The sequence below is a fragment of the Chamaea fasciata genome, unplaced genomic scaffold, assembly GCF_029207755.1.
Source record: "Chamaea fasciata isolate MVZ Bird 193981 ecotype frontalis unplaced genomic scaffold, bChaFas1.0.hap1 SCAF_2, whole genome shotgun sequence".
Classification (NCBI taxonomy): domain Eukaryota; kingdom Metazoa; phylum Chordata; class Aves; order Passeriformes; family Sylviidae; genus Chamaea; species Chamaea fasciata.
The window spans coordinates 37,347,082-37,491,260 of NW_027094087.1; the positions used below are offsets into that span (position 1 = coordinate 37,347,082).

The 144,179-nt window shown below is 41.8% G+C and overlaps 5 protein-coding genes across 6 annotated transcripts; 3 read left to right on the plus strand and 2 right to left on the minus strand.

The window, feature by feature from the left end:
• Positions 1–16,107: 16,107 nt before the first annotated feature.
• On the plus strand, positions 16,108–37,388 carry HEPHL1 (hephaestin like 1). Its single transcript, XM_066177414.1, is given in 18 exon segments — positions 16,108–16,246; positions 17,344–17,598; positions 18,624–18,691; positions 18,693–18,793; positions 19,513–19,649; positions 19,808–19,939; positions 22,398–22,609; positions 23,014–23,164; positions 24,390–24,602; positions 27,131–27,344; positions 28,931–29,070; positions 30,101–30,241; positions 33,288–33,394; positions 33,882–34,104; positions 34,830–34,969; positions 35,556–35,715; positions 37,017–37,106; positions 37,186–37,388. Coding segments are annotated over 18 exon segments (2,811 nt in total). The 5' UTR covers positions 16,108–16,122.
• A 4,340-nt stretch (positions 37,389–41,728) lies between these two features.
• On the plus strand, positions 41,729–67,280 carry PANX1 (pannexin 1). Its single transcript, XM_066175699.1, has 5 exons — positions 41,729–41,978; positions 51,574–51,713; positions 60,917–61,140; positions 62,624–63,294; positions 64,954–67,280. Exons 1-5 carry the CDS (start codon positions 41,798–41,800, stop codon positions 65,037–65,039), a joined length of 1,302 nt encoding a protein of 433 aa, XP_066031796.1. The 5' UTR covers positions 41,729–41,797; the 3' UTR covers positions 65,040–67,280.
• A 6,335-nt stretch (positions 67,281–73,615) lies between these two features.
• GPR83 (G protein-coupled receptor 83) lies at positions 73,616–80,810 on the minus strand. Its single transcript, XM_066177288.1, has 6 exons — positions 80,784–80,810; positions 79,180–79,269; positions 78,696–79,016; positions 77,702–77,827; positions 76,555–76,688; positions 73,616–75,732 (listed from the first exon to the last, which is right to left on the minus strand). The coding sequence occupies exons 1-6, from the start codon at positions 80,808–80,810 to the stop codon at positions 75,108–75,110; spliced, it is 1,323 nt and encodes a 440-aa protein (XP_066033385.1). The 3' UTR covers positions 73,616–75,107.
• Positions 80,811–82,398: 1,588 nt separating this feature from the next.
• Positions 82,399–102,315, minus strand: MRE11 (MRE11 homolog, double strand break repair nuclease). 2 transcript variants are annotated; one of them, XM_066175700.1, is made up of 19 exons: positions 102,123–102,315; positions 101,485–101,617; positions 98,955–99,115; positions 98,273–98,360; positions 97,217–97,358; positions 95,661–95,775; positions 94,497–94,682; positions 93,859–94,030; positions 93,064–93,144; positions 92,388–92,514; positions 90,494–90,594; positions 89,197–89,370; positions 87,986–88,048; positions 86,788–87,004; positions 85,776–85,859; positions 84,736–84,791; positions 84,204–84,274; positions 83,750–83,828; positions 82,399–82,761 (listed from the first exon to the last, which is right to left on the minus strand). In XM_066175700.1, the coding sequence occupies exons 1-19, from the start codon at positions 102,140–102,142 to the stop codon at positions 82,717–82,719; spliced, it is 2,115 nt and encodes a 704-aa protein (XP_066031797.1). In that variant the 5' UTR covers positions 102,143–102,315; the 3' UTR covers positions 82,399–82,716. The 2 variants fall into 2 exon arrangements, with proteins under 2 accessions (XP_066031797.1, XP_066031798.1); XM_066175701.1 differs by lacking the exon at positions 102,123–102,315 and having other exon boundaries at positions 98,955–99,096; positions 101,485–101,557.
• A 61-nt stretch (positions 102,316–102,376) lies between these two features.
• ANKRD49 (ankyrin repeat domain 49) lies at positions 102,377–104,601 on the plus strand. Its single transcript, XM_066175702.1, has 3 exons — positions 102,377–102,439; positions 102,931–103,201; positions 103,649–104,601. Exons 2-3 carry the CDS (start codon positions 102,944–102,946, stop codon positions 104,105–104,107), a joined length of 717 nt encoding a protein of 238 aa, XP_066031799.1. The 5' UTR covers positions 102,377–102,439; positions 102,931–102,943; the 3' UTR covers positions 104,108–104,601.
• The last annotated feature ends 39,578 nt before the right edge of the window (positions 104,602–144,179 follow it).

Here is a 144,179-nt window from a genome sequence, read left to right on the forward strand (position 1 = left end):
AAACAATTTTTACTTGCTATTTGGCAATTTATTGTAAACTCTTCGAGCTTGCAGTTCCTTTCAGTACACAGTTAAATGCCTTTCTTCTCATCATTGCATTCCTTTACGTTCTTCAAACTGAAATATCTTTAGAGGTTCTTTACAAATGTATAATTGGTTTCTCTGAAATCTAAATTCATCTATGTTATTGTACTTTGTTGGTGGTGTGAGAGATTCTGGGTTTAGCTCAAAACCTTGACAGAAAAAAAAAAGGATCTGTGTGCTGCTTTTTTCCATTTTACACCTTGCCTCAAGATTTGTCAACAGCTGGTAATGTACCAAAGTAGCTGTTCTGCAAGGAGACTGTCTGCACAGAGATGTACAGAGAAAATTATTCTGCACTAATGATCTCCAGACAACCACTGTGGTAAATGGCTAGTTGTGACCCTGATCCGGGTGCATGGACAGAGCCCAAATGGCTGGAAGGCAACGCCAGGGAGCCATGTGGGCTCTGACATGGGAATCTGGAGGGATAGGTTCAGTCTCCATCCTGCCACAAAGGCCTCTGGGCAGACGTGAGTCAGGTTCACCATGTCACATGTAATATGGGATATAGCTGCACTTCTAATATCTTCACTGATTGTAGATCCTTGTTATTCTTGGAGTTCCAGCAGCATTTTTGTCCTTCTGTCTCCAACCGTTTCAGTACTCAGACTTGGAATGCTCCAGCGAAATGCTGTGTATGCCAAGGAAGCCTTTCTCACCAGAGAGTCCTATCCAGAACTCCAAATAGGAATTCTGAATGCCTTTTGAGATTTCTGACCTACCAGTGTGAACTCAAAAGATTCAAGTAATTCCCATGCACCTTGTGTGACTACCCAAGATAACTTGAGGTTTATATTCTGTTCACTACTGCTGCAACTCAGAAATTGATTAGAAAGTGCAACAGAAGCTGGTTTTAAGTGATGTACAAAGGGACATATATTTAATGTGTGTTTATATCCGGAGAGTATGGAACAACTGATGAAGGGGGAGGACGTCTTGGTTGAAAGGCTGATGCAAAACTTAGGAGGGTTCAGTTCCCAGATATATCACAGGCACTCTTTGTCACCTTGGGATGGTCACTACAGACACAGCTCCAGGGCTGGTGACAATACTAGCTGAGGGTAATCTTATGCTGGAAACAGAGACTAATTCCTCAGCCTGGATTGCAATGGAGACACAAACCAATGCAGCAGAGGCACCAGGAAGGATCAGCTATGAATGGGAACTACCACTACCAGGAGGAAGCAGAGGAAACAGAGTAGACAGTCACAGAGTAGACAATCTGCATGAACATCAGCTCGTCATCTGCTAATGGAGAATCAAAGCTGGGCTTCAGTCATAGGCAGTGTGAATAAAGTGCTTGTCTGTGATCTAATTTCCAGGAACTGACAAAGATCAGCATATCCATCATCTCTCTTCATTGATCTTACAGCCATCACAACTAAGTATTTTAGGTTAATCACCGACATTACTTGGCACAGGTCTGGACTTTAGTGCACTAACTTAAGCTAATTCTTGCAATAATTCCTGATTTACTTGAAAAGAAAGATCTATTGGTGATGTTTTGGGGCTCATTCACGAACTGGTATTCAGATGTTCCCCCTTTGGTCCTATGAACATTGCAAAACTCTGAAGCCCAGCTGTGCTCTAATTTTAGCCTTCAGAGGGACAGAAAGTCTCAGAGTAACCAATAGCCAACCCCTTTGCTGAAAGGATCCTGGACAAACTGACAAATTTTATCCCATGACCTCACTGCTGGGAGGGAGCTTCCCAGAAATTTTCCTGATGCATGGGTAAAACAGCTGTTCTTTCATCTTTTTCTGAGTCACGCCCACAGCACCTCTGCGGAATGCAAATGTTCCTGGGTTTAATGATGTGACAAAGTAATTAAGTGTTAATATGTGGATGCAAAGGGTATACAAGTTGCCAGATCTACTAAGTGCTGAAGCCAAGCTAAGGCGTTTACCACTCTTAAAACACATGGATGATAGGGGGTGCTAATGTCTACACATTATTCCTGTTACACAAGTAAATTTTACAGTAATAGACAAATAAATTAACTTCATATTTGAATTTTTAAGAGTTATTCTAACAAGAAAGCAGCCAGGACCCAATCCCAGGTGCATGAGAAGCAATAGAAAAACTAGGACATAGCACTATTATTATTTAAGTGACTATAATGCAGTCAGATGCCAGCTCAGAATTGGACACTCCCCCTTCCATTTAATTGGCCCTGTACCCAGTCCTTAAATATCTCAAATGGCTGATTTAAGCAATTGAACTCCACACAATCTCATTCAAAGTGCACAGTGCCCTATAAACAAACATATTTCCTACTCGAATGCAAATGCTTGCTACATTATGACAATGAATATTTGCATAACAGGCACGAGTTCTGGTAAATGCAGGTGCTTGAGTGACAGGTGATGAAGTTTGTAACTCCCCTGGGTTCAGGAGAACTCCTCTGGGCGGTGGAAGTATTCCTAAACCCTGTGAAAAGATGACAGGGGGATCCTGTTAACCTCCTGTCACCTTGGCCTTTTCACAGGTTTGTAGCCCAGTAGCTGGCCTGTCTGTCCCACCCCAGGGGCATGTTCGATGGCTGTGCCACGGGCTGGCAAAGCTCTGTCCCACTGTCATTGTGTTTTCTTTTGCTTTCTAATTACGCCTGTTAAAATCACCCTGCTTTGAGTCGTCATCATTTGAGTAACGCAACAAAGGGACACAATAAAGCAGTGGAAAAGGAAGATGACTTTTAAGTATCAGTGTTTTGGAAGATAGGATACAGACTGACGTGAGAAGACGAGGCTGGGCGCTGTGTGGTTTGCAGCAGAAGAGTGAAGAGATCAGCAAGGTGTCCAAGGATATCAGGAAGTCTGTAAGTGCTGCGTCTGAGGATCAGGATCTCTGTACACACCTATATCGCCCTGTTGCACAACACCTGTGTTGTCCTATCACCTCTCCTATTTCTCTTTGTTCATCAATTAACTGACTCCAGAAAATGAACATCAGCCTGTAATTAGAGAATTTTGGGGGCCAAGGGACTCCTGCTTTTATAACTGTGTCAAGCTGACCATTTGCAGATTGTCTGACTGTATCCTTAACCCACATATACTGGCCTTTCAGTCCTCATAGCTAAAGAGATGAAAAGTATAGCCTAAACCCACTGAAAGCTTCTTTAGCATGATACTGCATGTGTCAGTGGGCCTTGTCTCTTAATTTAGATAAGATCTATCAAGGTCCAGGTGGCTGGAGCTGGGCTGTTGTGAACAGCACCTGTTTTTTTTGAGTTATTCTCTGTGATTTCAGAGACACCGGCACAGCAGTGAGGAGAGGGGAGCTAAGCACAGCTGACCAGAGATGTAGCCATCACTGCCACGTGCCAGAGGGTGTACCTCACCCGACTGCCACATAAAACCTCATTCACATCACGTCTCGGTGGACAGCATTAAACCTGTGACTTCCAAATCCATTTCTGAAGCCTCCAGCACCCCTAGTCATGGATAACCATTAGCTCCCACAGGAAGAGGTCAGATGGTTCTGGACCAGAAAGGGGAATTTCACAACTGTTAAAGCTTGCAATGAGTCTCAAAAACTGTATTCCAGAACTGCAACTTTTTTATACATGTAGTCACTTAAAAATTAGGAACAGAGCAGTATGATTTTGCAAAATGTCTTGTCACCTAGATTATATTTTTTGGGGCATAACCTAAGTGGTTTAAAATATTCTTTTCAATCCTATCCTATCAAGTATACATTTACACTGGGTTTCACCAAGTTGGTAACACAGATATCCTCCTAGAAGAGGTTAAGCTATAAAGCAAGGGAGTGATTTTCTAGAGAGCTACGTGGGCATGTTAATTACCAAGGTTAATAAAAGGGTGATCTTTATGTGCCTCAATTCTTAGGTGTCCAAATGGAAAGACTTTCATAAGGGCTCTAATTTCCAGGGATGCTTGTAAAAAGGTACCTCATTTTGGGCACTCTAAAACTGAATATATTCAAATCAATTGCAGTCTTAATAAATAGATCAGAAAACGCTGAGAGATACTGACCAATTCTTTTGCTCTTTCTGATAATGCTGGGTTATACCTTAGTGTTATGTCATAAAAAAAATAAACAATGAAGGCCACAATATACTATTTTTAGAAATCTCAGGCATGATAAAGAAGTTAAAACAAAAATTTTAAAAAAGGGTTTTTACAGGGATGTCAAAAATACTGACCTCTCCTCTGCCCCAATATGCCGTATCACCTAGTCTGGAAAAAGGAGAACTAAAAAGCATCCAAACTTCTGAAAACCACCAACTGGCTCTAGCCTGGACAGGTAAATGAGTAATTTACTCACTAACCAAAGGTTTGGCAAAGGTCCTGCCATGACAGCAATCTTCTTCCTGCTCTGCATAGCCTGGCTCTCTACCTATCCCAGTCCTAACCTGCTGGAAAGGAGGAGCTTTGCTCTGTCCCTTCCTTATTTATAACTTGTTGAGAGCTGGAAGGGAGGGAGGGGTGAGTTCCCTGTGGTGCTCCCTGCTGCTGCCTGCCCGTGCCAGCCTCGCAGTCACCACCACAAATGCCTCCTGCGCAGTGCGGTCGCTGTCTCCGCGCCTTGGGGTTCCTCTGGCTGTGGGCGCTGGTGGAAGCAAAGACCAGAACTTACTACCTCGGGATTGTGGAAGAGAACTGGGACTATGCGCCATCTGGGAAAAATCTCATCACAGGGCAAAACCTCTTAGAGGACAAGTAAGTGACTGGGGGCTTTGATAAGCTGGAGGTGTACCAAAAACTCCAAAACAAAATTGGTTAATGTGGTAATTTTGCTGGAAATGTCTTAAGATGGCCTTTTTCTTGTTCTTGTGCTGATGATGTTGTCATAGGTGGGAATTCAGCTTCAAGACAAGAGTAGACTTTGATTACTTTCTCTTCCATTGGAGTTGATTAAGCAAGGTGATAGCATGTATTTGACGAAGATGTTAATGAACTGATTTTTTTCAATATAGCATCAGGTATGGGCTCAAAATTCCCTACCTGTATTTCATAGAGATGCAAGTATCCCTGGGACTTGATATCAAAAAGCAAACTGCAACTTTGCTATAACCAAGCACACTCTTCGCAGTAAAACACAAACCCCTGTTTATTGGCATATTACGTCATTTTAAGTATTTTCCCTGATAAAATTTGGGTGACTTGGTAAGATATTCTGAAATTCAGATATGCATAGTACCTACGAATGAGATACAAATCCTTATATCCATGCAATCTATACATGGATATAGCTGTGAGGGCTTCCATTTTGGAAATGTGTTTAGATAAGTGCTTAGATACACAACAGTAAATGGTCAGACAGAATTCCTAGTGATCTCTGAAACTGGGGAGTGTAGGTGAGCACTATGATGAATCATGCCTTGGCCAGTGAAAACAGGTGTCCGTTCTCATGTCCACACGGCTGGGGCTGGCTGTGTGTTCCTCCCACAGCAGGAGAGCTGGCCTGGATGTTGGATGGAGATGGCTCTGATCCCTGGTACCTGTCTAAAGAATGATTTGCGTTGGAAAGAACCTTTAAAGGTCCTCTCATTCACCTCCCCTGCCATGTGCAGGGTCATCTTCAACTAGGTCAGGTTGCTCATAGGCACGTCCAAGCTGAATTTGAATGCTTCCAAGGATGGGACATCCACTACCTCTCTGGGCAATGTGTGCTGGTGTTTTACCACCTTCATTGTTAAAAACTTTTCTCTTATATATGATTTCACTCTCTTTTAGTTTAAAACCATTGCTTCTTACATCGTGGGACTCAAATATGTGGGAATTTTTTTAACATTTCATTGGTATTTTTGACACACTAGAGGTATTTTGGGGGATCCTTCCTCAGTGTCTAGGCTTGGGATTAGAGTGGGAGCTGTGAGTAGGTGATGAGGTCCTGGTCCTTGTACCTGGTTTGGAGGCTCACAGGGAGCTAGATTCTGCATCCCAGAAGCTAGAAATGGAAATGTACTTTCTGACTTTTCAGGAAATTCCAAGTAAGTCTGGACATGTCTCTAGTGGCCAGTAATTTCAGAATCACTCTCAGATGAATTTCATAAAAGAAACTATTTTGTCACAAGAAGGAGATGAGAAAGAGTTTTATTTTTCAACATAAATTTATGCTTATGCTTTTAATAGAGGTCCCGAATGGCATCCAAGTCAATAGGTATTACACTGATAGGTAGAATAAAGGGTAATAGTTTGTTCCCAGCCCATGAAAACAAGCTTTACTGGCAAAATTGTTCTCCATTTATATTAAATACGTGATTTTCTCACTCTCCTCACCTTTTTAGCAAAGGATAACTCTCTCCACTCACTAAACTAGAAGATCTCTCACTGTAGAGTAGTTCAGCCTTAACTGGAGAGCAGCTACTTATAAATCCACTTCAGTGGAGAGGTATTCAATAGAGAGATACCATAGAGAGATTGGAATCTGTTCTGTAAATTGTACTTTTGAGGCTTTCTGCACTTAGTGCTCCCTAAATATCAAGTGGCACATTTACTTTTAAGTCTGTGACATAAGTGCATTTTTTTTTTACTAAATGGCAACACAGGGACGGAAGATACCTTATGTGTTCAGTCATCATGGCAATGTAATAATTACAAAATACTAATTACAAAAGGTTTACCTACAGAGGGTTTTAATCTAGACTACACATTCAAAGCTGGGGAGATGTTTGCCATGTACTCCCTACATGCAGAATAATTAAGCAATTTTTATTATTTTATTCCATGTTTAAACCATATTGATTTGAGCCAGGATGAAGTGCTGTGTTCTTGAATAATAGTGTGTCTGCATAAGCACGTGGGTTAAATAGTGAACCAGAAATAGCTATTTTGACTATTCAGCTCTTTAGGATAATCTCTAATGTAAATTTAAAGTGGTATAATAATGGGCTACTTTTCAGCTAATTAATTGGTTCCTACAGATATTATTAAAAAAGTAGTTCCATAAGCAAATTTTAAGGATCAGTTTCCGGGTAGGGATATCTTTTGAACCAGCTGGCTGAGCCAAGCACTTCTCACCTTGTGAAGCATCCTCACAGCACCCGTCTGATGGGGCACTATCCCAGTTTTATTGAGACCGAAGTGAAGATAAAGAGGTTGCAGACAAGCTGATTATCTTTAAAAGAATTGGTGCATACACAAAAAGGAATGTTCCCTGTGATTCCAGCTAGCCCACAAAGATATAATCAAAACCACTTATGCTTCAGTACTTAATGAAAATCCTGAATTAGCAAGTGTGCAATGGAAAGTGTTAGATTACCTGGATCAGATAGTGATCAGATAGTGATTTAAGAGATGATTTTCCATGTTGCTTGCCAAAGTCAATAATATCTTCCTCAACCTTTAGTTATTAGTGGTAAGGAGGATAAAGGAGGCTTTGGTAGCTGAAACGTGGGGCTAGAAACCAGGTGAGCTGATTCTGGCACCAGACACGACTATGCTGCTCAGTTCCCGCTGTGCTGGTGCTGAGTGAGCTGCCTCTGGAGCCAGGAATCCTAGTGCTGCATCAGAACCTGCCTGGGTGTGAGCTGAAAAGACTGCCTCTCAGAGCTGATTAGCCCAAATGAGCCCTGTCTTAGCAGAGCTATTCTGCTTGGATGACAATTTTTATTATGCCTTCCTTGTCTTACTGCAGTGCTCCAGAACCAGCTTGCTGCTTGCACAGAATAAGGATCTTGATGGACATCAGTTCTTTTAAAGTAAAAGGACTAATGAGACTGTTCACCACTGCCCTTTGTCTTGTCTAAGCTTGAGGCCTCAAACTGTTCTACTAATTCTCATAATTTGGAGTGTTGTGAGTAAAACCAAGACATTTCACTCTCTGTTCTCCCTTCAGAAATTAAACCTACATTTTCTGGAGTACACAGGGCTTTGGAAATCACAGATCCAGATTATGGCCACTGAGCATAGGTGAGCTGAGAAGGTGGTCAGCATCCCATCCCACCTGACATAATTGGTGGAAGAGCTGACATCATTAAACCATGCTGGACTAGACACACAGGGTGCAAGGTGCTGTCAGTGCGGCTGGATGTGCTGCAGATCCCAGAGAGATTTTGTGAGTTAGAGCATGGGTATTGCTGCTGCAGGAGGGTGAGCTTGGCTGTTTTCTGCTTTCTTTAACACTCGCGTGGAAAATGGCCTTTCAAGTGGAAAATATACCTAGGTATTGTGGTTTGACATCCACCAGTCATTCTTTCCCCACTGTAGCTCAGCCCTCAGGATTGAAGTTTAGTTGATAATCCCTTAAAATTAACTTGATACTACTTTATATGATGGACGCTTAAATTTTGCTCTGCTGTAGTAGATGTTAGTAAGTTTTGCCTGATGTAACAGCTCATCCCTTCTCTTTAGGCCACAAATCCTACATTTATCTGGGCCAAGTCTTGCACCCACCAACACTAACGGGTGTTTTTTGTTACCACAGCCTCAAACACGGTTTGTGCAATTTGCCTATGAGGAGATCCCACCCAGAGAAATGACGGTGAAACTGTCATCACAGATGCTGCACTAATGGCTGAGTCATTATGAGGCCAAATAACTCAATTGCAACAGCAGAGATGATCATTGTGGGAAGGGTAAACATCAAAAGGGTATTTGAGATGAAATCCTGGCTCTGATGAAGCCTGAGAGGAGCTTTGTTACTGACTTCAGGGGCAAGTTTATTGTAGGAGGGAAGCTGTCATACCACACCAGTGACACCTCAGAGCCTCATCTATGACTTTATGGATTTTATTGACCTCTGTGGCTCATGTGGGTCAGAAAAAGCCTAAAAACATCCTTTGAGGGCTTTGTGTCTCTGTCTTTTGAGGACACTGAGCTTTGTTGTTTGGCACTTTGTGGTCAGGGCACCATCTAGAAAGGTGAGTTGGCACCACTGGTCCCCCTTCCCTGGCCATCCCTCAAGCACAGACATGACACTGGCCTGGGCATGGGAATCCTGGTTTCTTGGAGAATTACCTTGAACAGGTTACGTGACCCAGGGGTTAAAACAATTGTGGCAGTCTGGAGCCCTGTCCTGGCACTGTTCTGTCTTACTTCGGCCACAGGAAAAATCAGGAACTTTGAGAAATAAAATGGTTATAAGCTCAAACACAGAGTGTGAAAAGAGGGTGGAGAATAAGGAAGGTTTCACCATCTACAGATTTTAGGGAATAAAGTTATAAAGATAGTTGTTTAAATGGTTATGAATGTCAAGTCTATGGGACTTTAATGGGACAATGACAACAAAAAAAAAAGTCTGCATTTGTGTACATTTGCACCCAGGAGTGTACAGTAGCTATTGGGAATGTTAACCACAGGAGAAAATTTGGGACTCCACATCTAGTAGTTATTCTGAGTGCTGTTTTTTGGCACTCAGTGGTGATTACAGCAGCAAACAAACTCAGGAGACTTTCAAATTCTATCTGCGAGGATCTCTCTCCAGGCTACTGAAGAGCTGTTTGCTTGGCCATGCACAAGGTGTCTTCTCATTTCTTACTGCTCTCTGTAACACAGTGCTCATTTAAGCACCTCTTGGAAAACATAACTTCTGTTAGGTTGTAGCCTTGAGATCAAAGGTAACATAAACACTTCTTCTGTGGGATAAAAGAAATGGGTGTAGAAATTGCACTTCACACATGGATTTACTTGGAAATGGCAGATTGTCTGCAGGTCTAGTCTTGATTTGAAGTAGAATCTACTTGACGCTCTTGTTTCACACTTTCTCTCTGTCGAAGAGTTGTATTGCTTGTCATTGCAGAGAACTGGATGTCTATAATTAGGCTTACACTTATTTTAAAGAACTAGAGTTAATTCCCTGTTAATAATTCCCTGTTCCACTCAGGTGTGTTTCCAACTTTTGTTGGAGCTTTGGAAGTGCTGAGAGGGGTCAAGCACCAAAATGAAAACAGACACAGAAATGAAGGCAGGATTTGCATGGTGTTGTTAGTCAGAACAAGGCGTTTTATGCCAATTTGCAAACATATGTTTCTATATGTTACCTCAAGACTGGCCTGACTGCAGGCGATGGAGGAAGGAATTTAGGAAGTTTGCATAGGTACTGCCCCAGAAGATGGATTATTCCCCTTTACTGTAGGAAGAAAGGCTGTCTGAGCATCATGGCTTTATGCACATGAAGTGTAGGCTGACAACTGAGTTGGAGGGAAGTAATTAAAATTTAGAGGAGCAGCTCTTATGTCTGCAGATGATCAGAAAGATGGAAGAGGTTCAGACAGCAGCATCACAAAGCCACCTGGAGGATGAAGCAGTTTGATGTGAGCAGGAGAGTATGAAGAGGCAGGGAGAATATTTGTCTTCTTGCGACACGAGAGGAATGACAGGAAACATTTTGGCATGAGGTCCAGTGTGGATATTCCTTCTGCAAAAGGACTTTAAGCACTGTAATGTGAAGCACAGCAACACTTGTAAAGAGGCATGGAGCTACCAGCTACTTGGGAAGGCTGAGGTGGGCCCCCCAAATCCTCCCAGATGAAATGGGGCAGCCTGGGCACCTAGAATGGGACTCACAAGAACCAGACTGCCCTGTTTTCAGGTACTGGGGGCAACCAAAAGGATGTGCTGAAAATACATCTCTGTACACACAGAGCATCACCTGCACTGTGACTGGCTGCATCTAATACCCATTGCACCCATTTGATTGTCCTCCTTTCAGAAAGCTGCCACTAAAAGACTTTTTTTTCCTGGCTTCTAGATGGCTTTAAGTAGGAGGCAAGCACAGATCCAGATATTATAGCATAGCTTTAGGCACTGAGCCTATAGAGTTTTCTCACGATAATTTCTTGAATTTCAATAACTAACTGGATTTTGAGATCACAATCTATGCATTTAAAGGAGCTAGGTTCATGTGAAGCATTTAACAAAGCCTGACTAAGAAGTGCATTTTTCTGGGGTACAATTCTCCTTCTTCAGAAGAGACAGTATATCCCCGGGGTGTTATGAGAGGGTGGTGCAGTGTTGTCTAGAAATAAGGACACTGTCATCATGGCGAAAGCATGGTGCCACTGCACCAAAATACTTGGTGTCTGGTGAAATTGGAAAAAAAGCTGATGAAAAATATCTCCTGAAAAATTCAATTTGATATTTTTCTAGAGAAAAATTCTTAGAAACTATTTTAAAAAATCAATTCATAATTCAGATTAGGGCATAGACATGTGAATACATTGCCACAAGGTAAGGAAGCACATGCATTTACACTGCACTCCTATTGACACCACCACCTACTCTGTGGTAAACTCTGGTAGCAGCTCTTCCTCCAGGCAATAGACGGTATCTTCTCTTTGGTGAATATGGTGTGACTTGCCAGGTCTTGCTGTGTGCACAGACTGCAGACCTGATAATCACTGAAAATCCAGATTTCTTGACAAGTCATTCCTTAACCCTGCTTTTGGGTTGTATTTATCCGGCATACATTATTCTGTGAAGAAGCAGAATGAGAAGCTTCTGTCCCTTCCCTTCCATCCTACCCCACTGTTTCTGCCCCAGCAATATTGTTGGCAATGTTTTAATTGCTGCCAAAACTCGTGGCTTCTTATAAAGTGCACATTTCAAATGAAAAAGTGTACTTTTTGGAGGCTTTTATGTCTGGATCACTTCAATGGTCTGTTTTAGACAGTGATTGTGGAGGTGTTATGTACACAGATGGGGGATGTTGTGTGTTGTGGTGTCATAGAAATCACAGAATCACAAAAAGGTTTGGGTAGAGGGAGAAATGGATGTTGTGGTGAAGAACTTAAAGCAATTCATGCCTTTCAACCTATGTGACGTCTACCACTTCAGTTGCTTGCACTTCACAAAAGAATCTAAACAAAATTGGTTAAGCAAGTGAACTGACCAGTCAAAAACCTCACAATAAATATGAAATTGTTTTATTTCTGCCAGTGATACTTCAGGAAAATTTAGTTCAACATTATAATGAGTTTTTTTTAGGAAGCATGAAAATTCAAATAATTTTCAGGGGATGAAAAAGCTCATGGTCAATTATGGTGAAATTGGTCATACAATCACCTGCTTGCTGTGTAGTGAAGGGTTTCATTTCTGCCTTCATCGAGTGTTATAATTAGGGATGAAGATTGTATATCATATTTACCAGCTGTAACATGGAGAGAATTAAAAAATGGATTTTATATCATCAGAGATAGGATGAACATGGGTCATCAGATGTTTTAGTTAAAAGGGCAAAACTGATTCCCAGTTGTGTAAGAAATATTGACTGGGAACATCTCTGGCCCTAGCTGGAATATTTCTTGGCAATTGTGTGAGTTCTTGCATTCAGACTTCAACAGAGATAGAGTAATATTTGCTTTCAAAAGAGACCTTTGCGTAAGATTTGTGGCAGAAAGAATGTCTGTGTTCTTGGTTTGTCCAGACAAAGGGTAGGAGGCTATTTAGTCAATTAATTGAAACTTATGCAAGTGTCTGCATAGAAAAGAAGTTTCTGATGGTAGGTGGCTCCTTTGATCTGAGAGAGAACTTGGCTGGAACCAGTGGTTGGAGTGTGGAGTTGGATGATATTAGACTGCAAATGCAATTTAGGCTTTGAAGGAAGCAGGTATTTAAAAGTTATAATATGTTAGCCACTGACTATATGGTGGGTTTTCCATCACTTGAAGTTGCTATAAACATAGACTCTGGAATGTGGAAGTTATACATTTCATGCAAAACACATTTAATGCTACTCTTCCAGGGAGCTGAGCTGGTTGATTAGAATCTCTCTTATTGGCTTTTGAGAAAATCTTAATTTGGTTTTATTTTCCTTCTGAACAGTCATGCTTTCAGAGGTGAGGTTTCAAACCTTCAAAAGAGGGAGAAGTCGTTAAAATTGAGCATCTTGAGGCTTGAGTGGTCCTGATGTACTCCTGAGCTTTAATTCCATCAGCCATGAGATGTATCCCAGGGAACTATTTATCTGCACTGCAAGCACCAGTTATTTTTTCAGCTCTTAAAATAGGTTTATTGTCTCTCAAATTTTCCCTTCCCAACACTAGGTTTGGAAAGGTGTATGCAACAAGAGGAGCCAACCGGATAGGACGTGTGTACAAAAAGGCCATTTTCAGGCAATTCACAGATGACACTTACTCCCAGGAGGTCCCCAAAGCAGCATGGTTGGGGTTCCTTGGTCCAGTCCTGAAGGCAGAAGAAGAGGATGTCTTTATCATCCATCTGAAAAACTTTGCTTCCCGCCCATACTCTGTGCACCCACATGGGGTCTTCTATGACAAGGACTCTGAAGGTAAAATCTAGCTTGCCTTTTCCTCTCTTTTTCCCTGGGTAATAAATATCATGGCTACAAGTCTGTCCAAGTATTTGTTTTTATTGGCATTGACATCAGAGGATTTTAGATCACCCTTTCATAAACTCATCAGCAATTGCAGCTAAGGACTAAAATCAGGAACAGCCTCATCTCAAAACTTTTTGCCATGAACTTTCGACACCTGGGATAAATCCAGTACTGAAACAGATTAGATGGGTCTTTTTGTCTGAATTATTTTGCTGAATCATAAGTCACCAAAGCATCTTCCCTCCTTCCTTCTACCTCTAGTCTATTTGAATAGATGGAGTTCTTGCAGCTAAATGTTTTCCTCTCTTTTGGCCTATAATGGACATGATTTAATTTTCAAAATCCCAGACTTATTCATGTGTATTTTTTTAGAGGATTGTGTGGATGTGTCTACAGTCAGTATTCTAATCAGTTTTCTGTGAAAAAATACACACTGTTGAATGACAAAATTCTAGATGACTGATAAGAGTGAAGAAACTAGGAAAAAACAGAGCCTGTTAATGTATTTTTAAAGCTTTATCTACCAATAAAAAATGGATTTAACTCCCAATATATTTGTGGTGAGATTGACAGAAATTCTGATTTTTTTTCATAATTTCTCAGTGATTCTGTATTTGTGAATGCTGTTATGATTTTATAAATACAAGTTAAAATAGAATAAATTACACATTCATTTAACAAAAACAACTAAGGGATGGCTAAAGTCTTCCTTTTTTCCTTTTTATGTATTAGGAGCACTTTACCCTGATGGAACTGGCAGTAAAAGCAAAGAGGACGACTTTGTTGTTCCCGGTGGAAATTACACATACACATGGCCAGTAAGGAAAGATTATTCCCCAACTTTGGCAGACTCAAACTGCTTGACTTGGATTTACCATTCTCACATTGACACACCAAGAGATATTGCATCTGGTTTAATTGGGCCTCTGCTGGTGTGTAAAAAAGGTACTGAGCTAGAAGCACTGATAGGGCGAGCCCCTCTGCCAAGCTTGGCATCTTAACAGTCATTTTTGCTTACAGGTTTAAACATGATGGTCTAGAGTCTATCCCTACATAGCCCATAAAAAGGGGCAAGGAATAGATGGGCCATTCCAGGAGCATCCCAGGGTAGGTATTGTAGCTCTGGGACAACCCCCATTCCTGCTTCCCTCTGGCTTCACGATAGATTTGCCTCGGCTGGTGGAGGGACTGCAGCATGCTCTGTGACCATCTCATTGTGGCTGAGACCAAAAATAAGTGTTCCCAAACTGGGGAAGTTTCAGGATGGACAAAGGACTTATTGCTCAGGAGATCAAATCAGAGCTGGGTGGGCGAATTTGGCATTAGCGTTTACATATTTGAAAGCCCAATCTTTGTAATTTTTTCCACATAGAGAGTGTGTATTTATTTTTGTTTACAAGTTTTATCTCACAACCATACGGGAATGTGCACTGAACAGCCTGTCCTGTGTATTTTATAGCCTGCTAATGTTGTGCTGGAGCCAGCATGAACGAGCCCTCTCCTCTTTATCAGCTGAATCATTGCCACCTCTCCCCCTGGGCTCATGTAACTCTGCCACCTCTTTTCAGAAACTCCCAGAGTACAAGATCAGCCCTGATTTCATATACAGTACTTCTAAGTGAAGTAGGTTCTATATATGAAGAAGAGAAATACTTAAATGTGGAAAAAACAGGCCTGGTTTCCAGTTTAACTCACACAATTAAAATGTCTCAGACTTACATTGTCCTCAAGAGCCTTTGAAATCCACAGAACTGAATATGTGATTCTGACACTGAGCTGATAACTACTAGACAACACATGGAGCTAGGAGACAGCATATTCCAAACAATCCTAGCCTGAAAGGCCAGATTATCTGCATGTTTGGCCTTGAATTCATGAAGGTGGATATCTACATGATGTTACTGCTCTAGTCTCCCAGCCAGTGGTGGTAGACACAGAACTGGGAGCAAGACTCTGAGCTTCCTCCTGTGGAAAGCAGAGGAAATGAAATTTTTTGTGGGATCAGAGATAGACTGATTGGAACGAAGTCTACACTCTCCAGTGGATAGTAAGAGACTACTCAGAATCACCAGTCCTATAGTCTCAGGTTGCTCCCCAAATAGATACTGGGATAAAGATGTTGAACTTAGCTGCAATAAATTCTGTTCATCCTGTCTTCAGCCTTTTTAAATTTAAGTACCTAGTCCTAGGTAACTCTCATGGATTCCTTGTCAGTCTGTGGAGAGCGAGCCACATTTAGAGGGCCACTCTGGGGGAATAGTTCGGCATTCACTTCAGTGCAACAGAAATGCAGGCTGCTACTCCTCACTCCTCAATTTCTTGTCAAAAAAACATGAGTCGCTGGTTCTGAATAGATCCAGCTCATGACCTGGCTCACTGTGCAGGAACACAGATGCTAACTAACACTGACTAAGGGACAGGGCTGGAAGCAACGGGCCAAAGAGCGGGGAAATGGGACAACAGATATTTGCAGGTGGTTGTGCTCATGTTAGACCAAAGAGATACTGAAATATCAGCTTGACTTAGCTTAGCTTTGCCTTCCGGAGGCACTTATCTGTTCAAAGTCTGTTGGAGGGGTGTCAAAATGCCTTAGAAGAGCCAAATTAGGTGAAATTTGTCCTGCCCTGCAGACTTTGGGAAAAGAACTGTATTGCCTTCAGTGCACCAAGGTTATTGTCATTTTTAAATTCAATCCCATCCCAGGCTTTTTTTATCACTTTCCTTTTTGTTTGCAATTCAGGAACTGCAGATGAGACCACAATAGAAGGGACTGGTGCTGCTAATGCTTTTGCCCTGATGTTTAGCATTGTAGATGAAAACGTCAGCTGGTATCTCGATGAGAATATAAAGACCTTCTGCTTAGAACCAGACACAGTTGACAAAGAGGATGAAGGTTTCCAGACCAGCAACCGAATGCATGGTGAGAAGGACTTTTGAATTAATGGTGACCTACAGCAGTGACCGGGCTCTTTTCAATTCAGTAGGACTTTCTGTCCCCTGTGATGTCTCTCCTTTATCTGTGTTAGCAAGGAAAGGGTCAGAATGTTGAAGTACTGTGTTGATAGAAACATCTCCCTAAAAACAGCATGACACTTGCAGAAAGGAGATTTGGCTTTCATGTCCCGATCTGACATTTGTTTAGCATGTTATCATAGGCAACAGATTTAAGCTGGTTTGGTTTTTTGTTTGGTTTTTTTTTTTTTTTTGTTTGTTTGTTTGTTTGGTTTTTGTTTTTTTGGGGTTTTTTTTGTTGTTTTTTTTTTTGTTTGTTTGTTTTTTTGGGTTTTTTTCCCCAGCTGTGAAAGGAGCAAAGAAAGCTGCACAGCAATTTGAGATGTGTGTATTGAAAGAATTCTCAAAAGAGAATTCTCAAAAGGCTTTTGGATGGTGGGCTGGCTGGTATAACCACTCCTGCCCTTCAGAGGTATATTGGCCAATGGTACTTTGTGTTATTTGGACATTTGGCATAGGAAGTTAATTCTAGATATTTCTGTATATTTTCTTTGTTCCCAGGAGCCTAGGAAATAAAATATTTTGCAAAATACGAGTCTTATTCTCCTAGCGTCCTGATACATTATCAGATGTGGAAGCTGAGGAAGTCAGAGCTGACTTCACTGATTTGGCTGATATAATTTTCAAATCTAAATTGCTTGAGCCTGGCATATAATGGTTTATTTATGACTTAGGACAAGAGGAAATAGATTTCAGCCATGCTAAATGGCTGCAGAACAAGTTTACTTCATTATCAGGCCTTTTTGGTGATGACTTAGCCTTTGCAACATCTTGATATTATCCAGAATGTTTTTCACAGACACAGAGAATTTGGGGCATTTGATCATCCAGAGCAGTAAGACATATGTTCAAAATGCTACTCTTCATCAAGGAGCCTGTAGGGGCTTTATTCAGTGGGAACATTCAGGTAGTTTCTTTTCTGGGCCAGGAAAGGACCATCCTTAGAAATGGGATCAGAGGCACTTTTCTTTCACCTCTCAAAAAGTCTCATACTTTTGTTTTTAGCTATTAATGGTTACATATATGGCAATCTCCCGGGCTTGGAGGTGTGTGCTGACACTTCCATGTCTTGGCACTTGTTTGGCATGGGAAGCGAGATAGACATCCACGCTGCTTATTTCTACGGCCACACGTTCACTAGCAGAGACCAGAGAGCAGACGTCGTTGGCCTCTTCCCGGCAACATTCATCACAGCCGAGATGACTCCTGGCAGCCCCGGGAGGTGGCTGATAACGTGCCAGGTCAATGAGCACTTACGAGGTACGCTGCTGTAGATCTCCCGCATCAGCCTCTGGTATGTTTGGAAGAGAAATCTGGGAGACGTTTCCAGGGAAAGCGAGATTTGACACTTTTTTTTGTGACTTTGGAACAATTAGCAACTGTTTCACCAGATAAAGATCGTGATTATGAGTTTAGTCACCAAAAATGATACATGTTGGGCCAAATCTTCAGCTAGTATGAATGACTTGGCCATGCAACTCATGTGAGGAAGACTTGCTAGACCCAGCACTGTCACCATGCTTCCTAGATAAACATAAAGGCTTTGATGAGCAGTGAGAGGAACTTTCATCACCAATTTTTCAACGCAGTCTTTTGTTGTAGATAAGTACTTCCACACAAAAAAATAATCATGCCAGCTGAACACTTGATAGCTTTTTGCTTTATGGAAATCAGGCAAAACTTTGCAGTGTTTTCAGAAACCATTATGTGAAGGAATTTGATGGTGATGTTGTGATATCTGTGCAGTGCAAGACCCCAAAAATATGTATCATAAACTAGGTGTCATGGCAGCAGGCAGTGTATAATTATCATAGCAGAGATGAGTTGGGAGAATTTTTAGACATTGATTCCAGTTGGATTTGCATCAGGCAAAACAGTCTCAATTCTGGCAAACAACAAATACCTTCAGGAGAAATAACCAGTCTGTATTTCAATGGAAGTCAGGGAGAGATTATGCTATTTTGCAGATTTCTGGAGGTACTCTGACCTCCAAAATCATTCTACCATCCTTATGCAGATTGAGAAATTAAGTAAATCAGTCCACTAAAGAGTGTAATTGATGTCCATGGGTTTCAGCTGTTGCATAAAGTGTACCACCTTGCAAAGGAAGGGTGGTGGTATCTGGCCGATTGTAGGCAGGGAATGTATTTTGAAATAGAAATTTACTGTAGTAATTGTTTCCAATCCTTGTAGCTCCCAGAGAGTTTTGAATGTGCATTTGTATCCATGAGATTGCTGACTCTGCAGCTGGTCAGGGGATGTCTCCAGACTCTTTCTCCTTCCAGGTGGCATGGAGGCACTATATGATGTTCAGATCTGCAAAAAAAAACCTGTCTCACTCTTCAGCAGTCAGTCATATGAGAAGATATTACATTGCTGCTGAAGAAGTGCTCTGGAATTATGGACCTGACGGTTATGATAAATTCACTGGGCAGGGTTTGAACACCACTGGCAGGTAAGGTTTCTTGTCAACTCCTGTTGTGCTTTAATTTCAGAAGTCTGTGTGACACTGCCCCAGTGATTCACATGGGCTAGGTCCTGCAGTGTCATTAATTTTAATTGAAAGGAGCAGGGAGGAATAGATTTAAACAGCCTTGTCAGGAAGCTAGATGCGTAAGTGCGACACTTCAAGGTGCCTTCTGGAAGCACTTATCTTACTCCATTAAATGCATGGGGAAAGTGAGGCACACCAAGTTCAACACAGTTAATGCCCCTCGTCAAGACTCTTCAGGCAGCTTTCACACTTTTAATCAGTGCTGTTCAGAGGTGCCACAGTGGCAGAATTTCCCCCCCTGATATTACCGATGGAGACAAATTGCATTATAGTGTCTCTCAGAAAAGCCAATAACGGTTAGACACACACTGAGCACAGTTCTTGCCCTAAGGTAAGTTGATATAGATACCTCCCTAAAAAATCAGGGGAAAACATAAAAGGTTTTACCTTTTACATAAAAGTAAATCTGGGTTAAACATAAAAGTCTAATGTACAATGAATGCTCATTTCGTGGCTTATTCAAACCAGGAATATTTTTCTTTGTGTGCTAGAAAAGTGTACGCAGATTAGTAACTTGGGGGGTCATTTCTCCTGTGTCTGGAGTAATAACTTTATCTGAAATGAGGAGGATCTGCTTGAACCTTCAATTATTTAACCAGTCCGATTTGCTAATTCTACAGTGAATCTGCAACATATTTCACACAAGGGACTGACAGAATAGGAGGGCAGTACTGGAAAGTTCGCTATGTGGGATATACTGATGCAACGTTCAGTAAGAAGACTTGGTCAGAGGACATGAAGCACCTGGGAATACTTGGTACAGTGAATATTTTCCCCTTCTGTCATTACATCAGGTTTGAATGTAGAACCATCTGGACTGAGAGGGGAATTTAGTGCACGTAGCTCTCTCTTAATTTGGTGGAAATATGCTGGAGAGCAGTCCTTCTAATACCTTCCCTCACTCTGTTTTTTAAGGCCCTGTTATAAAAGCTGAAGTGGGAGATACAGTGATGGTTACTTTTGCCAACAAAGCCAGAAGAAGCTATAGCATTATGGCCCATGGTGTAAGCTTCAGCAAGCTGTCAGAAGGTGCTCCCTACTTAGATGGTAAGTTTTGGTTGCACTACTGTATCATCACATCCACAATACCTGAGTCCAAAAATCTGCTGCTGAGCTCTGCAGGTTTGCCCTCTTGTGGATGCTATGGGACAGAAAGGATGATTTGATTAGTTTGTCTCTACCCTTCATGTCACAATCAACGGGACTACACAGTCTGCAAATGTGATGGTTCTTCTCCTTGGATATGTGCCAGACAAGGTATCTAGAACTAGCTGAGGTCTATGTTGAACAAAAGTCACAAGTACAATCCAATTTCTATTAGTTCTAGTCTAATATTGCTCCATTGCAAGGAGTGGATCTCCTCTGGACAGGAGGATCTGGCATGATGGCCTGGCTGAGTCATTGGCTATAGCTATCCTCATGGTCTCAGTTGCATCATTCCCAATTCTCTAATCCAGGCTGGGCATTGCCCTTGCTTTACTGTCAGGATAGTCAGTTTCAAAGGCAGCTTTTATCTGGTTGCCCTGGAACATGAAGCGGTGATAATCCTTATTAATTCTCATGAATACATAAATGCTGAAATGGAGCATGTATGAAATTCTTCCTCTCATTTTGTGCATGAACAGGGTCTTTTCATCTAAGTTTAACTATTGAATGTTAAATATCATGTTTAATTGGTAGGCACCTTTTACAGTCATTGACAAGGAGACCCTCTGCAGCTGTGATTCTGTCTCCACCAACCACAGAAGTCTAGAGTTTGAGTTAGGGACTAAGCTTGAGATGGCCCAGTTGAGGTGAGATGAATCCCATTCAAAGCATCTACAGAGATAATGCTGTGGTCTCTGAAAAAGTTTTCAATGCATTTTCAGCACTGCAAAGAAAAGTAGTTTTCTTGTTGTCTAAATTTCTTTGTTTCCACTACAATGCATCAAAAGTAACTCATGGGACATAATCCCTCTTTTGAAAATTGTGCTGAGAGAGAACTAGGTCAACATGTAAAACTCATCATACAATAAAATCAATGCAAAAAGGCTTTATTAAATTATTGTCTCTTGTTGCTGGCCTTGCAACTCAACAAATTCGCCAGGAGGCAAAACATAAAAAAACAACTGGCTTGAGTTCAGCCTTGAAGTTATCTGCACAGATCCTAATGCCACCCATGTCAGAGATAGTTCTCCAATGGAAGTGCAGCTTCCTGCTTGCAGAGCTGTTGTGCTTTCATTTAACAGCCCCTGGTCATTGTGCCCTTCAGCACTGCACACTTCAGTGTGTAGCAAAATCAATCCAAAACCTACAGTTTAGCAGTCATGTGAGCTGGCACACCTCTGGGTCTTTGGAGAGAACCTGACTCCAGATTCATCAATAATCTTTCTGCCCCTTCTTCTCCCCTTTTAACTCTCGTGCCATGGATTTGCATTACCTCTATCCACAAGCGTATACATTCAGAAATCCTGTAGGTATATATGCAGAGGCTGTAGGTTTATGCTGAGGGTAAATAATTTTTCAGAGGGAGTGCACTGTCTAAGTGCAGTTTACTCATGTAAATAAAAATACTTACATCTAGAGATGTCTGCAGATATATGTTTTGTTCAGTGCTCTCAGGAAATACCCTTGCATGTTGCATTTGACACTTGTCAGCCTCAGAGGGCTTTTGACTCCAAGTCAATGTTTGCCTCATTGACGACCATTGCAGGATGAATCCAGTAGTATTGGATACTGTGGAAGCTATACTCTGCTTTCTGTTGCAGTTTGCAGCTGTGCTCAGATGTAATATTGCTGTTTTCACTTGTGTCTAAGTCTCTAAGATTTTCTTGGAGTACTGGAGGCTGACTGTGCTGAGAAAATATGGACAATGGATGCTTAAGTGTCAAAGAAAATCTAAATCCGCCCTTTGCATAGCAGCAGACAATGGCCCAAATCCTTTAAAAGTAGCCTCCAACAAAGAACAATATCATCCTCTCTCTGAAGATGCTGACAAGTACTCCTGTGCATTGCTACAAAATCAAAAAGAAACAATTACCAGGATCAGATTTGTTTTGAACTTCTAAAGAGCTGCAGCTCCAGCTCCACTCACTAGTGTAATTGATTTGTTGGTGCTTAATGAAAAGTAGTGTCTGAGTTTGTGCCACAGATAAATTCCACGATAGGGCAGGTAAGCTACAAACATTAGAGGAAGCCATTTAAGCACCACGATGAGCTCTGCATGTTTTGTCTGACTGAATCCAGATAATCCAAGGTAGCATTGGAAGGTGTCTGAGTGGAGCAGCTGAACTTGTTCTGTGGGCAATGGGCTTGGTTGTCCCCATGGCACGGGACTAGGGTGAGGTGTTCCCATGACATAACTGCCTGAACTATGGGATGGTGCTTGAGCCCAAACTGTGGGCTGGTAGCAAGGTGGAGCTTCTCTGCAGAAATCAGTAGCCATGCCTGACTTCCATCTAACTCTTGTAGTCAGGAAGACAAAGCCTTCCTGTAATCTTGGTGCATCTCAACTTTCTCTCTACAGGCTACCTGAAGCCAGGAGCCCATGTAAAGCCAGGTGAAACCTTCACGTACAAATGGAGGGTGCCTGAAAATGGAGGTCCAGCAGAGAGTGACCCCCCATGCCTGACCTACCTGTACTATTCAGCCACTGATGCTGTCAAGGACACCAACTCTGGCCTCGTGGGACCTTTGCTGGTCTGTCGGAAGAACACCCTGAATCACGACGGGACACAGGTGTCTGAGTGAATTTCTCCTTGTCCCTAAGAGCAGGGTGGTGCATTGGGGGTTCCTACACAGGCTATTTGCCCAGTTCCCAGCTCAGTTTACAGAGATTAAATGAATGTCACTCCTCAGGGTAAAAGCTGATCTAAGGGGATGGTTAAGAAGACAAAATAGTCATTCCCTAATAGCCTGGCTCTTCCTTAGCTTTTCTGTCTTTTCCATGCAAATAATAACTCTTTTCACGCCACATAATGGACACTTTATTTATCCTTCTGGCTGATGAAAAGGTGCCAATATCCTGTCTCTATGCAGACTTAGTAAGAAGGTGGCTTCAGGGAAAAGAATGCTTTGTTATAAAAACCTATTCCTTTTTATTGATTTTTTTTTTAATGTCTTGTCTTCATTCTTGTCTACAGAAAGGAATAGACAGAGAATTTTACCTCCTCTTTTCAGTCTTTGATGAGAATGACAGCTGGTATCTGAACAAGAATATTGAAGCATTTACTGGAGACCCTTCAAAAGTAGATGAAAATGATGCTGATTTCATGGAATCCAACAAAATGCATGGTATAAAATGCCTAATATCTGTTAATGATACCTTTTATTCAATCATATTAAGCAGGTTTTATCATCATTCATAGCTCTCTGCACTGCACTGCACTGTAGAGTGAGCTGGAAAGCTGTCAGTCAGTTTATGGCCAGCTCCTGAAGCCCTTGGAGTGCACATTGAAACTCCAGTCACAATGGCAATGAATGCACCCATCTCCCAACTGCATCTGGAAAAACGGAACAGAGCATTGGTTTTAGATAATACTTAGATAATACTTTAGATAATACTTTAGAACAATACTTAGTTCTATAAAAAGACACAATGCCAGAGATGGGCATCAGCTGCAGAAGAAGCCAACGTTCTCCAGTGTTTTAAATTTCACTGGTGGCCTTGGCACTGACTCATGCAGCGAAGTCTACTTGCCCTGCTCTGCCATCTCCCATGTGGGCAGTGACAACCTCTGGAAGAGGAGACGCAAAGACTAGGGGAATGGCCAAAAATATTTTACAACATTATTTCTGGGTGCAAGTATCTGACTTCAGCATGGATCTCCTCCAAGGTATCCCTGGGATGACAGACTTGAGCAAATCATGTGATCTATCTTTGCTTTAGATATATATTGTTAGAAAACTCTGGGGCTTTCTAGACCTATCTATTTTATTCTTCTGCTTTGACATGGATCTCATACTGAAGTTTTGTTCTTTTATAGCACCTTTCACACATTGATCACAGATAACATCTGAGGATTGGGGAGTTTAGCCTTATAACATCCTTGTGAAAGAAATATATACATTTAGGAAGTAAAAGTGGAGATCAAAGGTCAAAATCACATAAAAAAGGCTCCACCAGAACTGAATTCTGGATTCTCCACTCAGAATCTCTATGGCCCTCCCCATAGCCTTAGTAACCTGGTTATACATTCTCCAAGCTGAAAGGAGGTACCAGATTTGTACACTTGGCTGGTGTCTGGGAGGTACACTAAAAAACTCGGTGGAGGAGTGCTGCATCACTGCAAAGGGCTATTACAAGATTTTACAGGCTAAAACCAAAGAGGTAGAAGCTCTGAGTTTATAGGAATAGCACTTAGATGTTAATTTGGTGTCATCAAGTGCTACCTTTGCTTCACAAAATGCCCCATTAGTGACTTGCTGAGTTGTGAGTCTCTGGTCAGGTAGGTGGTAGGAGGCTCTGTGGTGCATTTATGTGGACTGCTGCTAACCAGGATTTTTCCTTCTCCTCCAGCTGTCAACGGCTACTTGTATGGCAATCTGCCAGGCCTGACCATGTGCAAGAATGACAAGGTCTCCTGGCACCTCATTGGGCTGGGCAGTCACTACGACATGCACGGGGTTCATTTTCAAGGAAACACCATCGACTTGAGAGGGACGACAAGGGATGGGCTGGCCTTGTTTCCTCATTTATCAGGGACAGCATTAATGCAGCCAGACCGTGTGGGTATGTTCATGAACTGATTTTGGTTGTGTGGCACTTGCAGATACTAGTCAGCCAAAATAACAGGCAGTGAGATGCTCTGCTCTGCACAAGAAGACTGAGAGCCCAGAGAGAGACCCTGGGGGCCCAACACAGCTGAGGATTCAGGCTGGATTACTTTTCTGGGAAGGTGTATAAATCAAATATGCATGTGCACCAAAGACCAGAGGCTTTAACGACCTGGGGATGGGCAGAGCAGCAGGCAGAGAGATAGCTAACAGGATGCTAACAGAATTTTATAATTCTCCAAAAAGACTTTTTTAGAAAAGCAAATTCCCTGCCATGTGGGTAGTCAGCATCATTTAAGGTATTTTAGGACTTCAACAAAAGCTTTTCAATAATAGTCAGTCTTTAGGAGTTTCTTCAGAAGCTTATACATTAAAGGTACTTTTAAATCTCATGGGTAATCCAGTGATTCATACTTCAAACTAGAAGAGTATGAGTTGTTTGCTGGAGACATCAAATAATCTTAATAACAGAGAGTACAGTGTTACTTTGCTTTACATTGGTGCAACTCTGTTTAAATTACAGAGTCATCAGGGTTGTACAAGGCTATGCCAAAGGCCATCCATGGCCAGGGCATCTGATAGAAATGTTCATTGGAGTTGTATATGTGCTAGGTTAGGCCTCTGTTGCAGATGCCTGTAAGACAACTGAAATTTTCCTTACACAAATCCCAAACATTTCCACTCCCTGTCATGAAACTGCACTGTAGGACTCACACAAAACAATTATTCTAAGAGATTATTAATTTTTGGCTAACCTTCTACTGGCAATAAGGGAAATTGAATGAATTACCAGATCTTTGCAATCACCAACGCATATGATTTTTCTTTAATTACATGTTATTTTATCTTTTTATCACTTTTACCACTGAAGCGCAGGAAATGGACTGAGATCTAGTCTGGACAGAGTTATGCTTCTAATTTTGGTTCTACCACTGACTCACAAACAAAGCAGCTCTGAAAGTGCTTTCCTCCTTCACACAGTGCTAGCAGGTGGAGCTGTACAAGACACCATCATGATCTGCTTGAGTAAATGGGGAGGAGAGAAGGAGAGTATAAATGTTAAAATCTGCCCATGAACATGCCAAAATATGCTCCCATAATCACTACCATCTTTGGCCGCCAGAGCTACCAAAAAAAAAAGGCCCATGGTGGCTTGGCCTTTCATGTTTCATGGAGGGAAGGAAAAGGGTCATAAGGTTACAGTTTACCTCTACTGTGCGTATAGATAAATGGCTATAAGCAGGCATTCCTCTAAAGGGGGTCTGCATCTGCATTGCAGAGCCCTTCATTAGCCTGATTACACCAGACAAACTGCAGGGGCTCAGTGGAAGGTCCCTTGCACTGGAGGCTGGTACAGTGGCTCTGTGCTCAGGGACCAGGAACCAGCATCTCTGAAACACACCCCTTGTTTCTCCATGCCTTGATTGAGTTTTGCAATGAATGCTTCCTCCTGCATCTCCTTGTGTTCCTCATGGACGTGTCTGCAGCATGGGTTCACTGGCAGTGAAGGCTTGCTGGCAAGCTTATTCCTGCTGCCAGACATCTAAGTGCTTTTCAGAGTTTCCTTGGCCAAGCTAATCTAACTCAAGTAGTTAGAAGCAATTTATGGTGATTTTGAGCAAAGATGGAGCAGGCTTGTTTTTCCTATGGAGCTAAACAAGGCCGAGTCCTGCTGGGTCCTGCACTTGGTTCACAATAACCCCATGCAATGCCAAAGGCTATGGGCAGAGGGTCTGGAAAACTTCTCAGCAGAAGAGGATCTGGAGGTGCTGGTCAACAGCTGCTGAACATGATCCAGGGTGTGCCCAAGTGGCCAAGAAGGCCAGGGACTTCCTGGTCTGGATCAGCCATGCTGTGGCCAGCAGGACCAGGGCAGTGACCGTCCCCCTGTACTGGGCACTGCTGAGGCCACGCCTCAAATCCTGTGTTCAGTTCTGGGCCCCTCCCTGCAGGAAAGACATTGAGGGGCTGGAGCGTGTCCAGAGAAGGGCAGTGGAGCTGGGGAAGGGTCTGGAGCACAAGTCCTGTGAGGAGTGGCTGAGGGAGTGTTTAACCTGGAGAAAAGGAGGCTCAAAGGGGATGGTCTCACTCTTTATAACTACCAGGGTGTTAGTCTCCTCTCCCAGGTGACAGAAATAACCTCAAGTTTCATCTGGGAGTTTTAGTTCATTGGAACAGGCTGCCCAGGAAGTGGTGGAGTCATCATCCCTGGACATATTTGAAAGATTGTAGATATGGCATTTAGGGACATGGTTTAGTGGTAGACTTGGCAGTGCTGGGTTAATGGCTGGCTTGATTGTCTTGGAGGTCTTTTCCAGCCTAGAATATTCTATCATTCTACTTAAACATCCCCTTGCTTGACTTTCCATACAGCACCCTAGATTAGGATTGTCTGAGGACAGATCAGAGATGTACACGACCTAATTTGCCAAGCTGCTTGTTAGGATTTTTAATTGCTTCAATGTCATGTGCTTTTCTTTCCAGGCACATTCAAAGTGGTTTGCAGGACTTTTGATCACTTTGTTGGTGGGATGAAACATCTCTACGAGGTCAGCAGCTGCCACAACACCACCCGAGCCCAGCAGCAGCATGGAGCCATGAGGATCTACTACATTGCTGCAGAGGAAGTTGAGTGGGACTATGCCTCAAATAAGAGCTCAGCACCAAATATTTACAACATCAGCAGCTATGAGGAAAGGTACACCAACCCAAAAAACAGTTGTGGGCACAGGACACACTTACAGTGGAGGGGAAACTTTGAACCACCTTTTCACGACACCAGCCTTGTATTTTTTAGGAGGAACTCTTCACCAAACATAATATGAGAAAATGTATTTACAAAGTCACAGCCTCTCAGACTAGACTAGTTCATAGGCAATCCAGTTTCAAATGCTTTACTTCAGAGTGTCTTGTAATGCTGTTGAATTCAAGAAGTCTTCCAAGTTTGTCTTCCAGCCCTGGCTCAACTTTACAATGATGCCCCCCAACCCCCTCCTCTCCCTTACTCTCTCCAGCCTTGCCATCCCAGAGTTCTGGTTTTCATAGAGGGGAAAGTCAAGCACCTGTTCCGGATGTAAGCTCCTATAGGCAATGCAGATACATGAAGGGGGTGCTGAGCCTTCTTTCCTGCAGCATGGCAGCCCCTAGATTCCCTGAAAAGATCAGAACATAATTAACCCTGCAAGTGAATCACTGTACTGTGTTAAGGAATAAAAAACTTGTAAAAAAATACACATTCCAGATCATATTGCAGAGGCTGGTCTCTGAGGACACTTCAGTGAAAGCAAAAAGGATCATATGTCAAAGATAAACCTTAGAAAAGCATCTGGGAAACAACTCCTTGTACAGAGGAAAAGGAGTCTGTAAAAAATACACCTGAAGGGTCACAGGTGATGATGGGAGTTGAAAGAAAACGTAAACTCCAGTACTGTCAAAGGCTGCTGATGCACACATAGCTCACTACACAGTAAGCAGTATCCATGGGGCAGTTTTTGGTTTTATTTAGTGTATTGTGAGCCAACCTTGCAACTCCGCCAAGGGCACCTTGGAGATGAGCTGCCAGGAGACAGCTGCTCCCAGAAGAGGGTGAACACTCAGCTGCACAGCAGGTTGTGAGTGTCCTCTGCCGGCGAGTCTGCCCTCTGGGATCCCATGGGAACAGCCACAAACTCAGGGTAAACCTGGAAAGCATCGTCTTCCAGGCACAGAAGGGAAAATAGATTTTTCTCTTTGTTGTCGTGCGGGGAAAGCATCCAACCTTTGCAGCACACAGCAGCAAGAGGGAAGAGTAAAGTAGCTCCCTCTTATCTCAGATGATGGCATTTATTTTAGAAGGTCAAGCTTTGTTTATCATCTTCCCATGTCTGACTAATAGCCAAGATAGCAAAAGCAACCATCATGATAAGAGGATTCAGGTTTCCAGGGACAGGCAGTATCTTTTATCAGAGCGAACGATGCAGCTGGAGGGGGCAGCTGAAACCACTCTCAGCTCGCACTTTACCTCTGCTCTGAGAGCTCTGGTGAAGGATTTGTGTTCCCAAAATTCTGGGAGAGTGCAACTTATCCTCAGCTTTACCTGTTTGAAGAGGGTGTGCATTCGGTGAGGATTATCATTCTTGCTATTTGCTATTTAAAACCTCTTGCATCTCTCATCTCTCATGGCCTTCACATCCATCAGCACATTCAATCAAGCTGAACATTCACATTGCATCTATTGTGAATAACAACAGTTACTAGCTTTCAGATATGTGCACTTTAGCACTTTTATTGCCTTTTATTTTGCAGCTATGGGCATGTTTTTCTAAGCCAAGGAGAGGACTTGATCGGTTCAAAATACAAGAAAGTGGTTTACAGGGAGTACACAAGTGGCAACTTCACACAGTGCAAAGTGAGGACAGAAGAGGAGGAACACTTGGAAATCCTGGGCAAGTAGCTCTCGTGTCTCACAGACCAAGCCTGTGGTCAACAAGAGGATTGCTTTTCAAAAACTGAGATGTTTTCTAGCTTTTTAAAGAAGGAAAGTAAGGAACACTGATGCCTATTCCATGCATCAGTGATTTTACACACTATTCATGTAATTGCTGAGTGTAAAGATCCTTTCCAAATTAAAAAATTCATTCTTGAGCATGAATAAGGAGTATCCTAAGGAGTGCTATAACGGCAATTCCAGGATTCACCTTAGCTTCAGAACTTATAACATGGGGGAATCTCTTGTGAACAGATTAAGACAATATTAAGGAGATGGATTTGTGTTTGCAATTGGGCAAGACATAATTTTACCCATCATAAAATAACCATCAGCTCATGTTTTTTATGGGGTGAAAAGCGAGCAAAAATTGGTCATGAAATAGTCGTAGAATCATAGAATATTTTGAGTTGGAAGATCACTGAAGTCCAGTTCCTGGCCCTGCACAAAATCACTCCATATTCCTGAGAGTAAACACTTCCTGAACTCTGTCAGGCTGGTGCTCTGACCACTTTCCTGGGTGGCCTGTTCCAGTGCCCAACCACCTTCTGAGTGAAGAACTATTTCCTAATATTGAAACTATACCTCCCCTGATACAGTTTCATGCTGTTCCATCGGGATAGCCCTCTCTAGGAATATATTTATCATTTCCTTTTCTGAAGAACAAGAGTTAAAAAAAAAAGTGAAAAACACAGCAATTACCAGCTTGAGAAATAAAATTTTGAAAGATTCAAAATATCTTTAGGAATTTTCCTTAAAAACCAGCTGTCCAAAGACCTCTCTTCAAGGAACAATTCTCTTCATTGACCGAAAAGAGATTATTTATACATAGGGAGCTTTTTATCAGCTGAGATAAACCAATTTTGATGGCTTTCCTGGAAGAATAGAAAAGCCCAATGGTTTTGGTTCTACTCCTAGGCCAAGCTATTGAAAGTTTGTTGAATTCAGAAAGGCAACATTAATCACTGGCCTCTTCTGTTTGAATTTAGGGCCATTACTCCATGCCGAGGTTGGTGACTCCATACTGATTGTATTTAAGAACAAAGCCAGCAGGCCTTACTCGATAAGTGCACATGGTATAGAAGAAGTGGGTTGTGAGGAACAGCCTGAGACACCAATTACCCTCCCTGGTAAGGCTCCCTTTTTTTTTTTTTTTTTTTTTTTTTTTTTTCCCCTTTTTTTCCTTGAGCTACACAGGCTGTATTTAAAAGCATTTTAGCACATGAATGATAATCCTTCTTTCAAACTTGCCCATTTCTGTATGTTCTCCCAGGCATCATATGCTCAACGTTTATTCAGCTACAGTTCTGAGTTTTTATACATGTAGGTTCTTCATCAAGTGGGCATGTTTGGGCAGAGAATGAGCCTTCATTCCTATCAGGGGTAGAAACAGGAATGCAATATCACTGGACAACCTCCAAAAGAGAGAGGAACAGGCCCATAATCATGGCAAGAGAAATGTGAGCCAGTGCTGCATTTGTCCCCAGACTGACACCCTAACAATGTTTTAAAAACTTTCAAATTAAGAGGTAAGAATTGCAGATGTTGATATTAACGCTGCCTCTCTCAAGCTACACAGAATTGGCATTTGCATTCATAGTCATGCATAAAATGCAAAACGTAGCTGTCATGCGAATTAACAATCTTTGGAAAAGTGTACCAAATATGCCTCAGTTTATTGTGAAGAAAACAGTGGAAAATAGCTTTTCATATAGAAAAATTCCAGTTAAACTTTTTGAACTTCAATCTTTTTGTTGGGTTTATGTTCTAGTAGGGAGTCAAACCCAGGCATTGTAGTCAATCCAAAGTGTACACACCTTTGCTTTTCTAACACCCAAGCAATTTTTTTCACGGTATTTCTGAACTGCAGTGTGGAATGAAATGAAAAGAAATTTTGATGTAATAAAGTTCTTTGCAAGCTGAAATTTCTTTCCTGTGAGCAGCTGTGTTGGTACAGTACAAATACACAGAAACTCATGTCCAGATATGAGCCAACATCTGCCTTGAATGCAGGTTGATGAATGTATACCTGAGGTTAATACATGAAACGGGGGGGGCGGGGGAGGGGGGGGAAGGAACTGATTTACATACAGCTCTCTTGTTTTGTTATTTGCTCCTTGCCACTGTTGATGCTGTTAGGCTGGCGGTTGAGATGTAACAACGGGAACATGTCATGTCTCCTGTGTCCACGTGGGAGCAGGCTTGGGATGAGTTGGATGAGGGAAGGTGTCTGTACTTGAGAGTAAGCCAAAAAATTCTTCAGCAAGACCTAAGGACAGACTTTTCCTTAGAGTGTTTGGAAAAAGCAATAAACCTAGAAAACAATTCGCTCAGAACAAGAAAAATTTCTGGGCACCTCAGTCCCTGCCACCATCATCTAGAAATCCTCACTGTCTGTCTTCCTAGGCCAGGCTGGACTACTCACCTCAAACTTGCCAAAGACTGTCTAGTTCTACTAAATCTTAAATTAATCATCAGACAGATTTGAATCCTGGCAAACTGTACTCCTGAGAGCACTGCCAGCTCCTAAAGAAACTGTGGGGAGCATGGTAAATTGATGCAGAGAGCATATCCAGAGCAGCCTATGCTAAACCAGCTTTCATCTGCCACAGCTTTGTTCTCTCCCTGTCCATTCTTCCATTTATGCAGAAGAAAAAAGGGAGAAAACATCAATTTTGCTCATGCTTATTACACTTTTCAGGGGTTATGCCTTATTTTCACTTCAAAGATGGGTCTTCAATGTCTTCTGAAGCATGTCAGCTTTTAAGTAGGGTGGAGATTTCTTTCCATCTACAGCCTCCAAACATCCTGAGGTGAGGAGGAAAAAGCAAGGAGGGGGTGGAGGACCATGACCAGCCTCCCTTCTCAGATCGTGCTCTCTAAAAAGCAGTGATGACATGTAGGTTAGATACAGGTGGATGACAAACACTTCCCTGGCCTATGTCTCCATGACATGGTGCTTATCCTGTAGGAGTAAATGATATTGCAATACTTACATGAGTAACATACAATACTTACCATCTCATATTGTATGAGAGTTGAGAATCACCTTTTTTTTTGTTTTTGTAGTTACCTCTGTACAATAAAACCCACTGTTGCATGATGCATGAACAGTGTAGTGGCTCAGTGACACAAAACTAGGCTCAGTCACTTCCCAACCCTTTAAGCTTGAAAATTCTCCTTGCCTAGATGCCCACAGCTATTGGCAGCTGTTGGGTTGTAGCTGTACTAAAACCATGGTTCTGTGATTTCCTGGTTTTCATCTGACTCAGAGCATGTCCCACGATGCCCTTGGCTGTTGTCACCCTGAAAGACTTTTGGTACAGAGATTGCTTGGTTCAACATTTCTCCATGACTTAAAAGGGCAAGGTGTTGCCCACATCTTGGTCTCCTACCCTTTCCTGCACTACCAGCAAAAACCACAAAACAGGGAAACACAGCATAGGCAGTTGATCTGAACACAGATGTTTGTGTTCAGTGTAGAGAAATGATCCTCACCCAAACAGATCATTTCCTCATCCATTTATTACCATTTTTTAAAAATCAGAGGTCAGGGAATTACTGCTCAGGGAGGATGTGACAGAGATGATGATTTGGGATGGGACAGAGGTTCTCTGGTAATTGCTGTGGAGCAGGGGCTTATCTGGAAGAGGAAAGAATCCCTCTGCTGCTCCAAGACAGCTGGTTGGTACATATTCACCTCTCCTTTCTGGGCTTCCAGCTGACACACTTCTGCTGCACCCTCTGCAACTGCCACTTCTTCTTGCCCTTTTCAATTGAGAAGGTTCAAGAAACATCTTCTGGGCTTGGCTCCCAATGCCTCATCTGACTTTAAGCATCAGCAGCCAAGATCATTGAATTACTACAAGTTTTGTCAAGGGGAAAAATGAAGAGTCCTGTCTGTAAACTTCCTTTTGTGGGATTCCACTTCTGTCAGTATCATTTGCAGATCTTCTTTTCCAGAGCAATCTGCCTTCATTTACATCACTGGAACCTCACTGACCTCCTGGAAGGCAGAATCATATTCCTATCCCATTGCTGCATGCTTCCACAGGTAGTTTTGATGCAGACAATTGTTTGATGAGGAGGGTAGGATGCTATTAGTTGCTATTAGATGCTATTCAAAGCCTCTCATACAGTGCTGTTCAAGGTAAAATTGTTGTTTCTCTGTTTCAGGGGAAATAAACACCTACAGGTGGAACGTCCCAGAACGATCCGGTCCTGGCAAAACAGATCCAAATTGTATCACTTGGGTTTATTACTCAACAGCAAATTTTGTTAAGGTAACCAAGAAATGGCCATTAAAGCTTGCATTGCTTTGGCTAACACGATGTGCCTTGTGTAATGTTTCTGAAAGGATCCTGCTTCTCAGATGGGACAGGACCACAGGCGAGAGACACCATTTACAGAGCTAGATGTCCTCTTTACTAACAGTTGCACATGCTTGGGTAATTTAATCTACAGAAATCCCAAGGCACCCACCACAGTAATGTGATTTCTTCCTTAAAGAATAATTAAAGGGATTTGGGGTAAAGACAAAACATTACACAAAATCACAGAATCACAGAATGAGTAAGGTTGAAAGGGGACACTAGAGAGAGGTCATTGCTTCAGTAAATTACCCGAGAGGCACACAGAGAAAGTAGTTTTTAATCAGACTGATTTTTTTTCACCTGCTAGGAAAAAGCAATTTAATCTTCAGTTAATCTGTATCTATTTCATAACTGGATGAACTGAAAATCTGTAATGCATATATTTATTTTATTTCAGGACACATACAGTGGTCTGATTGGGCCTCTTGTAGTCTGCAGAAAAGGAACTCTAGATGAAAGAGGTCTAAGGAAAGACATCGATCGTGAATTTACTCTTCTCTTTATGGTGTTCGATGAAAATGAATCCTGGTATTTGAAAGAAAACATTGAAACATACCTTCATAAGAATCCTGACGATTTTAATTCCACTAAGAACTTTGTAGAAGGCAACAGCCTACATGGTATGTAGGACTTGGCAGCAGCAGCCAAGAGGAAAGAGGTTTATTTTTCACAGCCCTTTTAGGAAGATGTTGGATTTAGCCTGCAGTTACTGAACCATGTAACAACTTCATAAAGTGCAATGCTGGATACAAAAAGATTTCCCAAGGTCCAGCCAAGATATATTTCTAACAAGATAGTTTACTGTTATAGTCTTGGGAAGTGGCTGCTCTGCCAGAATTCCTTTGTCATTGGGAGCTGTGTTCCTCCAAGGCTTGTTTTTCAGGAGCGTAGGAATGATATTTTAAAACTGTGGCTGTATTTGCAGCCAGTCCAGGAGCCAGGCAGAATAGACTGGATGGGGACACACACAGCCCTGGCAAAGCAAACTCTTCTTTTTACAGCTGGTACCCATTTTAGGCAACAATTCTATTCCCTCTTTTTCCATGTAGCTTCTCAGCATAAATCCAGTTTTCTCAGGAGTCCAATCTCAACTAGTAAAAAAAACCAGTCTGATACTCTGTAAGACAGAATAATGTTTGCCGATGTATACTTACACAATTTGGAAACTGAAACAAAAGTATGACTGTCTCCCTGCAGTGGCAGTGGTCACTATGGACAGCACTTGCCCTGACCACACATGCCTGAGCACTTCTCCCCTGAAAGTGCAAATGGTGCCTGAAGTGGGGGTTATAATCACCCATACCATGGCCAATTATTAATAATTCCTATTTTGTCTTTCTTCCAGCAATCAATGGGAAGATTTACAACAGTCTCTTGGGTCTAACGATGAATGAAGGTGATAGGACAAACTGGTATTTGATAGGAATGGGCAATGAAGTGGATATCCACACAGTTCACTTCCATGCACAGACCTTCATCTTCAAGGTTGGTAAAATAAATCAAAGTAAAACTTTTATAGAGTGATGGGAAATTTATGAGAAAAACAAACAAAAAAAATCCATATTTTTAGCCTGGTTTTGTCAATTAGGCACAGAGCCCTGGGCTGATGCTGAGGTTGGTGGGAGTTTTGCATTTGAAGGAAATGCGAAATGAATGAGATCCTTGGAAAGCTTCTATTACTCTAGTAGAGGACATGCTTAAGTGGGTTAAAATATGTGATTACCATAGGTGTAAGGGAAGATACAGGGAGGAAATTAGAGTTATGCCAGGTTAGAGTATGGTTTTATGCTGTGATAGTTTGCCACTGGCAGGACTACCTGAAAAATCTGTCTTTCAAAAAAGCACCTTTGCTCAACCAACAGTTGGAGTCATCAGAAGGTGTCTGTTGTTGTATAAAGGGTTAAATAAGAGGTGTCCACAGACCTCAGTTTCTCTGAATGATGCTCACTAGAAATGTACAAGAAGCATCTGATCTACCTTAAGGAGCTGGAAGTGTAACTGGAATATTTCAGTGCCTGTGGGGGAGTATATGAGGCATGACTCTCACAATTCTGGATTTGCTTTGCCACAGACAGATAAGGACCACAGAGGAGACGTATATGACCTTTTCCCTGGGACTTTCCAGACAGTTGAACTTGTAGCAGAAAACCCTGGAACGTGGCTTCTGCACTGTCACGTGGCCGATCACATCCATGCTGGCATGGAGACAACCTACACCATCAATAAATCAGGTGCAGTATCAGAAACATCCTAGGACTCAGAGGTGGTATTGCAGCACAATTGGATGGAAGGCAGGGATGAAAGGAAGAGAGCTCACCTGTCCGCTGGTGGGAAGCACCTGCACTGCCACGGCCAGGTAGCAGTGATAAGAGACAGGAAAAACACCCCTGATGACATGGCAAAGACAGCAGTGTTTGGTGCACTTTGCTGCAATTTGAAAACAGCTGGTGCTTCACAAATGCCCGTCTGAGACAGTGACAGCCTAGGGACCATTTGTCATTTAAAGGTGTTGGAGAAAACACCTGCAAAGCTGTTTTTCAGCCTTTTTGCCATGCTTTGCGGGAAGGCCTACAGTCTGGCATGGTGCTGGTTCCTTCCTGTGACCCCTGATGACTTGCAGAGCTGTCTGGGCTCCTCCCTGCACAGGCAGACATCAGCTGGGATAAAAGGAGCTCCAGAAAATGGTTGTCCATCTTGTCCAAGAAACAGGTGATCTCTTGACTAAAAGAAGTTGGCAAACTTTTTGAGTGGTACTTGTCTCTTCTAAGACCTGTGAGTGAAGCCAAAAGTGTTTTGCGAGCCTCTCCACATCACATAACTTCACTTAACATCTGGATCCAGCATCTTCCCCCAGGTCTCCACTGTGCTCTAAAAGAGTTGAAACAATGCCAGTAGGCACACCTCATACCTATAACCCTCTAGCAGCATGACGACAAATGTAGATGCCAAATGCAGCCAAAATACTCCTTCCTTGGATATGATGAATTTATTTGATTCCACATATTCATGTGGTCTGGGAGATTTCAAATGGACAAGCAAATGAAGAACTGAATCTTGGAATGGTTTGGGTTGGAAGGGACCTTAAAGATCATCTAGTTCCAACCCCCCTGCCATGGACAGAGACACCTTCCACTAGACCAGGTTGTTCAAGGCCCCATCCAGCCTGGCCTTGAACACTGCCAAGGATGGGGCAACCATACCTTCTCTGAGCAACCTGTGCCAGTGCCTCACCACCCTCATCATAAAAAAATGTGTTCCTTATATCCCATGTAAATCTACCCTCTTTCAGTTTAAAAGCTACTCCTTGTTCCATCACTACAGCAGGTAGTGGAGTAACAGAGATGCCTACAGAGAAGGGGAATATTGCCCATGGAACTGCCCAGAGGAACAGCTGTGATGATCAAATCACAATTTCTGTTCAGATCAACAAGGTGGAAGTAATGAAATAAAGTCAACTCTACTTTTTCAAAAGAGAAAAAAATATTTATTAAGGCTTTCAACTTAACTATGCTTTTTTTTTCTCCCTGAGAAGAGAGACAAGAGTGGGAAGTTCCTTCAGAAGGAGGACACACAACTGGAGCACACAATACAACTACTGCAACAAATAAAACCATTGCAAAGGGTAAGGATTTTTTAAAAATGCCATTTAAAACTCTTCAGATTCATGTGCAGATTTCTCATTAACAACTCTCTTTTAACAGATTATGACAACAAAGTGGGCAATTTTTTCGGCAAAACTTTGAGTCCTGGAGAAGCCAGCCTGATACTCGCTGCTTTTTTTTGCATTGGACTTGTTCTACTGTCAACAGCATTAATCTTCTTCTGCTTCATCACCCACCAAGGAAATAGAATCCATTACACAGCTCTGCATGATAAAAGTGCATTTCTGGCAGATTCCTTATAAACCCCCACTTTTAATATTGTTCACAGGGACTCACTGGATTTCACGACATAGAACCATAAAAGCATTAGGGTTGGAAAATACCTCTAAGATCATTGAGTCCAACCATTAACCTAATACTGCCAGGCAACATGCTGCAAATAAAACTGAAGCAGGGCACATGCTGACAGTCCTACCTCATGGCCAGTCCTCACAAGAGTGAACATGAGCTGTAGGGCTCAGCTCCAAGAGCCATGTACCACCCATCACCATTTCCACTCCTCTGGAGTTCAGATAAGCTTTGCCCAAGATCCAATCTGGCAGCTGAGCAGAATAGCACACCTCTTGGCTTCCACAGGGTCTTCACAGGAGTAAGGAGCAGGCAAAATGGCATCCAGGTGCTCTGTGCAGAAACATGGGATTCACACTAGGAAATAAACACAACAGGGGTCTGGCTTAAGTTGTCAGCTTCTGAAAGAGCAGGTGCTAATCACCAAGTCCCTGCAGTTTCCCAAAGTCTGGCTCAATGAATTCACCACCATTCAAGTGATTGTCCCATTTTTTTTTTCCCTGTTAAATGAGGAAACTCCACACTGGCGACAGATTTGTGAAGACCTACAAATAACTTCTAGCACCTGATGGGTTCAGCAGTGGCTGGGCTGTTAGTTTCTAACAGCTTTTATTTATCTCTAAAAATCTAAACCTGAACAACCTCCAAGAGATTAATTGACTTTGTCAATGCTGCTTGTTATGGTCCTGATTCTGTACCTCTTCTTTGCTCTGAGCAACACCTCTCTCCCTACCTGTAATGAAGCCATCAGGGGGATGATCTTTGTGCTCTGTGAAGCAGACAGACAGAATCAGGACATATTTAGTGATACTTGAATGTTTATAGCTCATTTTTTTGTTAGGTTGTGTTCATTCTTGCCTGCTCATGCCTGCTATAGCTCTTGCAGAGGAACTCCCTTTGTAAAAGGACTCTTGCAGAGGAATTCCCTTTGAACAAAGACCTTTGTAAAACTGTTTACACAAATTTGATTTTGAATGTAAATTCAAGTTGCTGTTTTGGTTTTTTTTTTTTTAAATTTTATTTTTTCCACTTCTGTACTTTAAAGTATGTTCAAATGTAGGAAATTTTACTGTGCAACACTCTTACTGTAGCTTAAATGTGTCCTGCATTGATGTCCAGTTAAACAATATGTTGAAGGTTCTTGGATGCTTCTCAGTAATTTGTTTTCTTCAGTCTTTTGAAAGCACACACATGAAGTAGAAATGAGGGACTGAGCCTTTATAGAATTTACATCTTATCAACAAACAAAATTTCCTTCTCAGCATCTCCCATTTGAGCTGGCAAAACCAGATAAACCCTTTCATCTTACTGTCCTGTAAACATCAAAATTAGGGTTTCCTGTTCTGTGCAAAAACACTGGCTGTACAGAACTTTTGTTCTCTGTGTACATATAAAATAAAAACCTTTCACTTAAAATGTGCTATTAAGAAAGGAAATTATTTGGTACTTCACTTCTAGGGTAGCTAATGGCTTGATGTTTTAGAAACAGAGTCATAAGTATCTTTTGACTGTAGAAACTAGTTTGCCAAAGTGGTAACACTGATAATAAAAAAAATCCAGCTATTTGTAAGAACCTTCTGGCACAGTTCATTTCCTCTGTCCTGCTCCTCAGCTGGACAGTGGCTGTGAAACCAGAACAAAGGCTCCAAAGAGCCCCAGGACATCACTGCTGCTGGAGCAGGTGACAGCCTGCCACAGGGATCATGAAATGTCACAAAAAGCATAAAGCTATGGGTTTACCATTGCCTGCCTGGTGCAGGCAGTCCTGTGCCAGTTGTGGCCTGACACCTGTGCTGAAGGACAGCATCTGTGTTGGGCTGAAGCACCGGCAGGAACATGGTTAAGCAACAAAATGAACAGAAGATCAAGTCACCAAGGCAGGAATGTTCTCCATGGAGTGCTACAGGCCCTCAAAGTATGAAAAATCTGGATTATAAAGTGGGGTAGCAGTTGGGAACTGTCCTAAATCCAAAAGCTTGAAAGGTGACAAAGTCAACCTTTAAAAACTTTCCAGAGAACTAAACAGCTCTGTCAGTCACACAACACGAGCTGGCTGAAACTGTTCTAAAACAAAACCAGAAAAGTGTCCAAAGGAACAGAAGTGAACATGGGAGAATTTACACTTTTTTTTTTTTCCTCCCAAAGAAAATTGTGCCTTAGGAAGGTTTTTGAAGGACTCAGTGCATAGGTAAGAAGCATGGATGAATATAAACTGCTTACATTTCCATAAGATCTTTGAGAAGGTCTTCAGTTAAAGCTTCTTAAGGAAATTAAATCATCATGGGATGAGGAATCCATGGATGTTAAATAACTGGTTAAAAGACAGTGAAAAGTGGTCAGATTTCATGTTGAAAGTCACTCATGGGGTGCTACATGACTTGTAGTACATGCTTGTCCTTGCTCTTCACTATTTTATCTAGGTATTGTGAAAAAGAGCAGACAAGTTGAGTGACAATCTTAAGCACATGTAGCATGAAAAATCAGGGGAAAAAAAGGACAAAATTTAGTATTGATCCATTTACACTACTACACGTGGAACAAAGGAATCCTAAACTTTTATGTATCATACTGTCTAAGCATCTCCAAAATGGGAATCTTATTTGTAATACTTTAATGACAACATTACCTCCAGGGTTGTTTAGTGGGTAGAAAGGCAATTAAATATTAGAAATCAGTACAAATTAAGAATAGAGCAAAACAGAAAACTACTTAATCCCATTACATAAATGTCTGGTGCACCTGAATCTTGTATACAGCATGAGCCAAATCCCCTGGTGTCATCCAGCAAAGCAGCACAAGACCAGCACAAAAAGAGCAAGAAAGGGAATCAGTATGGTAGAACAATTCCCATATGAGGAATGATTTCCTTGGCTTATGGCTTGGAAAAAACAGGAAGGATAATTAAAAGCAGATAGGATAGCAGTTTTATAAAGGGGAATTTGAGTGGAGAAGGGAATAGTTTGTCCTTTTTGTAGAAAGCAATGAGCTGGGGGAGTGTTACATGAAAGCACAGCACAGGAGGTGGCTCTTCATGGGGTGGACATGTACCTTCTGTGACTCCTGTGCTGAAGATACTCCAAGCTCACAGAGGTCCAGAAACTAACAGGAAAAGTACAGAGGAGCAAATAAATTAAGGGTTATTGAAGGTGAAGGCACCCCACTGACTCCTCCCCAAAAAACTGACCTGAAAAGCAGTGATCAAACGTTTTGGGTGGGGAAAATGCCACAGTACATGGTGCTAGGTAGGTTAGGGGCTTGGAGCATCAGTCAGACTGTGTTGGGGAGATGAGAGCTAGGACAGCTGGGGCTCATCAACCTGGAGAAAGTGCCCCAGGGGCTCTCCAAAATGTGTGCAAACAGCTGATGGAAGAGTAGCATGAACAGAGTCAGGTTGTTCTTGGCAGTGCCTGGCAAGATGACCTGAGCTGCTGGGCACAAACTTGGCACAAGAAGCCTCCATTCAAACATTGTTATCTAAGTTGAGGCAACCACAGACATGAGTACAGACTGGGAGAACCCGTTGAGAGCCCCCCCCTCATTGAGGGTTCTTGAGGATGTAAAGCTGGACACGAACAAACTGTACTCAGAGTGCAGAAAGCTAAGCTCATCATGGGCTGCATCAGAAAGTGTGGCCAAGTGAAGTGATTCTGCCCCTCTGCTTTGGTCTGTTGGCACCCCACCTGGAGTGCGGTGTCCAGCTTTGGGGCCCCCAACACAAGAGAGACATGGACATGCTACAGCACATCCAGAGGAGGCCACAAAGATGCTCCGTGCAGGGGCTGGAGCAACTCTCCTGGAAGACAGACTGAGGGAGTTGTGATTGTTCAACAGAGAAGACAAGGCTCTAGACAGACCTCATTGTGCCCTTCTAGTACTTAAGGGGGCTTATAAAAAAAGAGGGGGAATGACACTTTACAAAGATATGCAGTCATAGGAGAAAGGGGAATGGCTTTAAATTGAACGAGGGTGGGTTTAGAATAGATTTCATGAAGAAATACTTTATTTTGAGGATGGTAGCACAGGTGGCACAGGTTGCCCAGAGAAGCTGTGGATGCCCCATCCCTGGTGTCGTTTAAGGCCCGGCTGAATCTGGTCTAGTGGAAGTTGCCCCTGCCCACAGCAGGGGGGCTGGAACTAGGTGAACTTTAAAGCCCCTTGTAAGCCAAGCCGCTCTGTGACTCCGTGACCGCCAGTCCGCCCGGCACTGCCCACACCCCCCCTTCCGACCCGCGGCACGCCGCTCCGCGCCCCCCGCCCTTCGCCGGGCGGGGCCGGGCCGGGCTGCGGGGCGTTCCCGAGCGGGGCCGTCCCAGCCTAACCCAGCGCGGCACAGGCCAGCTCCCCGTGCCGAGCCGTGCCCGCCATGGCCATCGCGCACATCGCCACCGAGTACGTCTTCTCCGACTTCCTGCTGAAGGAGCCGCCGGAGACGCGCTACAAGGGGCTGCGGCTGGAGCTGGCGCTCGACAAGATCGTCACCTGCATCGCCGTGGGGCTGCCGCTGCTCCTCATCTCCCTCGCCTTCGCCCAGGAGGTCTCCATCGGTAACTCCGGCAGCCCCCCTTTCCCGGTTCCCGGCGCCTCCCGCGGCGGACAAAGGGCTCGGCGGGGCGGGGGGCGGCGGAGCGGAGCTCGGGCGGGAACGCGGGGCTCAGCCGCCGGGAGGGTTCCCGCTCGGGGCAGGGCAAAGCAGAGGGCGCCTTTGGGCCGCGGGAAGGAAAGCTGCCTTCCCGGAAAACTGCCGTCCCGGAGAGCATCCCTGGCAGCGGGCTCATCCAGGTGTGCTGGGCTTCCCGGCCGGCCCTCCCCGCGCTTGCCCGTGCCTTCCTCCTCGCCGGAGCATTCCCTGGCCGCTGCCGTTCTCTCGGCACCTCCCGAGGCCGAGCCCTGTCAGCCCAGCCGGCGCATCTTCTCCCGTGGGAGTGAAGGGGGAGCGCTGAAGCCGTGCCGCCCTTTGTTTCCCAGCGCAGTTCAGACTGGAGCAGCCCCGGGAACTGCTCGTCTGCTGCCGCTCCCGGCGCTCGGGGTGTTTGGCAGCAGGATCTCGGTGTCGCTCACAGCTGTCAGGGACAGGTGCCGCGGGGAAGGGGCTGTCAGAGCTCTGCTTCGCGCTGCAGGCGGCTCGGAGGGGTCACCCACAGGACGGGCAGTGGGAGAGCTCTCCAAAGCTTTCCGCTGCTCCTCTGCCCTCCTGCAGCTGTTCCCGTTCAGCTTTCAGTTTCTGCTGTGACTCGGTAAATGAAATTATGCTTTACAGGTAAAGGGCCAAGTTTCCTAATTATTTTACTACCTTTTTATTTACCCACTTCCGCAAGTTGCAGAAGGGATCATGCAGCAGCCCTTGGCGTGAGGAGTGGAACTAAATGATCTGTAAGGTCTCCTTCAACCCAGGCTTTTCTATGATTTGCTAAGAATAGCGCTATATGATTGAAGATTTCAAAGGTGAATAAGCAATACTATCCTTTTTGAGACGGGTGAATCACAGGATTTCCAGCCTTTCAAAGAGATAGTTCAATTTACTTCACGTACCTGTTTATTGGCATTCAGTGCTACATATTTGATCTCCATCATCTACAGGATTGAGTCAAGTGAACGTCAGGGGAGTGGAAACTGGAATGGGACTTTGAATGAGTGGTGAATCTGTGCCAAGCCATCATGAATAGCATTATTAGGATACCAGACTGCTTAAGAGATAAGATGGCCCAGATTGCTGTATTTACAAACAGCTACACACCTATTGCACTAGATGTGTTTGACCCAGATCACTGTGGCCTGCAATAACTGCACAGGGGAGTGAAGGACAACCAGACTGGGAATGCTGAGACCAGATCTGAGCCCTGTGGCAGCTCTGTTCATCCAGAAACTGGATGGATACATCCATATTTCTGCCCTTTAACCTGCTTCTTTTAGTTTTAGATCTGCTACTGATATATGCACCTTTCTTCCTCTTAAAGCAATGAAAAGGAGGGTTTGCATTTCCATACAGTAGCTTGTATATAGGCCCCTTAATTCTTTCTCCTTCTACTCTAGAAGTGATGGATCCAGTTTAAAACAGTGCCTGTGTACCAATGTTTCTTCTATTTCTTTCCTTTTTCCTCTCTTACACAAAGATCAAACACACAGTTGAACTGCAGGGTTTGGTAAAGTGTGCCTTTCTTTCAGATGAGTTCTCATCTTTCAATTATTTCAATATTAAAACTATTTTGAATTGAATCTGTGAGTGCAGACTCATAAAGCAAGAATGAAAATGCCTGCTAAACATCTTGCTATTGTTTCTTTTTGTTTATAATCCTGGGAGCCTGTTAGAAGAAAACATTGGGTTGGAAACTGAGCTTTTTAAATTGAAACAGAAACATACAAATAAGTATGAGAAGTACTTGCTGTTATTTCCGGGCATGGGTGAAACTGCACCACGTGGTGTCCATACAGAAAGTAATAGTAAGTCTGCCACGCTGCTGTGACAGCTGTCACCTATTTCCCACACAGTCCCTACAGCTCAGCAGGCTGGCTGCTTATGGCACAGCCCAAAACTGCTTCCATTAAGGCATTTGGGGGAACACTGAGGATTGTAGGGGCTGGAAACGCCTGGTTGTCTGTGCTGTGGTGTTCGGCCAGTGATAAAATAGGCAGCAAGGTTTGTTTTCAAACACTTTGTGATATAGTCACACTTTAAAAAAGCTCGGGAGTGCTAAACTGAGGGCAAGTGTCAGGATCCATTTTTAGGTGTGAAGAAGAGCAACTCAGAGGTGGATGTGAAAGTGTTTGGTGGAAACACCTGCCTCAGAGTACTAAAACTGAACACCCTTTCCAAAAATGAATGCTCAGGTCCTATTTCTGTTGGGATAATTGTGTTCTTCCCACCTTGGGTTCTCTTGGCACCTCATCCTGTCACCTCCCCTTCCTGCTCTGCTTTCCTGTTCCGTTGCAGAGTGGTGTCAGACACCTGCAATTTTCCTCCTACACGTGGTTGCTCTTAATTGTGTGAAATTACTATAATGTTTACAAAGGCTGTGGAAGTTTTCTGAAGCCACCAAGTGACATTTAGTTTTGATGGGAGTTTCAGGAAATAAATGAGATTCCAGGTGAATCACAGCAGATTTCTCTGCTGGAGGTGTGGAAAATCCAGCTGCAGTACCCAGCCAGTGAACAGTGCTGAAAAATCTGGGGTTAGTGCCTGCACCCTGCTTTGGCATTCTTCAAGGGCAGGAGGAGAATTAACCTGAGTTTGCTTTTGGCTATATTTTAGAAACCCGTGGTCAGTTGTAGTTTTGTGAGCTGCTTCTGGTAGTAGTTAAGCAGTGATTGAGCTGTTGTCTGTGACCCCTGGGAATCTTTGCTGCTTGAAATCCTGTACTTGTTACCTCTTTGCAGCTAGACCTTGTTTTATACAATTTTACATAATTTTACGCAATTTTGTATACACTGGGACTAGGAAGATGGAAATAACAGTAGGATTGTGAGGATTGTTTTGTACATGTATATTCCTTATATTGTGGCTTGATATTATTTCCTTATCTTATTTGGCAGTTCTTGGGTAAGTTGTACTAGAGGTGGTCAGGTAGTGTGGTAACAGAAACCATCTAAATATAGTTAAATCACCAATTCTTCTTATAAAGGGGAAAAAAAACCCTGAAAAATGGGGCACTCTCAGCAGTGTACAAGCCAGAAATGAATAGAATTTTATCTGTGCCATTTTTAGTAAGAACAGCTCTGAGTCAGGATTGAGATTCCAGTTTCTGAACTCAGATTGTGTGTATTGCAAGATGCGCTTTCTTACTGTAAACAACTTGGCTGAAAACATAGATATTGATTCCCAAGGTGCTGCTTGGAGCAGGATGCTGCAGCCCTAAGCAGGTGCAGTCAGATGAGCAGAGAGGAAATCGAAACAAACTGCTTCATTTTGGCCTCTGCCTAAATTCAGCTTAATTCTCGAAAATGTATCAATATGCTGTCTCGGGTTGCAGCTGAAAGAAAAGCAGATGTGTGAGCTGTCCCCTCAACATCAAATATTTACATCTTTTTCTGTAGCAAGGCATGCTTGTCACCAAATGATGTTTGACCTCCTGCATATGACAGCTTCCAGGCACAGCTGTGCAATGGGCAGCCTCTACTGGCTGCATTCACTGCAGCCTTGTGATGGCTGTGAAGGGACACAAGAGGGGAGAGAGAGTGGAAAAGAATGGAAGTTTGTGGTGGCCGCAGCAGCCCTTACTACATGTTTGGTTTGGCTGTTGGTTGTGCATGGCTCATACGTGGCTGGGATGAAGTAATCCACATGTTTTAGCATCTCGGTTTTATCATAGAAGAAAACACCTTGTAGACCCTTCCAGGGCACAGAAACCATTGCATGTTGAGTAAAGACAGCTGAGAAACTTGGTTATAATCATAATGGAGGCTTGGGTAATGCTGCTGGCTTATCAGTTGTGGCAGGATGCTGGGCTTGGAAGTACCTGACCACAGGCCAACCCACAGCATCTGCATGAATCTGTCGAAATGGAGATTTGCTGCACTAAAACCATCCTGTTTCCCACTGGTGCTCTTTGGTGCATCTTACCTTGCTGGAGGGTGCTCATTGGTGGGAAGGTGGAGCCTTGCCTTTTGCTCTGCACACCACGGGGTTTATGTCTCCATTGTCCACTTTGGACTTGCCCAGTGGTGACAATCCTTACTTGCCCTGCTCATTTTCCTTCTGATTTATGGGCACTTTTTCCAGCCAGTTTGTTTTTATGTGTGGTTTTTATTTTGTTGTTTTTTGTTGTTGTTGTTTTTTTTGGTTGTGTTTTTTTTTGTTTGTTTGTTTTTTTTGTTTGTTTGTTTTTTTTTTTTTTTTGTTTCCATCCTTGCATTTGGCTGCCTGTGGGATTTGATCGTCTGGCAGAAAACTCAGAGTGAAGGGTGTTTGTGGGAAACTCTGGCTGCTGCATCCTAGAAGCTTTAATGGGAGCCGCGATGGCATCAGTGCCCCTTACTGCATGTCCAGCTGGGCCTGTAGCTCTCTATATAAGCTAATCATGTGTCTGAAGCAGTCTTGAGAATAAAATGTATAGAAAATGGAAAAAAAAACCCAAAGCAATTGTGATACTAAATCACAACAAACATACTGAAAGAAACAGTCTTAACTCTTGAATTGGGCTCCTTTCCTCTCTTGCTACCTTCTGTCTGGTCCTCCCTTCATGTTCCCAACTTCCTGGGGAGGCTTTTAGCAAATTATCCTATTTTCTGACTTCATCAGAGCTGGGGGCTAAAGTTGGGTTGGATGTAATTAAGCCAAAGACTATTACTGTGGCAGCTGCTGGCTGAGAGCAGGAAAAACCCCTCCCAGTGCTGCTGAAGCAGGCTGTATGCTAATAGTTGACATTTGCACACCTTGTATTTAGTTCAGCAGGTTGCTGTGAAACCCAGGGCATTGATGAAGAACTGAGACGACAAGTGTGTGAGTGGCCTCAGCCCAGAGCAGCCAGACAGGCTGAGAACTTCTGTGCAGATCCCAGCTGGATACACTGTGCTGCTTTTTGGCATGTAAGAAGTGCTCGGGAAAGAGCAGAAGTTTCAGCATCATGCACAGGCCTGCCTGGGCAGCCAGGACAAACTTGTAAAATCATTTGCTTTAATATCAAGTTCTCAACTGTCATTGGGTGAGCATTTTCAGCTGTTGGTAAGATTTTTTTCTGTTTAATTCCTATAGAACCAGCTTTACATTTCCTGTGGAAATGATAGTGAACTGCTTTAGCTGCCAGAGTAAATGTACCAAGAATCATGGACCTCTGGTGTTGCCTGAGATTTGGAGTACCACCTGTGTTGGCAGGGAAGCTAACAGTTTCGTAATACTTCTCCTTCAGACGAAGGGAAACTTTTTTTTTTTCCTTAAATCTCGGTGGTGGAAATTTAATTCACAATTCTTTTTCCCTGTGAATTGAAAAAGTTATCGCTCTGAAAGCTATGCTTGATAAATACCCAGTTATTTTCCCACTGCGTGATTTTGAGACCTGTGAGGGTAATTTACAGCCCTGTAGAGAGGGAAATATGACTGCTAATTCTTCTGACCCACTTCTGTTAAACATTGTATCACCTGACCTTTGCATTCTGCTAGTACTCCATTGCCGAAGTACCCCTGGGAAGAGGTCCTGCTCTCCCGTGCACCCATTTTCTCCATACTTCCTTCTGCAACGGATTCTGTTTCACCCAACCTTCCACATTGGTCATTCCTTCAGGTCTGCCCTTAATGCATGTGTGTACACCTGTACACCCACATGTACATTTGTTTCTTCTTTGGTGTGCATTGGGATTCCTCTTTTTTTCATTCCTTAAAATATTTTTTAATATCGGTGTGGAAGATGTGTTGTTGGATGGTGCCTGGCAGTCCGTGCATTGTCTATGTGCGCCTTCATTTTCTTGTTTAGGTTTGTCTTTAGTGGCTACTAAAGGGCATAATTCTTGCTAGATCAAATCAAATGTTTGGCTATCATGGCAAGTTCATTTTGCCTTGTGGAAAATTGTAATAATAATTAATCGCCAGGTTTTCCTCCAAGCCTATGCAAATCTCATTGCAGTGACTGCAATATTTAAGAATCCAAATAATTACTTCCTGAAGGTTTCCTCTTGTCAACATCAATCATTTGATCCTGGTTCAAGAAAAATAATTAAGTCTATGATTAGCATTGATTCTTGAAAGTCTTGTCTGTTAGTTGTAGTTTCTCAATTAGATGTGTAAGTCAGCAGAGAGGTTTTGAGCCACTGAAGAGGAAACCAGTCTGGCTTGCTGGCTTTACCCTCTCTTTTGTAAAGGATGCAGACAGAGGTTGCTGATCCCTCAGCTCATCCTGTCTTGGACCCAGCAAAGTGGTCCAGTACTGAACAGGGATTCTCCTTTCAATTTGAGATTTTCATGGGGTTCTGGGTGTTTCTTCTCATACACAGGTTTCCCGTGTAGGAGCTGCAGAAGTGCCAGTTGCGGGGACAGAAAGGGTATTCCTGGCACAGACATGGAGGCAGTAGCTGGAAGTTTGTTGGCAGAGCACCCATGAAGACGTGCCACAGCTGGGTGGGGTGACAGCTCGTCCTTGCTGTGCACTGGCTGCAGTGACTCAGGCTTGTACTCTGCACTCAGTTGCATGCCTGAAAGTAATTTCTGCTGCCAGCAACCAGCTCCGTCGGATAATCTTCGCACTCTTGGAAAAGTGTCATTTCGTCATATGTAGCTGCACACCTGTCTTTGCCTTAGTTTTCTGCAGCTCTTTTGGGTGGTCTGTCTTTAGGACAGCCATCATAAACGGCATTTTTTTTATCCTCATTTGTTTGCAGAAATAGAAGTCAAATCCCTATTGCTCCCTCTCCAAAGCTAATTTGGTATCGGGAAATGATTACAAAAAAAAGTGCACTGCCAAGTGTAATGATAAATTGGCCAAAGACTGTTGTGACAATTGCTTGACAAATGTTATTGTCATTCCTCATCCTTCTTGCTGTATATTTTATCTCCCTGTAGTTATGGGCTTGTTTGCTGTTTTTCTCTTTCCCAAGCTATTACTTGTGGGAGCAAAGGACAGGAATAGCTTCATGTCACCAAGCCAGGAGGCTGTTCCTGTGATAGCAGAGGACTGTTAACCTCTCATAAACTAGCCCTGTGCATATCTGTGTGCTCAGCGGGTCTGTGGAAGGCATGTAGCCCTGTGCCAAATTTCTCTAATAGAAACTACAGATTTTCTTTGCAACTTCCTCCAGAATAGTTCAACATAAAGTAAATTATCTCTACGCGTATATTTCTATTACTCCTTTAGAGAAGAGAAGGAAGGAAAGAAAAGAAGATGGAAAATGTGACCGTTTTCTGAGGCATGTAATGGTCTGTGTTTAGTATGGAAGATGCACAAAAACATCTTCCCTGTATAAGTCCCAATGTTACTACCATTACTGCAAAGTTGTATTTTGAATTAACGAGTGTTCACAAACAAGACTGCAATCAGTTAGTTAAAAAACAGAGCAACACCTGGAGTGTCCCCCTGCTTGAGGCTGATCTCTATCTGCTTGTCTCCCAAGTCAGGTTTCCAGTGTCCTTGCTGGAACACTGGGGATTGTGAGCGATTGTCACTGCTGTGCTGCAGCACTGGCATCGCTGTAGCTTTTCTGGTATGAAGTTGTGCACATTTTGGAGAAGGAGGCTGGCTGGCTTTTTCATCACTAGTTTTGGAGAAGGGTTCTGCCTGCCTCTTTTCTCACTCCTGCTTTTAAACACTCCATCACTGTAAGTGGTGTTCCACCCGTTAATGAGGATGAACACATTATTCAGGAATGTGTTTCTTTTTGTGGATACACAAACATGAATAAGACAAAGCATCTTTCTGAACACTCCATGGCTCTTCTTTTGAAAAGGTCACTTGTTTGCTACTCCACACTGGGCAGAGCCACCAGCAGTAGATTTGTTAGATGATGAGAGCAGGGCATGAATGGTCCTCATCCAGTGGAGAGCAATTAAATGCCTGTTTTTTTCTTTGCTTTCTTCCCCCCCACCCTTTTTTTTTTTTCTCTTCTGCAATATATTATTTCTTAGGTTTCCACAGCTAATGGAAATCATCTGGAAAACAAAAACTCTTCAGGCTTTGGGGGGAGTGCAAGTGCTTGGCTGGTGCCAACTTTGCTAAACCACATGAGCTCTGCTCTGATAAACAGTAACTTGTTTTCCATAAAGGAGACTTGTGACAGGTCAAACCATGATGATCAAACCGTGTCCTTATGATACTACAGCCCTAGAAATAATTGTAATAGTGACTCATACAGAAAGGCTTTTATTCATTAAGCTCCTTGACTATGCTACATTGTGAAGAGACTGTACAAGTTACAAGGCGAATGCAGTTGTCTCCTTTTCTGAAGGAAGTTCTTATTCTCTGAAAACCAAACTAGCAAAGAGGCATGACCAATGATACGGTCTTTATGTTACATACTTACTCCCATAAAGCACACAGCAATGCCATTAGCATAACATAGATAAATATGTTAAAGGGAAAAAAATAGTAATATTTTTCCTCATTGGTCTTTTAATATTGGCAAAAATGTTAGAAGTGTTGCTCTTAGAAGAAATATTCATGGAGGAGCCATGGCCACTCGGTGTAATTATTTGGTGAAATGACTGTCCTGTTGCAACATTTATGAAAGTATGGTGGAAATATATGTGTGTTGGGGGGATTGCTTTCGCTATCAAAGCTTCAGAAAGAAAGTTGAACTCCTTCATCCTGTTTTACTGGCATAACCTGAGGAGCCACTGATGCTCCATGTCCCATAACCACTCTCCCTGGTTGAGGTATGCTGTGGGAGGTGCCTGTGACTGGCTGGAGCAGAATTTGACCCTAAGGCTGGCAAATAGCTGCTCTTGCTGTCATTTAGGGCCTTGATCTTAACTTGAAGCTCCTGAGCAGCTGGAGAGGTCCTGGGAGTAAATGGGAATGACAGTGTTATGCATAATCCTGGACACAGCACGGCACTGCACTGATGAGGAGGGGCCTGGCACCCTTTGGAGGTGTCTGGAGCCACAGTTTCTCTGCCAAAAATTACAGGAGGAAATCCTTGTTTTCACATATATAACTTGAACCCCTCCAAATAATTTGGAGTCTCAGAGGCAGAAGTGAAGCACCCTGGGAAAACCTGCCCTTCCATCATTGAAGGGACTGCTGGGCTGCAAGAATGGTGTTTGAGGTCTTGTTGCAATAGGCATGTGAGCTGTAGCTTGTGCTTTTGGGAAGTGGTGACAGGATGGTGTGTGATGGCATTTGTTGCCTCAGGCCTGATCTGGTGAAACTTTGTTAGTTCCCCTTTGGCCAACCTGAGTTAAGTGCTAGTGAGAATGGTCTTTAAGGTCTCATTCCCCACAAAACTTACAGAAACAGGTCTAAAAGGTAGGTGTTATAGTATGCTGTCTCAAGCCTTAAGACACATCCTTAGATGGATCCCTGTGGGAGTTACAGACTTTGGGTGCAGTGGGAACTCACGACCTTCCTCCCTGCAGAACTGCTGTGCTTTGTCTGATTGCTTAACCTGATAATTTTGGAGACCATAACATCTTAAATGTGTGCTTTTCTTCCTAAACTTGTTTTCTTCTTTTTTTTTTTTTTTTGATCTTTTGAGGTTGCAATAACTTTTGCTTTGTTTTCCCAGGTGCTCAGATAAGCTGTTTTGCACCCAGCTCTTTCTCCTGGCGACAAGCTGCTTATGTGGACTCCTACTGCTGGGCAGCTGTGCAGCAGAAGCAACCATCCCACAACAACTTAGAAAACATACCCCTGTGGCTGCATAAAGTATGTATAGGTCTCCATCTCCTGGCAAAGTTATTGCAACATAGAAACCTTTGCCTCACTTTTCTTGTTTGTCTGCTCTGCTGGAGTCCTTGCCTTTGATTTGACTCTCTATTTGTAGAATGTTTTCTTCCCCTTACTTCCAAAGAGGGTAGTACTAGTTAAGGTATTTTCTGCTTTTAAATAAAGGGTCACCAGTTATCTGACACAAGAGTAATGTTAATGTTGCTGTGTTGCCCTGGAGTGAGTGCTTCACCTGGCTTTAGCCAGGAACTATTTTAAAACTGGAATACAGGACACAACAACTGCCTTAATGCTTGTATCAAAAGCTTATTTTAGGAAAACAGGGTAATAAAAACATTTTGTATTTTTATTGTGTTAATCTTGGCTGGTTGTGCATGAAGAGAGGCTTGTGGCAGATAGACATTTTGGGAGAGATGAAATTAACCACTGGTACCAACAGGTTTAACCCCTGTCTTCAGCATGCCCTTCTGCATGTCCACAGGCAAACCATGAGCTGGTTGTCATTGCTTCAGGTAAATCAGCATCATATAAAGCACAGAAAGAGATTTATTTTATGGGTTAAAAGTGCAGTAGGTTTTAAGATACTTGAGCTGGCTCAAAGCAGTTAGCTGAGGTTTGGCAGGAGTCCCACACTGAGTTTATGCCACGCCAGTGCCTGGAGCTGACTCAACTCGAGAGCAGCTTCAGCCTGCTTGGGCAGTGCTGATGCCAAAGGAAGAAATGCTTGTTGGGCTCTGCGAATTTGTGTTCTGCCTTCCTCAGCCCTTTTATTACTTGCCCCAGCAAATAAACCCCTGGCACCTGGGAGCAGAGGAGAACCTCGTGCTACAGGGAGCTCAGGTATGAGACCTGCAGCACCTGTATTTCTGGCTTTTGCTTCTATATCCTGAGCCTCAGATTTTATTACACAGTCATCTGGTGGTATAATCTCTGGGACACTATTCAAGACTGTCTCTGATTTGTTTGCTGACTCATATCATAAATTATTTACTGTTGGCTTCTCCAGTTAGCTCCACTGATAACCTTGATCCAATAGGCATGTGTTTCATGAATATTAAAGCCAAACTTGCTGGTTTCTAGCCTGAACTCTTCTTTGCCCAGTTAGGACTCCACTTCAGCCAGACCTTCTCCAGAGGCCAGTTGAAGCTGCTGGAACATCTCACAGTGCTGGAAACTCCACCTGCAAACCTGGATATTTTGCTACCCCTTTCTCTTGAGGGAATGAGCTCTTGTTACTCAAATTCTTTATGGTGATTTTCATGTGTTAGTCACCTGCTGATAGCACTAGGTCTGCTTGATTGCCAGCCACAAATAGCTTAAGCACTCATACTTTTATGATGCAACCCATGCTAATTTGCTGACTAGTGCTGTGTCAGAAATTGCTGCAGTTCCTCCATGACATGTATGTCGTGTATATGATGTTTCCTTGTAAATATCCTGTGGGATGTGCATTTGCACAGCTGAAATGGGCTGTAACAGAGGCTGGTGACTCATTTTCCTAGATCCATGATTAGCCACCCACCCTTCTGATCCAGACATTGGGAGTTGCAGATATTCTTTGGAGGTCAATATTAACTAATATACTTCTGGTTGTTCATCAGCCTCCATGCTTTACAAGTTTACAGGGAAGGAGTGGCATTACAGCTGTTTAAATGTGAACTTTGGTTCCCGCTGTGGTGTCTGAAGGCTGTTCTTTGCATCCAGGGCCAGCAGCTGCTGAGTGGCTTGGGATCACTTCTGCAGGAAGACTTGGGTTCTCCCCCCAACCTTCCACTGCAGAGTATGCACAAGCTCATTGCTCTGCAGATTTTGGCTAGGTAATAATTTTTTAAATGGCTGAAGCGGAGCCTTTTGGGAGCACAGTGATGTTAAGGAGAAAAGGGAGACTTCTTATGCTCAGGTCAGTGGAGACCTGACTCTGCAGTGTAAGGACAGGGATGCACACAGAGAGACAGCAGGGTTCATTAGGCCCAGTTCTTCTTAAAACAACACTTAAAACTTTTTTCGTGCTTTCTGGGAAGCAGAGCTTTTATTTGCAGGGCAGCTCAGGTTCCTTCCAAAACTCTGACTCACTTAGTATCTCACTGAACTGACATGCTGGAAGGCTCCATAAAAAACACCTAAGGAAGCATTATATGAAGGTTTTGGGGAATGAGATTGTAGGCCCTGTTACTGATTAAAATGGATGGATTTCCCTCTGGCATGCTCTCTGTGCTCTGTCAGAAGTGCTGCCTCCTGGGGCAGTGCTCAGTGTGGTGCAGAGAGGAAGTAGGAGCAGGTAGCTCTTTGGTGAAGAAGCCAGCTTGTAGTAACCTGCCCTGCTTTTGTTCTCAGCGTCTGGTTGCTCTGGAGGATTGTCAAACCCAGGTTGCATTACAGAAAAACTGAGGCCTTACCATCTCCCTCCTGTTTTAGAGCTCAACTTTGCTCTGGGATTTTTGGTTTTTTGCACAGTAAAATGTAAGTTTCAGTTCCGGGCAGTCCCCAAAGCTTGGCGCCTTTACTGGTTGTCCTTTCTGCTCTAGAAGATCTCTCCCAGGGGTTGAATTTATCAGTTTGGAAACTGGAAAGGAGCATATTGCAAACTTCTGGGTTCCTTGACTCTCTAGTGGTTAGTGTGCTCCTACAGGGTGCCCAGGACCTCTCTCCATGGAGAACAGGAGTTCTGAAATTTCCAGTGATCCTGGAAACTCTTCACACTGGATAACCCTTAGGAGGAAGCAAAATGAGTTGTCTACTAAAATGCACAATTCGGTGAACAAAATATCTGCAGACAGATAAATGTAGAGAAGGGAGTGAGTTGGTCCTGTCTGCATTCTTACTTTAATGCTAAGATTTCCTCCTCTTTGTCAGTGAATGAGCTGTCAAAATGGCTATATGGTTGAGTCCTCTGACAGGAGTCCTCTTCATGTTTGTCACTGATGAAACTTACTCTGGTCAGGCTTCACTATTTTGTTGCCTCTGTTCTCTTATGGGATTTTCCATTCAGGTTTAACTCCCTTAAGAGGTTTCTCGTGCCTATCTGAAATGTCACAACAGAGATGTTGGTTTCTAGAGGTGAGTGGTAGACTGTCAGTGGTGATGGGGGATGGAGGAGTTTTGTATTTGCCTGCCCTGTGCAGATAAAGATGAATGCTCCAGCTGACAAGTTATTTTGGTAAAATTTGTCTTTATCCTTAACTAGAAGGAGAAGAGAAGCTTTTGGCCGTTGTGTGTGGGGGAGGAGACTGCACTGTGAAGCCTTTTTAATCCATAGTGCACAGAGAAATTTATAAAAACTCAAGCAGGAGAACTGTGAGCAGCATCATCTTACTGGCTCTTGATAGCAACCAAGCAATTTGAGGGGTGGTTGAACGCTGAGTGATTACCACTTCATAGCCCTGAAATTTGGATTGCTAGGATGGAGCTGCCTATGACCAAGAGTCTTCTAGGGATTTTTAAAATTACTGTATTTTCTAGTATGCTATTAACTGGGGAGAAGCAGAGAAGATAAAGGTAAGAAAAGAAGAGGTGAAGGGTTGTTGAGAAGAAGGGGATTTGTACTCAGAAGAAATGCAGGCAAACAATCCATCTGACTGAAAGAAGAGGTCTGCACATGTGGCACAGCCAGGAGAGGTCACTGTCTGACTCAGATATTTCAAAGTTCAGGACAAGTGCTTTGGGACCTGCTGAAAATGTTGCATCCAGAGAGTGGGTCTGCAGTCTTTATATGCATGAAGTAAAATTATGTGGAAACCCTCACTTTTTGTAAAAAAAGTAAGATTTACCATGGACCCTTGAGTTGTTCTTTGAGTCACTTGTCTGTAAATACACCAAACCAAACCTTGGGGTTATTCATTTTATTGATGGTACAGTTATAATCATGATTTTTACCTAGTTCTAGTTACTCATTGTTTGTACAATTTCTTAGTTGACTGAGGGCTCCTCATGTTTCACCTGTAAACCCTTCCCAGAGAGATCAAGGGCTGTCAGAGCAGGGAAACCCATATGCAGGTGCATCAACAAATAATGGTTTGAAAGTGTTGTGCTAGAGCTACTTCAGTCTGTTGCTGGTGGAGTCATCCACTTCACTCATAAGAGAGAAGCAATTGATATAAATTGATAATGTTGATATAAATTGATACAATTGATATTGTTCATATAAAACAGTGAGTTAATACAGTTCAATGGTAAATGTGACAGTGGTTTATCAAGATTCAGTGGAAAGATACACGTCATTATTTAGTGCATGGAGGATAGAATGAAAATTGTTAGGGAGACCCTCCTGTTGAGTCATGAGGTTCAGAAAGGACTCCTTTGTATTCTAAAGTTCTCAGAGGGGAGTTCAGGTGTGACTAGGTTCAAACTTAGTCCCAGACTTCTTGACAGTTTCTGTCTAAAGGATTATATGTGCACTGTCAGTCCTTTGTGTCACTTAGCTAAGACTTCAAGTATGCTATTAATCTCCCACAGACAGTGTGTTACAGGAAGGAATTTCTCAGCCTTGAGGAGTAACCTTGAGAGGTGTCCCTGCTCAAGGGGAAAACCTGGCACGCAGTTCCTGGCAGAACTTCCATGCAGGGAAGTTTAACAGGCTCTAGGCTGCCCACTGGCTGAGTGTGATGATTGACTTCTGTACACCAGCAAGAGGTCTGGGTCACTGTTCCAGGCAGCCCTTGACCACGCTGCCATCCCAAAGTCCAGAATAAACTGGATACAGTCATCGCAGCCTCCACTGGTGGTCATGGCTTGAGCTAATTGAAACTGGGGAAGTACAGTTTTGAAGCTGTATCAAAACAGAAAGTATGTAACAGGTGGGATAAAGGTCACGTAGGGTTTGAGATTCACGTGTAGGTTTGGAGACAGGGTAGGATTTCATTTAGAATGATCAGTCATTTAGAGCTGTTTCTGCTGAGCACCGATGAGAACACCTCCCATTGCTGCAAACAAGAATAGGGTCATATCTAGAGGGGGTTTAATGCCTTTGCTTCTGAAAACATGTAATTACTGTAATTAGCCTGTTTGGGGACTGGTGCCTTTGCTTGGGCTCTTTCCAAAATTGGAACTGAAGAGGGAGACGTCTCACTATGTTCATATATTTTAATGTCAAGTGAGTGAAGGCACTTCAGTGCTTTATTCTTTTAACTGTCTGCCAATTAATTTTCTCAAAGCTGTTACCCACACCTGTGCAGCTAAAGTTTTGTGCTCTTGTACTTCAATCTACTCTTTGAGTATGATTAGTTAGGTGGAAGTCAGAATGCTTTCAGTCACTTGTATAGTGTCTGCCCAGAGGAAATAGGGACTCAAGATGCAGTAGAATTAGAAAGTTGTTGTTTTCTAAATACCACTGAAGTTATTTTCATCTTCTTCCAGGCATTTTTATCCAGACCCTGGCAAGCTTTCTGTAGATTAAGTCCTTGAAAATGCCTTTTGCATCACTCCACCAATTCCAGCTATATGGTTTTTTTGCATGATAAAAGCGTATTTGAGGTTATAAGGCAGTTATTTTAAATGTCCTTTTAACTCATTTGCTGTGTATTTACTTCATCTTAGCAGAGTTGAAGCTGGGGATGACAGACTATTTTGTGCTTTAGTCTGATTTTATCTTTGACCTTTGGGAGAGTGTGGTGCTTATGCATCTGTGAAAAACACTTTTGTGATTCCAGCACCTTATGTGCTTCTGCAAATGGACTGCTCAAATGCCTCTTCTTCTCTACTCATGCATGTGTTCTTGCTGAACAGTAGCTGAGTACTAACAAATTTACTTAAACAGCCTGGAATGTGCACAGGGCTCAAAGGCTTGTCAAGTGACATGACCTGCAGCAGTAAAGGGGCAGCCTCTTGGCTTCCAAGTGCTGTGCTTCCTTGGGAGACTGCTGTCTCCCACAGTGTGCCATCAGGCTCAGGCAGGAGAACCTGCTTCTGTTATCTTTAGCTGTCAGGAGCTCAGCAATACATCGCAGAAAACATACAGGGCACTGCAGTGTGAGTCCCTGCTGCACACACCACTCATTTTGTCGGTCTCATACTGAATATGTTGAAAAGGAACTTGATAACTACACAGCAGAGGAAAACCTGAATTTTATTTCTGGGCCAGTATCTTTCTCTGGCATGCCTTTGACCATACAGTTCTTGGGATCACTGACACTTCCTTCTACTTCAATGCTACACACTACCCAAGACTGAAGTGGCATTTCCTCTTTGTGTATTCAGCGCCTTGGGAGCAAATAAACCATAAAACCATAAACCATAAAAGAAAGATGGATGGCACATGGTTGTCTGTGCACAAATACCACAGAGTCCTCTTAAAATGGGAAGTTAATTATGTTTGACTGTCAAATGTAGTCAGATGAGCTGGACAACCCAAGCATGTTGCTTTGAAACCTAGGACTCATACCAGATGACTTTTCATTTTCACTTCTGCCTGTCATTCAAGACCTTAAATTTTAATGGTTCAAAACAATTTGCTGGTTATCTAAGCCTACTGTTAACAAATAGAACAAGTGTATCTTTTATTTTTAAAAAAGCCAGGATCTGAGAAGGGTGGAGTTGTGCATCAAGTGCTGTGGAAGAGATGACAAATACAGACTTTTGTTTGCAAACCAAAAGAGCTGCACTAAGGATCATGTTGCTGCTCTGGTTTTGAGACTATTCAGAAAAGAGTTGTGTAGAGTTTATTTATGCTGCCATAAGCTGCAGCTTTGGGAGTGATGAGAGCCTGGTGAGAGAAAGCCCAGCAAATGCATAGCAAATGTGGCTTTCCCCAGCAGTGTGATGCTTCTAGGTGAGGGGGCAGTGGTGAAGGAGCCGGGGAGAGGAGGAGGTGCAAAGCAAGATGGCAGAGGTTGGTTTTTTTAAGGCAACAGCCTAATGAGGACAGGCTAGAGGGGATCATGGGAGGACATCTGGGACAGAGCAAGAGGGCTGATGCCCACGTACCACAGAAGTGCAGAATTCTTTTAAGTTATAAAGGAAGAAGTGGAGACTGGAGCAATGGAGGTTTGGGGCTGTAACTTCGGTGTGAAAACTATCTTGCCTCCTGCCACATATCTTGTTGTACTCAGGGTGACGAGATCTCTAGGATTATATGGGATACTGCTGATGGCATTTCCAGTTTTGAGGGTCAGAAAGGGAATTAATAAATCTTCTTACACCTGTAAAATTTGAAATGAGTGGGTACTAAAGCCAAGCAGTGTAAAGCAATGTGAGGCGTTTTGGTTGCTCCCTACTAAATCATATGTGTCTTTGTTGTTTCTTTACCCACCTGGCACCAGTGGAAGGTGTCTCGGAGGTGTATGACACAGGTGTAGGTGAAGTCAAACAGGCTTTGCAGCTATACAGGCAAACTTTAGCGTTTGTTAAGACCTATGGAAAATGTGTTGCAGCAGCTTAGAGGAGCTTAGATAAGTGTAAGATGGGTTCAAAGACAGATTGTGTTTTATTTCTACATAATACAGAATTCAGAGGTCTGGTAGAGCCTGGACATGAAACCATGAAGTTTTGGGTAAACCAAGGCATCAGGACTCAGACCTGGTGGCGTTGTCCACAGTGATAAATAAGAAGACCAAATTCTTGTGCTGTTGATGAGATGTCCAAAACACGTTGGACATGCCAGAGCTTTACATCTCAGTTGGAAAGTCTACACCTGGGAGAGAAGGAAGATGAACTGATGTTATCTGTTGTGTGCAAAGGGGAAGGAGAGGCAGTAGTGAGGACAGAGCACTGCACAGTTTCTTTGGGCTGCTGTGGATAGGGGAAGTCAGTCATGTAAAGTCTAATATATCATATGCATTCCTACTGCCAGTAATAACACAGGATTCTGCTTTAATGGTGGGTGATATTAGAAGTAATTTTTCTGAATAAAATGTTCCATTACATCAAATTACTTACTTCGTGCATGAAAAACTTTACTCTCTCTTGATTAATGCAAACACAAGTTAACATAGTTATATTAGGTCCAGATTTTCATCTTGTTAAATACCTGCAAATGTACGTGTAGCTTTTCCACTTGCAGTGATTAATGACTTCAGTTCAAGCTTCCTCTAACAATCTCCACTGGCTTTGGCAATGTGCATGGGCACATGGCTGTAACACTTGTGATGTCTTACATCTGTTTCATATTTGTTCAACTCATTTAAAGTTCCTTATGAACTGATGCTGGATTTGAGTTAAGTGTGCTTGCTATCAAAAGCCGAATGTAATGAATTAGAAATTGGCCAAATTTTCAGTACATTTCATTAACAAACTGCTTGTCTAACCAGGTCTTACATCGTGCCTCTGCAAGGGTAATGTTATGTACGATTTTATACTTCTAATATAATGTCAGAGTACATAGAAAACACCACTTTGCCTGCAGCTGAAAGGAATTAGAGTAAAAATTGTATGACAGAAACTACTTGGATGAATAGAAGAAAGATGGAAGAACTTCAAATTTGTATTTTATACCTGCCTCAGCCCTTTCCCTAAGCAGTTGTGATCATGTAAATGCTGCCTTCCCAGTGCTGCATTAACACCAGACCATTCTGATGCTGTGTGTTGGTTTCCATTTAGGTGTTATCTGAAAATATTTAAATACCCTGAAGTATTACAGCCACACTTACATCCTTTACAGTCACTGGATGTCATGCACTCTGAAGAGATGTGTGTTTGCAGGCAGAGCTCTAGCAGCTCTATTCAGTAATCTCCTGACAGCTAGTGGAAAGCAGGAGAGATTTTGCTGGTGTTTTAGTTTTAGATTGCTGTGCAGTGTTTTAGTTGCTATGAACAGTGGTGACACATCGAGGAGGGAGAGTTAGGTGACACTATCTTCTTCTTTCAGTCAGCCCCTCTGATAGCTGCTTTGCTATTTGTTTTTTCCCCAGGTTAATGCTGTCTTTCTCAGTGTCAGCTCCAGCAGTTCTGAATATGCAGAGGATTGAAAATGTTACCAGTATCGTGGCACCTTTATTCTGCGTGCTTTTTTTTCCTTCGGTGGGGGGAAGGTCTAAGCAGCAGCAAAGTTGCTGGAGCTGTCTGAAAAGAGATTTTGCATCCCTGCATATCCCAGATAATCACAAAATTGAGTTTTCGTAGAAGGATTTAAATAAAATTATAGGGGTTTAATAGACCTCTAGGAAACCTAATGCTTATGGGGAGTGATGGTGATTGGCCGAATTACTACTTATGCAGGTGAAGCCTAATCAGATTTCTTTTTTCCCCTGCAGTTCTTCCCATACATCCTCCTGCTTGTTGCTATCCTGCTGTATCTACCATGTTTGTTCTGGCGCTTCACTGCAGCACCTCACCTTTCCTCAGACCTGAAATTTATTATGGAAGAACTTGACAAAGCCTATAACAGGGCAATCAAAGCTGCTAATAGCATTCGAAGTGGAGACCCCAGGGACCCTACTGACTTGATTCCAACTGCTAATGAGAACTTGACACAGAGGTAAGATGCTGGGGCTTGGCTTTCTATGCCCTTTTCTTCAAGGTCGTAACAGATGTGACATCTGTACTCACTTACAAACTTATTGAAAGGTTTGAATGGTGACCTCACACAATTTTAAGTTTGGTTAAAAAAAGAATATCTCTGAAATGATTACTTTGATACTTGGAGCTGGAGCTTATCATTTTCTTTTTTCAAAGCATGTAATGAGCTCTTCAGGTTACTTATTACCTGAGATGTTCTGATTTCTTTGGTTGCAGTAGGTGTTAAGTAGTTTTGCCCACCACAGTGTCAGAAAAGAGATACTTCAGTCCTCAGTTCTCAATGTTCTTGACAGTCACTTGCACACTGTCAAGTTACTTGTCATCTCCTCACCTTTAAGATATAGGTCTGCAAAGCTTCTGATCAAAAAAATTATTAAAATACCTAAACATCCAAACCCACAAAAGTGACCTCCTCCCTTTCTGATCAAGTTGGTGCACCATTCCAATCAAATCCAGTTCCTGCTTCCTTCTAGGTCAGGGTACCTGTTTCTCTTTGTATGTAGGGGCACAAGTAGTGCAGTGGGGACTTGAGTCTCTTCTTTGAAATTTGGAGTTAGTTCTTGACAAGTAAAAAGCCTTCCAGTGTTCTGTTATTAAACAAGTGCTTGGAGAATCTACTTTTCCATGTAGATTTGCTTACTGCACCTGTTCTGTACTTGAACAAAAATGTTTTGTTGCCATGAGAGCTATACTTTTTTTTTTCCATTTTCCAGCATTTGAACTCTTTGTTTTTTAAGCAACTTTTCTGTATTAGAGTGTTGATATTTTTCATTTATCTGCTATTATATTGGTTTTCTATTGACTTCAATAAAACTACCCTTGATTTACATCAATAAGAGGATGTGAACAAGTTGGAATATGTCTGAAGAAAGATTATCAAGATGACTGGAGGGATGGAACACTTCTCCTACAGATACAGGCTGGGAAAGCTGGGGTTGTTCAGCCTGAAGAAGAGAAGGGTTCAGGGAGACCTTAATGCACTTCCCAGTACCTAAAACAGATATACAAAAATACTGGAGAGGGAGGTTTTAGAGGGGCATGTAGTGACAGGACAAGAAGGAATGGCTTTAAACTGAATGAAAGTGGTTTAGATTGGGCACCAGGAAAAAAATCTTCCCTGTGAGGATGGTGAGGCTGGCACAGGTTGCCCAGGGAAGTTGTGGATGCCCCATCTCTCAGAGTGCTCAGGGCCAGGTTAGGTGAGGCTTTGAACAACATGTTCCAGTGGAAGGTGTCCCTTTCTGTGGCAGAGCACTGGAATTGGTTGTAAACAGATGATTAAGGAACCCTTCTAATGCAAACCATATTGTGATTCCATGATTTTAAGAAGGTTTCCAATCTTTTATCTCTTTTAGAATACTAGGTTGCATTGATATTTGAGGTAGGTGAATACTGCAGCATCTGATCTATATGATTTGATGGTTTTTTTCTCTCTTTTTCAGCTTGTGGGAAATATCTGAAAGCTACTTTAAATACCCAATTGTGGAGCAGTACCTGAAGACAAAAAAGAATTCCAAGTGCTTAATAATTAAATACATTACGTGCCGTTTGCTCACACTAGTAATTACTTTCATTGCATGCCTCTATCTGGGCTACTACATTAGTCTCTCCTCTTTGAGTGATGAGTTTCTCTGCACTATCAAAACTGGGATCCTAAAGAATGACACAACTGTTCCAGAAGTGGTTCAGTGCAAGCTTATTGCTGTTGGTGTCTTCAAGGTACTCAGCTATATTAACCTGATAGTCTATCTGCTGGTGATGCCCCTGGTGGTGTATGCAATGTTTGTTCCATGGAGGTGGAATTCAGGTATTCTCAAAGTGTATGAAATCCTTCCAACTTTTGATGTTCTGAAACTTAAGTCGAACCATTTTGATGACTTAAGCCTTTACCTCCTCTTTCTTGAGGAAAATGTGAGTGAACTTAAATCATTTAAATGCCTTAAAGTCCTGGAGAACATTGCAGTTTCTGAGAAGTTTGATGTCATGCAGCTTTTGGTAAACCTTGGTACTATTAAGACTGATACCATAGATGGGAAGCCGGGGAGTGCTGAGTTAGAGAAGCCTGAAGAAGCAACTACAGAGGAGCTGGAAAAAGATGTAACAGAGTTACAAGGTAAGCTGATCTAGATGTGTATTCCTACCAAAAACTTACTAATGTGTTCTGTAAGACAATGGACCTGCTTATTCCTTGCTATGCTGCCTGCTGTGTAAGTGCTATAACCTCAGAAGACTGTGGTAGTGTAAGTCTGTGGCACAGCTAAACCCTGAAGTGTTTTTTAGGCTGGTGGTCCTTGCTGACATCTCTGCTCTGGCACTAAGCTGTTTGAACTTCAGCTGCTTGAGATCCCCTGCACAGTAGGAGAGCTCTAGGGTAGGTTGTACTTCAAGCAGCTCCAGTGAGAAAGCTGGTGGTTCAGGATTTTTTTTCAGAAATAAGCTGCAGACTGTAGTAACTGCTGCTTCTGCTTCTATTCAGACTTTGGCAGAAGTCTTGAGTGAATATAAAAATAAGTCTGATGCTCAAAAATGCTGCTGGCAGAGGAACAGGAAATCACAAAAAAAGGGAAATGGGACTGGGGTCAGTGTACATGTTCCTGTTCCTGCTTCCATAGAGAGCAAGGAAGATTGACTGCAAAAAGATTTTTATCAAGATGGTCTGAGTCAATCCGGATTGGTGCAGATTGTCTGGATATCCCATCAGTCTGCAGACATGGTCAGCTTGAGCAGTCACGCGTGTAAGATGCCATCTAGGACTCTGTCCTAAAAAATGCGGCATATCTTAATTGTGAAACCAGTTCCTTCTCAAGTGCAGAATCAGAGAAGCCAAATATCCAGGGAGAGGTATAAACCAAAAGTGATGATGCTTCAAAACATTTAGAAGCTTACCTGAGTATCTGAGCACAATGCTGTGAGAAAGTTAAAGGACTGTTTCAAAGGTAGGAAAAGAATAAATCTATTTTCTCTTCTGAAAGCTATGCCCTGTAATTAATAAAAAAGAAGCATCAGTACCCAGGGGTTTGCTGTTCCTCTGTACTTGGATCAAGCAGTTGTGGTAGGCTGAGATTTGGAGAAGTCAACTTATACAGCAGGAGAATTCAGAACAAGCAAACAATTATTTTTGAACCAGAAGAAGCCCTTTTGGCAGCCAGCTCTTGTGCAGCAGCTTGGAGTAATTCTGACAGCATATTGTTTTCCTTTCAAATCTGTCTGTTTTTGAAATGACAGGTGGGTTTGGAAGTAAAATATGAGTCTAAGGAGATCTGGGTTCAAGGAGCTGAAAAAGTTAATAGAAAATCTGACTCACTTCTATCTGAAAACAGAATTTCTGAGATAGTTTTCATCTCACCAAAACACTTCAAAGATTTATTTTTGTCCAGATCAAAACAAGCTTATGCTTGAAGCTCTGTTAAAATGCATTTTAGAAAGAAGCTGCTGTGTTTGTGACCAGCTCGGGCTGGTGCAGTCCCTCTCCTTCTGCCCAAGGACAGCTGCAGGCTCTGCCACCCATCCGCAAAGCTTCACCCACAGCTCATCATCTTTTTCTCCTTCCCTTGGGGTGTCAGCATCTTTTAATTAGGGGCTGTGTTAACAAACCAGTGGTGCATGCTGGCTGTGGGGGTGCAGGGGTGCCCTGGTGCTGGGCGTGGGGACAGAGGAGGCAGCACAGGACAGCCCCAGTGCAGCACAGGCATGGTGGCAGTTCCTTTGTGCTCCAGAAGGTGTCCAGTGGTTTGGTGGCCCTTCCTCTTCTAAAACTTTCCCTTCTCTTCAGTTCTGACAGACCATGATGCAAGTGGCAATGTGAACAAGAGGGAAGACAAGAGACTTCGCCAAAGACTTGTAGATTCTTCGTGCTGATGCCTCCCAGCTGCAGGAGCCGGGAGCCCGTTCTGTGGGAAGGCTCCTCCTCTGCCTCCGCTGCGCCCAGTGCAAGGTGCTGCTCCTGGAATGCAACGTTCTCAATGCCTGACAGTTCCCCAGAGGCCAAACTGGTTTACAGACTATTTGTTATGCAATAATCAGGAGTCACGTGCCTGAAAAAGCATGCTGTACACTTCCATTATTTATTAAAGAAATCAGTCCACACACGAGGATCAAGAACAAAACAATTCTGTCATGAGTAACAAGTGATGTGCACTGAATGCAGTTGAAGCTGGCAGCTGGACAGAGCTCACTCCATGCTGGACAGGGATAGGAAACATAAACCCTGCAGGTAGCAAAAAGATATGGCCACATTGCATTCCGAAGTGTTGCTCTGCAGCAGTGGCCATCTCAGTTCTGGGGTTTAAGTTAAGGTAACTTTGGTCTCTCTGACCTGGAGAAGGGGGGCTGGGAGTGGGGTTTTGTAAGGAATCTGGTCAGTCTGTCCCAGATGGTGGCTGCCACTGATACTGGCTATGTCTTCATGGGAAGAATAGAGATTACTCTGTTTAGCCTGAGAGGTCTCAGTTAGTCATCCCAACATTCATGTCTGGGATTAAGTACTTGACCCTGGTGGAAAAGAAACTACAAACCATTTTAGTGTTAAGAAGGTACTGTAAATTTTAGGGATTTTGAATTTTCTATTAATTAATACTTTAATAATGTCTTAACACTTTTTTTTACAAAATGCAATGATGTGTAAGCTAAGTGTTGTTTTAATTTCTATCCCTCAGTTGTTTTGGTCTTACTGTCTAACAAATCCGCCTTGGAGTTTTGGACTGAAGATCAGTGAAATTGGTTCTATTTTTGTAATGGTTTTTCAAAGTTGTTTTGTAATGTTTTTATGTGTAGAATTTTTCTCAACATGTTTGTAGTATCAAATGCAATATTAGTTGTGCTGTTTTCCAAACCACACATGAGAAGACAAATTAACTTGTATTAAAGTAGCACCCAAATGCCTTGGCAAAGCCAAGCACCCAACAGCCCAGGTGAAGTAGATGTAAATGCTATGAAAGGTTGTTCTCCCCCATACAAATTTGACTATATTTTAATTAAAGATGCTTAAGTGTTTTGGGACAGAAAAAACAAGAGGAAGTGTTTGTACACTGGTTTGTTATTGGACTGTTGGGGGAGAGTAGAATTCAGCTTTAATGTTGTGCCCTCTGCCCAAGACCTCAGCCTTCACTGAGTATTAAAATGACCTTTGTCTTGAAATATTCAATGCAAGGTGAGGTGGGTGGGGAGTGAAGCACCACAGTGGCAGTGTATATCTTTCACAAATGTGATATACTGACTTATTTTTCTGTATTGTCCATGTAAGTGAAGTGACTTACCTGTCACCTCTTCCAGGTTGGCTTTTTAAACAAAGGAGGACTTCTTTTATAGCTAGGTAGGACTTCCAGTTTCCAGTTCCTTAGTGTCACCCACTTTTGTGTTCTTGTCTGCTAGCATTCTCCGTATGGTTGAGGACAAGGGACAAACAGAAGTAATTGGTGTTACCATTTTTGCACAGAACTCTGTGTGCTGCAGCAGATTTCAGAGATTGTGCCCGTACTTGAATTGGGCAGCTGCTGTTGAACAAGTGAATCTGAAAGTGCTGCTGTGCTACACTTTGAGCGAGGATTACAAGAACTCTTCAGTTTTCTTATGGCTTTCAACTAAGACAAGCCTTATTTTAAAGGAGGTCATTAAAGCCATAGTTTTATGCTACCTCTGCACAGGACAGCAGCACAGCTGCAATCCTAATGTCTCTTGCATTACCAGCATGAAGCAGGGCTTATGTTGGACACTGGTGGTCCACAGTGCTGAATTTTACTGCCATACTTCTGCCACCAAGCCTACGATCCCTTTGACCTTTCCTAGATTCTGTCTGGCCATGCTGATGTGTTGCTGATGGTCCTTATATGTAGGCAGTGTGGGTGCATGTTGTGCATTGCATGTCTTGGACAAGGAGCTATAGTGCAATACTGAGATTTTGTGATGTGGATGTGTTTGAACTGTTTGATGTAAGTAGAGCTCTCAGTCTTTAAAATTCAAAGCTCCTGAAAGCCACACGTTCATGTTTTGTGTTGGAATATGTACCTAACTTTTTCCTAATTCTTCTCTTAGAAATATGACTTGCTGCAGTGAATCTGTTGTTGTCTTCTAAAGTGTTTAATAAAATACCTATCAATTCTCCTTGGCCATTAAAATCAGTTTTGTGAACTACAACAGCATAAGCATCTGAAGGTTTCAGGAACAGTCACATGTTGCCATAGTGCAAATATATGTGGTCATGCTAAACCCTGAGAAAACATTTTGAACAGTGGTTATAATTCTGCTCTTTTAATTTTTTTTCTCATAAAATTGTCAGAGCAACATGGTTTGGTTCAAAACCTGTTTAACCTTGAAATACTGTTCAGAAAATGTCAGCACATGATAAATAGCATGTCCACGATGTAATTTCCCTTCTACAAATTTGCCACGGTCTCAGCACATACTTTTCAGCTGTATCTTCCTGTTTTAAGATGTGTTTCTGAACTGCTCAGCTCAGTTCTACTTACATTTTAGTGACACTGCTCCTGCTGTGTTTTGCCATTTTCAAAAGATGGGCTGAATTCCAATTTAGGCCTTTCGGAAAAGAGTCCATCTTCAGCCTCTTCAACATTACACTCTTTCTAGAAACAGCTACATCCCTCTGTCCTCTTTTAAATATTCCAGAACGTAAAATGCCAGTGTTAAGGTTCAGGCTTGGTCCATGCTATTCCTTCTTGCCCATTCTTTCTCCACTACTTGGGTATTAATAATCCTCTGAATGCAGGAGAGTTGCAGCTAGTTCCTCTGCACACTCTTTGCCTTACAGTGGCTCTTGTGAGATTTAAAACTTGTGATTTGAACTGAAGAGAGCAAGTAAAAATGTTTATTCCATTAGCAGATGGTATACCTTGAAAAGCAGCTGTACCCTGCTGTTTTTCTGCCTCTGGATGTTGTCAGTCACTTTTAGGATAAAGATATATTTTACATTCATTTTTTTTTCCTTATTGGGAACAGTGGATGTTTTAGAAGCAGCTTTGATGACTAGTTTAGTGCCTAAGCCTAGAACCCCACTAACAAAGGATGTCCTGACTGCATGTTGTGAATAGGGAGACGTGAGTAGTTTTCTGAAGGTGGAGGTGGTAAGAGGGATTTCACCCCCAGTACAGGCACAGATGACTTTGTCACAGAAGGGGGGAAGAATCAAAGCTGTGTCATGGGAATAAACTTTTCTAGAAATCTTTTTTTTTTGAGCACCACTTTACACAGACCACATGAGAGTGGCACAAATGAAAACCTAGCTGAAGGTTAGGGGCAGTTTGTGTGTTTCTGTCATGCAGGCTGAGTGGCCAGAAGCTCCAGAAGAGTGCTTTCTTCATTATGGAATATTTGACTTAATATACTAAATTACTAGTGTAATGCTAAAAAGTAATTACTCCTATTACACATTAAAAAAGTAGATTTCTGAAGTGACACAATGTAATTAAAATATGGATTTATATAATTAAATATTCAAACATTTATTTGCTTCATGCCATGTTATCAGCCCTCCCCTGAACGAGTGCAACAGAGAACTTGCACTATAACATCATTTAGTATTTTTAGGTAGTAAAATTTGCATCTTCTCTTTGTTTCTCCAGATTCTTTGATGTGAGTAATCTCAAACTTTTTATAATCATTGAGATTAACCAAACACCTTCATGCAAACAGCATTCCTGGCCTACTAATGAGCATACACCCAACCCAGGGGCTGCTGAGTTAGTCCCCTTAAGTCAGATTGTGACTTCCCCACAGAGTCCAGGGAAAGTGCTAGGTGCCTTTGAAGGCATTTGAATGGGTAAGCAGTCCAGGGAAGAAAACAGCCTGGGCTCGCTCTGCTTTGGCTACTTTTGAATTGCGTTAGCTCTTGTGCACATAAAAATGTCACTTACCTAAACCAACAGCAGTGAAATCTCTCCATCAGCAGCAAAAGAACTGGGAGCTTTGTTTCCTTTTTTTTATCTTTTATCTGAGCTCAATTGGGATGAGAGAAATAAGTGCTGCTTCACAGCTCAGAACAAGGCATCTCTACTGGGAATCTGAGCTACAGGATGAGAAACAAAGCCTAAGGCTACTGTCTGCTTGTATTGGAATGTGCACTCCCCAACAGGAATGCCAGCGACTAAGCTCAAGGGTTTGGTCCTTGCTGTCCTCCTTGGTCAAGAGTGAGATCATTCCTGAGCCCTGTCTCAGCTCCTCTTCAAGACAAATTCTGGGCAAATAGTTTACTTCTAGAGCAACTTCCAAAAATCACTAGGCACTAGACTGTAACAAATTGATTATCATCACCCTACATGTCCCTCCAACACAACCCACCAAGTTTTGTACCTTCAGAGGCTGATGACATGCTTTTAGAACATCTGATACATGCCCTTAGCTTCATATTATTAAAAATTGGTGACCTCTGATGGACCTGTCCCATCACAGTGTTTTTAACTGAAAAAACAAAAAGCCTACAAGAAAATATAATTACCTCTTAAAATCCTCACGTTCCTGTGACCTTAGGGGCTAAGAGTCAAGCACTGTGTACCGCTTCATATCTGGTCTGCTCTAGATGGACCTAAACCCTACATGCTGTGGAAGTAAGTTGATACCTTAGAGCCAAGAATCATTTGTTAGACCTTCAGTTATTTAATTGGTGTCCTGGTTTCATCTGGGATACAGTTACTTTTTTCTTAGTAGCTGGCAAAATGCTGTGTTTTGGACTCAATATGAAAATAATATTGATAACACACTGATGTTTTGGTTGTTGCTGATCAGTGCTTACCCTCAGCCAAGGACTTTTCAGTTTCCCAAGCTCAGCCAAAGAGCAGGTGCACAAGAAGCTGGCAGGAGACATGGCCTGAACAGCTAACCCAAAGTGGCCAAATGGATAATTCACCCTCAGTTTATAAACTGTGGCAGATGGGCAGGAGGCACTGATTTGTTTTGTAAAGGCAATTTTTTTTCCTTGTCAGGACACTGTGATGATGGCTGGACTCAACACTGCCTCTCTAACTATCATTAAATGGCTTTGAGCTTAAGCCAAGAGATGGGAAGTTTCATCACACCATAATTCAGAAATCCCTTCACACTTTCAAACCTGAGGACAGGCTGTGGGAGACACTGTACCCAGAAGAAAAACGGATGGGCCAAAGAATTTCCTGTTTCTATAATGCCAGTCCGAGCCTTTTCCCAAGGCCACTGCGCCACCCCCAGGAAGGAGCAGGGGCTGCCCTTCTGTTGGGCTGTGCAGGATGGGGAGAGCAGAGGAGGGTCCCATCCTCATTCCCTTTCGGTGGCACAAGGAAGATCAGGAATAAGAGAGCAAGCCAGCAGCCACCAGCGCCACCAGCGCTGCACACCGAGGCTGTGGGAAGGCACGGGACTCCTAGCCAAACCTCCGAGGGCTGTTAGGTGCTGCAGGTGCCTTCGCGGATGCAGAGGGTTCACAGCCCGGTGGTTTCGACACAAGGCTGGCAGACTGAATCAGCGGGGACCAGGCTGCGCTCTCACCAGCACTCCAGGGCTTCATGAATAAGGCAGATGTGTACAATAGTTATTCTCAGTCTCCTGGGAAACTGCTATTCTAAAGCTCTCTCTGTGTGTCCACGTGCAGTTTCTAGGTCAGGCTACTTAGAGGACTAAGACATCCCTGGAGCTCTTGAAAAACAACTCAGTGCACGCACGGGTCATAGCTCAGTGCTGCGCAGATGGATCTGTTCACACCCAAGAACTGCACAGCTTCATCCAGCTGTTGCTAAGCCCAGTGTAAGCTCCCTACTCAGTAGCTTCAGTACACAATTGTAGCCTGAAATTTGGAACAAGTAAACAAGCCTGTAGCTGGCAATGATATCATGGTCTTGTAGAGTGATCTATAATGACTTTTATGCAGTTCATAGTCAAACGGTCTTAATCATGATCTACCCAAACTGCATCAAAATACATCTTGAAGTTTCACATTCAATATGCAAATATTTAAGTCTCCCCATAATAAAACATCCTGAGTTGAAAGGGACCCATCAGGATCATTCTGGCCCTGCACAGGACACTCCAAGAATCACACCCTATGCCTGAGAGAGTTGTCCAAATGCTCCTTAAACTCTGTCAGGCTTGGTGCTGTGACCACTTCCCTGGGGAGCCTGTTCCAGTCCACAACCACCCTGTGGGTGAGGAACCTTTTCCTGATATCCAGGCTAAACTACCCCAGACTCAGCTTCAGGCCTTTCCCTCGTGTCCTCTCACCAGAGAGAAGAGATCAGCGCCTGCCAGAGATAAAAACTATGTTTGTAACAGCTAGTGGTGGCTAGTTCATTAAAGAAATTAGAGGTTTATGCTTCTCAGAAAACTGTGATTTCGAAGTCTCTGGAATCTCCCAGCACTTCTTCTATAAGAAGGGTGGAAGTGAATAAAGGTAGCTTGGAGATGGTGTCTGATATCCTCTGAAAACGCCAGAGAAACAATGGAATTACTATTCCTGAATATACCTTTTCATCTCCATCAGCTGAGAGAAGAAATTCATCCCACACTTAACAGGAGAAGAGGTGGCTGCCCTGCAGTCAGAAACAACACCAACCAAAGCTGAGGTTCCTTTCTTCTGTGCAGGAGAAATTTGTCATCTTTTCTTTGCACGATCTCAGTCTGCTTCGAAGAATTGTCCTCCTTTTATGTGTAAAAGCAAGAAGTGGTTTCAAGATTTGTTTTCCCCTGAGCACTATTCAGAATAGCACAAGCTGCAAACCATATCATGGCACTGTCTTTGTTCCCTTGCAAGGTGTCTGCATCATTCTACACAGAAGAAAATGAATAAAACACTAGGAACGTTTTTAGAAACTGAGAATTAATATTCATGAATTCCTAGAACTTGCAAGTTAATTTTCTTAGGCCTGTTACAATATTTTTCTAGGAAAGAGAAAAATAAGAAAACAGTATTTTCAATAGAAATAACAATTCACTTTTGAATAGAAAAACCCAAAGCACACTAAACTGTAGATGTAGAGCCAACCACTCAAAGTTTTGGAGATGCCAGCATTAACTTTACCTTTGTAACCCTAATTGAGTTTCTTTATTCATGTGCCAGATACTGTATTCTCTAAATGCAGTCCATTTTTCCACAAAACGCCTGTTCTTGGGCTATGCAGATCTCTTGCAATGAGCAGCTGTTCAGTGCCTTGTGCAACACCTCCCAAATTCAAAAGATATCAAAAAATCCAGCTACAGCAGGCAAGCACACACCAAATGAAAAATTAATCTCCACTCTGTACACGTTGTGTCTCATTTTATCATTATTCTCCCTTCACACCCACCAAGATGGCATCTGAATGCAGTTTATGCACCAATGGCAGTATTAGAATTTTAAAAGAACCCTCTGGTCTTCAAGAGAGGTGGGGCAGAACGAAGCCATGAAGCCTGAATGGTCAAGTTAAATTGCCCAGAGTGTAATATTTTTGGAGTACTTAGTATCATACTGCACTTCGTGTGTGCAGAGCACAAACCCCCACTGATTTCAGCAGCACTGGTGAATGCCAAATGTCTGTCCAGAATCCCAAATCAGACATGAAGAAAATGAAAAGTAGCTAATGGTTAGAAATTACACTGTACCACATGAAGCACATCGTAGCACACAGTGTTCGATATACAGTTTCCAAGGACACCATTTCTAGGGCTTTAGCCATGTCCCCCTCTTCCATGCTCTCCGAGACTGATACCTCTGCTGGCCACCAGCCACCTGTTCATTCCTGGACAGGCTCCTGAAGTTTACTGTCCAATCTGTCTCTTCCTTTAATCCAGTCCATTCCTTTGAATTAAATCAAACAGCTTCAACTTCTTACATCTCCGCCTTGTGCCCAGATTCAGGATTGAGCAGAGCCTGGAGGAGAAAGGTTTGCCACCCAGTGCAGGGGTGCAGGATCCAGAGCTGTAACTGCAGGAGCCCTGCTCAGACCCACCAGCAGCATTTGAGTGGGCATTTGAGGATTTTGTCTACTGGAATTAAAGCAGTGTTCTTCATATACGGCAGGATGACAACTGCACCCAAAATGGTGAATCTTTTTCTTCAGCTTCAGAAAGAACATCTTACTGAGGTACTCAGCATTCTCAGAGATTTATTTGCTGGTAAAGTGCTGGATTCTGGCGCCATTGGAGTGGGGAGCAGGGTTCACAAGCTCTGCACAACTGGGAAATTAGAATAGAATAGAATAGAATAGAATAGAATAGAATAGAATAGAATAGAATAGAATAGAATAGAATGGAATGGAATAGTTCATTTGGAAGGGACCTACAATGATAATCCAGTTTAACTCCCTGAACAATTCAGGGCTGGTGTGTTGCAAGTGTTGAGGGAAGAAATGGCACTTGGTGTAAGGGGTCAAAGAGGGCAGGAGGAAAGATTTGACTGCAGGTCAGTGATACAAAATATTCTGTCTCCAGAGGCATTGATAAAGGTCAGTAAAATAGCACTGGATTCACAGTGAGAGACGAGAGACTGATAAGCACTTCTGCAAGGGCAGGTTAGGTGCAAGGTGGGGTAGATATTTCAGTCTCTTTAAATACTGGAAGTGTGAAAACTCTGCACAAGGTTTAAAATTATTTCAGAATTGTAATTTTATTACAGGACACTGAGAAAAACCTTTTTTTTTTTTTCTTTTCCCGTTTATAATAAGATTTTTTCACTTCACTGCTGAATGCTACAAGTCATATGTGGAATGGGGACACCCTGGTGTGATGTTCAAGCTAATTTCCACAGCACAAGGAGGTACTGTTTTCTGTGCAATATAAAGTACAGTTTTTGGAACACATTTTTTTTGTTATTCAAACCCATATTTTCTTCTGCTAAGAACATTAAGCTCTGAAATCTACTTCATGCACTTGCAGTCGTGAATTTTCTTAGCCACTCTGAATAGGACACATCTCAGCTATCCTTAAATGCACCAAAATTGTACAATCACCAGAGGATAAGTTGCAGACAAATGCTCCATTTTTATTACTTGCTATCAGAGATATCATCTCTTTTCTTAAGCAGTTCATTTATGAACTGATTCCAGAGAACTGACTTCTTAGTTGGAATGAAATGTACCGAATGTCTGAAGAGACAAGTACACAGGTGCTTTACAGGGTCAGAGAGCAACATTCAAAGGCAAGTTAAAAAGTCAAACTGTGTGATCCTTTAGCTGCAACTTGACAGTGGAATTGGTTCTAGTCCAATTCCACAGTAGCACTTAATTATCCATTGTCCAACTGTGAATGGCATGTCCAACTTTTTGTATGTTTTTTGGGTTTAGTTATCTATTTGAAGAAAAACCATATACTTACTTGAAGAATAGGCATCCACTCTTCTTCAAATCTAATTTAGAAAAAAATTCCTGTGATGTAACAGACTCTTATTTATCAATGTCTATTAGATCCTCTACTTCTCTAAGTGTATTTACAAAAAAAAAATAAAAATGGAATAGATCTATTCATTCCTTCTGAACAGGTCTTGACTTTTCAGACCCCAGTTGGGAAAAGATGTTTTCCTACCCCATTGCACTGGATCTCAGATAGCAACCTAAAGGCCTACATCTCAGCCATTTCCATGTTGCTACAAGGAGACTCAGAAAAGGGGAAGGGAGATCTGATGTGATGAGACTGTTGTTTAAGTACCAGCAACACACACACACAGTCCTAGTTCTAAAAAGGCTTAATCATGCGGGTAACAGCAACATGCAGATAATCCCATCCCAGACATGCAGAGCATCCTGTGAGCCAGTCCAAAGTCACCTTGACAAGGACAAAAGTTCTTTCCTGGGAGGAGTTTACTTTCTCCCCTCTAGGGTCTCCACACCACTGTCATCAGCCTGCATCAAACATGCAGCTCTTTCATACTACCTCCTGCAGAACCTCCTCCTTGGTTTATCACCTGCTGTGTGGCCAGGGCTCCACATCTCCCCACCATTTTATCTCTTGCCAGATCTATGTGCAGTCTAAGGTTGCCATTTAGCTCACAGCTACTATTGGCTCAACTGCAGAGATGTCTGTCTTTCCTGACTGGATGGTGGAGGAGGGTAGAAAGACATGGGAGGCCTGCAACCTCATGAAGTTGCCATTTTCTGCCCAAGCCAGTCGGTAGGATGGGACTGTGGAGGGAAGCCTCTGTTCTGTGGGCCGGGGGGGTTTTCTGCACATGTTGAGCAAAGCCTTTAGTTCTGATCGGAAGCTGTCGTTGAGCCAGCAGTAGATGAAGGGGTTGTAGCAGGTGCTGCTCATTGCAAACCAGTGGAAGGCAAAGTACAGGGCGTTGTTGGTGTGGATGGCCTGGCTGGAGAGGAGGACGACGTAGCAGTTCAAAGGGAACCAGCAAACTGCGAAGAGGATGACAACGAGCATCAGCATCTTGATGGTCTTCTTATTCTTTTTGCGAAGGACAAAGTACTGCTCGGTGGTGACGTCCCCGATGACATTGCGCAGCCAGAGTTTCTTTGCCACTGTTATGTAGGCAGCGGAGATGATCAGAAGGGGCAGGACATAGAGCAAAATGAAGGTTGTTAGATCAAGGTACTTCCAGAAGAGGTCAGCAGGCTCAGGGAAATCTGGGAGACACAGGCACCGGGTGACGTTCTCACTGCAAATGGAGAGATGGGACAGCATGAGGGGCAAGTGTGGCCAGGCACGGAGGGATCAGAACATCAGAAACAAGGAGGCAGCTGGGAGAGGGCTCCTACCACAGGACCTGAAAGCAAACACTGTGTTTATCTCACAAATGTCACAGCTGAGCAGAGCTCTGCTCTTCGAGGATCTGAGCCATGGAGCAGCCAGTGAGCAATGTGGTGATAATTTTTTATGGGCATTCATGACCTTATGATAATTTTATGAATTCCATCAATTACAAAATTTCCAGCTGCACATAAGCAGGTTTTATTTTCTGTCCTTTGGCAAATGGGAACACAGTCTCAGTACATATTAATGACCTTTCCTTCATTACAGCACTTTCCAAATACTAAGGCTCTTGACAGCTGAGGCAGATTTATCTACTTTCCTAGGGCTAGAGAGTAGATTAAAACCTGTTGGGTTTTAGTGGGGTTTTGTTTGTTGTTTGCTTTTTGTTCGTTTGGGTTTTTTATTTCCCATTTCTGGTCTGCCCAAACAGGTCAGATTAGTATATTGCATAAAGTGCTAGTGTATAGAAGTGAAGGGTCAAGCCAGATCCTCTAACTTCTTAGCCTGTTTTGTGTGATTAGTGGGACAGAATAAAGACAAAATATTTAAAAATAAAAAGGACAAGATATCAGACATTGCAAAAGGAATTGGATGAAAATTGTAGTTTAGATCCATATTTGGCTGATCTTGACATATGCTCAAGGCTTTCAGTAGAATATACCAAAGTATGACTGCTCAGAGTTTGGCCTCCAGAGAGACTGTGGAGGAAAGCAATGCACATCCTTACCTGTATTCAAAGGTAAAGAGCTTTTGGTAGATAGCATGTGGTAGAGAAAAACAAGTTGCCATGATCCAGATTATAGAGATGTAGATAACTCCTTTTCCAGTAGATATGCGAGGTTTCAGGGGGTGCATTATAACCTGTGCAAAATTACCCAAAATTACATTTCTGGAAAAAAAATACACTTTTTCTTTTTTTAAATACAATCTTCCAGCCTTAAATCTATTACTTAATGGGGTAATTTAGCATGCAAATAGTACAGCCTTCACCCAGCTCCCAATGACTGTAAGCTGTACATGAAAACCTGAATTTTAACACCATGAAATATGGTTTAGGTCAGATCCTAGTCCAACCCTCAAATTTCAGTACTTTCATCTAGGTGGGAAAAACTGCATACCAGGAGGTGTTAACACATACTCATTACCAGGTTCAATTTCTTTAATACAAAAAAAAAAAAAAAAAAAAAAAAAAGAGAGAGAGAGAAAGAAGAGGAGAAAAAAGTCTCAAACTCTTCAGTATCAGTGACCCAAAGTACCAAAGGGTTTAACCAGACCTCCATGGGAATGCTTCTGATGGTGCATTTTCTGGAAACAATTTTTCTAGCAGAAAATGCCAACTGTAAACAGTTTTGTGTCATTGTTGGGTGACTCCTAGGTGTCCCCAGTTTTAAAGCCATTATCATCAGCAAGCCACAGCTCTGCTTGTGACAAACACCAGAGTGCTACAGTCAGATCTCCAATATTCAGGGTAACAGGAGGTGGGACATCCCAGAACATCAGGAGATAAGAGCTGCAAAAGTTAACTAGGATGTCCCTTACAACCCTGGTGCTGGACAAGCCACCCCAAAGGAGAGCTGTCCACATGAATTCCTATCAGGATCTTGATCTTTCTCCTTGTTTGAGAGTTCCTGGATTATCTACTGCATAAAAGCTCCCTTTACACAGCTGGAAGAGATATCAAGGTGATGCATACCTCCTACCTTGCTGTGGGTTTGAAACTGTTCTGACAAAAAGAACTTCCCCCCTACCCTGTTAGCTCCTCATGAATCTTATGGTACTCTGGAAGCTGAAAGGGAAAGGACATGGGATCATCTCTTCTCAGTTTACTTATGCCCTCCCAAGCTTTGCAGCTCTCTGCTTCAGAGAGGTCTCACCTGGTGCCTGTCCACAGCAATAGCTGTAAGGGTCAAGGCAGAGACATGGAGGGAGCAGTACTGTGCAAACCTACTGACATGGCACATCCCCTTCCCAAAGATCCAGGTACTGTTCACAAAACGAGCCTAAAAAAGAAGACCATTAGTTTTGTGCACCCCACACCTGCTTATAGGTACACCTCCAGTACACAATTCCTTGTGATGTGTAAAAGACACTTATAAGATAGCAGGTTCTTTGTATAATTGCGTGATTTTCTGGCTTCTGAACCCTGAAAAGGTAGGTTACTGCTGCTCAGTGGCCTGGCAATATCCTCCAGAACAATACAGCAGCGCAGTACCATAGATGTTTGTTCTGTTTTATTTACAATGCAGAAGGACACTTCTGCAGCCTCACTATTGAGTCAATATATTTGCTCTTTCTTTTTAATCCCTCCTTACGGGATAGGGCTGACCTGTATGTCTTTCTCACTTCAAGCAAACTACAGCTTTTCAAAACAGCTTGTTAAACGATAGTGAGCATTTTTTTTTTTAAGAGATTTACAGCATTGCTTTCAAAATACTTCAGAAAAAAGAAGGGGGAAAAAAAAGAAAAGATCAGATACTACAAAGCACTAAGCAATCACTGCAAGGTTGTTAATGCTCAAGTACTATCAGGACCACATTTAACAAATGGGCAATTTCTGATCTTCAACTAGATAGCAGGAATCAGAGAAGAAAATACATGTGGAGTTTTCCAAAGGCAACTCCAATGGCTGTAATTTGGAGTGGACAGGTATCTGCAGAACATCCACACACTACCTAGAGAAGCGTGAAGCAGGAAAAGCCACCAAGGCACCTTTATGGCACTGTAGAGGCCCAGAGGAATTGACTTTAGTCCTGGGGTGGATTGTGGTGGTGCGCCCCCCCTTCCCGGGCTGCACCACGTCTGAGAAAGGCTGAGGTGCTCCCTTTCCCTCAGGGGTGGGGCGTCCTCGGCATCTCTGCCGCCTCTTACCAGCGTGAAAGGTGTGTTGAGGAGGGTGATCATGATATCGGCTACAGCCAGGTTGACAATGAACAGGCTGGTGGCGGAGTGCACGCGCTTCGTCTTGATGACAACATGACAGACCAGGACGTTGCCGAAGAGGGAGAAGACGATGATGAAGGAGTACGCCGCGATCAGGAGGGCTTTCACCGTGGTGCTCTGCGACTCCGCTCCGTACCGGCTCCTGTCCACAAAGCTCCGCCAGTCGGCCAGGCTCTCGTTATCCCAGGAAAAGAAACCCGACACGTTCGGCACTCCAAAAGTCTTCTCCAGGTTCCCATTGAGGGGCGGCTTTCCTGGGGTCACAAAGGAGTTAACCAAGTCGGGGAAGGTGAGCCAGACAAACAGGATAACATCTCTGGAACGCCGCTCCGCTCCTCCAGTTCTGGAAGAGCTCATTTGCGAGGGCAGAACCCGCTCCGTGCGCCGGGAGAGCCGCGCTCGCCTCCCTCACCTCGGGGGCTGCAAACACGGCACACGAGCAGCAGGAGCGGGGAGATGCTCCTGCCTCCCGCAATGTGCTTCTCTCCCGCTCAGCTCGCCGCTACTTTTGCTCTCCTCCAGCCAGCTTTATACCCCGAGGCGAGCCCCGAGCCAGGATCTTCTGCAGTCATTGGGCTGCATGACAATTTGTGTTCTGACGTGCTGCTTTTCCACGCAGTTGCGCTCCCGGGCGCTACTCCGAGGTAAGCATATCTGTGAGAAAGGCAAAATGACTCTCTTAGAATGTCAGAATCCGTTTTCTCTACCAGCAGCCCAGCTTAAGCAAATTCCGTGCTATTTATACACCAGCAGCGTGTGTGCCAGCTCTGCTGTCTCCCAGGACAGATCAAATCCGAGCTGTTTTACAGGTCTGGAAGGCAAGTTTCAGCCTAATTTCAGCCTAATTTCTTAGCATAATTAGAATAGCATAGCATAGCATAGCATAGCATAGCATAGCATAGCATAGCGTAGCATAGCATAGCGTAGCATGTAACAGATGAAGTGTAAATAACAAGCTGCCTTATTGTACTTACAGTATTTTTTCAAAGATTTTTTTTTTCTTTCAGAGAGACGTGGAATACTCACGTTTTCCTTTGGCAGGTATTTCCTCTCAGCCAAAGGAATTAAAGTCTGATGTGAAACTGCTTTCTAGGGTTTGTAGAAATAGAGGGAGTTACAAAGATGTGATTATACAGGAAAAAGAACAGGAACTGTTCCAGCCCAGTGAGTCCAGTATCCAAAGCAAAAGGCAGCTGTATGCTAGTCCCAAGCACTGATGGGATGACAGCATGTGTGTTCCCTCTGTCTTCCCCACAAAACACAGCAGGAAACAGAAACTCAGGACCAGGAGACCAAGATGCACAAACCTTACACAGAAAGATGTTCCATTTGCCAAGTGTACATGTACAGTGCTGCACCTCTGCTGAGGACAGATCTGCTTGGGTAGTGTCAACTAACCCCAGCCAGAGCTGGTTTTATACATTTAACCATTACTAAAATGACCATTACCTGAAAAGCTTGTATTATACAAGGTGGTTACTCACTGGGGAAAATAACTCTTTCAAAAGATGTTTGTGACTGCCTCAGTGAACTGCTCAGGCTGCCTTCTCTTCTCCACTCCTCAGGAGCTGGACACAGTAAGACAAGCAGAATGGACAGCCCACATTGTGCTACTCTGCACACTGCTGCCAGAGTGTTTCTTCCACAAAATTGTCCAATTTGAGCTCTTTAGGCAATTCACCTGTCTCAGAGAAAGATTTTCAGTGAATCTGCTGGAGCTGCTAGTAGAAAGTAAGACAGAGCAGCATTCTTAAAGGTTTGGGATGAGAACAGAGGCGTCACTGGCATATGTCCCCCGCTTGCTATGCTGCTCCAGCAGCTCCCAAGTCCCCCTCCTTTCCAGCACTGCTGGCCAGTGCATAAGGGCACTCTGTCTTCTGCCACTCAAACACCAGCTCTTATTGCTTCACATCTTTTACAACGTGTTCTCCTGTACGATAATCTGTATTCCAGCAAAAATTATCAGTTTTGTTTATTTATGCTCCTTGATCTAATTCTTAATTTCTAGCAGGGTACCCTTGCGTATGTAGCTAGAGCTGCCATTGCCTTTGAAGACCAGGTGCATCCAGGAGAGCAGGATATCTTCTCACTTCCTAAGCCAGGCTGCTGGTAGGATGAGAATCTCCCCACCACTCAGCTCAAGCCCACCCTCCTCTGAGCTGCATTCTGTGTCTTGTGATCCAGAAGAGGTGGTCCAACCACACACTGGGCAGGCACACCCAGACTTCCCACAAAGGGTCATGGAAAAGCCCAGTGGAAGCTCTCTTTGTCAAGAGTCTCCCATGTTGCTGGTGTGTCTCTCTGCTCCACACCACCTCTCAGATTTAGCTTGCATTTGAAACATGCTCCAGTACGAGCTGTTTAAGCAGCTCACGAATGTTTGGTAGTTACTAGAGAACCGGCGAGAGCAGATTTGGCAGCTTGGTACCTGCTCCTGCCAACTTCACCCCTGTTCAACAATCCCCAGCACTCCAACAGTAAAACAAGCAACTGCACAGGAATGTCAGGATTTGGCATGCTGAATGTGTTTTCTATAAAAAGTACCTGTGAAACGATGCAATTTCAAAAGTGAAATTGGTTACTCACTGGGGAAAATCCCTCCCATAAGGAGGGATTAAAAGGAAGAGCAAATATATTGACTCAAAAGTGAAAAATAATGTTTGAAATAAAGCTATATGAGTGGACCATGAATTCAGGTAATAAAAAAAGTCATCAAAAATACCTGTGCAAGAGTAGTCTTAACAAGATTATAACAAATTAGAAAATTTGTTGGCCTGGTGGGAATAAAAGATTTTAAGAAGAATATAAAAAAGTATGGAAGCATTCAAAAAGAGGAATAATGCCTTTTTTTTCCTTTTTAAATACACGGCACAATGTGTTATTCTCCCTGCTCCTGGGAACAATCTTTCACTACCATGGCTTTAATGAATTTTTGAGCTTTGCTGAATTTTTGAGCTTCTCTGGGGCAGGGGAATTGAAGTTACATGGGTGAGAAGTGATTTTTCAAGGACTATCCAGTGTGACCTCTGAGAAATCATGTTGATTTTTGGAGCATCCTATCCCCTCGTATAACCAATCACATAAATGTTTAGGACAAGCATCTCTTAACAGTAGTCTTTCTCCACACACCAGTTATATGTTTTCCCCTGAAGTGAAGGCTGCTATGTTTATCTTCCATAGATAAAACACAAAGCCACTGTAAATTTGACAGCTGACTGAAAAAAAAATTGTGAAAAGGGAGAAAGAGCCTTTGACATGATTCCTGTTATTCTTATACACTCAGCTAGAATCTTTTCCTAAGATGTGTATAATATCAAAATACAGAGTCCTCTTTTGTACTTCTTGAATTACAGAGCTGAATTCATTCCTACATACTATGATGTTGAATAACAGTGCAATACTGGGTTTAAGTTCTCTTGGTAGAGTTGAAATCATTAAGACATTTTACAGCTTCAATACTGAAAACTGTATTCTTGTGTACGACTGGGACTCTGAATTCAGAGTTTCCAACCGTATGCACAGCAAATTACAAGTAAGTACAAGCTCCACTGTGCTGAGACTGTGTCCATATTCACACCTGCAGACTGCTATAAATTTACTTCTCTGCAACATTCAAACCAAAGAGATGGAGTTTTCTATAAAAGATATAACTATCTTTATTATCATCCCAAAAAGAAAACAGTTTCAGAGTTTTAGAAAGAACTTGCACTTTCAGGCAGTACTTTAGAATATGAGACCTTCTAGCCTAGTGCATCAAGCAACGTAACAGACATTATACCAACTTTGGTGCTGCTAAAAAAAAAAACAAACAACAAACCCAAACCAACAGAAGTGAAAATGGAAGGTAAGCCATCATTTACAGAGAAATATCACATAGAGAGAGTCTTGTAAACTGCTTTCCATTTTCTTCAGAAACTTCCACAGTCTCTCTTGCATGGTGAGCCAGAAATCACTTAGTTCTTCTTGACGTTGCGGGGCTCATGAATGGATCATCCTGCAATTTGCAAAGAGATACATAAGTAATTTACTGACTTAGAAAGGCCATGTGACATATGTGCAAAGAATGGTTTATGTCAGTATGACCAGAACAGCTACTTTGAAATAAGGAACAATCTCTATTTCAGTTGTAAATGACAAGCACATACCTCAGTAAAATTATGTCGATGTACACATTGCACATCATAATTTACTGATATTTGTATGAATCAAAAATACTGTTTCTTTTTGCATATTCAAGCAAACATGTATGTTTTTATTTCAGGTACAAGGAGAGATAGCACACTGGGGAGAAGGGACAAGAAATGTAGTGTTTTCCCTTAAGTAGCCATCACCTGACACTTAAGGATTCTGACCATGCATACAGACTGTGAAAACAAACTGCACAGTGCTTGACAGAATAATGTGTCTTCTATTCAGCGCAAAACTGTGTAAAAGACTTCTAGTTGTTTAATTGTGGAAGAAACTATTTCCTATCAGTTCAAAGATATAGAGCATGAACAGACATATTAGACCTGAAGACAGTGTTTTAAATTTTTAAAAAAGTGTACTTAGATAATTTGCAACAATAAAATGCCCTGGAAAAGAGCCATTTTGAAATGAAAAAAAAAAATCTTCCTTTTTACAAGAATAAAATATATAACTAAATGAAAGGATAGAGCTAAGCATTAGAAGAGATTATAATTACTTTCTCTCCCAGCCAATTCCAGGTCCACATTTCAGTAATGACAATTCACTGATTAAAAACTGAAAGGAAAAAGGATTGCATATTTTTCTGAGGTCCCTTCTAGACTTATTTTCGATAATTATGCAGGTAGTCTAATCAAAGTTGGTTGCAATAATCTCACCCTGTTAGTGAAAAAAAGAATAAATTCAATTTCACTCTGAAATGCTTTACTCAAATAGCTGTAAAACAGTGAGCTATAGAAACTTACAAGAAATAAAATTGAAAAAATAGTAGTACTGTTTTAAACTATATACCATACCTCATCTGACTCAAAATCAACTCCTCTAGATGCTTGGCTTTGTGAGCTTCTTTTACTAACTGAAGATACAGTTGGCAACCTTGAAACATACAAAGAGAAAAAAAATGGCATCAGCATGTTCTTAGTCATCAGACATTCCAACAACTTCCCCTTTAACTTAGAGTTGGACCACCAATACACAAGGTAAAAATAAATAGACATAACAGTAAGTAGAACAATACGAATTCTTATAACAATGTATTAATACTAAAGCTCTGATCAAGTTTACCTCAATCAGTAATCTAATCTTTTCTGTTATAGAAAGATAACCCATTTTAGCAAGTAACAATTTATATAAATTCTCTAAGCAGTGTTATGACTTTCCTAAAAATCTGGTAGTCAATCAGATTCTTGGACTCAGTTGATTACCAGTCAGAAATAAGGCACACATTGCATTCATGAAGCAAACACTGACCTTTGATTTACTTTGGAAGAAGGAGGAACAAAAGAAGTATCTTCTGCATCAGAATCAGCATCTATAATATCCTGAAAAAAAATAAATTAATAAAGTTTTTCCACAGAATTTATCCTTACGGAGAGAGTACATAATGTGTCAGTACTATAGCACAGAACCTCTGGGTTTTTTTCCAACTGCACACCTATTTACTTAGAATAATATACACTTGAGAGGGCTCTAGAATTGCACAAATTTGCAAATACAGCACAAGTTTATTCTTCACATCTTTGACCCTGTAGAACCCATCAAAACACTCATGTATATACACCTCCTATCTTAGACTACGGTCACAAATAAAACATGGCTTTTCTCACATAAACACCATAGCAAAAAAGGATAGAAAAGGTCTAGATTAATATGTAGAAACTAAATGCTGGAACTGATAGTTTGCGAATACCTGCTGATTCAGGCTAATGTTTTGACTGTGTATTTATTTTTCAAATCAACAGTAAAAGACAGCACAGCTTCACTCATACAACAAGGTGTTTACCTCAGAGTAAGACTGGAACGAATTTAAAGAGTGGTCTGTTTTTGAAGACCTAAAGGCTGGAATAAAACACATGTAATACTTTTAAAAGCTCGCACAATTAAATGCAAACACCATTATATAGTTCTTTTTATTTAAGATCTGCCTAAAATGCATTTCCACCACAAAACACCCTGTGAAACAAACAAACAAACCAACCCAAAACATAATTTAATTCTGGAAACCCATGGATATAACATACAACCATCTATGGAGCTGCAGATGCTTCCCAGTCTGGCTGAAAAACCATCAGTAACATTGGTTAAGAGGATGGGAAAAATACTGAAACTGTAACTGAAATTCCTCTACATCTAACAGGTTAAATATGAACGCATTTGCTAAAATTAATTTCTCTGCAATATTTCAGGTCATTTGCTGACCAATTTAAAATTAAGGTAATTTGCTGATAAATTTAAAATTCAGTCTACCTAGGGGTATTTTGTGGGGGATTTATGTGCAGATGAGTGAGTGGTATTTTTTTCTTTAATTTTCAGATTACCTATGCTGTTTCCTCAGCGCCTTCCCTCTACAGCAAGGAAGAGCTACTGTCACATATGTAGGCATCTTAAAGACAAGGTTTTCTTCTCTAGTAAAAACTGGCATCTCCAAAACTTGCTACAATGTAATGCTAAATGGATTTGCATTAAAGCTTACTAACTTAGAAGTATCAGTCAAATTTAACTTTATATCCCCTGAAGAATATTCTATCTAAAATGTAAAGTCACATTCTTTCTATGCTTATTCCTTAAGAAACTGCATTATGTAATACGTTTCCTGTTTGCAGTTCTAGCCAGCAGTTCCTAACACATTTCATTTTACCCCATGACAGAAGAATATCACTTTTTTTTTCCTTTTCTTTTTTCTTTCTCTCATCACTGTTAGTTATTCTATTTTATTAGTGCTGAAAGAATCTCTCACAGCTGAAATGGACTAATAGAATAAAAGGCAATTAAAGTACTTCATCAGCAGAGCAGATTAGAGTAACAGACAGATCACAGGCCTACCATCTATTATAGACATATTCTTGCCAGGCACAGTTACAGGTTTGTAGGATCTGCTGCCAGAAGTTGACTCTTGGCTAGTGGTTCCTGCAGAGATAACAAAGAAAATGCAAATCTGTTCAGCAGTTTTTTTTTTCCTCTTTAGTCTATCATTATTGAGTGGGGAGTCACTCGAAAAAATCTACAATCCTCTTTACTCCTCACTTTCTCCTTGAATTAAAGCCCTCCTTACATGCAGAAGAACTGCTCTGGGTCAAGTATTCAAAGGTCCACAGACACAACCTCTTAACACGCAGAGCTCTACCCTGATGGGATCACAACAGTGTTGGAGCACAGGCTCACAGAAATTGTTTAAAAGCACTAACCAAATCACACCCAATATGACAGCCTTTGTTTCAACTCAATCTGATCTCAGACATTTGGGCATGTTACTGAGACAACTCAAAAGGAGTTATTTATTTATATAAATATATATATACACACACACATATATACACACGGTGAAAGTACATCTATAATGGAAGTACCACTACCACGGTAAAGTGTACAATCACACTCAGTCCAGGAGGTATTTAATGCTTTTTGCTTAAGAAACACTACCCATTTTTTTCATTCACTAGAAACATTAAAGTCTTTTGTAAATTACATCAGGATAGAGACAATCTATATTTCCACTTTACAATGATCAAATGCATTACCTTTAGCAGTGACAAAGGTCTATCCACACACTTCATTGCACAGACCTTCCCAATAATGCATACTTTTAGGAGTATACGATGCTTCCACAGCTGGGAAGCACAATATTTTCCTTTTAATCACAGCAAAAGTCACGACTTCAGCCTTGTAAGGCAGTCAATTGCATGTAATAGGATACCACAAATATTTGAGAAGAGATTTTTTTTTTTCCAGCAGTTCTTAAGCAGCAAATTTCCACTTGATGGAAGCAAAAGAGAGTCACCTTTTAAAGAAAAAAAAGTCAGGAACTGCAGTACAAAGACTGCCAAGGTTTTCTTACCTCTCCCTCTTCGAGATGAACCTCTTGCTGTTGAATTCTGTCCTCTTGCACCTCTTGCCCTGCCTCTTGCCCGACCCCTTCCTCGACTGAGTGTTGAAGAAAGGCCATCACTTGGATTACTAGTGCCTATCATATCCACATCCATGGAATCTTCATCACTGGAGGCTGCAACCAGGACTTCACCCTCAGATCGGTTGGCTCTGGCCCTGATCATTGCCTGAAATGGAACAGTAATTACAGGAACAAGAATCTTAAATCATGAAACACACCATTGTTAAGTCCTAGTTATGTACAATAAATATATAACATAACTATAAATAAAAACGTGTAACTCTAAATCAGTGAGGCTTAGAAGACACAAATCCAGTGTTATGGAAGGTGAGGACATCTGTGGAAATACTTATTTAACTGGATGTGTACATATAAAGTAGTTAGCTAAGATCTGATAACAGAATGGAGCTCGGTAATGTGACACATTCTCGGTGAAGTTTGGTGAACAGCTCAGGTCATCCTGTGTCTGCTCAGAGGAAGCACCCTATGGGCTCTGCTGACTTGAACTTTATTGATGACAGCGGATGCTTAAGACAACTTGCTCAGATGATGATATCCCAGATTAGGAGAACTGAATCTCATCCCAGCTGCCCTTTATCTCAAAATTTCATTCCAGTCCCACATAACTTGCAAAGACAAAGGAGCACCCATGCTATCAGTAGCTGGCATTTTTCTTAGGAAATACATATGCAATCAAAGTATGAGTATGTGGGAGATCTAAGATTTAAGATTGTGATAAGGACACAGTACCTAAGGGTTTACCAATACTCCCCATTTGTTCCAGTAATACCACCCAGTATAGTCCATCCACATGACCACTGGTGATGAGATCACGAAGAGCTGAAGCTGAAAGACCTTTGAAAGTCACCTGCTTGGTCTAACCTCAGTTAAAAGCAAGAAATAATGAACATTCAGGTTCACATATTTGTACAAGAAAAGAAACCTCAAAAGCCAAATTGAGCAGTAGCTTAGATACATATTATCCTAACAAAGATTTAAAACAGACTTACTAAGCTTTAAAGTCTGAAAAGCACTTTTTAGCAAGGACAATGCTGAACTATTACTGAAGCATTGCTAAACGACTGCATTTATATGCAGAAGTCAGGACTCCACTTTTCAGTCTATGTTTAAAATTCAGAATAATTACCTCACGGACTTCCTTATCTTCTTCTTCGGTATTCTTTTTTCTACTCTCCCTGAATTTTCGCACCTGAATAAAAAAACAGTTCCTGTCAAAATAACAGTTCATGTCATACATTAATCAAAATACACTAAGTGTGAAGCTTTAATCACTGAATCATTAAGTCAAGCTCATGTGAGAAGGGAAGAGTCCAAGAATAACTGAACAGGTTGTTTAGGGCCCTTTCATGCTGTCCTATGGTTTAAGACTCTCATGTTCTTTTAGTAACTGGAGCTGCATCACTGGGGAGGAAGAAAGCTTAGGACATGATGGAGACACTGTGTTTAAGAGAAGGAGAGAAATATGAATAACGGGAAAAAGAGGTAGAGGTGAAGAAGCAAGACAGAAAATAACTATTATGAGAAGACACAATGTTGTAGTACACGTTCAACTAAGGAAGCTCAACTTGACAAATATGGGAAAAGATCTGAGGCACGACAGAAAGAAGATATTAGTTCTAAACAAACAACAACAAAAAAACACCTTAAAGTGTCACAGAAAGCCTGCAGGCACTAATTGTTCATGATCTCTTTCAACTCCTCATGAATTAAAACAATCAGTAAGAAAACAGGTAGGTGTAGCCTTCCTTCCTCACCAAATTATTCTTCAAACAGTGCACGGATAAGCTGCAGAACATCTTCTTCTACAATGTTGAATATTAGAGCTGAATAAATACATGGGCCCATGTGGAAGCTCAACAAGTTGACAAAAATGTCTTTCAAGGGTTTCTCAATAAACATAAACCAGGCCTGTCTCTGGGAGACAGAGCTGAGCTGCAGGGAGTTAGAAGCAGGTAGAGCACCTGAAGGATAAATTTTCTTTATGCTTGTCCTGTTCTGGTATTCTTTCCTAAGCCAATATGAAAAAGCTATGAAGAGATTTTACCTACCATCTTTCTCACAATAGTGGTAAATATGTAGTTCTACATGTATTACAGATTTTTTTTCTATGAAAGTGTGTGCACCCTAAATCCCATTTTCAGTACAAGTTTTGAAATCATGTTAGAAATATTTGAAACTTCATCATTAATTAATTATTCATTTACTAATTGCAGCAAACAACTAGAGGCAAGTGTTGCAGATGCTCCACACACAGGCAAATCTATGAAACTATGTGTGAGCACTGATTTTTCTACTGTCTTAACTTCTCTTGGGGAATCAACATTAACAGAATATTACCTCCTCATCTATTTTTTCTTCCTCTGCATCAGTGTGACGCTCCTTGAGAAACCTCTGCGTTTTTTCTAGTTGAAATTTCACCAGCTCCTCTATGGCATCTTTCTCCTCTTTGTCCACAAACTCTTGCACTGCTTCTCCCATTCCTCTTTCAGTTAGAAGCGAAAGCTGTACTTTCTTTAGAATCGGGAAAAATAATTTGTTAAGAAGCAACTGCCCCTAGAGAAAGCAAGCAATATTCCAGCTGTCTCAGATAAATATTACATTAAGTTGGTTGCACAAACAGCAATGTGCACTGAATGTTTAAATCAGAGAAAAGCACAGCAATAAGCAAATGTTACAACTCTCTTGTTACTAGCATGACAGACCAACTTTACAGAGTATTTTTCAATCTAGATAAAGCAAAAGGCTTTATGAGCAGTAAAAAAAATGCAATACTCGTAATACCTAAAATAAAACCTTTCAGGAAATAATGCTGCCCAGAGGAATAAACTTTGTAGCTATTATAAAATAAAATGTTTAAATAAAATAAGTATAATAAAGGAACATGATTTATGCTGTCCTAATACTGACACCTAGCATGTGTCTAAGGTTAGGCAGGATGCTGTAATTCAAAGGATCTTTACCTGAAGAATTCTTGCTCTAAAGACTTTCTACAACTGAAATAGCTTCTGCAAGTTATGCTTGATCGACTACATCAAGCATTTGTGTACCTGGCTCACTGATTACTCTTTTATGTCTTAGATGTTACTGCACTGGTGTTGGGAAAGGGAAATATACCAGATTTAACAGCAGGGCGGGAAGAAAGCAAATTATCAGGGGTGTCTCTTCCTTCTCCTTGCTCTGCTTTAAATAAAATGTGGAAGTGCACTACATCTGAGGATATGCTGCAAAGTAACAAGTCACTCTAAGTCAGCTGGTAATAGTAAATATTACAGTCTCACACTGGCCTTAGAATAAATGAAGGCAGCTCTTCCCTCACAGGCTGCCTCACATTTTCCTCCTGTAGTGGAGTATATTACATGACACATCACTTAGTACAGGGCACACACTGCAAGTTCGCAGGAAGAGCTGTCATGCTCTCAAACCAGTGTGTGTTCACACACCTACACAACTTATACACAAAGTTACTTGTTCACCTAAGACGCACACTGCATGTGATAATTCTCAGACAGTTTTGTGGGATATGAATACACTTCTTGGTGAATGTTAGAGTCTTTTCAGGGTTTCCATTAAGAAAGCAAAAAAAAAAAAAATCATATGACATTAAAAAGGGAAATTATAAAAGGTAGAAAAATACCTTCTCTGCTGTCTGGAAATACTGCTTTACAAGATCTTCCACCCTCAATGTCATTCCTTCAGCAGGTCTGCTAATCAATTTTCCAAAATTAAGATCAATGCCTAGAACAGAAAAGCACAGTGGCATTGTCCACATTAACAGCTTTTAATTTTTACTATCCCACTGACAGTAGCAGGAAAAAAGGTTAATGCAGGCCTCCTAAGAACTGTGGTCCCTTTTATATGTACAGCTTTTTGTTCTTTTTAGAGTCTATTCATTGGAAACATGGAGAAACATAATAATTGTGCAGACAACTCCCCCTCTAGCAGATAAAAAGAGTTATAACTAACATACGTCCGGAATTATGTATTGAATACTCTGTTCTGAGGGTTATTATAACTGAACTCTAGAAAATCACAAATAGAAGAAAATCATAGGAGCCATCGAAATACAAAAGTTTTTATAAGTAACCCATTTACTAGTAAAGAGACTTTCCTCCACAGCTCACTGACTGATTTTTATTAGAAAATGCTCATAGCTCATCCCCCCTTCTCAGGCAGCAATGTAGGAATGGCAGAAGGATGAGAGGGATGGATAACCATGCTAGGTTAGCACATACCACACAAATAACATAAAGTGACTGTAGACTGCTTTAGACTATAGACTGAATTCCTGAAGTCCTAACATCACCTGTACTGAACCGCAATGTGCACATTTAATGAAAACTTGGAGTGTTTCATTAGCCACTTCCCTTGTATTAGAGTCTGTCTAATATAGCAATGCAAAAGCCATAGCAGTACTTTTATATTCCCTTCCTGAAGCTGACATGCCCATTAAATAGGAAAAGTAAATTAGTGAAACATGGTGGCAGATGTGATAGCTACTGTGTATTCTGAAAATGTCAATGAGATTACACAACTACAAAAAAGGAAACCAAGGCAAAATAACCAAGATCAATACAGTGTAATTTTAAAAACACCTCACTAAAAACAGTTTTTATTCAAGGAACCATGTTTAGAACTTCATAGAACTGATAGTATTCATTAAAACTGTCACTGGAACTGGACAATGCACTTACAATGCACTAATGCAAACAAGAAAGAGTTATTTAGCACATTATGTTCCTGCACAAGCTGAATCTTCATGAGCTGTGTTCTTGTACAAGCTGAATCTTCATTAGCAACTATTACAAATCCAGTGTTTGGACAATATCTATTAACCATGTATTAAAAATTCTAGGCAACAGTGAGAAATGCTGCAATACTTACAACTATTATTGGTCTGGCCCAAATATTTGAATAGAAATATACCAGGAAGAGACAAGCCAAGAGCATCTCATACGCATGATTAATTAGGGCAAACAAAATGCTATCCTACATCTGGACCTTTTTAAAAAAATATATGAATATCTCTTAAGCCCATACCCTTCGTTACTATTTTGGGTATGAACAAATGAACTACTACAAAATAAAATTAAAATATAAAGGCAAAAAGCACTATACCCCTCTCTTTTCCTTCAGAGTGTTCAAACCAAATTGTCTTATTCTAAAAAGTCTCAAGAGTGAGCCACTTAATGCCTTTCATGGTAATTATCACAGAACCACAGAGTAACTCAGTCTGGCATGGGGCTATATGGATTACTATAAGCAACTCAGTAAGGTCTGAGGCCAAAAGAAAATGAAACTGTTTATGAGTAACTGTCAGAAGATGTGGTGTTGATTATCAGAATTTTGGACAAACCCAGAAATAGAAAAGAAATAATTGTGCAATATATACACTTAACTAAGAATGCATCTTTACTCCTCCTATAACACATTAGATGGTAGACACCAAGCCTTTGCAAGTGCTGAGCAACAAAATACAGGCAGAGGAATGAAAACAAAGGCAAGCCAATGATTCCTTCTTTCATAATCACCTTTTTTCTCTTTTTGTTCACGATGCCTGAAAAAGTGTATGATGTCTTTTGGGTTGGCCACTCTATGCATGTACTTCTGGCTGAAACGATGGACGTTGAATGGTTCAAAGCCACCTGCATAATCAACCTAAGTGAGGAAAGGGTAAATTTAAATACGAACCAAACAGAAATGGAGAAGCCACACAATTCAAGACAAATTTGCTATGCTTCAAAGGAAAAAATTAATAGCAAGAAATAAGTCAACCTAAAATTAATGCCTTACTATGCAGAAAAGTTAATGGCTAATAACAGCTAATAATAACATTAATAGAATAGCTAATAATAGCTCATATTTATAATTAGTTCTTAATTTGTTTCATTTACTAGCCTTCACAGCAGCTTCCAATTGGGTTAGGAATGCACACAGGATAATATGACCCAAAAAACTTCACAGGAAATAGCCATTTTTGATGCCCTTACTCAGAACAGCAGTGAAGTACATTTTTGATCAATCTCATGCTTTACCTCAGAGTACTGGTTACACAGGTAAACAGAAGTATGGTAGGCAATTCATATTTGCCTGTACACAGCAAAAAATTTTATATATTATGTGCTTAAACAAAAAGCATGACTTTGCTTTGAAACTTTTCTCAGTGACCTTTAAAAACAAAGCAATCCAAGCTGAACAATTTCTTACTCTTAATCTTATGATCGGCTTCTCTGGCTGGCGGGGATTTCCCAAGCGTTCTCTTTCTGCAGTGTCCAGCATCAATTCCACCTGTGAAGGAGAATTACAAATTCAGTTCCACTTTGTTCTCTTACAGATGCCTCAACATTTCAAGTATACCTTAAAATACATCCAGCTGCAAGGGGAGCTATCAAAATAAATCACTATAGAGTGTGCTCTTATTCCTGAACACATATGTACCAGTACGCAGCCAAAAGCCATTAAGAATGACTGAGAAAAACATGACAATGGAAGGCTTATCCTCCAGATACAGTGTAGTCCAGCAGTATCTACACCACTGATCTCTCATATTTTATTGCCACTATGCTTTGCTAAACTTCTAATTCCACGGAAAAGCAGAAAGAGCCATACAAACCTTAGAACTAAGCAATTAATAATAATAATAATAGTTACTTCTGCTATTTCAGACTGCATAGCTGAGCTCTCAGGGTTTAGGTCACTGTATTTATACTGGTTCTAAAGTGCACATCCAACACTGCCCAACTCTTAGGTGCAAACTTTTGTAAAAAGATAATATGGATGCCCAACAAGCAGTTCCAGCTTACTTTAATAGGTCATCCCAAGCAAGGAATCTGGAAGCAAAGGCTGCAGAGGGAATGTCATGGAATTAGCTTCCTATGGAAACACTCTGTCATAATATGCGGCAAGACCCAAGATTTCTCATCTTCCAGTCTCAAAACTAGTCACAGTTCCCATCCCCTGTCCATACACTGCTATCCATAAACTGTTAGCATCACAAGTTACCTTTTCCATGCAGAATGCCTGTATTGCCTGAGTAACATTAGGATTGTCAGGATTAAAAAGATCTGGATGATCAGCTAGAACAATATCCTCTATATGGAAAGTTCGCACTGTCTCTAGAGCAATCTTCTCCATTTTCATTTTTTTCCCTTTAACATGCAGCAAACCAATGTGTCTAGAAGGAGAAAGGTAACTTACTAGAAAATAAACTTAAAGAGAACTTTGGTATAAAGATTTGTTTTCAAATTAATGTTTACTTTTCAGGGAAAATTTTCAAAAGCTATAGGAAGATCTGTACTTCAGGGTTGGCCCTGAAAAATTTCCATTTTATTATATTTAGATTGTGTTTGTTCCATATACAAGCACCTGCACTCAGTTCCTTGTATTCCAATTTATTAATACATAACTCCTCATAGCTAAGTTCCATTTGCTTCAAATGTTACATTAAATTATAAGCAAAGCAAAAGCTACACCAGGTACTCATTCCATCCACTTTGCTTATTATGTCACACCCTGAAGCCAATCCACACAGTAATATAAGTCTTTTCATACAGGACACAAGTATTTTTCTGTTCTCAAGAGAACACCTGAGGCATGACAGACAAGGGAATAAACAAGAGCAAAAAGAAAAGCTCACGCACTTCTTCACGGCTTCTCCAGGGGACAGAGATGTCACCACTGAACTTCCTGGCTGAGAAACGTAGAAACGTTGCTGCTCATTTTGGAATGGAGCTATTTTGCACTCATGTTCATGACCCCACACAACAAGATTAATAAAGTCATCTAAAAACTGCTCTGGGATGTAGTTGGTAGCTCCATGTTTGCTCCTGTTCAAGAGAAGAGAAGAATAATGGATGGGCAAGGGGAGAGTGAAGAAGGAGAAAAACATCAGTGTGATTTAAAATGATACAGGAACTCCAGCAGTAATATCAGATGTACATGTCAGGTCATCTTCACGTTTATTCCTTCCACGGTTGTATAGTGTTTGGTTAAACAAAAGGGCAACTTACATAGCTCACTTTTTTACATAGCTCACTGTTTTCTGCTCCCCTCCTTTTATTTGGATCTCCCTTTTATTCTTACTTAGCTTGTAAGACTTCTGGCTTTTTTCTAAATGAATGCTTTTATAGCATCTCATGGCAACCAGTTTTTGTTGTTTCTTGTTTTTAAATGGTGGGGTAAAACCCACTGAATTAAACAGACATGGAACATGCCATCCCCAATCCCTCTCTGGAAGACAAGGGAGATGGGGGAGTGAGTTCCATCTGTCTACAGGACAGAAATCAGTACATAGGGTAATATGAGCTGTATTTGAGCATGAGGATTGCCCTTTTCTTCAGGAAAAAATCAGAAGAAAGTATTTGGAAAAGAACTCTGCCTGCTCCTACTACAACTGCTGGAGAAGCCTGTAGGCAGACAGAACATGTTACCTACCTGTAAAGCACAGCAGTGCAAGGGAACTGGACTGTGGTTCAAACAAGGATAAAAAATACAATAAGAAGTTTGGTGTTCTCCAAGCTCTAATAAGCAGAAAGGACTTAATTATATGCATATATTAATGACTCTGACTATAAAAGTTTGGGAAGAGATCTCCCAACTTCCCTAACTCATTTATTTCAAACCGTTTCCTTTACAGTTCTTCTCCAAAAAGAGCTGTAAAATAGTGTTTTCACTTGTAAAAATCTTGAGAAACCAGCTACTCACAATAACCATGAACTAAAACAGCTGGCTTGCTCACCTATCCTTTTCCAGGCATTTTAATGAAGTAACACAGTAATTTGCTGTAATTCATTCAGTACTGTTACCTATTTTGATGAATCACAAACAAGTTAAACCAACTATCTTCATCTTCTTTTGGTCTCAGCATGGTTACTTGCTTATTGACAAACATACGATACAACCTCTCATCTGGAATAGCTCCTGAAGTGGACAAACGAAAAAGAAAAAAAACTGTGTGGTAAATAAGTCTGAAAATGAAATACATCGTTGCATTTTTCTAGCAATTCTCTTAAAAAAAACCATGAGGAACAAAAATACAGCAGCCTTTCAGTACCCAAAGTGGTCTTACAAGAAAGTTGGAGAGGGACTTTTCAGAAGGGAAAGCAGTGATGGGACAGGAGAACGGCTTTAAACTGAAAGAGGACAGATTTAGGCTGGATATTATGATGAAGTTCTTTACTGTAAGGGTAGTGAGGCACTGGAATAGCCTGCCCAAGAAAGTTGTGCATGTCCCATCCCTGGAAGCCACAGATTATTTCCTTGATGTTTTAACTAGGAAAAAAAACCAAACCCAAATCCTTATCCAGGCTCATGATAGATATCAACAAATCCCATATGGAATGCCCATATTTTGCATAAGAACAAATGCTCTCTGAATCAGAGAAAGTCAATAAGAAATAAATAATTCTGGCACAAACACAAAGAAACACATAATGAACACCTGCATGCAGCAACACTGGTACTTGAGAAAGTTGTTGCATTTCCTAGTAACAACTTTGGCATTGAAAACTTTTATCTTTTGATATTAGAACATTCCACCTACTACTAACCTTTCAAACATCTAGCAAGCTTTCAAAGTATCTCATTAAACACATAAAATCATGGCTAGCTAGGACTTAATTTAGAGCTACAAAAGTTGCTAGGAATTATGTGTTTAAGCACTCATGACTGGACAAAAAAAAGAAATATGAAAAAATAACATCTTAATACTTACCTTCTCTAGACAGAAAGCAGTCAAAAATAACCATTCTAAATAAGAAGTGAGGGTAGAGGGGAATTCAGTGAAGAAAATGCAAAGCAACAAACCTGAAGTTGAAAACTTATCACAGAACCACTTTAAAGCATGAAACTCTTAAGTTTCTTTAAAGAAGCTGAAATTACCCATGGCCAAGGTCACATTTGAACCACTTCAGATAAACACATAAGACATTAGACTTCTGCTCAGACAGCTTATGTTTTTAAATATAACCAAAATGGCACATGAACACAGGGTGTTTAAGTTTTGCCTAAGTAGGATGAAATAAACTTAATACACAACAGAGGGAATTTAAGAGTGCGATTGGCCTGACTTGATACACTGGCACTATGGTTAACTTAAGCAGGGTTCATTTAACACCAATAACAGTACAAAAAACAAGTTTAGGAAGATTTATCTAAATGAGCAAAAAAACCCCTGTCAGCCAGTGACACAAAACAGGAGGAAAAACCTGACACTGTCACAGAATTGATATGCTTTAATTTAGAATCACCTAGACCTTCATGTTTGTTGCAGCCTTTCATGTTTGTTCCAACTTTATTTAGACCTATTAAATTTCAGTAATACATGAACAGTCTAGTCACAGTCTGGCAGACAAATACCTACCCAAGCCATACAGAGCAATTTTTGTTCTGCCTTTACGCAATAAAATGGGACTAATATCTATTTTCTCCACGGAAGTTGAACGTCCAAAGTGATTCAGCAGTCCTGCACAGCTTAAAATATCCAATGCACACAGTGCATCTGCCTACAACAAATATTAAGAAACAAATACAAAATTTTGAATAGAACATTAAGTGTTTCATGTCTAAATGAAAGGTTCAAAAGTAAGAGAGAATATCTTTCCTTAAGTAACTTCTGCAGTTGAAAAGCCCCATAACACATATTAGGGGTTTTGCTAGTACTCTAGAGGACAGAAGCAAATCCCTTTTCCTTACAAGTCATACTTCATTTGAACAATATGAAATTAAACATTAAATCATTCAGAAAAACAAAACCACGAAAACACCATTCAAACCAGCCAGTTTCTAAACTACTACAAAAATTATCTGGTTAAGGTAACTAAGTTAAACTTAAAAAAGTTAAACTGCTGCTAAAACACGCATCTCCATTATAAACTGCTATTTGATATAAAATGGAAAATTATTAATTCAACACATGCATTTTAATGCATTCTGAACATCCTTTTCCTGCTTACTTTTAGTAGCTTGTTTTTAAGCTACCATTCCACTATTATTAGATTATCCTCTTTGGAAATGCATGATGCAGACCAATTATATATGCACATATCAAAATATCAAAATTTTCCTTCTTTAAGAAAAAAGATTTCAGTCTCCACAAATGGAATGTTTGAGGATCTTTCTGAAAGACTGCCACTTCTTGGCATGAAAAGTGATTCTGTTCTCAGTGACAAGAACCTACATAAATTAAGAAGTTAAACACAGTTCATATGGATCTCTTAACTTTTTTCCATTTGCTTTTTAATGTCACACTGATACTTAACTTGTTGTCACTTATTAAGAGAATTCCTAAAGATACACAAAATACTTACACAAAGAGTGGAGCAACTGACTAAAACTAGTGTGATCTCCCAGAACTGTATTTCTATACAAGTTTCTATTTCTATGTATTTGTCAACAGTACAATTATGGCAATAATTACCCCCGTGGGATCATCATGATTGCCATGAATACTAAAAACTGGGATAGAAATGTTGAGATTTTCATCCTGATAATTCACCCAAGGAAACCTGAACAAAAAGAGAAAAAGAAGTTAAACTATATCTGCAAATTTATGTAGGATTCTCAATATTCTCTTCAAATGAACTTCATCACAAATAGATGTGGTACAAATCAGAATGAAGTGATTACGAATAAGCCTAAGCCTAAGCATAAGAAGATTCTTACTCATGGTCTGGAATGGCATTTTCCATGGGGAATAGGGTAGCACAAGAAACCTATTTTTTTAGAACAAGCCATGAAAAGAATTGTACAAAAAAATTGTGTAGTAGTGGTGGATTAGGCTGTGCAACCTTTGTTTACACACAAGGAACTCTGCTGGTTTTACCAAAACAACTGAATTGGTTTACTTGAATTGTACTTGCAAAATGGAAACTATACATTACATAAATATATCAAAAGCCACAGCACATTCAGAAGCTTCTCAAAATATTGTACGCTTTCCTTTACAGACTTAGTTGACAGGTGAACTTATCCTGTAAACTGTCCCACACACACCTAAAAATTCCAGGTTCCAGTCATGGGGGATATGAAATAAAAATCACAACACACTCACCCAATACACAAACCAAGCCTTACATGATAATTTACAGGAATATACTTACTTGCTGTAATGAAAATTAACTGCCTGATCACTCAAAATTTCAAACTGAACAGGACGATCACCCATGCAGTATTTTCTTAGTGACTCCAAACAAGAGTGTATTGTTTTTCTGGAGGGTTTGTTGTCATGAAAAAGGTCCCCACCTAATAAAACAAAGTCCACCTGTATGTAACAAAAAGCTTTATTATTTTAATACATTTTGTATTACCTTGAAAGACTTCTAGGCAAATTGTTTAAATTATTTCTTCTAGGGGGTTCCACATACTTCCTCAAATATGAGGAAGTACACTTCTAGGTAAAAGGAATTAGTAGTAACAGAAACAATATTTAACTTCCTTATTAAAAAAAGTAATCAAATTATTAATTAAAACAAAATCAAACCCAAAAAGACCCATTTATAAAGAGCTATAGGAGAAAACAACTGATAATGGCAAAGAAAGGATTAATGTACTATTGTAATAAGGGTCTCCAAATTGGCTCCTGAACATTTTTTGACAGGCATGAAAAGCTACACTATTTTCTCAGTGCTGCACTACCTAGTGCAAAGAAACCAGTAGCTATCACCACATCATTTTGACAAGGCACAAGTTGCAGTTTCTGCATATATTGCATATATTTAGCTTTTGGAAAAGAATTAGGAAAAAACCTCATCAAAATTACAAAGAATCTGACTGATAAACATCCAGTCCTTAAAAATGGAATCAGAATTGTTTAGGTTGGAGCTCTAACATCATCAAGCCCAGGCATTAACCCAGCACTGCCAAGCCCAACATGAAACCATGTCCCTAAGTGCCACATACATCTTTTAAATACCTCCAGGGATGGTGATTCCACCACTTTTCTGGGCAGACTGTTTCAGTGCTTGACAACCTTTTCAGGGAAGAAATCTTTCCTAATATCCAGTCTAAATCTCTTCTGGTGCAACTTCAGGCCATTTACTCTAGTCCAACCGTTTGTTGCTTTGGAGAAGAGATCAACTCCCACCTGGCTACACCCTCCTTTCAGCCACCCCTCAACAGACTTGTGCTCCAGACCTTTCCCCACCCAGCTCCACTGCCCTTCTCTCGACATGCTCCAGCCCCTCAATGTCTTTCCTGCAGTGAGGGGCCCAGAACTGAACACAGGATTTGAGGTGTGGCCTCAGCAGTGCCCAGTACAGGGGGACGGTCACTGCCCTGCTCCTGCTGGCCACACCATGGCTGATCCAGACCAGGATGCCACTGGCCTTCTTGGCCACCTGGGCACACCCTGGATCATGTTCAGCTGCTGTCAACCAACTCAGGCCCTGGGGATGCAGCAGACTTCCCTAAGAAGTGGAGCCAGTCTGCATATTGGGGTTTCTGTTCCCATCAGAAGGGGGTCTCTTATAACAACCCATCTTTTTTTCTTCATGGAAGGAGCTTTGATATTGGGCACAGGCAACAACCTCAGCATCACCTCTATGCTAGATGAACCACTGTCCTTGTTCAGTTCCCCTTGCAGAGCCTCACACCTGCTATGCCAGGGCACGTGGGGATGTGGGACAGTCATGGAGGAGATGCACCTGCGGCTCTGGACAGGAACTTGTTGCCATTGCCCCCTGTCCCTTAATTCAGTGAGTTCATCCAGAGGGAGTGTGGATAGGAATCCCCTGGATCATGTGTCCTGTCTGCCTGTCAGGCCTACCCCAAGGAAAGCAGGGTGTGATTCCCGTAGTCTCTCTCTCTCATACACATTCCCTGATACTCCTCAACTGGAGCTATGTCTGGATAGGGAGCTCTGTCTCGGCAGCTGTGTCACTGTGGTGGATGCAGAGAAAGGCCATGGCTTTCTGCCAGACAGACACCACCGCTCCCTGGTGGAGCTGGCAGGGCTCAAGTGCCGTTCCTGCACAAAAAGGCATGCCATGGCACGCCTGTTTGCCGTGTTGGAGGAGCTCGTGCTTGCTGCCACTCCCCAGGAGCTTCTTTTACAGGTGTGGGGGCAGTTCTTGGCTGTCACTGCTCCTGACCCCATCCAGGTCCCATCAGCCACTGTGGGCTCCTGGGGGCTCTCAGCTCCCCTGACGTTGCTCCAGATCAGGAATCCCCTCTGTCCACCCCAGTACAGGATTCTGCTGCCGATTGTGCAGATGCTGGAGCTGCTCAGCACCAGAACCGTTCACTTCAGCGACTCAGCACTGCAAAACACTGCAAAAGCTTCTAAAAAATCTCTACTGATTTGTCAGAACACTGTATATCACTACTCTTGCTCTCCTCAATTGTTTTTCCTCCTTGCAGTGACAAACTCTCTCTAGATACCACTGAAACTGGTGCAGGCAACCCAAAAACACTGCTAATGCAACCAAAGTCATGATTCAGTAAGAACGCTCTCACAAAGAAATAGGAATTCTCTTTACTAAATCAGAAATGAAACTGAAAGCAGCAAATAGTTCAGCCACTTGGTTTGGTATTACTAGAGGGTGTACCAGGACTAAGTTTTACAGCTTCTGGCAGGTTGGACCATATTTTCAACAGTCTCAGTCCTTTACACTCCAAAAAAGCAGCACTTACTTCATTTTTTTGAGCGTGGTCCAGAATTTCATTAAAAGTTACAAACGTATCATTTCCACGCACTGGATCCTTCTCCAAATAACCAAGATGAATATCAGTAGCAACCAGTATTTTAAAGGTATCTTCACCATCCCTAAATAAGACAGGAAAAATTGTGTCAGAGAGCATTACACATAGGGAATTTCTACACAGACTTTACTAAGTTAAGCTTATCTGTCCAAAGTCACAAAACATGGAGATTTGCCATAAAACTCTACCGAGTATCAGTCCTGTAGGAGTCTCAAAATATTTCACTACTTGTATCGCAAACAGCACATCGCCAAACCAGCCAGTTGGAAGATCTGTTTATCCCAGTTACTCTGCTCCAGTAAAGGGCTGCAATCACCCCTCTGAAGTACCTAATTAAAAGCGAAAGAACCCTTTGTATGTTTTTTGTTTTTAAAAATACTTGTTAAACAGTCTAATTCTCCCTTTGCAATGGTAATCTATACGTGCATGAAGGCAAGCATGGTGATCATAAGGACCAGAGGAAAAACACAACTGATGATCCCAGCTCTTCTTAACTCGTCCCAGACACACAAAACACTTGCTGGCTGATGTGTCAGGGCTGCAGGGAGCTGCAGACAACGGGAGCTTACTGTGAGTTGATGGCGCTCATCCTCGTGCCGAGGTTCCTCACGGGAAGGCTCTGGCACAGCGCAGGGAGTCAGCCTCTCTCTTCACAGACCGTACGCGAAGCGCAAGAGACCAAAGCAGGCGGTGGGCCAGGGCAGGGGGCACGGCGAGGGGCGATCACACCGCACGATGGCTGTCCCGCTCCATCCCCGCTCCCGCCGCGGCTCGGGCCGAGCACCGCCCCCGGCCCGGCCCGTTCCGTCACGTCCGCGGCCGCGCGGCCCGGAAGCGCTCGCCGGGCCCGCCCCGCCCGCAGCCCCCGGCGGCGCTGGGGCCGCAGGTACCGGAACGGGGCGAGCGGGGCGGCCGGGGCGGATGGAGACCCGCGGGGCGGGCGGCCAGCGGCCGGCCTCCTGCGGGCCGGTGGGGCCTGCGCGGGGTGATGTGGGCCCCGCGGAGGGGAGCGGGGCCGGTGCTGCGGGCCGGGCCGGGCTGTTGGGGCGGAGCAGAGACTCTGCCCCAGAGTCCGGGCTGCTCTCCAGACCCTTTGTTAGTAAAGTGAGCAGCGTTTCGAGTGCTCTCAGCAGACCCCCGCGCAGTGTTGCGCTGCAGTCTGAAGGTGGTGCGGGTCGGGGATCGCGGTAACGCGGTGCTTTTCTAGCGTGGATATTATCTGTGAGCTCTGGCAGAGCTGGCAAAGCCCGGGTTAGCGGAGGATCACTGAGTTTTGCTGTTTGTTGACATCCGCATTTTCCATCAGATAGTTTTATTGACAGTGCATCGATAACAGTTACAGTCAGTATAAATATTGTTGTACATTGCTGCTCACAGATGCTGATTGAAAATGAATAAAGACAAACAAGCTGATGAAGACGATGATGACAGCGAGCTATTTGAAGACTTCACAGAGCATTTCAACCAACTTGAACTGCTGGAGACGCACAGGCATTTGATTCCTGTAGGAACTCAGAGCTGTTGGTCAGGACAGTCTGATGATGACGATGATGAACAAGAAAGAACGGAGGAATGGTACGAAATGCAAGAGAAGAAAATGGAAAAACATCCAGAGAAATTGCTACTCTGGGCAGCTGAAAACAATCGGGTAAAGCACTTGCTCTGTTCACATTTATAATTTACAGGAATGTTATTTTGAGCTCATGTCTGTCGTCACATCCATGAACAGAAATGTACCTATACTTTTCCTTCTTTCTCTGAGCTGCTTTGATCTGATTTTGCAAGCCACAGTAAAACATCCCCCTTTGTAGCCCATACACTCTAAAACATCTCTGAGTCCATTTCCTTTTAGAAAAAGATTTCATTCCAGTTCAAAGTTCCAGTAACAGCACTTTCTTTAACTTCTATAAACTAAAAGCATGCTAGGCTCTTCATGGCAAATAAGTCTTGTAACTGGGGTGGAGAGGATGTATCTGAGATTTTATAAGTGCTTTTGACACTGACAGAAATTGCTTTTCCGTTAAACTTCAGGACCATCAAAGCCATACATCTTGTTTCCTAGAATCACGTGAAGTTCCCTGTTTTCTTTAAACAGCTGAGTACTGTGAGGAGGCTCCTGACGGAAAAGCTGGCTCCAGTGAACGCTCGTGATGAAGATCAATACACTCCTCTCCATCGAGCTGCCTACAGCGGGCACTTGGATGTTGCACACGAGTTGGTGGCCCACGGGGCCGACGTTCACGCGCAGACCGTGGACGGCTGGACGCCCCTGCACAGCGCCTGCAAGTGGAACAACACCAGGGTGGCCGCGTTCCTGCTTCAGCAGGGTGCAGACATCAACGCGCAGACAAATGGTCTGCTGACACCCCTGCACATTGCTGCGGGGAACAAAAACAGCAGGGAAACCCTTGAGCTCCTCCTCATGAATCGCTATGTGAAGCCAGACTTGAAAAACAACTTGGATGAAACTGCCCTTGACATAGCAAGGAGGACTGATATATATCACTACCTTTTTGAGATAGTAGAAGACTGCATAAATGCTGTGTCCCCATAAAAACTTGTGAATGTGAGATTTTCTGCCTCTTTCTTGTTAGTGTTCTGCATGCCCATCGGTGGTGGTCTGTCTCTTTGCAACGAGGTTCTAATGTAAGATACTTCAGTATTTTCCTCAGGCAAAAATGTCATTTCCTGCAGCGCAGCTCAGTAGTCACGCTTGTACTTTGAAGCATTACTGCTGTTAGTCAAGGTAGTCAGAAAGTCTCAGTAATTTCTGTGAGTTTCTCTTTTAATTAGTGCAGATTTGGAGACGCCTTTGTAAGTTGTCCGTATTGTCAAAGCAGGAGGGAAAACTGGAATATTTACTTGATGTGAAAAAATTCTGGCTTGGTTATGCAGAGTTTATTACAGCTCACTTGAAAATTATTTTTTGAGAAATTTTAAATTTTTTAAAACTGCATGAAAGCTCAGAATGAATGTAACTTATTTGGGTGATACACAAAATGTTTAAAGAACTTAAATGTAAGGCTTATTATAAAATAAAATATTTAACCCAAAGTATTTTGTCACATTTTTAATTGAAAGCCTGTTTATCAATGCAATTGCCTGTTCATAAATCAAACACATTATTCATAGGATGAGAAAGTAGTTTTGGTTTATTTTTTTCCTGGTGCTTTTCAAGGAAGTGACCTTCCATCAAGATCCTGTTTACTTTTCCCTTGCAGTTAAGTTGCATAAAGATTTAATGTCAAGAATATGGCATTAGTTGGAAAAAATAAGCCACAACCATGTCAAGATAAACAGCCAACATACTGTTGTGTCTGATTTAGTTACAGGTAATTAGTATTTTTCTGGCAGTCTTGAGTTAGTACACTAAAATTTCCCTATGGTAAGGGCATGCAGTATGATTTTCAGCTTCAACTATACCATCTGTAATTTAGAAGTGGAGGAAGTCTCTTCTGTGTTAAACGAACTGAAAATTGAATGTCAGTGCTGAAGTACTGTCACTACGAGAGCTGTAGTGAACACTTCACTGTCCCATGCAGATGCCTTAGTGATCCCAAGCTCCTTCCACTAACATCTGCAGCACAATCATGGCAGTAGCAGCAGGGTTGGGGTTTGTCCGCCCACATTTGTTGCTCCGATCAAGCTGTTGTGGAGAGTGCCTTGGTCACCCACCTTTTAGAAGCAGTGTGTAATGTTCAGCGCTTTCTGTTGGAAAATGGAAGCTTCTGAAATATGAATGGTGTAACACGATTTTAATGTTTATTATTTTTGAAAGTTTGGTTTCAGGACATCCGTGGGAGAAGATGAATATACCTTGAAATGTATCAAGGAATAATAGAGACGTGGATTACAAGGCCACTTCAGTCCAATGAGCAGTGTTTGAAGATGCCTCGTTTTATGACCAAACTAGCACTTTTGAGTAGCAGTAGATACACATCAGTTAAACTGGACCCTGTCGTTCTTCCCCTCAGTCCGGCACTGCCTCGGGCGAGGATGACAAGGCATCCCTCCGCAGGGCAGGCCCGTGGTGGCAGCCCGCAGCGCTACAGAGTTTGTGATGCGCTTGCCCCGCTCCCGCGGCCACGCTGAGTGACACAAAGGAGTAGCTGTCACTGACACCCAGAGCCGTCCCCCACGCCGTGCCCCAAGCGGCGGCCAGGGCCTGCTGTCCCTGGAGCTGGCGGCTTAGCCGCCCCCTGCCTCGGGAGCCGCCTCGGTGCCTCGGGAGCCGGCGGCCGCCGAGGCGCAGCCCCGCCGGGGCGGGCCCGCCCGCCGGGCAGCCTGGCGACCCCGGGGCGACAGCCCGGCACCACCGCCCGGGCGCGGCGGCCGTGAGGGCGGCGGGCCGGCTGGTGTCCGCGGCGGCCGGGGAGCCGGGCAGCGGTGCCCGCGGCCAGCACCTCCGTGAGCACGGCCGTCCCCGGCCACCCCGCCCCAGCTCGGGGCCCGCCCCGCGGTGTCCCGTCGGCAGCCCGGCCGGTCCCCGCGACTCCTCACTGATGTCCCCCAGCTCCGCGGCAGGTGCTGGCGCTGCTGCCGTGGGGTGTCCGCATCCCTCTTCAGCTCCTTGGAGACTTCCTGCAGCGAGGACATCTTCTAGGATGCCTCTCTATCTACGGCCCTGCCCCTGCCTTGGCATGTCTGTCATGGGGAGGCACGGTGGCCATCTCTTCGAGTGGCCCTGGAGTGGCTTTGGCTGCCAGCACACCCCGTCTGGCTGTACCCACCAGGGTCCTGTCCTGTACCATCCTCCTGTGCTGAGGAATTGCTCAGTGCTGGGTAGTAGGGCCTGGCTGAACACTATTATATATTTGCAAATGATTGGGTTCACAGTGTATTGAAGATGGATGCACAGTAGCGTAACTTGATAATTGCATTCAGCAAAGTACATCAGCATTCAGGGGATTTATAATAACTGGTTGTTTTGTAATGTATTTTACTAACAGGGCAGAAATGTGTATATGTTGAGCCACCTAGAAGAGTTAAAGAAATACTGGAGGAGCACTTTCATTTTCAGGAAGAAGAATGCAATGTTAAACATCCAGCTGCAGGTAATCCTCTTTATGAGCAAACGGCAAGCGTTTGTCAGGAGAAGTGATTGTTTTGAGGAACTATGGCAGCATTACAGAACATTCATGTGATTATGCACAGAACATTTAGAAACAGCAGAATTGCATATGGTCTTTATTACTTTTTTCTCTTTTTTTTTTGTCAGAAATTATGAGACCAGGGAGAACACAGGTAACTCCATATGATATATCAGTTTAATAAATCAGAAACAATTGCCAAGCAGTAAGGAGGTTTTGTTACCTTTTTCTTTGAGAGAAATGCTGTAGTTATTAGAATACTGGTTTTTTTTGTGTAGGATTGAGACCCATTCCTAAACCCACTCAAAATGAATTTAAAACAGTTGGATTCATAGACAGAAATGTACCTAAATTAGGTGATGTGATCAGTACCCAGCAGATGTAAAGACCATTTCAGCCTGTAATTCTTATTACTGTGATTAGGCTCTGTAGTGAATTACAGCACACACCTGCAAATGACTGGCTTAGGTAGCCTTTGTGTGTAGTAAGAAAAAACCGCACTTTGGACATTCTTTTGACTTGTCCTAGACACCTGTCATTGCATGTGTCATGCTCTAAAAGTGCCTGTTCTTTTCCTGTTGATTGAAAAGGGGTCCTGAACACAGAGGTGAGTTGCAGATGTTAACACTGGTCTGGTCAATCTGCTCATGTGTCTAATGTTACTAAGAGCTGAACACAACTATTTTTTCTGTACCCCTCTGCCAATGGATCAAAATTGTCTGGAATATTTCAGTCTGGTTGAATAAATGGATGCTACCTTATATGTTCTCATGACTTTTGAGGAGTGTCCCAAAGAAATGTATGTTACAAAGGCTTAAAGTACTGAAGACAATAGAGAAACACTACACAAATATTTGTTATAGGAATGTATAATATGAATATATAGAAAGCTATGTACAGAAATTGTATGTACAGCATAATGTTATAAGAATACCATAACAATGATAAATTATAAATACGATAAATATAGATGCTGGTGTTCAGATTATTCAGTGAGTGCTCAATTCCTTTTTCAGCTGTTTAGACAATTAGAGATGTTTACTAAGTGGCCTGGGCTCTGATCGACAACAGTTGTCAGGATGGATTGTTACTGATTTACACAGTTTAGAATACTAAAGTGTATTGTTTAAGATAAATTAGATGGCCAGTAAATTGTAACCTTTCCCCCAAATAAATTGGCTTTTAATTTTGTTTTGATGGTGATGGGTTTGGTCTTTTGTTTGGTTAATTTTTGGTTTGGGTTGAGCTTTTTTTTTTAGGTGCCTGAGTAGTTCTAAGAGTCCTTTACTGTCTATAAACAGTAGAGAGCGTCATTGTACCTTTAGCAATCTGAATTGCTCTCTGAAGATGTCAATCTCTTTTCATTAACTATGGAAGAATATTATTGTGTAGTTTTATATTAATTCTAGAACAAACTGAAGTAATCAGTTATAAAGCTATTATTTTGCCAGATTGTTAACAGTGGCTCTGAAAGGAGTTTGGAATGTGAAGAACAATTTCTCCATTAGAAGCCTGAAACCAGTGTCGCAGAACAGCAATGATTTACTTTTAAAGCCTCAGTTCTACTCAAGACATGCAAGAATGAAAAGTAAGAGTCAATAAGAAACTTTCACTATAATACCTCATTTTAAAGTTGCAGGGCATCTTTCTGCAAAGCTAATCCATCTCTTCTTTTAGTAAGTAGGCAACAGACTTTGAAATCCTTACAGAAGAAATCTGTTCAGGACTGCCGTGTTGAGTCACCTTATTTCATATTCTGAAACCTTTTGTAAAGGTTCCACATCTATTTTGTGGAATAATCACTTGGTTCCCACTGATAGATGGTATGTGTTAGTTTCATGTTCATTATGAACCTTACTGTTCTTAGCATCCAGCATTAAGAAACTCAATCATTTGGAAAAGCACTCCTCCAGCACACCTCCTGAAAAGAGCTTGATCTAAGTATCCTTCCAGGCATTTTTGTATTTGCCTGCAATGGTCAGCTGTGCTCTGGGAAATGTGTTTCTCTCTTTACGGTCTGTAGAGTGTGGCTTTTGTGGAGCAGACCTGTTCTTTATAGATTTTAGCTTAGTGTGTACCCACATTCTCACCTAACCTAACTCTCTTTAAACCCTAAGGAAACAGAGTTGATTTGCTTTTTAAGAGGAATATTTTTATTGCTGTGACCTTGCAGAATATATGAACTCAGCATATTTGCCCATTACGTGAAGCTCCTTCCCACATTCCTGGGGGATAGTGGTTTAAAAATACAGGAAGCTGCACGACTAGCACCTCTTTCTTCCTATCTTGATCTTGTGAGATAAGGAGATGGTGGCATCTTAGTTACAAGAGCAGTATGGATTAAACTATTACTGGTATTAGAAGTGTTTAACCAGTATAGCCTTCTGCCACGCTGTCTTTAGAGTTACTTACTTGTAGGAACACTTTAGTTATAGAGCAGACTTAACAACTACAGAATGACTCAAAGTTTTGAGATGTTGGCATTATTTTAAAGCTCATGGACCTCAGGCTTCTACTGAAGGCAAGCAGAGTTTTCAAAGATCACGGTCTTCTACATTTCCTGTTCAGAACCATGAAGAAAGAAGAGCTTTAAAACAAAGCAGTTTCAGATTGATGTAGGTGCTGAAAATCTGTTGATTTTCCTTTGGGAATTTGGAGGTACCTTCATTCTCAGGGACTGTTGCTAGAGACAAGTGGTGCCCCCCTCACTAGCTATGCTGCCCGTTTTGCAGTGGGCAGGCAGGCATCATGAGAGAAGAGGTGGCAGGAAAGATACATAATGGGAGAAAAACTGGGAGCAATGTGGCTTCAGCTCTTATGTCCACCAAACCATCTCCATTCATGCACTCCTTTCTGTGTAAGGATCTGGGGAGGAAAGGAGAGACTAGGGGGGAGATGGAGTGGATACAGGCTATAGAAATGGACAAAATGGAAGAGATGATGAGAGAAGATGAGCCCACTATGTTTAGTGCCAGAGGGAGAGGAACCAGTGAAGGAAAAGGAAGAAGCACTGATAAGGGGAATGAAAGAGGAGACACAGAAGGTTAGAAATTCCTGAAGGAAACAGAAAGGAGGAAAATACAGTTCAGGAATGCAGACATAGAAACTGTAAGAAATGAAGGGAAAATATGCAGGAGATATAAATAGAAGAGAGAAAAAGAAAAATATATGTATTCATATTGCTGAATTTACTTAAGTAAATGCATTTCGCTTCTTTCTTTTACTGCCTTTCCCTGAAAGTGACCAATGGTTTGGAGGACTCACTATGTGGTGTCACACCCATCCTTAGAGCGGATGTCTTTTTTACAGATTGCTGAATGTCAGTGCTGTGAAGACTTAAGCCTGCTTTGATGTGTCAAATCAGACATTAGCATAACTAGCTATCTTTGGAAATGTAGATGTTTATTTATAGGATTTTGAATAAAGTTCTACTTGAATATGGGGCTATTTCCTTTTTGTTGTTTTATTCATATCCTCATACTACTTTTTAATCCAATGTTGTAAGTAGCCAAATCTGATCCATATTTCCACCTGTGATGAAAACGTCACAATCCAAAGATTACAAGATATTCTTGCTGAAAAATGTGCAACTGTGAAAGTCAATATTTTCATAGTGATTGTAAGTTCCAGCAGATTATTTTAATATAATTGAAGAAATGCCTCATAATGCTGTAGGAGTTCATCCATTAAATCGAGCATTTCAGAAGGCAAGAGTTTGTGATTCAGTATCTAGCCTGATTTAATGGAATTTTAACATAAATAAGTCTCTCTCCATATAAGAACTATCATGGTATCAAAGAACCACAGTGACAGCATGGAACCTGAAATAACCTGAAATAACTTGCCACTCTCACTCTTAGACCATTATTACAGTGAGGTAACACAAAATGAATATTAGTTTGCTTTATATTATCATAGTGACTTTTACTGTCGAACTGTTCACCTCTCCTTTTCTCTTTTTTAATTTTATTAATTCATTGCCAAATTCATCATTACTGTTTTGAAAGACAATTGTTGTCATTGCTTATATCATTACACCATTGTCTGTACTAGTACTAGGTGAGTTAACACATTTTTCCAAGGCTACATCTACATTATTAAGTAATGAGGCACAACAGGAGGGAGTCAGGTTATTAAAGCAGTTGGTATTGAGAGCCCCATAATTAGATTATATGTAGTTTAGGAGATTTACTTCAAATTAGGGCTAGTTTTGTCTCCTGGACTGAGATGACCCTGATCCCTGATGCTCAAAGATGTCCAAAGAAAAGTTTTACCACAAATCCTTGCTCTCTGTCCTGGGAGATGCTCACTGGGTAAAACGAGAGCATCAGTGCTGGTTGCACATCACTGTCTCTTGCCATTGTGGCTGCACAGGATGAAGTCCAGTGCTCAGAAAACTCAAGGAAGATAGAAACTATTGATAATTGCTTGCAAGTATCCAGAGAGCCAAATTCTGGCTTGCTGGTACCCACACGTGTGTCAAGTGTCTGAGGATCGTGTAGGACTGCTAGGAAAAATTCTGCTCTGATTTCTGCTCTGGTCTACACTGGTGAACAACAAAGCTGTGTGCTTCAATGGAAGACTGAAGAGCATCCTGGACAGGAGCCTTCGTTCAGAGTGTGCACAGCACATTTGTTCATGCCTGTGCCTTGACCTGGAAATATCAACTTTGCATGGTTTTAATCCAGCATTGCTCACAGTCACAAGTGAAACTGTAGCTGGGCAGAATATTTTAACATTGCCTTTGCTGCATATGCAGATCCATGAGTTTGTTTGTCCATAAACTGTTCAGGCATCAACTATCAACTGGATTTTCTATCTCCCATCGTATTTCTGAGTTTTAAACTTCCAAGAAGAAAGACCATAATCTTGCATGTGAAACACTAGGTAATCAAATTACAGGCATTTAAACTTCATGCTGAAATACAAAGTGTAACATTTATACAGAACAAAACTTTTATCTTGCCTTTTCATAGAGAATTTAGGTTCTTTCTTGGCAAAACTTGCATTGAAACTATAGGCACTATTTATGAAGAAGAGACTTCAACATCATTCTTGGTGTCATTTTTGTACCAGACAGCATCCTCCTACGCTTTGAAGCTGATCACATTTTCTTATGATGAAAAACTCCACAAGGTTTCCCTGGCTGACAGAATGTCTGGGTTGATAACTGTGGCTGAAAACACAACAATGTCTTATAGCACCTTTTCAACTGTCTTTGTAAAACAGTTGACAAATAGCTTCAAAGACTTTTCTAGGCTTAAATATTTCTATAGTGTGACAAAACAGAGTGAGTCAGAGTAGAGGAGGAGGCCAGCTGGGAAGTTTCAGGCAAAAATATTTACTGCTGTTAGTGATGGCAAATATTCAACCTTCAAATAAGCAAAATATTTTTTATTTTGCAGCAGCTTCATTACTAACACACAGCATATTATTTTAAATTCCTGACTATCAGCAACATGAGAACTTGCTGTGATTTCCACGGAGCAGTTAAAGCACTCCCAAGCTATGCCAAGAAGTCTGGGTGGTCCTCAGTCCATGGGGCTATCTCCTGAACTGGTTTCTCTCCAAAGCAGAAAAAAACAGATGTATTCCCTGTGGGAGGTCTTCAGGCATCTGGCAACACTACTCAGCCTTCATCATGTTGTACTTCTCAGTGATGTCCATGGAGTTTTTCCCAAGTCAGAGTGAACAAAACTGCTTGACAACACCCTGCCAGCACAAAGCAGCTGATGTGATTGTGCCATGGATTTGCTGTGTATTATGGCAAAAATGAGGCAAACTGAAACTGACATGGGTTACTGCCAGGCTGGTATTTATTTCTCCAGACAAGAAATGAGACATTAAAAAGGGGAGATAAACATCTGACCTACACACAGATCTGAGGACACCTGACTTCCAACCTTGGTCCTGACAGTGAGGTCACTCCCTATATCCCTCACTCTACAGCAACACGTCACATCTGGCTGTTAAATTTACTACACCAAGGTTTCTAGGAGTCTGCTAGACTTGTAGATGAAAGCAAAACTGTCATTATTTTCAGTAGTGATTATAATGAATATCCAATTAAAATGTATTTCTGCTCTTTCCTATATTGGGATGGTTAGAAGATGGCAACAACAAAACAGTAGGAACTGTAATTTGTAAAAATTCTAAAATGTCTCAAATATGCATTTCATTTTGCTCTAGATATAAATTCTATAAAGATTTTTGAACTAGTGGACTACATACAACACATAAATGTAAACATATATTTAGTTTCCATAGCAGTTGTAAAAGGAAAATTAATTAAAGGTGACAATATTACTCATAGAAATGATTTATGCTACTGTCCTCTCATCTTGAAATGATTAAATTTCTATTTGCCATAATAAATCAAATATTATTATAGTTCTGGATATCTATGTTGTGTATACAACCACAACTTACTGTGGATTTCAGTATAGTTTTCTTTAAGATGCAGTGTAGAGCTTTAGCTGATGTTGTGTTGAGGAATACAGAAAGCCATGTTTTGATTTCATGCTAAATAATTGAACAGATTTGTCTCGATATGACAACAGTCTTAATATGGATACCACTGAAGTGCAGAAGAAAGTCACACTGAAATTTCATTGTGAGACTGCAAAAAATCAAAAGTTAGTAGGTAACTTCTGCTATTAATCCTCACATGTGAAGGTGTGGTTTTTTTTTTAAATCTTTCAAATTTGTCACTATTTGGCTTATAAATATTTCCATGTTGCATTGTCCTGAAACATTTCGTAAATGCTGAATTAATGCCAAAATTTTTGTTGACTTAGCAGAGGCAGGATCAGGCCTTGCATCATCAATGTCAGGCTTTGAATTTGGAATGCTTAGCAGCAAATCTTCAAGCAAAGGAAATGTAAACATGACTAGATAAAGACTCCTCCAAAGTCACGTATCAATGCTGAAAACTCCTGAAGGAAAATAAGAACTGTCATTGCAGTTGTTATGATCAAATTTTTGAGTGAATCAGAATTCCACAGAAGTCAACTGAGCTCTCTCACTCACTTTCACAAGTCCCAGATTTTCCATATTATCAGAAAAATGTCCGAATAAACAAAATAACTAACAGTTGTGGGTTTGGACCACTTTGAATCTTTGATTAATGCAGACTAGGGATTGTGTTCATTTTATGTAGTGTTCATTGTATTGGGTGGGCTTTGGATTGAATCTATGTACAGCTTATGGCTTCACAGGATTCTAGTCTTCCTTAGTATTGCATTTCTGGTGTGGTTGGGGGTTTTTTTAGGTTTTTTCTTTAGTTTTTGGGGGTTTTTTGTGTGTGTGTGTTTTTTTGTTTGGTTGGTTGTTTGGTTTTGTTGTTTGGTTTTGTTTTGTTGGTTTTTGTTTTTTTTTTTTGTTTGTTTGTTTTATTCCAGTTTTCTACTGTAGCAAAGTGATTTTCCCATATTCCCATTTTGTGACTAAAATCAATTATTTATCAAGACAGGTGCTAGTGCCGGCAATGATTCAGCTCATCCACTAGGGTGGACTAGTGTTCTCTGGAGATCCCTTCCAACCAAGTCTGTATGTCGAAGCAGGCAGCCCCAGATACCAACTCCAACCACAGCTGCTGGCATTTCTTAAATTTTATGAGTGCTTGCAGATAGACTATGGAAGTACTAAGTACAAAGTAGAGAATGACTATGTACAATAAGTTTATGGATGTACATGATAGCTTCCAGCCTAACACCACCCTCACACACAACTGTGCTTTATTTTTTTGAGTAAACAGGACTTTTCTTACAAATATAGACTCAAATCACAGGGCCTTGATGTATGTCGTATGTAGAATTTGTGCTGAAATCCAGTCAGTGAGAATTTATGCCTGGTGTAACTCTGCTGCTTTCAGTTGATACATATGAGAGGACCTTGGATCTACAGCTGTTGGACATGAGCATGTACAATGTCAGAACTGGAAACTTGTTCACTTCTGTACAAACACTGTTTGAACTGTGTGAGTCAACAAGCTCTCAGTTCACTGAAGAAAATCACTTAGGAAAAAAGTTTTGAGCCTATGTGATATACTTTTTCACAGCAATTCTGTGAAGCAGAGCTGGAAAATGTAATTTTCTGGTAACCATGAGGTTTTGTAGTTTTTAAATAACTGTGACATTTTAAAGTAAATATGTATGATTCTAAGAAAGCTGTTAAGGAGCAAAAAGAATCCTCTTTTAAAATTTATTTTCCTTTAGTTTTCCAAATTTTTGCACCTCCTAGAAGTGCTTAAAACTGATTGAATCTGACAGGAATTCAAAGCTATTGTGGCAGCTGTCACTTCTTTTTTTTTTTTTTTTTCCCTAAATAAGTGACATATTCAAAATTGCTGTCAACATCACTCTCTAAATTACATCTGTTTTAAAAAAAATTCCCTGCATATTCCAAGGGAGGCCCAGGATTCAGCATGTAAATCATAGCTCAGCTGGTGTGCGAAAACCTTTTTGCCAGAGTTTAAAACCTCTGGCTGTTTCAGGTGTGGACTGGAAGGAATGAATGAGAATGCACATGGGAAGCAGCAGAGCAGTCCTGCTTTCTCATGGGCAATAGGACAGGGTAGACCTGAGACTGTGTCAGCCTTTGTGATGTCTATGGCAGGGCTCTCCTCTCCCTGTGGCCCTCTGCCCCGTGCTCCTACATGTGCCTCTGTGTCTGTCCAATACCTAATCTTCTTTTATAAGGCAGAAAGAAAATATTGTTTCCCAGACAATTAGGCACAAAAGTCATTGGAGCTTAAACAGGGATCAGGAGTTTTCTGGAATTTAATTGATAAGAAAGGTGGAATGCTCCATGTCTATTTCAGATTTGTTCTTGTTTTTGTTGTTGTAGGCCAGATCTGGCCTATTGAACTCCTGTTCATCTATATTCAGGCTTTGGCCACAATCTGGTTCAGACTGCCTATCCCATACTACCATTGATGGGGAAGGAGAATGAGGGGGAATAGTGAGTACATGTCAAAATCTAGAGTTGATATGAAATCCTAATGTGGCCAGTGCAGCAGACATTAATCTGTTGTATGTGCCACATGGGTCAGGTTTGAATTTATGCTTAGGGTTGGGTTTAGTACTGATATCAACTACACCATACAGCTATTTGGTTTAGGAAGTCCTTTAAAGCCAGAATGAAGTTTGGTGCTGGAGGGGAAGAATGGCTGATGGGCAGCTCTGCAGAAGAAGTGGATCATGTGACTGAGTCATCTTTGGGATTAGGACTGAAATCATGAAAATTGAGGTATAAGCCTAGCCTTACTTTTAGACTTTGCAGGATGTGAGGGAATAAGCTACAAGGGCAAGAGAAAACTGAAGAGTAAATTGTATTGCTGTATCAGCCCAGGCCTGGAGTTCCACTGGACTCAGTGTTAGGGGTAGTGTTCAGGAGCTTGTCCTCCAAGATCACCAGGGCAGGATGTGACATGATGCCATTAAGGGTTAGTAGTATATTTCAAGTCCTATCAAAACCTAACTGCAAAACCAAGATTATGGTCAATGCCACGTTGCCAAAACGTTGCTTATCCTTGTCACAAAAAATGCTGACGTGTTCCGTTTGAACAAAACCAATTCTAGACATGAATCTGAAATCTGTCACACCCTAAAATAAGTTTCTGTTATGAGCTACAGGAAACTAATTTCCTGCCCGCCCTAATGGGCTGAACAATGTTGAACAATCAGAACTGCTTTCCCAAAGAATGCCCTTAATCACAGCCTTCAGGTACAGACCCTATTCTGACTCAGCACCTTTGTGCTGAACCCTGTTTCTCCATTTTGAAATCTTGCAATTTTACTTGGTTGGCAACATAAAGCCCAACGCTATTCAATTTGTTATGCTGCCAGATTTTGAGGAGTCATGAAGGAAATTGTTCTTCAAGTCCTTTTATCCTGAACAAAAATCCCACAAAAGTCAAGACATTTTTCCCATGCCTGGTAAGAGCAGTACCAGTTTCAAATGCTCTCAGAAAAAAGCAGTGCTATAATCTCCACGGACTGAAATGAGAAAGAGAGCCATAAATCATTGAAGGCTTCAGGCTCAGTATCTTTGAAACACTACCAAAAAAAGGAGAAAAGCTGATATCTTTGGTTAACCAACCTTCCAGAATTCCACTAGAAAAAAGGAAACAATACGATCTTGCAGACTTGTTACTCTGAGATCTTTTCAAAATCCTTGACACTGTAAGGCTTACAATAGGTCTCTGGAGACTCTGGATGAAGATCTAATGAGCCTTTAGACTCCAGTCAGGATAGAGGTGGAAGAGGTTGAGTAGCTTCGTTAACAGGGTCCCATGGTTAGTCTTAGGGTAGGTTTTATTTGGGGTTATAGCCTTTGTGTAGTGTGAGGGACTCAGCAGACACGAAACCATCTTGCTTTTTAACCTCATTTGTAATAAGCCTATATATAATATATTCCTATGAATGCTCTAGGAACCCCCTAACAACGATAAAGCTGAATCCTAACATTTTTTCAAATATTAAAACTTTAAAAATTTATCTATCATGAATTCAACAGCTTCAAAAGCATTTCTGCACCAGTTGATCCTACTGCAACTGGTTCTCATTCTAATCCAGTGGCCTCTAGCAGATTCTGGATGTTTGTTCATGTCACCATAATCCACATTTAGCATCCAACTTGGCATTTTGCAATGCCCCTGCTGATAGCAAACTCTTCTAGCAAGTCTTCACCCTAAACCAACCCTATCCTTTACACTCCAGTAAAGGATTAATCATCTTCAGTGCTAAGATGATGCCATTTTTGCCTGTCAATATCTGCCTTGCCAGGTAACAGTAGCAAATCTCTCTGCTTTCCCTTTGCTCTCTCAAAAGCTAACAACATCCTACAATGGCTGTGAAGTTGTCCACCGAGGAAGAATCTCACTGCAGTTGATACCTTCTCTTGGGAGCAAGGTGTAAACTGTATTCTTCAATTCTGCTGGTCTAAACCTTTGCTTTGAAAGCTAAATCTAACCTTTCCTCTAACATCAGAGTCTGGCAATCCTTGCAAAGAAAAAAAAAACAAACCCCAAAACCAAACAAACAAAAAACCCACAAAAAAACCCCCAAACAAACAAAAAACCCAAACCAAACCAACCAAACAACAACAACAACAAAAAAACTTAATACAATAAAATTTTATTAAACTCAGACACATTAATGGACAATGTATAGCCCAAATATAACACTACATCTTCTATCTTTTCCATTTAAAAAAATCTCCCTCTAGTCCTAACTTTAGATGTAAAGATATAAGGCTGACCTTTCATTAAATCAACCTAACACAAAGCTCTTTTCATCTGTCACTGGAAAACCCAGTGACAAATCTGGTGGCTCAGCCCTTTTATCACTACATGTGCTCTTAAATGCCTTCTCTGACCTGTTCTTTAACACTCCAGTGACTCTTGTTAACACCATTTAATTCACCCACATGTCCTGGGTTGAAGTATATTCTATCACCATCTTCATGAACTGTTGAAATCAGGTGAGGCAGTGCTCCCTGCCTCCTCCACTCTGGCTTATCTTCTGTTAATGGGCCCATCGGCACCTTTGCCACATGACTCACAGATAACCCCCTCCTGGACTACCTCCTGTTAATGGGCCCATCAGGCCTTATCACATGACTCACCATCCCATTGTGAGATGCTCTGCCCAGAGGGAGGAACCAAGCATTCCAGCTTGGATATAAGCTGAGACTCTGAACACCAGAGGGGTGCTTACCCACTGGATTCCCAGAGGACCCGAGCTACCAGACCTTTCTACAGGATCACTGCTTCAGGAAGACCACCTCATCTGGACTGCTTCCATCACTCCACTCAGGTTGTATTCTGACTCTGTCAGTGGTCTTTTGTATTATTACATCTACTTTATTTTACTTTCTTTCCTTTTTTCCTAATAAATTGTATCTCTGACTTGGAGCCTCTCATTTGTTTTTCTTTCATACCACTCCAACACACCACACCTCATCCTAGCTTTACCAACCTTCCATTTTCCATGGTAATCCAGCTGCAAACCTAGCTTTTTATTTTCTCTAGCCCATAGCCTAATCTAGTCCCAAATAAAATCTACCTTTAATATTAGAGACAAGTGACAGGCATCCTGAAAAACCTAAGCAATTCAATCACATTTGAATGGCCTGCCAACAAGCCTCCTTCAGATCTTTACTGCCTGAAAGCAGGATGGGGATAGTGATGTAGGCCCAGCTCCAGTCTTTGCCATAGCCCATCTTGGAATCAACCAAAAGTTACTTGTATTTGTCATTGTCCAACATCACCCTGTCTCTGCAGGCCTTTCAAAATCTATCAAAAAGTTCTCTGTCCCTGTTTCCGCTAAGGCTAAACTAATCTAAACTCTTACTCAAAGACTGAACATTGGGCATGACTTCACCAGATATTTAAATGAAAGTTATTTGTTTCTGGAAATAATCCCTTCCAAACACAGTAAACTGTTGATGGTTGGTCAGCTAAGTTATGTCATCATTTCATGGTAGGTTACACTCTAATTTTGATGCATGTCACTGTGTCGTTGCCTTATCTCCAACCCCTTCTCAAGGTTATTTCATTTACATCATTTGCACTGCTGGCAGCAGATCTTGTAGTAGGCCTGCAGACCATTCAGGATCCAGCACCAGTGTTACTTTTCCACCTTTTTCTTGCCATCAGCCTCATTCTATCCCCAGCCTTCACTTTGGGCATAACAATGGTGGAGAGTCCCTGGACTTCTCACAGGCCAGAAGCTATCCAACCCCGAAAACAAGCTGGACTCCTCCACCTGTCCAAGCCCCAGTCAGTGCTAGTACTAATGGCACAGGCCTTTTGTTGTTATTAGTTCTGTGGGACTGTAAAAAGAACCACTGGCTGTTCTAAATGCAAATTCAGGTCTCACTAGTTCCTGACCTGGCAGCAGCAGTAGGTGGTACAGTATCTGGGATTTAGGATGTAACCTCACTGTAGGTGATGCACACACCTACCATCAGTTAGGAGAGCTGACGTGTCCCTAGTGACACCAAAGCCCTTCATACCTAATATAAGTATGTATGTGTGCCCAGGTCACCATCTGTGGCCACCAGGTTCTCAGGATACAGAGCAGGTAAAAGGGGAGCGAGTGACTACCTAAAAACAAGCCTGTATTAGCAATCATCTCTGACATAATACCCTGGTGGGGGTACGGCAGGATTTGTGAGGCATGTGATACTATGACCAAGGTGATCCTTAACCAAAACAGGCTCACATCCCAGAAATTTAGTCCACAGGCTTTGGGCTGTTGGGAGAGAGGACATTCTTCATGTGAACTTGGGATATCAAGCACCCAGGGCTGTGAGGCAGATAAATGGATGACTCTGTGTGTGAGTGTGTGTGTGCACCATGGCACAGAGTAGATAAAGGGGGTTATTTAGGGTGGTTTGGAAAGCTGCCTGTGGCCTAGATGACTAATTTTTTCCTAAGCCCCACAGCAGGGGGAAATTTTGTTAAGCAAGACCTTAACCTCTGTGCCTAAACCTATGTCTGTCATCCACATTCGATAAACAAGTTAATTCACTTTGTCACAATAGTTTTGATTACCTCCACTGTGCTGACACAAATGTTTTCACCTTTCCTTCCTTGGACATGCAGAAGCTTTGTTGCCATATGCCAGGTGTCAATGTGTGTCACCCACACCCACCCTGAGGAGGATGAACTGGCAGTGCAAAGAATTGACACTGGTCACAAGTAAATCTCTGTGTCATGGCTTTGGCATGTTACCTGTCAAATGATGTTCCTTAATAAAGCCCATTCATTCTTGCCAGATGGGTCACTGATGCAGACCCTTGCACAGAGGTAGCTTGATGCTCAAGAAGAATGATCATCCAGGAGAAGGGGGATTTTCATTACCTCAGAATGAAGAAAACAGCTCAGCCCTATTCTTGCTGAAGTCTGTGGCTGTCAGCATTGACCTTGAACTCTGGACTGAAACCAATGATATTACATTTTTTTAAAAATAAATAAAAATAGATAAAATGTGTCATTCAAACAGTCTTAATAAACTTGAAAACTCAAGAAAGCAAAATAGTGCTGTGGAAATAAGGAATTTTGGTCTTCATGACAGCAGGTAGCTTCTGTTGAATGACAGAGATATTTGCCAGAGTGAAGTGGTTAATTTTTATCATAGCTCTCTTTCCATTACTACATTGCCTTTTGGTTTGGAGGATTATATCTATTTTGGATTGCAGGATTACACCAATTTGTTTTCCTTCATATTCAGTAAAAATAAATCCTAAAATGACAATTAAATCCAAGAAAGCTCAGCTGGAGAGCATGCAAAATTCCTCTTCTGTAATTAAATTCTGTGCAAACCACAGCTTTACAGAGGCATTGGGGAGAGAAGGAATAAAAGAAGCATGTTCCCGTTAACACATTTACTGTAGCCACCTTTCAGGCCAAACAAATTACCACAGAATGTTAGCTCAGAGCTTTAACAAGCAGCAAGGTCTGCACAGTCTCCTCATTCTGGGAAGAGGAGGACAAAAGTGAGGCTGAGTATGTAGGGCGTACATGTACAACATCTGCTGTTGGGTGTGAAGACCTTGCCATGTTCCCTGAAGGCCAGTGAAGTCAGTAGGAACTGAATTCAGTGGGCTTTGAGTGACATCTATGTTGTGATTAGGAGGGTACTGTAAATGCCAGATAGTCCCCCTCTTTAGTCTGGGCAGAAGCAATTGGCAGATAGAACTGCTATTTTGGAGCCAACATATGTGAAAGTGGGGGACTGAATAGTAAATAAACCCAGTGGCTTTCTGTGATCACTCCATGGCAGGCTGCTGCCTTCATCTTCTCATGTTGTTTCCAAAGAAGCCACTGAGGAAAGCCACTGACACTCCTTAGAAGCCAAATAAATAAATAAACAAAAACACCAACAACCCCAGCAAAACCAAAGAACTCTCACAACACAAGAGAGTAAAATACAGACAGGCACAACTGTGAAACGAGAAGAGGAAAAAAAATGAGATTCATGGAAAAAGTCCAATGAATTGCATGGATAAAACTTTGCACTGCTGCAAATTGAGTATGACAGGAAAAAAATCAGAGGTTACATTATCTATATTCCTGCAGAACAGGTTGCAATACTGAATAAGTGGCCACATGCTTCCATATCAGTACTTTATGATAGGTATGGATACACCAGTGAACTATAATGGATTGTTTTATCTTAAACCCAAATTTATCTCCTTTGACATCACAGTGGAGTGTCTTCACAGCTGGCTGTCATCAGCCTGATGTGGTAAGAAGACACTGTAATTAATGGTAGGCTCCATTTCTAAAGCCTCTGTTTATCTTTAGTAGACAGGCAGAAAAAGATGCAGTTTCATATGGCTAATGCATTTTACATAACCAGTGCCCAACTGGAGCTGCCAGTCATGGAATGACTGCAGAACACCTGTCGGTGATGCTGCTGCCCTTTGAGCAGTCAGTATCTCCTACCAGTGAAATGAATCCACCCCATGTTAGTCCTACACACTGCAGAACTTTCCACATCAGTCAGAGAGGTATTTTGCACCAGTGATTTTACAATAAAAACATTCCAGACAGTGTGCAAGCAACACTTTCCCACTGGAAATGCTTGATTGCTCCCAAAACCCAGGATTTGTGCCTCTAAAAGAAGAACAAAGCACCAACGTTCATTCTGACTGGGGCTATTAAACTGCACACCTGGCCACTCACACCTGGCTGTGAGGGAGCCAAAGCACAGCCTGATGGAGGACACAGCTATGAAGGGCACAGGATCATCTCTCTGGCATGTTCTCTCCGTGGACATGCAGCTCTGATGGGTAATGCAACTCTGGCAGCCACAGGAGAATCCCCCTAAACTGGCAAAGGCAAAGCTGTCTCTCAAAACAAGGGTATTTAACTTGACAAAACTACTTGTCTGCCTGCATAATTCGATATACACTGTGGGTTTTGCTGACATGGCTTTCATAATGGGGAGAAGGAAGGTTTTTTTCCCCCTGCTGTTTTCATTGATACTGAGCTGTTGGCTAATTTCAAAGTGAAGACCACATTTAGGATTGCAAGATTATACTCTGCTTGAGAGAGCCTCAAAAAAGATGCCTCAGGCATAATATTGGGATTGATGCTGATTAGCCAGTCAAGATGAAAATAGTAATGAACCCTGTGAGCTCCAGTAGAGCTCCTTTGCTGCTCAACCTTCTCTACTGATGTGCTGGCACAAACCCCCTCTCCCCAGTCCAGTATGCTGGTCTATGCATAACTCCAGGAGTTAACCCTGACTGTCTGAAGAACACAGCTCTAAATTTGATATTGTGTTCATTTCTAACCTTTGCTGTTGAAAAATATTAAATCTTCCCTCAGCCACTTGCTTTGCATGGTGAAAGACAGATGGTTGTGTTGGATCATTCCACAGCAGAGCAGATGTTGTAATCGAGGACACAAGAATTCTGCCAAATTAATTAGACTCTTCCACTGATCTGGTTAAAAAGAACAGCTCACTGGCATTTCAAAGAGGTCTGGGTTCTAATTTATGCCACCCTGCCAGGTTATCTCATGTGAAATACAGATATGATGGGGTATTCTTCTGTGGTATCATGTCAGATTATTTTGAAATAGAGTAGAAACTTTGTAGGCAGATATCAAATTTTTAATAGACTATCCTAAAATGTGTATAGGAAAATAATATTGAATTAGCAGGGTAGAAATCCCTATGACATACATGCTCCTATATCAAATATATTTTTATACTTTGGGGAACTAAATTTCCTTGTGTCTAGTGATATAGCTTGCTTCTTTTTCAGCTAAATGTGCCTCACACAAGTCCATGAACTGTAAGATACATGCATTTTTGCAGAATTTCACACTCTTTTTCCTTTGGTCCATTAGTAGTACTCAGGGTTTGCACACCTTTTTTTGCCTTACCAGAGAACTGTTTCAGAACACCTTGATTCTTGGCATAGGAAAAACATGTGAGAAACATGGCAAGGTTTTGAAAAGCAGGCTTTTTATGGAGTAGGGAAGGCATGTACAAGCATAGTATTGCTGAGCTGCACACTATGAAATAGTGTTCCTCCTTGTGGACCATATTTCTCCTTGGTGCAACATCAAAGCAAATTCTCTTGGCAAGGCATCAGTATCCACAGGAAGATACCAACAGTGTTTGAAAAAAACTTAGTTCTAGAAATAAACTTTCAGTAAGGAACTCACTGAGAAAGAGAAAGGGTCTCTGTGGTTTCCCTGATCAGCTCCTTGCACTGTTAAAAGGGAACTGTGCACTAATATAAGTTTAAGACTTCTATATTTCTATTATGACAAACAAAGGGACTTCATTACATAATTGGGCTTGCATGTCATCATTCATTTTTTTTTCTCCCTTAAGACTTAAGACACCTATTTTGATTACTACAGAAAAAAAGGCATTTCCCAGTATTGTCCAATCTTTAATGCTAGAATTAAATAACCTTGGTTATTCTAGAAATATTTTTTCCTTACCATATATTTCTAAATAAACTAGAAAGCAGTAAGTAAAAAGCTCATGTTTGACATTTTTTCATACCAGAGAACTGTTCCTTCTGCCTAAAAACTGAAACTAAAGGGCAACACTTTCAAGTTGTGCAAAGCTGTGTAGTTCCACTGATTTTCACAGAACATTGTCAATTAGTACAAACTAAAATCTGACACCTAAATTCATTTTCAAGCTGCGTAACAGCCTAAGCATGTCTGTAATCATGGCAGCCAGTGCTTAAGTAGTTTTAGAAGCTGTGGCATCAAAGATATGTCTAGAAAACACAAAAGCTGATACTGTAAATGTTGCTAAAATGTGCAAGATTTACCAGGTGGTATGATGCTGTAGTTTATTGACTTTTGTTATGTGTCCCATCTGATTCTCTTGGGAAGTTAACAGCTGTCAGGGATTTCTTGAGGAAGTACATTATTTTACAAAATCCTCTCCTTTCCCCTGAGCATGACTGAACCAAGCCAGGACAGTTTCCTTGCTCCTCAAGTCTGGGTTAGCCTCTGCAGCCTGGAATAGCTCTGTTGGGCCATGTCCTTTGGGTCCTCTCCAAGTTCCTTGCCCATCCTCTCTTGGTGGCCACTCTGCTTCCCTGCACATGACTTCATCCATGCAGTTCCCAAACTTCCATAGCTGGGGCTTGAATAGGTTCCTGTCCTGCTCCCCAAGATACTTTGTGCTAAGCCCCTTGCAGCTGCAACACTGTTCTCCAGTCCAGACTCCAGAAGGGAAAAAAGTACCTAATCTCTTCTTGATTCAGACAGAAGGAAAGCTCTTCCATCAGGTTACATCTAGTGCCAGCTGTAGCCCAGGGATCATGGCACATTAGCTGTCTACTACTAAAGCTTTCAGCATCACAGTGCTGGTTTCCTTGCTGCCATCCATGGTAGAGCTCATTTCTCTGCCTACACTTCTGCCATCTGTCTAGATAAACTGTGTCACATCTTTTATCCAATAACACAGAAGCCTTGCCTGGCTGCAAATTTGGAATTTGCCTGAAACCATAAGCATTGATTAAACAGGACTTTGAATCCACAATTCCTCCATCTTCTCCCTAAAGTAGCTAAATAGGACTAATGATGAAATTATTCCCTTCTCCTACGTCTGGTAAAAAAATCTATGCGCAAGTCACTGGCCAGGCTGCTGCTGCACACATACAGAGTGCCAGCATCACTTGTTAGCTCCTCCTAAGAGACATTTCTTGTTTCCTCAGGGAAGGCGTGCCTTCAGAATCATCTCCAGCTTGAAGGAAGATGGCCAGACCTGAATTTTACAGTGTTGCTCTTGTATCTTTTTGAGAAAACAGATCTGAGTTTGGTTCCCTTTCTATTCCTCAGATTATTCCTCAGCAGCCTGATATCAGCATGTAGCCCAGTACAGGTTATTACAGGATAACACTTTCCTGTAATTCATCTTGTCTTAGCCATTAAAACAACACTTCGGGCAGCTGATTGGCTGATTAACTAGCTCCCCAATAGTTTTAATGTGCTAACTCTTCAGGGCAAAGCCTGCTATGAAACAAATAGCTCAACAAAGTTAGTTGCACTGTCCCACAACTCATTTTACTATATAAAGGCTGTTAGGTTGTAGCTTTTAATGCAATTAACCCAGAAAAAAACTGAGCTGCTGAAGCCTGTCTAGAAACAAAAGACTGTGAAGCAAAAACTCTCTAGCACGAAGCTGGTGGCAGGATAAGGTGATGCTGCTGAAGCCACCTCATCCCAGCGTTTCAGAGAACTTACAGGCAGCCATTCAGTGCAGGCAACCACAAAGACAATGTTTTCTGTTAAACACACAGATTGTGAAAAGATCATATGTAAATCGATGGATTTTTTTCACATACAGGCATGAAATTCTTTTTTTTTTTTTTTCAAACCCCTTTCTCTGCTGTAAAATATATGAACCATGCCAGCCAAGAGAAATAACATATTTTCTTCCCTGACTTGCCTCTATTATATGCTTATTATATCTTCAGGGAAACTGGCAGTTTACAGAGGCTTCCTAGAATAGAAAGTTAAAGATATATCAGAAAATATTAGCACTGTGTGAAGGGCCTTTCTTCCTCAACATACTTTCAATTGTAACTAGTATATCCTTCCTGGTACCATAGTTTGGAGCAACACATAACACCCTCATTTTTGTAAAGGAAAATCTGTACTTAAATGCCAGTGTCTTACAGTACTAATTCATTCTCAGAATGCCATGGAGCTGATAATGCTCTGGTGCAATGGCATAATCCATCATGGAGCTTTGTGCACTAAGTGTTTCTGCAAGGTCCCTTAATAAGCAGAGAGGGTTTCTGCCTTCCAAAAACAAACAAATTTTACATTTTTCAAGAAAACATGTTTGGGTTCTTTTTCCATGAAATTACAAAGAACTTTCAGGGAGATGCACAATTTATATTACATCACTATTTACTTTATGAGGTAATTTGAGGCTCATTTTAAAATGAGCTGTTCCAAAATCCAGATCTGGTATTAAACATAAATATTTGAAAGCCAGCTAATTAAAAATGATATGCAAAATGTCAGAGTTTCATACAATGAAAGATGTGAGAAGCTGCGTTCTCTCTCTATTTCTCTTACTTCATATATTATTATTCTCAGCTGAATGCCTGAGAACAGAGATACTTTCAAGTAAATTTTGGTTTTGTGCAGTGGGGATTTAGTTCTATTTTGTTCTTTTTCACTTTCTAGGTCAGAAGAAACTCTGGCAGATACTTACAAAAAGATGCCCTGAAGACTGGAATGTGCTTTGTCTAATCATTCATTCTGGACACATAGATAAAACTGAAAAAAACCCCAGCCAAGTCCTGAATCCCAGCGTGGAGAGAAGCTTCCTTCACTTCCCCTCACACTTCCCTGTTGTGGCATATCCATGGCAGAGCAGATGCAGGGACCCCCAGCCTGCTCCCAGCAAGGTCACTGAGTACCAGAAGCAGCCCAGCTGCCCTAAGAGAGGGCTCCTTTCTGCTCCAGAGAAAGCTGCTCCCACCACCCAAACGGCTTTGGGAATCAGCTCATGTCTCATCAACTTACTAGTTTTTACATCTGGCACATCTGTCTGCTCCCCCAACTAGTGCGTCATGCTGCTTTGCATTCTGTGCTTGGCTTTGCTTATGCTGGCTTTACACAGTTCCAATTCAATTGACTCCAGTGGCATTACTCCTGAGGCTAGTGAGGGATGGAGATAAAGGCATCTCTACTCCAAGATGAATGCAGATATGGATTCACAGCCTCCTCATAAGGCAGCTGTGGAAATGTCATAAATTAGGCTGACTATTCTCAAAGGATGCTTATTAAAAATTCTGATGTATCCACAAACAATATTTGGTTCCTTGACTTCTTAAGGAGAAAAATGCACCCATAAAGGAGTACTTATTCCCTGGATAACTTCAATTAAATAGAGCATCCAGCTGCTCTGGATTCCTGTCACTGACAGATGATTTTGAAGACTGCTTAACTGAGTCAAATACTGAGCTCCTGGCATGCCTGGGACAAAGGATGCCTTCCAGTAGAAAGGTTTCTCTGTGCACATGGGTTTTTTTGAGATGGTGGAAGGCATGTTTGTATTTCTGCTGTGTCCAAATCAGAGAGCACTAATCTATATGGGAACAGGAGCACCTGAATCCTCCAGCAGTGAAGAGCAGATAATAATCTGCTATGATAGTGTCTTCCTGGGTACAGAGGCTTACTGGCTCCTGGACAGACAGAGAAAAGGAAACAGATCCACCAGCCCACGTGTGTGCCTGTCAGTGAGCTGGGCATTCCTCTGCAGGTCCCTGGTCCTGAGACCTGTCAGGTTGGGGTGGCTGCAGACATGGAGATGTGCCTCAGCACTGAGATGTGATGCTGTGCTTCTGCAACATGAAAAACAGCTCTGGGTCTCTGGGACTGAAAGGTTATTTTGCTGAACATTGAACTGATGGTTCCTACCCAGAGGAACTTCCCACTGGAGCTGAATGGAAGAGAGACTGTAAAAGTCAAAGGTCAGGACAAGGTAAGGAGTGATCCTGTGGCAGAGCTGGACTAGGACTCAGGTGACATGAACTCCTGTCCCCATTCACTAGGCCAAATACTCAGTTTGCTTCACATGATTTATCCAGACAGGAGAAATTGAAGCACCAAACAGACACCATTCTTATTTTCTCCCTTAAGGTCTAGTAAGTGCTGGCAATAATCAAAAGTGGATTTAATAACTTGTGATACCTTCTCTCAAAAAGGATGGAAATCATATATGGTCCCTAAGCACATTTTTATGGTAATATTTACTATTGTATATGCACATACTTGAGGGTATAGACACCAGCTGGTATATTGATTATACAAGAGTAAGATGTCTTCTATTGCAGGGTTCCCAGCAAACTACTGGGCAGCACTGGGAAGTTATTTCTCTTCTCTGAAATTTTTGTTTTTCTCCTCAAGGCCCCAACTAGATGGTGATATTCAGGATAATTTAATGATGAGTGTTTTTAAACCCCGTGGTTCATAATTTATTCTCCAGAACAAAATTCTGCCTTTGATGGAGAAAAACTCCAGGAAGCACTTACAAACTCACTGAGCTCCAAGGGATAGAGCTAACCAACCTGTTAACATCGTGGAATCAGCATCACAATGCATTAACATCAAAAGTGGAGCATTTTATGTGAATAACATGTCAGGAAATATCAGCAATCTTTGAGCAATGGCTTAAGACAAATGTGATACTCTGGGGTGATTTTTGAGGCCAGGTGAGGGAGCTGGGATCACTTCCCCAAAGCCTGTGTGTTGACATTGGGGAATTTCACACCAATGTCAAACACTTCCCCTTTCAACCCAAACAACTAATTTCTATAGATTGCATACATGGTCTTCCATAGACTCAAAAAAATAGGCTTTCTACCACTTATCTCTTTTTGACAAACTCTAGTGTTTTTAAATATTTTCTTCTATAAATACTTTTTTCAGCAGGGGTCTGCATAAATTCAATTTAATTTTTATCTAAGTGAAACTTTTCTTTTGAATTAATCTCTCTTGCACACTGGAGTACAGTGTACAGAGAGTTCACTTTGTGGCAGCTATGCCCAGTACAGCAATTTAGCCATAGAATAATCAATGCTGCACAAATTTACTCCACTGAAAGACTAAGAGAGCATGGCTATGTGACACTGAAGTTTATGTCAGACACATTTTGTCTTGTCATCTGTGCATTTTGGTTTTGCTTTGTTAGATCTTATTAGTTGTTATTACAGAAATCACATTAATTTATGCTGAAATTCATTCTCTTGTAGAGGCAGAACCTTTCAGAACTAAGCATATAATAAAACCAGAATTGCTAAGAAAATGGCCTGCAAGCAAAACAGCAAACAAAAACATTATTCTATTTGTCAGCTGGATCCAGATAGATCAGATCAAGAGATCCAGAGTTTTTAGAAGTCTGTTAGCACTGGTTGAAACCTCTTGTGTGGCAACTCAATATATAAACCAGTCAATTTATTTTCACTGGAAAAGTTTTCCTGAACCTATACTACTTAGAAAGTGTTAGTAATGAATGTTCTTAATTTGAAGTGGAAATACCTTTGATCTCACAACAAATTGAGATCCTTGAAGATGAAAGAGGTCCCTGCTGTTAGATAACTGGCAGAGCCTGTGACAATAATGAGCACTTGCACTGAGCTACCAAAAAGGGACCCCAAGCTTGGAGTGGGTGAATAAGGATATCATCCATACAGTTGACAAAATTGCCTCTAGTGATTTCCCAAATGAAGCAACTTTTGAGAAGAAGGTGATAGGTTGGTGCAAAGGATGAGCAGAAAGGACCCTCCTCCCCCCAAACTGTTCACTGTCTGGCTTGGCAGGCACTCCAGAGTCAATGGGACACAGGCACGGATGGGGGAGTCAGTGCCCACAGGGGAACTGGGTCAATATTCTTGCCAATATTCACTTATTGGCAGCCTGGAAATTTGCTTTGCAGTGATGCTAAGGCAGTCAAACCCTCAACTTGCAGGTTTGCTAGCAGAACAGTCATCTGGAAAATGTCTCTGCTGTTCTGCTTCGAAAGCCTTCCCTCCTTGCATGCCACCACTGTCTTTCCAGTTACTACACTTTGTTGATGGGATCCTGTCAGTGAGGTAGGAATGCTGGCTGGAAAATGGGGTGCTACTAGCTTGGATCTGTCCAGTGGAGCTGCCTTGTTCATGGGCTCCAAATTACCCCAGCCACAGATGAAGGCCCAGAAGAAGCCAAGCCACTCTGGTACATCACAGCCAAGGGATCATATCCAGCTTTATCTGCCTCCACCACAGCTGACCTTGCCTCTGCCATCACACCTGTGTCCCCTGCACTCCCAGGGCACTGCAACCCGGCATGTGTGCTCCCTCAGAGCTGCCCCTGCTGCTCAAAGCACTGCTGTGAACCGGAATTATTTACAATGAAATCATCTTCCTGCTTTTAAGGAAACAATCAGGATTTTTCTTGCCTTTACTGTTATTTGAGTAGAAAGTCCTCTCCAGACCAGGGAAAGCTGGGTGCTATGAAGGTTTCTGTGCCCAATGCTGACTTTCATCATACCCCAGTATTGCTCACATTTTGCTCAAGAATTCATCCATTCCTCTTGTTCATTCCTCCCTCAACACTGCAATTCTCAATTTATGATGGTTTATTTTCCTCTGAGATGCCCAGCATGGAACTTGCAGGTCATGAATACAGGCAAAAAAGAGAGCACTTGTAGCCAGATTTGAGACCTACCCTGTGATGACTATAGCCTTTCTTTCAGTGTTATTTTGTCTCTTGGCTCCCTGGGTCCTGGGACCTGTTGCACCTTTTCTCTAACATGCCAAAATCTCCAACCACAGCTTATGCCAGGGTTTGAGAGGAGGTCCTGTGACAGCAGCTTCACTGATATCTTTTGTAGTTGCTGCTTGAAAGAGTGTCCTCTGTAATAAATTAGAGGACTTTAAAATACTCTTACTGTCTCTACCCAATCTACTGGCAAATGAAATATGCTAGGGACCTACCACTACCAACTCAGAAAAGCAACAGAAAAATGCAGAAAACTTACAGAGGACCATTTTGTTCTGAAAATATCCTTATTGATATGTAACAAAGCAAGACAAACTGAAACCTGCAGAGAAACCAAAAGGATAGGTGATTCCTGGATTTCTATCACACCTCCTAGTGTATTCCTGAAAGGACAGAAGCACTGCATCACCCTTTTCTCTTTGTCACAGGGAATTGATTTCTAGTATTACTCTTGCATTCCCTTCAGTAACCTCTCTCTGCCATGGAAATGTGGATATATCAGTACAGCCCCAAGTAACCCAAAGTAGCATATATATTCACACACACCACATGGTGTACATGCTGGTGTATACAATACTCAGAATACCCCAAATCAGATACCCCTGGGGAGTGACACAACGGATTACCTGCAAGGAGATGGACACTGAAGCTGATGAGCCATTCCAGAAAGGTTCAGACTGTAGACTTTTCATACAGGCTCTCATATGCCCTGTTGCCTAAAATCAAAAGAGAAAAAACCCCTTGAGACAGTGTTAGAATAATAAAGTAAAAAGCAGACCTTTATTGGAAGCTTCCAGGTGTTCCATGGTGATGGGCAAAGCTGGCACCAGATTTCTATAATTTTATAAGGTAAATTAATTAGGATCTCTAACTGGTACATCCAATAGGAGATTCAGTTGCCCCAATAATCCACCCCAGGGTAAACCCCTTGGAGTTGGTTCAAGGGCTTCTTTTCCCCCCATTCTTGTTATGATTTCTCAGATTCTGGTTGGAAAAGAAAATGTTCTTCTTGTAGGTCCTCTTCCTGACAATAAGACCAACCAGTATTTCAGGAATGTATTACAAGGTTAGCTTATTGTTCTAAAATCTAGGGGAAAAGGGTAGGAAAAGTATTAGCAATCTATAAAGCTACAAATACATGAAAAATATATAAAAAGCTTAGGAATCAGCCCTAGGATTGAAGGCCTAATAGCAATATTTCAAGTTCTATTGATACAAGATGTCTTTGGCATTGACTTCCCTCTCAGCCAACAATACTTTATTTAGTAGTGACAACCCTCATCTCCATTAATACAGGCAATCAGGGCAAATGAATCACCAGTCTCTACATATATAATTGTATTGTTCTTGGTCTTGAATAGTTGAAAATAAATGGGCAGGTTTTATATTCCAAGGCATGAAGCAGGTAGATGATGACTGAATGCAGCTGGGAATTCCTTTCACCTAGTTCAAGCAACATGTATTATTCATGATAGTCAATGACAAGGATGAGTAGTCAAGCTTGAGAGTCCATTAACAAAACAAACACAGATCCGTGCAAGCTAAATTGGTTGGAGCTACTTAGTGTTTTTCCAGACTGTGGCTACAATGAATGGCTCTGACTGAAGTTGGAACTTGTGATCCTTCTGAGGAGCCTTTGGAATTGGAAGGCTCATAACAGTGGGAGACAGTCCTTACAAGTAACAGAAACTCTAAAGAGAGTAAGGCATGACTACCCATGGTTGCCTCAAGCCATTAAATTTAAATGAACTGTAAATAAAGTTAAACCTAAAGAATTAAAGAAGGTCAGGAACTGTCAATTCAATATTGGTAATGGAGCAGACATGTTCAGGCAGCATCAGGTTCTGAAGCTATCTATGAGGATCAGGAGTCACAGAAAATCCACACCAGCAGCAATGACAGTTCTTCTCTTTGGCTTTCAACTGATATTTGCTCTGCACAAGTCAGAGCTTGCTTGGCATCTCTGACAAATGTCCATTGGCACAGAGGCACAGACAGTGACTGCATCCAATGAACCTAAATTAACCCAGCACTGCCAAGTCCAGCTTGTCCCTAAATGTCACGTCTACGTGTCTTCTGAACACCTCCAGGGACAGTGACTCAACAATTTCCCTGGACAGTCCACTACAATGTTTAACACTTGTTACCATTTTGGTGAGGAATGTGCACTCAATATGCACTCAAAACCTCCCTTAGCACAACCTGAGGCCATTTTTTCTCATCATATCACTTGTTACTTGGGAGAAGAGACCAACCCCCCATCCTGCTACAGCCTTCTTTCATCTAATTGCAGAGATTGATAAGGCCACCCCTGAACTGCCTTATCTCCAGGCTAAACATCCTCAGCTCTCCCAGCTGCTCCACATAAGACTTGTGCTCCAGACCCTTCACCAGCTCCATTGCCTGTCTCTGGACAAGCTCATGATCCAGCACCTCAATGTCTCCCTTGTACTGAAGGACTCAGAACTGGACACAAAATTTGAGGTGTGGCCTCATCACTGCCAAGTGCACTTGGCAAATCACTGCCCTGACCCTGTTGGTCACATGATTTCTGGCTCAGGCCAGGATGTCATTGGCTTTCTTGGCTGCCTGGGTACATACTCAGTGGCTGTTGACCAGCATCCCCAGGTCCTTTTCCACCAGGCAACTTTCCAGCCTGATCCAGCCTGTAGCACTGCATGGGGTTGTTGTGACTGAAGTGCAGGACCTGGAATTTGGCTTTATTAAACCTCATACAAGTGGCCCCAGCCTGTTGATCAAGCCTGTCCAGATCCCTGTGCAAATCTTTCCTACCTTGCAGCAGATCAACACCGCTTGACATGCAAGCAGAACAACAGCACCTGACACCTGTGCAGATGCTGTGGTCTGTGAGTTTTGTGTGACACAGAATGAGATTCAGCTGCCTACACCAAAGTGTCCAATGCCACCTGAGACACTGTATGAGACCACATGACACCTGAGACCACATGTCCAGAGAGGTCTCTGCCTGCTCCTCTAGACTATCAAACACTCCATGAATGTCCTGTGCCGTATCTGCTGTCCTAGCAGAGATGTCTCAGGTACCCTAGAGCTGCCTGGATTAGATGTCTGGGTTTAGATAGATGATCCATTCCCCTCTACCTATGCCAGCCATTCTGGCATTTTCCTCTGTGCCCTGCAGCAACAGACATGCTTTACCCAATCTGAAGACAGGATAGATGGGTGGCATCTCTGAGCCGGATCCCATATACAGAGACTGGAGTGGCCCATACCAGATTACCTTCTCCAGATGAAGAGCAGTTACTGTCCACTTCAGTCTCAGAATACTTAAAGGGGGGCACATATACCAGGAATTGCAGAGAAGCATAGCAAGGCCTAAAAAATAGCCAAAGTTGACTTGTCAGGAAATTTTTAAGCTTTTCTATATTCATTATATACCAAAGGTATATAATAATATATAATACCATAGATCTTGCTGAAGGTTAATTCCTATGTTAACTTTCTGTGGAGGGAGTTTATTTGGATAATAGGGCTGGCAGATGGATGAATATTGTCATCAGTCTGTTTTCATTCTTAAATTAAGAGGACAAAAAAAGTTCCTGTCTGGTTTGTAAAAAGACATGAAATAGGTTCATAATATTACAGCTCTTGCTATGTTCTTCTATCAGCAGTTTATATTTTTTCCTTAATTCCCCTCCTCAGAGAACTACAAATCCTAAATAAATGCCTGAACCAGAAGTCACCCTGTGTCACAACAACTGGCCCATGTAGGAAACATAATTGGATTCACTTTACACTCCCTTGAGGAGGTAAGAAATTCAGAATATAATTAAGCTGAATTAATCTGTTTGGTATTAACATCCCCAGACTTAGCTTTAGCTAAAATAGGATGTTGTATCCCATCAGATAGAATTCAGGCTGTCTCAAATCAGCCACCTGTAGTGCTGAGTAAAGGACAGACTGAAATTCGCAGTAGCTGGATGCTGTGCTCAGCACACACTCTGATTAGGGCACCCTTCAGAGGCAGGGGTTGTGCTTTTCACAGTGTCTTGTGGCTGCAGAGTGAACATGAACACCATGGGTGCCAGGTCATTGCCTCACACCTCAGCACAGCATCTCAGCTCCTGCCCAAGTTCCCTTTATACATGAATTTGGGCAAAAAAAAAAAAAAAAAAGTGCTAGCACAATCACATTGTTGGCCACAAACAACAAGTGGAGCCTCAATCTCCAGCAGCAGCGGCTCCAGGTGCCCTCCCCACAGTGCCATCCTAGGCAATATCTGTGTGTCATCACACCAAAGAGAACCCCAGGGCAGACTGGCTGGGAACAGGAGCACATGACATATGAGAAGAGGCTGAAGGAAATGAGTTTGTGTAGCTTAGGAAAAAGAGCAGGGTGAGGAAGAGGAATGGTTGTAGTCTTCTACCTCTTGAATGGCATAGATGATGGTGGATGGTGAAGATGTAAAACTCACAAGTTGCAAAAAGAGAAAATTCCATCTGGATATAAGGAGAAAAGTGTTTACAACAGCTTAAAACAGAAGGAGCTTATGCAGTGGAGCCGTGTCATCTCCATCCCTGAAGATCTGCATACCTCACTTGGAGAAGGCACTAAGCAGCCTGACATAACTTTGAAACTGGCCCTGCTTTAAGCAGGCAGATGGACTTGTTCACCCCAGGAGGTCCCTTCCAAAATTAATCTTTCTGTAATTTTATGATTTATTTATGCACACCCACACATACCTTCAGTGTAATGGTTATGTGTATTCTAAACGATTTCACCGAGTGTTTGACGATTTAATGCATAGCAATGCTTTAAACACCCACTTTACCTGTATAAATGCCCACATCTTCATTACATGTTTGTCATTCCCAGACTTGTTCCAGTTTGAAAATTATCTCTGATCTTTCTGATAGTGCAAAAATATATACAGCTGACTGCAGAGCAGGCTTGATTCATCTTGTTTGCCTTAGCCTGTTGGCAGCAGCACTACCCAGCAGTGCTCCATAACCATCCGCCTGGGAGAGCAGTGGCAGCAGATGCCCTCCCTGGTACTCAACACACCTTGCTCTGTGCTCAGCAGGCACAAATTTGATGTATGAACGTGCTGCTGGAATGGACTCAATTGTTTGTGCTGGGGCTGACTGGATGGAAATGTGGTTCTCGAGACCCACTAGCCACTGCAATGCTTAAATGGTGAACTGCTTACAGAAGACTTACACTTTGGCCTTGCCTGTTAGCTGATAGATTGTGGCATCTCCCTGTCTGAATAGTTACTTGTAAAGTATATGTTTAATTTGTGCTTTGAGAGGTAGAGAGAGCAGGATAGGCTGACAATTTCACACATCCTTTTCATGCTAATAATGAAATGTCAAGAATTTCATCTTATCTGAATATAGGAATACCATCTTATCTGAATATCTTCTATCAGCAGTTAATATTTTCCCCTTCTTCCCCTCCTCAGAAAACTACAAATCCTAAGTAAATGTCTGGACCAGAAATCCTCCTGTGTCATGACAACCGGCCCATATAAGAAATATGATTGAATTCACTTTACACTCCCTTGAGGTGGTAAGAAATTCAGATTATACTTAAATGTCTGTGAATATCTGTCTGCTGACAGACAGTAACAATAAAAATCTGGAGTAAGATATTATTAAAAATATGAGGGTAATGTTTCAAAGAAAATGCCTGTGCCTACTTCTGAAGCAACTGCATGAATCCAGGTAAAATGTTTCCTCAATAGGAACCAACCATAATTTACCCACTTGAGAATGTAAAGCAAAATATTATTAAGTCATACAGTGATTTTCCAAACTTTTTCTTCCCCAGAAAATTTGCAAAGTATAAAATACCTAGGTGAAACACAGTAAAATTCCTAACAAGGAAAACAACATCTTGCTTCTTTGCAAAATGGATTAATATAAGAAGAGTTTAATTTTCTTTGCTTTCCTTGCTTTTTTTCTGTACTATAAAGTACAGCTACGGAATTCTGGTACTTGGGTGACAACAAAGGGGATGCAGAATCTCTATACACAAGGCACCACATGGAGAAGAGAAGGGGCAACAGTAGAAGTTGCCCAGGGAAATTTTTCACCTCAATATGAGAAAGAATATTTTTACTGTGAGAACAATCATTGACTGTAGCAATCACCCCAGGGATGTGGTAGAGACCCTGCCACTGGAGGTTTTCAAGGTGCATTTGGACAGGGCAATAGATAATGCTATCTAGGCTTCCTTCCCATGAGAGGCTGGATCAGATGATATCCAGAATTCCTTCTGACCTGTTCTATGATTTTATAATTCTACTAACTCAGTGGAAAGTAAGCCACAGCAGTGTGCCTACTGAGGCTAAGGATACTAAAATACATTTTTCATTTGAAACAAGGTCTAATAAGGCATAATGTGACTTTCTTCTAGTGAGCAAAATTCTATCAATCAAACACGTTTGATCCTCTCTGCTCACTGAATTTAGGAAAATAAAAAGTTGAGGATCAGATGAGCAACTGTTGAGACAGAAATTAGTAACAGCAGGACATGAGTATAGAACCTCACTTTGATGTAGGTAATACATTTTCATTGAAATAAAAAACTGCTTAAATACCTGTATTTCTATTCTCAGAAGAAAGAACAGTCAACACAGAAAGTTAATTCCAGCAAGATAATTTGCTTCCAGGGAATAATAGAATTATTTGTTTTCTAGTGAAGAGATATAACTATTTTTTCAATAACTTTTCCTGGATATAAATCATGTTTTGTAGCTTACTGATAGTCTGATCACCAAATATCAGCTTTAGACTTGCCTTTACATGCCTGAAGAACATCTCCAGTGTTTGCCCCTCTGATCCTTTGGATGTTCAATTCTTAACTCTTGTTCAGCGTGGCTAAATCCAACCTCTGCCTCCTTCTTCCTAAATTGTCCTCTAAAATTTCTTTCTCAGTTATTTTGTTACAGCAGATACTCCTGGTACCTCCTAACTTCTGTAAGCCAAACCTGACCCAAGGTTCTTACTCCCAGATTTATTTCAGCATTGGTGCAAACCACCTGACCTTGGCTGCTGGTGCCCACCCACGTGGCAAATGCTGCTCTCCTCTCCCCACATCTGCAGGATGTTCCCCTTGCTCTGACATCCCATCCTTGCTCTGTCTATGCACATAGAAATGCAGTTGCAAAAATAACTTTACCCCATATTTTGACTTTGTTGCCCAACCTGCCAAGGTGCAGAGGGCTGGGAAGGAACAGGACATGTGGTCCTGTTGCCACATAAGGCATGTGGTCAAGGTTGCCAGGCTTAGGCAGGACCCAGGCAAGACCCAGAACCAAATCACGGCTTCTGTAGAGGGGGCCATGCCCCATTTCCTGCTGCTTTTTCTGAGACACAGAGAACAGCATTTTTTCCCAAAATTAAAGGTCCCTTCTGGCCTACCTCACTTCTCTATCACCTGTCACTATGGATTAAGGAGATGGTTTCCATACCTGAGCTTATCTAACTCAGTTGTTATTATTATTGTTATTATCATTATTATTATTATTATTAATAATTATTTAAGCAATATTTCTTTTCTTTTACCTACACAACTTTCCAGCTATGGGATGCTCTCTTTGTGCCGAGCCACATAGCATTCTCCTCAAAATCCCTGCTTAATTCTTTGCTGTCTGGAACTACTCAGAAATGCTTGATGTATTTTAGACCACCAGTGTGTTAGGATTATTTTCTGATATGCTGACCAATATTGACTTATTTTATCTTAGTATTCTTCAGACTATCTACATTTCTATATTATCACTTCTCCCATGTTACAATGTCCTTGGGCTAGACCTAAGCTCTTTCCTATCTTTGTTTGTACAGCATTTATCACAGTAGAGTCCTCCTCCGTGAGCAGTATTTTTAAACACTTGGGCTATATAAATAATAATGCTTTAGTGCAAATGTTAGCAAAGCATCTCTTTGAATGAAAGCCAGGTGTGAAATACAGGCAAGTCATTCCTAGTGATCCAGCTCTGACTCTGAACTTTCCCATCTCAGAAAGGCAATGCTCAGGTGTGAGTTGCATGCTTGTGATTTTACAAACCAACCTGACTGTGGAGATTTATACACTTCTTCATCCTACTTCTCTTCCAATCTGATGATCATGAAGCAGTAGCTGAAAACATTGATAGCACCTGGGAAGCCCAGCTGAGATTGGGTCAAGTGTCAAATAGATACACTGACTGAAATACTGATATCTCCAGGTCAAAAAAATTATCTTTGAGTACAGCAAAGGCAAGACTTCGCAGAATGAAATTCAAGCATAAAATGTAGATGCACATTACAACCCAGGAGTGCAGACTTAGAGATATTTGCTATCAAAGGTAGTTTCATTCTCTCCCATGTATGGCAACTACTGTCTTGGTGCTTCCTGCTCATTTTATACTACAGTGTAAAATAAGACACTAAAATGTTACATTTGATTAAGGAAGTGATACAGATTATTAGTGGAAAACCAGATTTGAAGATTTTAAGGATGCATTAACATTCAGATACTCTGTTGCTGGCTAGATGGAATTCACTCATAAAAAAAAGACAGCAAAACACATTGTCTCACTCTATTATTCATTACTTGATAGAAATTCAGTCCTGAATAAAGACTAGCTAGAAACTGAAAAAAAAAAAACCAAACCAGAAACCCTCCAACCAAACAGCAAAACCAAACAAAAAAGCATCTGAACTCAACGCCTCCTGTTTCAGATTAGGGCCCTGTAGAAAAATCTTCCAGAGAAAAAATATAAAGTGAAAACCTTGCTAAAATCTCAAGAGGAAGCGTCCTGGCTCCCAGACAGATGGACCCCTTGACAGTGCTTGCTGGGGCTCCCGAGCCTGCAGAGCCCAGAAGCTCCTGGTGACAGGGGAGAGGCAGCCAGCTCTGCTGGCCCTGGGGACAGGCTGGGAGCAATGGCTGCTGACAGACATGGACCATGGCAGGGCATCCAGGAGGCTGATGGATTTTTGTGATTCTCCCTCGACACTCAAGAGCTCTGAGCACTGAGTTAACTTGTCTGATTTTTAGTATTAAGGGGTTCTAACTTCTACCACTGTTAAAATAGCTCTATGTCAAATACATGTTGCAGGCTCCTACTTCCAGACATGTCAGAAGGCAAAGCCCTGCTTTGCCAGCCCATGGAGAATGGTAAAGATCTCTGATGGACGCAGGCTTCTCTTCATTAAAGGCAGTAACTCCTAGTAATAAAAAGGAACATGACTACATTTCCTCTGCCTGGCCTTTCTGAGGTGAGCAGGCACTATTTTTACTGGCAGCCATGCCATTCCCTCCTTTTCCTTTTCCAGCAGCCTCAGATTCTAGGCAGAGCTAAGGTGCAGAATAGCCATCATCTGTGTCCACAGATACAAACATAAAGCCAGCCTAAGCACCAAGATGTCATTACTGGATTCTGAACTGCCTCGACTCCTTGCCCTTGAGTCTGCAGAAGAAAATAGGGCAGGAAGTCTGACAAATGTGAGAGAGTGTGTGTGTGGTTGAACAGCAAAGCTAAAGGTATCCCTGGGGTTGTCAAGGTTCTAATTTACTAATTTTCCCTGCACAGCAGCAATAACACTGATAAACCATTCACAGCTGGGCTATGGATGTACCTGGAATGGGAGGCCTCTTCCCACTCTGGCAAATCCAAGCCATACTTCAATTGTACCTCTGCTTTACGACAGGAAATATATACCAAAGGTGTAAACACTTGAGCAGACTTGAGCCTGAAGCATTGACCTGATGGAGACCTCAGCCAGAGCTCGACTATGCCCACTGACAGCTGGATACCTCTTTTTTGTTTACACCCGCTTTTTATCTTGTTTGTTGCTTGGTTTTAGCACAGCTGAATTATTTCCACTTTTTATCCTCCGGAGAAACATCCATTGACTGCTGTAACATCTTGCTTAAAGGAAGATGTTGCTGAGGAGAAATTACAGCTGCTGTGGCAACACAGTGTGTTGCTGTGCCCAGCTGACTGTAGCCAAGGTATTTCAGTACAGGTTTCTGGTTTTAGGACAGTAGAAATCTGTAGTTAGCAGAGCACCTGGGAGAGCTGGGTTCGTTGTGTCAGCCTGAGAGGAGAGTAAGGGGTGTGGGAAGGTCTTGCTGCTGCCTGTAACCCTCTAATGGGAGACTACAGACAAGACTGAGCCAGACTCTAATTAGTGGTGGGATGAGAGGCAGTGACCACAAGTTGCAACAAGAGAAATTCTGATTGGGCAGGAAGAAGCATTTTGCACCACAAGGGTTGCCAGACACTACCCAGGCAGGAAGAAGCATTTTGCACCACAAGGGTTGCCAGACACTACCCAGGCAGTTTGCATGGATCCTCCCCACAGAGACTGTCAAAACATGACAGGACAAGTGTCTCAGAAATCTGATCTAGGTTTTACTATTATGAGCAGAGGATTGGACTACCCAGCCTTCAAAAACCCTCCCAGCATGAATGATCCTATGAATCTCTCTTTAGAATTCTAGATACAAAAGACAAAAAGATCACTTTCCAATAAAGCTGCACAGGCACAGATACACCTGGGTGAGCATCCAAGATAACATTGGGGGAGTTTTTATGCAGGCAAGTGCTTTTTTACGTGGTAGGTGGTTTGTCAAGATGCCCCCTCAGTGACATATTTGTTACAACCACTTCTGAATTGCAAAAGCCTTTTGCTATCAGGTGCTGCTGGGAGCTGGGAGACATTTACCTGGGGATGCATCACTGCCCAGAAAAGAATCTCTATCTTTCCCAGCTTCCAGGTGTGAAGTTACTAAACATGCCTTGAACAACCCCATGCCTGCCATCTCAGGGCAAAAATACAGCAATTGGAGGCTAAACCTTTCACTGGAAGGTAAACTAAAGTTTGATTCGGGCATGGAAAGTACACAGGGATTACTGAACCTCAAATCTATGTGGGACATGCATGTGGTTTGTGAGTCTGGAGACAACATTCATATCTTCTTACATCCTCCTGTTAGGGGATGCTCAGTGTCTGTGCCTAGATTCAGTGGAAAGTTAATTTAAAAAAATATGTTATACTTTATATTTTGCAACTTGGTAAGAATTTTACAGCCACAGAACTTTAAGCTAGACTTTTTAGGTGGTTTAATTTTTAAAAATAATATACACAACACTATCAAACTTCTACAGATTATAGATGGTTGTAGATGTGGCAGGTTAAGTAGCTTGGAAAGTCATTCTTACTCTGATGAAGTTGAACAGTTGACAGGGGCAAGAATGTGATATAAAGAATAACTGGATTCATCTTGTTCTTGAAAACAGATATAAATCTTTTATTGGAAGAGCATTGAAAATGTGAAATTAAGCAGAGTTCTGGACATTTTAGTACTTAATTTTAATGTTCATCTCAACAATTTTTTTTTCTCCCCATTTGTATGCTCCTTTTTTTTTTTTTTTTTTTACAAAATGTCATAACATCAAACTGTAGGTGACTTGCTGGGATCTGATATCTCAAAGAAATCTCCAGTCAATGAATTGCTAAGCCAGTTTAACTAAAAATTATGATTTTTAATTTCTTCAAGCTAAAGATAAAAACAAACTGACCATTTGAAAAATCTATTTAATCCTTTCTCTGGGAGGGCAGGGAGGTTCAGTGGGACTTCCCCTCCAGGAGGTGCATGGTTAGGGAAGCAATATGTGTAGGTAATCCCAGAAGGCAGTGAAGAGAGGGGGGATTTGGAAGGGAGAGCGGGGTGTCTGCCATGGGGTGCCAAATGTCACCCTGCAGCTCCATTTGTGCATGGAGGACATTGTTAAACCTGTATATCTCTGTTGGACTTATCCAGCACTTGAGAAAACAGCAAAGCACGATTTCAGTGGCACGTGATGCTCAACATCTGAATATGGTGTATGGGGTAATGTGGAGTTTCATGGGCATACAAATGCCTCATGACCAACCCTGTGAGCTACATCACACCACGAAGCACCAGTGTGAATCCTACAGCCCTCTGGAATAAAACACTTCTGCAAACAGTATCACTATTATAAAAAATCAGGTTTGCATGTTTTAACCATTTTTATTTCCTTCAGTGAGTGGAAAAAATATCAGATGAGGTGACAACATCCACCAGATTGTGACTGCAGTCTGCTCTCTTCTCTTCACAAGTCTTGGGAAAAAATAAACATAACAGAACAAAACAGAGAATTCAGGCAGAAGGGCTTTCTTGACAACCAAAGTGATTTCTCCGATAATGTGTGTTCCAGGTTATAGATTTCATACTCCAGACATCTTTGAAACAGGAGGAAAAAAGGCAACAGATATAATACGATTTAGGAACTTGGAGAGTTAATGAATTCAGAGAACTCCATGATTTTATGAGTTTGAGTGTCTTTAATTTTAAGTCAATTATCTTAGGAAATTTTTGGATTCAGGATTTTGCACTTCATTTTGAACAGATCATGTAAAGTAACCTTGGGACAGCACACTAACCTGGCACTGCAGTATTGGCCTTAAGGTGAGGCTGAGTAAGAACATGAAGGATGTATATAACATAAGCTCATATGGTCTAAGCCTCTAAAGGCTTATTAGATGCAAAAATAACTTTGCAAACCCAGGAGGAGTGTCTGCAGATGAATACATCAGTATTGTGTCCCAGACAGTGCACTGGGTAATTTGAAAGTCACAACTGCTTTCTGAAATTCTGTGTGTTCAAAATTTCCACCTCATTAATATTTATATTGGATTCTGATAAGACCTGCAAATATTTAATGTTTAACTAGGAAATATTTTAATTAAGGAAATGTGCTTTTAAGTGCTATTTTGAGTGCACCTGGCAAAGACTGGACAAAGCTTGATGTTTCTAATTATTCCGGCTGACTATGCACACTGATTCAAAGAGTATTAAAGAAGAGTGCTGTATGAACCTAACTGACTGCTCATGTCACTCAATAATTACATCTGAAATCTTTTTCATGTTTAAACTTTGCATTTAATCATTGTATCAATGTCCCAACATCAACTATGCCAGAGTAAATAGTCTTTTGCATGGCATCAGCTAATCAGGGAAGATCCATAACATTGCTTTGCAAGGTCCAGTCTACCCAAAGAGCTGTTTCTGACAACCTCAATACCATCAGTGTTGTTATGATCAACAGGTCACTGACAGCCCTCGATGTCAGAGCTATCAAGATAAGAGCCAGTACCCACATTTCCTGCCAAGGGACTCCTCCTAATGCCTGAATAATCAGCACAGCCCTTTCTGGGGTAGCAAAGAAGAGCAGACACAGAAAATGGGCTTGCAGGAGG

Coding starts and splice junctions, on each gene's coding strand:
- MRE11 (XM_066175700.1), bottom strand. CDS start 102,142: ATGAGCGCCATCAACTCACA. Junction 94,031..94,496: donor CCTGGAGAAGCCGTGAAGAA/GTGCGTGAGCTT, acceptor TTCTCCTTCTAG/ACACATTGGTTTGCTGCATG. Junction 87,005..87,985: donor AAGATAAGGAAGTCCGTGAG/GTAATTATTCTG, acceptor GTTCCATTTCAG/GCAATGATCAGGGCCAGAGC.
- GPR83 (XM_066177288.1), bottom strand. CDS start 80,810: ATGGCAGCTCTAGCTACATACGCAAGG. Junction 79,017..79,179: donor CCGTGTTTGCAGCCCCCGAG/GTGAGGGAGGCG, acceptor ACCCCAGGAAAG/CCGCCCCTCAATGGGAACCT. Junction 76,689..77,701: donor TTGCTGTGGACAGGCACCAG/GTGAGACCTCTC, acceptor AATTTTGCACAG/GTTATAATGCACCCCCTGAA.
- ANKRD49 (XM_066175702.1), top strand. CDS start 102,944: ATGAATAAAGACAAACAAGCTGATGAAGACGATGATGACAGCGAGCTA. Junction 103,202..103,648: donor GGGCAGCTGAAAACAATCGG/GTAAAGCACTTG, acceptor TTCTTTAAACAG/CTGAGTACTGTGAGGAGGCT.
- PANX1 (XM_066175699.1), top strand. CDS start 41,798: ATGGCCATCGCGCACATCGCCACCGAGTACGTCTTCTCCGACTTCCTG. Junction 41,979..51,573: donor CGCCCAGGAGGTCTCCATCG/GTAACTCCGGCA, acceptor TTGTTTTCCCAG/GTGCTCAGATAAGCTGTTTT. Junction 63,295..64,953: donor AGATGTAACAGAGTTACAAG/GTAAGCTGATCT, acceptor CCTTCTCTTCAG/TTCTGACAGACCATGATGCA.